Source organism: Acomys minous (assembly GCF_964271855.1).
Source record: "Acomys minous genome assembly, chromosome: 4".
NCBI classification, from domain to species: Eukaryota; Metazoa; Chordata; class Mammalia; order Rodentia; family Muridae; genus Acomys; species Acomys minous.
Genome location: NC_140486.1, coordinates 48,259,669 through 48,391,750, shown reverse-complemented (window position 1 = coordinate 48,391,750; position 132,082 = coordinate 48,259,669). Strand labels below are relative to the sequence as shown.

Genomic DNA, 132,082 nt, shown 5'->3' with positions numbered 1-132,082 from the left:
CCTTCAAAGATGAAGCTCTTGGGCAAAGACTGAGGCATGTAACTGAGTCACATTGGCACTGAGAGAAATACTTTTAGTGGAATTAATTAAGCAGAAGGAAAACAATCCCAAAGGGATTTCAGAATTGTGTCAAGAAAGAAAGAGTAACAGCAAAGGCTACAAGTGAATAGTGACCAGGTGTTGACTGTATACGGTGAGGATAGTAGCATCTCAAAATTCATGAAAGCAACAATGCAAAGAAAGAGAGATCAATGTAAAGAAAAGGAGAGAGAGAGAGAGAGAGAGAGAGAGAGAGAGAGAGAGAGAGAGAGAGATGGGCATGGTGGCACACCCCTTTAATCCCAGCACTCGGGAGGCAGAGGCTGGTAGATCGCTGTGAGTTTGAGGCCAGCCTGGTCTACAAAGTGAGTCCAGGACAGTCAAGGCTACACAGAGAAACCCTGTCTTGGGGGGAAAAAAGAAAAAGAAAAAAAGAGACAAAGCATGAAACCTTTTAAAAATGAAAAGGAGCTGGGCTTGGAGGCACACTCCTTCAATCTCAGCACTAAGGAGGTAGAGGCAGGTGGATTGCTGAATTAGAGGTTAGCCTGGCCTATGTAATGAGAAAAAGGCCAGCTAGGGATACATAGTGAGACCCTGTCTCAAAAAATCGTCTCAATTATCTCATATTCTTATTCATTTTTCTTCTGATCTTTATATTTCATTAGCCTTTTTTGTATGATGCTTCAGTTTTCCATCTGGGAGCCTCCTAAAATTTTCTGTTTCTTTGAAATATCTTTCTGCTCACAAACTTATGTTTCATGTTTCATTATTTCTTACTGTTTCTGTAATCATTTCTTAAGAATATTTGTATGGAAATTAAGTCTAACTTTAGAAAAAAACCCAGCAGTTTTTATTTTAATGAACCTACATTTTAAATTTATTTTTATTTACTTTATTTTGGGCTATTCTCAGGTTATTCTTCATATCCCTTGACTTCACATTTTTATTCTGTACACAATGCAAGCAGGTTATTGCTCTATCACCCCAATTTACCCTATCTTTCACCCAACAAAATTATGCAAGTACCTAAGAGTTGTGTTTATAAATTTTGTTTCAATGACAATTTATTTCTAAGCAATTAAAGATCTTGTGCGACCTTTATATATTTGCCTTGGGATTGAGTTCCCATCTCTCAGTTCTCTCTTGGTTCCCTTGGCTATAAAGCACTGAAATTACCAGGCTTTCATGATGGAGATGTCACATACACATGCACACCTACGTAATGAATATGTAAATTATGTCATTATATACTGCGTCTACTTTCTGGCCGTCAAGCATTTAATTGTGGAGTTACTATTTCTAAACTTGGGTGTTCTCTCCTCCACTTTGCTCATGAGTTTCAGTGCAAGGGGAGCAAATTCATGATGAAATAACTTCTTTTCAATAAAATTTTTATATACAATGGCTGCCTTGACTACCTTTCTTTTCCTTTCTTCCTTCTTTGGTCTAATGCTTGTTCTTTCTTATTAATACATTTCTCTATTTCTCTCCTACTTATACCAACAATTTAAAGTCAAGAAGTACATAACATAATATTTGTGGGTATGTTGAGCGCAGGTGGAATATTTGGTAAAAATAAAATTTGAATACATTCAGGTGATGAAATCATATGAAAGACTGGGCCGTGGCTCTCTTTGATAAGGTTATCATGTTTGTTACACACATGCATTTGTTTTTGTTTTTGCTAATCTTTAATAAACTGAATTGTCAAAATTTATAAGGGACAACATTGTTCCATTTGACAATTTATATAAAATGACCTTATAATATCAAAACTAGAGAAAATATAAAATATGATCAATCATATATACTATATAAAGGTATTATAAAGTCCATTTCACATATTGGATTATTAAAGGTATTTACATGGCAACTAAAACAAATGTATAATCTTGTAAATGTAGTGAACATATCAAAAATCATCTGGAAGCCAGGAACTCTGGGTAGATTATGACATCCAAACTTCAAAAGGACACTGTAAGAAAGAAATGACAAAACAAACTCTTCTGTATACATATATGTACACATATATGGCCTTTCCTTTTAAAAAAGCAATTAAATTCAGAGATGTGTAAGAAGAAAATATATGATGATATAATAAGTTAATGTGTCTAATGCAAAGCAGTTCAGTATTTAAAATTTGATCACTGCAATTTACCATAGTAAGAGGTAAAAGAGAAAATAAGTGCAACTCCTCTCAATGGGTACAAAAAATTTCCTCAAAAAAATACAGCACATAAAAATGTAAGAAAAGTTACCAAAGGAATATAGAAGGAAAAATGTGAATATTCAAAAGTATATAGTAGCCAGACATGGTGGCATATCTTTAATCCCAACACTCAGGAGGCAGAGGCATGTGGATCCCTGTGAGTTCAAGACCGTCCTCCATAGGGGGTTCTAGAAGAGCTCAGGCTACACACAGTCACACCGTATCTCATAATTTACCCAAACACAAATATAGTAAATATTACTAAAGAAATATTATTGACAACTTTCTGCTGGAAACCAGCAATGTTTATTCTACTAATTGCTTCCAGTTTCTGGCTATTAGGAATGAAGCTGAGTGAGCAAATGCCCTTATGGTGTGGTGAAACATCTTTCGGGTATATACCCAGGAGTGATATAGCTGGGTCTTGAGGTAGAGTTATGCCTAGTTTCCTGAGAAAGCAACTGATTGATTTCCAAAGTTGTTGTACAAATTTGCACTCCCATAAGCAATGGAGAAGTGTTCCCCCTTCTCTACATCCTCACCATCATGTGCTGTCACTTGAGTTTTTTTTTATCTTATCCATTCATTTTGATTCTCATTTCCCTGATGACTAAAAATGTTGAACATTTCTTTAAGTGCTTATTGGCCGTTTGGGATTCCTTTATTGAGGATTCTCTGTTTAGCACTATACCTAATTTTTAAAATTGTGTTATTTTGTTTGTCTGTGTTTAACTTTTTGAGTTCTTCATAAATGTTATATACTACCTCTTTGTCAGATGTAGAATTGATAAATATTTTTTCTAACCTGTACAATGCCATTTTGTTTGGTTTGTTCTATTGGCAGTCTTTTGCCTTATAGATGCTTTTCAGTTTCAAGAGGACTCATTTATTAATTGTTGATTTTAGAGCCTGAGCTGTTGGTGTTCTGTTCAGGAAGCTGTCTTCTGTGCCAATGAGTTCTCTTCTAATAGATTTAGTGTATTTGGTTTTATGTTGAGGTCTTTGATCCACTTGGAGTTGAGTTTTGTGCAGGGCGATAAATGTGACTCTATTTGCATTTTCTAGATATAGACATCCTGTTAAACCGGCACCACTTGTTGAAGATGCTTTATTTTTTTTCATTGTATAGTTTTGGCTCTTTGGCCAAAAAAAATCAAGTGTCTGTAAGTATATGGGCTAATTTCTGTTTCATCAATTCCATTCCACTGATAAACTAGTCTATTTCTTTGCAGTACCATGCAGTTTTTATTGCTATTTCTCATAGTAGAGCTTGAAGTCAGGGATGGAGATACCTCCAGAAGTTCTTTTATTTATAGAATTGTTTTTGCTATTCTCAGTTTTTTGTTTTCCATTAGAAGTTTAGAATTGTTCCCTCAAGGTTTGTAAAGAATAGTGTTGGTATTTTGATGAGGACTGCATTGAATCTATAGATTGCTTTTGGTAAACTGGCCATTTTTACTATGTCAATCTTATTGATCCATGAGGATGGGGATTTTACCATCTTCTGATATCTTCTTAAATTTCTTTCTTCAGAGACTTGAAGGTCTTGTCATACTCGCTTTGACTGGCTTAGTTAGAGTCACACCAAGATATTTTATGTTATTTGTGGCTATTGCAAAGGGTGTAGTTTCCTTAATTTCTTTCTCAGTCTGTTTGTCGTTTGTATATAGGAAGGCTACTGATTTTTTAAAAAATTAAACTTGTATCCAGCCACTTTGCTGAAGGTGTTTATCAGCTATAGGAGTTCTCTAGTAGAATTTTTAGGTCAGTTATGTATACTATTACAGCATCTGTGAATAGTGAAACTTTGACTTCTTCTTTTCCAATTTGTATCCCACTGATCTCCTTTAGTTGTCTTATTGCTCTATCTAGGACTTCAAGCCCTATTAAAGAGATATGAAGAGAGTGAGCAGCCATGTCTTGTTCCTGATTTCAGTGGAATTGCTTTTAAGTTTCTCTCTATTTAATTTGGTGTTGGCTATAAGCTTGCTGTATATTGCCTTCCTTGTGTTTTAGTATGTTCCTTCTATCCTTAATCTTTCAAATATTTTTTAACATGAAGGGGTGTTGTATTTGTCAAGTGCTTTTTTGGCATCAAGTGAGATGCTCATGTGGGTTTTTTTTTCAGCTTGTTTATACGGTGGATTATGTTGGTGGATTTTACTGTATTGAACCACTCTTGCATCCTTGAAATGAATCCTATTTGATCATAGTGGATGATGTAGTTGAAATGTTCTTTGATTAATTTTGTGAGTATTTTGTTGAGTATTTTTGCATCAATGTTCATAAGAGAAATTGGTCTGAAATTCTCTTTCTTGTTGGATCTTTGCGTGGTTAAGGTATCAGGGAAGCTGTGGCTTCATAGAATGAGTTTGGCAGAGGATCCAAGAAGCCGGCACTGTCCCCATCTTGTTTGGTCAACAGGAAAACAGTGACAGAGAGTGACCTGAGGACCAAACAGGGAACTACAAAGCACTGGTGCTGATGGTTCCCAGGTGAGAGGGGTCCAAACAGTATGACTCATGGGTGGGTCCAGCCTTGGGCCACCCGTCTAATCCACAGGAAAGTCCCTGGGTCCCTGCAGGCTGTATCCTGGCTCTAAGGACTAGCCATATGCTTGGCGGGGTGTGCAGCTTCTGACCTCTGAGGCTCAGAGGGAGCTGTGGGCTAAAAAGTCACCAGCGTCTGGGGCTTCTAGACCACAGAAACCACACAGCCTGGAACACAAGTAGATCTGACCTCAGGTTACCCGGCCAATCCACAGAAATTTCCTGGTTCCATGCCAGCACTGATGTAGGCTCCAGGAACTAGACACACGGCAGGTGGGGTGCACAGCTTCTGACTTCTGGGACACAGAGGGAGCTGTGGGCTACAGAAACACCAGTGTCACCCATTGTCCTCTGCCCCCAAGGAGGCCTGCAGGCCCAGTGGAACAGCTTTCTGCTTGGATGTCTTTCCACCTGCTCTCCAGCTGCCTGGCCTACCTGGGTCACAAACAGAGAGCCAAAAAGACAGTGAACTCAGCAGAAGTGAGTAGGGCACTGGACTGAAGGCCCACTGTTTATACCTACCCCCAAACTCTCTGACCATCAGAGACCACCAAACTTGCTACTAACAGAGATATCACAGTGGAAGAAAAGTCAGTGAAACAACACAAGAAATAATTATCTGGGCCATTTGACACCACCAGAAACCAGCAGTGCCAACACTAAAACAAGCCCTGGAGATACTATCACACCCAATGCACAAGAGAAAGATTTCAAATCTGAGGTTACGAAAATGATAGAGGCCCTAAAGGAGGAAATTAAATCCATCAAACTAGAACAGGCATACATAAAGAAAGAAATGAAAGAATTGAACAAATCAATGAAAGAAATTAGTGAAAGATGGGAAAGTACAATCAAACAGGAGAAGGAAATGAATAAAAAGATTCAAGACCTAAAATTATATAGAAGCAACAAAGAAAACACAATCTGAGACAATCCTGGAAATGGAAAACCTAGGAAAGAGGACAGTAACTATAGACAGAAGTATCACCAACAGAATAAAAGAGATGGAAGAGAGAATCTCTGGGGTAGAAGATATTATTGAAAAAACTGATACAATAGTCAAAGAAAATGTTAAAACCAAAAAGCTCCTGACACAGAACATCCAAGAAATCTGGGACACAATAAAAAGACCAAATCTAAGAATAACAGGACTAGAAGAAAAAGAAGACTCTCAGCTCCATGGTCCAGAAAATATTTTCAACAAAATTATAGAAGAAAACTTCCTTAACTTAAAGAAAGAAATGCCCATAAATATATAAGAAGCCTACAGAAATCCAAATAGATTGTACCAGAAAAAGAAAATCCTCCCACCACATGATAACCAAAACACTAAATGTACAGAACAAAGAAAGAATATTAAAAGCTGTAGGAGAAAAGGGCCAAAAATCACATATAAAGGCAAACCTATCAGAATTATGCCTGACTTCTCAACAGAGACTATGAAAGCCAGAAGAGTGTGGACAGATATCATACATACAACCAAGAGGCCATGGATGACAATCCAGACTATTACATCAGCAAAACTTTAAATCCACATAGATGGAGAAAACAAGATACTCCATGACAAAACCAGGTCTAAACAGCACTTGGCCATGAATCCAGCCCTACAGAAGATACTAGAAGAAAAATTCCAAACCAAAGAGGATAACTTTAATCAGAAAAGCAAAGTAAATTGCTAATCCCACATCCTCAAAACCAAAAGAGACAACACACACACACACACACACACACACACACACACACACACACACACACAGTATCGCCACCACTATAAAAGTAAATAAACAGGAACCCATAATCATTGGTCATTAATATATCTCAACATCAATGGCCTCAATTCCCCAGTAAAAAGACACTGGCTAACAGAATGGATGTGAAAATAGGACCCATCATTCTACTGCATACAAGAGATGCACCACAGCAATAAAGATAGACATTACCTGAGAGTAAAGGTCTGGAAAAAGTATTCCAAGTAAATATTCCTAATAAAATATACTTTCAACAACCCCTAATCAAAAGAGATGGGAAAGGACACTTCATCCTCATCAAAGGAAAATTACACCAAGATGATGTCTCAATTGTGAACATTATATGCCCCAAATGCAGGAGCAGCCACATTCATAAAAGAAACATTACTAAAGCTTAAATCGCACATCAAAACCTACACATTAATAGTGGGAGACTTCAAAACCCAACTCTCCCCAGTAGACAGATCATCAAGACAGACTCTAAATGAAAAAATAATTAAACTAATTGATATCATGAATCAAATGGACCTAAATGATAGCTACAGAACATTTTACCCAAACACAAAAGAATACACTTTCATCTCAGCACCTCATAGAGCCATCTCTAAAATTGACCATATTCTTGGTTATAAAGCAAACTGCAACATATACAAGAAGATTGAAATAATCCCTTCCTTCTTATCAGACCACCAAGGACTGAAACTGCATCTCAACAACAACAGAAACTATAGAAAGCCTACAAACTTATGAAAACTGAAAAACTCTCTATTCAATGGCCTCTGGGTAAGGGACAAAATAAAAAAGAAATTTAAAACTTCCTAGAATTCAATGGAAATGAAGGCACAACATACCAAAACTTATGGGACACAATGAAAGTTGTTATAAGAGGAAAGTTTATAGTACAAGTGACTTTATAAGGAAACTGGACAGATTTCATACTAGCAATTTAACCACACATCTGAACATTCTAGAACACAAAGAAGACATTCAAGAGGAGTAGATGGCTGAAATCATCAAATTCAGGGTTACTGAAATAAACAAATTAGAAACAAAGAGAGCAAATCAAAGAATCAAAGAAACCAAGAACAGATTCTTTGAGAAAATCAACAAGATAGATAAACCTCTAGCCAAATTAACTAAAAGGTAGAGAGAAAGTATTCAAATCAACAAAATCAAAAATGGAAAGGGAGATATAACAACGGACACTGAGGAAATCTCAAGAATCATTAGGTCTTACTTCAAAAGCCTATATGCCATAACATTTGAAAATCTAAATGAAATGGACAATTTTCATGATAGTTACTAATTACCAAAATTGAATCAAGATCAGGTAAACAAATTAAACAGTATTATATCTCCTAAGGAAATAGACTCTGCCAACCACAAAAATCCCAGGGTCAGATGGATGCAGGTCAAAATTCTACCAGAAGAAGAACTAAAACCAATTCTCTTCAAACTTATTCTACAAAATAGAAACAGAAGGAACATTACCAAACTCATTCTATGAGCCCACAGTCATTTAGATCCCTAAACCACAAAAAGACTCAACAAAGAAAGAGAATTTTGGATCAATTTCTCTTATGAACACTGATGCAGAAATAATAAAATACACACAACTTGAATCTGAGAATACATCAGAAATATCATCCACCATGACCAAGTAGGCTTCGTCCCAGGCATTTGGGGTGGTTCAATATACTGAAATCCATCAATATAATCCATCATATTAATAAACTGAAAGAAAAAAACCCAAAGGATTATCTCCTTAGATGCTGAAAAAACATTTGACAGCATCAACACTCATTCATGTTAAAAGTCTTGGAGAGAGTAGGGATACAAGGCACATACCTAAATATAGTAAAGGAAATATACAGCAAGCCTATAGCCAACATCAAACTAAATGAAGAGAAACTTAAATCAATTCCTGTGAAATCAAGGACAAGACAAGGCTGTCCACTTTTTTCGTATCTCTTCAATATAGTACTTGAATTCCTACTTAGAGCAATGAGACAACTAAAGGAGATCAAGGGGATATATAATGGAAAGGAAGAAGTCAAATTATCAGTATTCATTTAGGATATGATAGTATACATAAGTGACCCCAGAGTTCTACCAAGGAACTCCTACAACTGATAAAAAAAACTTCAACAAAGTGGCTGGATACAAAATCAACTTAAAAATATCAGTAGATCTCCTGTATACAAATGACAAACGGGCTGAGGAAGAAATTAGGGAAACTACACCCTTCGCAATAGCCACAAACAACATAAAGTATTTTGGTGTGACTCTAAGCAAGCAAGTGACAGACGTATGAAAAAAACGTCAAGCCTCTGAAGAAAGAAATTTAAGAAGATATCAGAAGATGGAAAGATCTTTTATGTTTGTGGATTGGGAGAATTAACATAGTAAAAATGGCCATCTTACCAAAAGTAATCTACAGATTCAATGCAATTCTTATCAAAATACCTACACATTTCTTTACAGACCTTGTAAGACCAATTCTCAACTACATATGGAAAAACAAAAAACCCAGAATAGTTAAAACAATTCTGTACAATAAAAGATCTGGATAAATCTCTTTCCCAGATCTCAAAATGTACTACAGAGCAACAGTGGTAAAAACTTCATGGTACCAGCATAGAAACATTCTGGTGGATGAATGGAATTAAATAAAAGACCCAGAGATAAGCCCCCACACCTACAAACAATTGATTTGTGACAAAGACTCCAAAAACCATACACTGGAAAACAGATAGCATCTTCAAAATATGGTGGTGGTCTACATGTAGAAAAATGCAAATAGATCCATATTTATCACTATGCACAAAACTAAAGCCCATGTGAATTAAAGACCTCAACCTAAAACCAGGCACACTAAATCTGCTAGAAGCCTTGATCTCACTGGCAGAGAAGACAACTTCCCGAACAGAACACCAACAGTTCCGCTTCTAAGGTCAACTATTAATAAATGAGTCCTCATAAAATAGAAAAACTTCTGTAAGGCAAAGGACACTGTCAACAGAACAAAACGAAAAATATCTTCACCCCTCATCTGACAAAGTGCTAATATCCAAAATATTGACCCCAACAAAATAATAATACAATTGAAAATTGAGTACAGAGCTAAACAGACAATTCTCAACAGAGGAATACAAAATGCCTGAGAAACACATAAAGAAATACTCAAGGTCCTTAGTCAATGAGGGAAAGCAAATCAAAATGACTCTGAGATTCCATCTTACCCTTACCTGAATGGCTAGGATCAAAATCTCAAGTGAAAGCACATGCTGGCAAGGATGCTGAGAAAGGGGAACATGCCTCCATTACAGGTGGGAATGCAAACTTGTACAACCACTTTGGAAGTCAATCTGTTGTTTTCTCAGAAAATTGGGAATACTGCTACTTCAAGACCCAGCTATCAAGGACATTTGTTCATTTTCATGTGTTTCAGTTGTGTTAGGATGCCCAGAATTTGTTGCCACATTGCCCTGGTTTTTTGTTGATTGTATTCTTATGCTGGCCTTTAGCCATCTGGCTGTCCCTGGTGTTGGCTGGTTGTTCCTGGAACCTGCTGGATTTCTTGGGCATGCTGGAGGAGCCCTGGATCATGGGATGGGGGCTGAATCTCCTCCAGTAGCCTACAGCTGTGCTTTGCTGGTTGTATTTCAGTTGGACTTATAGTCAGGGAATTAGGGAATGGGTTTCTCTTCTGTGTGATCCAGGTGCTGCAGCTAGCAGAGCCATGAACTGTAGGCTGAACCTACACTTCTCTGGAATCCAGAGTCATCCTCAAGATGTTGGGAGTAGCTGGCAGGTCTGATGGTGGTAGTGTATGGGATCCTCTCCTGTCTCAGGGGAAACATGAATGGGCATTGGCTTTTCTGCCGGCCCAGCAGACACTGCATTCCTGGATCGCCAACTCCACGAGATGCCGCCATCTTGGGACATGAACCCTTTATGCTTCTATTGCCCAGCTGATCTCACAAAGGGACCTGTAGAACCATGGACCAGAGGCAGGGACCCTGTCCGTGGTGTCCAGGAGTCATGTTCGGGGAGGTAGGAGAAGTCTGGGATCTGGATGCTGGAGCCTTATGTTTCTAGAACTCAGCATTTATGTTCAAGTAAGTGGAAAGCTGCAGGTGATGTGAGCTTAGGACCTTGTTTGACTCTTTGACCTGGAAGTCATCCCAGGGGTCCTGGAACTGTGTGCCCCTAGCTCCTGGGATGTCTCCTCTTGTGCAGGAAACACAAACATTGGCATTTTGGAGCCAGCAGCCAGGTCACTCACTTGGTCCACAATCTCTGATTTTCTGCTACTTCTGTTGTTTATCTTTCAAACAATCAATGGAAATTGTAAATTATTAGGCAAAATTTCATCATTTTTCTTTGTGAATTTTGTGTGCTGAATATAACTTTGTATGTATATACAAGGAGAAAATAATGAAGCAATCTAAACGCAAAATAAAACTGAGTATTCTGTAATGATAGTGTGATCTAAGGAAGAAAAAATTGATGATGCAGATTATATTTAAATTTCCTGCTCTGCAGAAGAGTCTACAAAGAAAACTGAAAAGAAGTCATAGACAAGAAGAAAGTGCTGGCAACGGATATATTTGATAAAAGACACATGTGCAAAAATATATAGAAACTTTCAAGTCTCAATATTAAGAAAACAATACGTTAAAATGTGTTGAGGATCCTAACACATCAAACAAGACTCAGAGATGGTGAGATAGCTATTTTGTCAGCATGATTATATCTGTAATTAACTAAAACTTCCAGATGGGCCACACTTGTGAGGGATTTTTGTTTCATTTGAACTGGAAAAATCCACTTCTAATGCAGGTCGTTCGAGCTGGGAAAACGCACCTCTAATATGCACTGCATTTTCTGCTGGAAGTCATGATAACACAGACTCTCAACCTGTGGGTCATGGACACTTCAGGGTCAAACAACCCTTTTTCAGGGGACACATATCACAGTATCCTGCACAACAGATTATAATTCATAACACTAGAAAAATTACAGTTGTGAAGTAGCAATGAAAATAATTTTATAGCTGGGGACACCATAAGTGGAACTGTGTAAAAGACTCACAGCGTTAGGAAGGTTGAAAATCAGTGCTTTATAAGGACATGGAAGAAGGAAGCTCTTCGCCCTTTGTCTATTTTCTCTTGTCTTGCTAGTAAGTCCATTCCTTCACAGGCATTAGAGCATATTGCTTGGGGATTTCAGTGTACCCTGAAGACCAGCCAAAAATCCAGCCTCATGGACTAAAATACCATTGAATTCTTGAACCTTCCATTCATTGGCAGGCATTTTTGCATGATCTGAACTATAGCCTGCAAGTTGTTCTACTATATCCCCTTTCTCTCTATATATAGATATTTATCCTGTATGTCCTGTTACTCTAGAGAACCCTCAATAATATAGAACGCAAATACACACATGGGAAGAGTTTTCACATCATCAAATTCAAATAATGAAGCACCAGTACCCAACCAAAAGGCAGAACAGCGAAACTTCAGGACATTGGCACCACCAGCTGCTGAGGATTACATGGAACATCAAGAGCCTCCACATGGATCATGGGAATGAAAACAATATGGCCGTTTTTTAAAGACAGTTTGGCAGCCAAACCACGCACTCTATTATATGTCACCCAGCAATCAGTTTTCATAGCATTTATTTAGATTAGCTGAAAACCTAAGTCCACTCAAAAACTGGGACATGGGTGTTTATTGAACCTTTTACATCACTTGTCAGAACCTGACAGTGACCCTGATGCTTCAGTTATTGAAACTGAGAAAGTCTGATGCAATCATAAAGTGGAATGTTTGTCAATACCAAAACGAAGTGAGCTATCTATCCATGAAAAGGCATTGAGAAAACTTAAACACAGATTCCGCACAGAATACAACCTGAAAACTCTTGCTATGTCACATTTTGAAATGGCCAAAGCATTCGGACAGTAGAAAGAACAGTGATTTCCAGAGATGCAGGAAAGGGAGTGGGAGAGATAATAGATTTTGAAAAATTGAGGTCAAGGGAACTACTTTCTTGTGCTCTAAAATAGATGCATGTCACGACAAATTAATCTAAATATAGTGTAGAATATATAAAGGGAATGCAAATTAAGGTGATGGACCCAGAGAAAATGTGATTGAAGTTCAATAAGAAATGTACCACTCTGGAAGGCATGACACTGAGGAAGGTTGCGCACAGCTGTGGAAGTTCTCTGTGCCTTTAATAACCTTTCCCCATGGATTTGAAATTATTAAAAACTCACCTTTTCAGAGAAAACCTTACCCTGAAGACAATAATACCTATTATAGAGTGATGCAAAGCAATAGGACGCAGTGTTACTCGATAGTCAAAGACTAAAGGAATCTTAGAGAGGAATTATGATCACCTGACTTGTGACCATGTGACAACTAAGAAAAAATGTGGAATGGATCATATTTTCAGTTCAGAACGCAAAAGCATTTGGGAAGATATGGGCCCTAATTTTGTGCATGTGGAAGATTGTACATTGACTGTTCTTTTAAATGTGAAAAATAAAACAATCATTCGAAATACATAAGACTTCCTATGACCCTGGGAATGAAAAGGTTTAAACAGAAGAAAAGTGCTACCCAGAAATGGAAAATATTGACAGATCATGGTAAATTAAAATTAGTAACTTTTCATTTACAAAGCCACCATAAATAAGGCATAGCATGGGAAAAATTTTTGCAATATGCATATGCAAACAGGGGGTTATAATAAAAAATATAGAATCTTTTGCAGATCAACAAGCCACCAGGCAAATGCCTCAGATAGACAGCTCTATAAAATAACTCAAGATCTGAATGGACAATAAACATGAATGCTTGCATAATTTCATTAACCACCAGAGCAGTGCTACTAAGTGTACACTATGATACCCATGCTAACTAGACTGGAAAGACAGCATCAAATGTTGACAAGATTACGGAGCAACTGGAGTTCTCATGTATTTCTGCGATAACATTTTCACATTGCTGGGAATGAAACTCAATCCACTGAGTGCACTAGGCAAGTATTCTACAATTGATCTGTACCTCTATCCTCGGCATTTAAACATTTTGAGACAGTGACTCATTACCTATTCCACACTGGTCTTGAGCTCACAGTACCCTTTGTGTGTCTTCCCAGAGATAGGACTACAAAGGTGAACAGCCAGGGCATCTCAATACATCATCTGCTTTTGAAAAATATTTCTCAGTATTTTCCAAGGCTAGACATGTTTCTCACTTTGACATAGAGCAAACAACTCTGATACATACAATATGTGCATATTTTATACATAGGAGGTTTGAAAGGTTGTCATAATAAGGCTACTTAAAATTCAAACCTGGACCTAAGATGTGGTAGTGAAAGCTTTTAATCCAAGTACTCAGGAGCCAGAGCCAGGCAGATATTTGTGAGTTTAAGGTCAGCCTGGTCTACAGAGTGAATTCCAGAACAGTCAAAGGTATTTAGAGATATCATGTCTCAAAAACAAAAACAAAACAAACAAACAAAAACAAATCAAATAAAACTCAAACCTGGAAACCCACAATTTTCTTATCTGGAGTCTATGAATGCAAATAATAACACAACCATATGGAGGAATGATACAAAATAATGGAAACAGCATACCTTGGATGATATTACCAAAGTAAATGTTAGTAAATGAAAACATTGTAGCAGAGAAATACTCCACTGGTTCCACTTTATAAAAGTCCTAAGAAAAGAAAAATATCCTGTAGCAAGAAAAGTCAGCAGAGTGCCTAAGAAGAGACCAGTAACCAGAGAAGGCGTGTGGAACTTTTTTTTTTTTAAATTTAGGTGCACACTATTTCTTTATCTAGACTTTACTTATTGGGCTGTACTGATGATCCTTTATTGTGCTGTGAACTTTAGACTGAAGCTCTATTTCAAATGTATGTTAGACGTCAATAAAAAGTAATTTGGGAATATTAAAATATTTTGTAGATGCTCATTACGTTGAATTTATATATTCAAAACGTCTTTCTTTTAAAAAAAATAAAAAACGTATTTCTTTAAGATCAACATGCTATTTTGTTCATTTAAAAAGTTATCTTTCACTTAAAAATTAACTTCCAGTTGCTAAGACCAGAACGTAGAACTGGGGAGGATACTTTTCTATCTTAAAGGGTGTTTAAACACTGCAGGGCTGGAACTGAGAGCAAACTGGACAAAACTATGTGCAACACTAGAGTAGTACGCACGGTGGCGCTGCAGTCTAAGGAGTTGTATAACAAGAGGCTCCCAGGATGCCCAGGACGCCATTCCTGGGATTCAGAATCCTGAGTACCCTCTGCAAGAAGGGGGCATTTACATAAAATGTAGGGGAAAGGACGCCTGGAAACAACTCAGTAAGATTTAATTCGAGGATATTTCACCAAACCGTCTGTGTGGATTGAAACCGACAAGATTTAGAAGCCGCGCCCTCCGTACTGAATCTGAACAATGGAGACAGCACCAGCAAAAACGTCAGAGACAAGGCAAGTCATTTTTCTTGCTATATATTTGCTTTTGTGGGATGCTGGCTCTGAGGCAATTAGATATTCCATACCAGAAGAAACGCAGAGTGGCTACTTGCTGGCTAACCTCGCAAAAGATCTGGGGCTCAGGGTTGGGGAACTGGCCACTAGAGGTGCAAGAATCCACCACAGAGGGAACAAAGAGCTCTTGCAGCTGGATGCTGAGACAGGGAATTTGCTCCTGAAGGAAAAACCAGATCGCGAGGTGCTGTGCGGGGTGACAGAACCCTGTGTGCTGCACTTCCAGATCATACTGGAAAACCCTGTGCAGTTCTTCCAAACTGACCTGGAGCTCACAGATATAAATGACCATTCTCCGGAGTTCCCTCACAAAGAAATGCTCCTAAAAATTCAAGAGAGTGCCCAGCCAGGGACTGTGTTTCCTCTGAAGGCAGCTCAGGACCCTGACATAGGGAGCAATGCTGTTCAGAACTACACAGTCAGCCCCAACCTCCATTTCCATGTTGTTACTCACAGTCGAGCAGATGGCAGGAAATACCCTGAGCTGGTGCTGGACAGAGCCCTGGACAGGGAGGAGCAGCCTGAGCTCACTTTAACCCTCACTGCTCTGGATGGGGGGACCCCTCCCAGGTCTGGGACCACCGCAGTTCACATTGAAGTCGTGGACATCAATGATAACGCCCCTCAATTTGTACAGTCGCTCTATGAGGTTCAGATTCCCGAGAACAGTCCCCTCAATGCATTAGTTGTTACGGTCTCTGCCAGGGATTTAGATGCTGGAATGCATGGCCATGTAGCCTACTCTCTGTTTCAAGGTGGTGAAGTATCTCAACCATTTGTAATAGATGAAACCACAGGAGAAATTCGTCTAAACAAAGAACTGGATTTTGAGACAATTCCATATTATAACATGGAGATTGTCGCCACAGACACTGGAGGCCTTTCAGGAAAATGCAGCGTCCTTGTTAAAGTGGTGGACGTGAATGACAATGCTCCTAAACTCACTATATCTTCACTCACTAGTGCCATCCCAGAAAATGCCCCCGAAGCTGTAGTTGCTGTTTTCAGTGTTTCTGACCCAGATTCTGGGGACAATGGGAGGATCGTATGTTCTATTCAGAACGAACTTCCGTTTCTTTTGAAGCCCACATTCGAGAATTATTATACTTTAGTGACAGAGGGACCCCTGGACAGAGAGAGCAGAGCCGAGTACAACATCACCATCACTGTCTCAGACCTGGGCACACCCAGGCTCACAACCCAGTACACCATAACTGTGCAGGTATCTGACATCAATGACAACGTCCCTGCCTTCACCCAACCCTCCTACACCCTGTTTGTCCGGGAGAACAACAGCCCCGCCCTGCACATAGGCACCATCAGAGCCACAGACTCAGACTCTGGCTCCAATGCCCACATCACCTACTCGCTGCTGCCGCCCCATGATCTGCGGCTGCCCCTCGATTCACTTGTCTCCATCAATGCAGACAATGGGCAGCTGTTCGCACTCAGGGCGCTGGACTATGAGGCCCTGCAAGCCTTCGAGTTCCACGTGGGCGCCTCAGATCGAGGCTCTCCTGAACTCAGCAGCCAGGTTCTAGTGCGTGTGCTGGTCCTGGATGACAATGACAATGCGCCCTTTGTGCTCTACCCGCTGCAGAACGCCTCTGCGCCCTGCACAGAGCTGCTACCCAGGGCAGCAGAGCCTGGCTATCTGGTCACCAAGGTAGTGGCAGTAGACCGCGACTCAGGCCAGAATGCCTGGCTGTCGTTCCAGTTGCTCAAGGCCACGGAGCCCGGGCTGTTCAGCGTGTGGGCGCACAATGGCGAAGTGCGCACCACCAGGCTGCTGAGCGAGAGGGATGCAACCAAGCACAGGCTGCTGCTGCTGGTCAAGGACAATGGGGAGCCTCCTAGGTCAGCCAGTGTCACTCTGCATGTGCTTGTGGTGGATGGCTTCTCTCAGCCCTACCTGCCTCTGCCAGAGGTGGCGCGCAACCCGGCTCAGGATGATGATGATGCACTCACGTTGTACTTGGTTATTGCGTTGGCATCGGTGTCTACACTTTTTCTATTGTCTGTGCTACTGTTCGTGGGGGTGCGGCTGTGCAGGAGGGCCAGGGAGGCCTCTCTGGGTGGCTGTTCTGTGCCCGAAGGACACTTTTCTAGCCATCTGGTGAACTTTAGTGGTATGGGGACCCTGTCCCAGAGCTATCAATATGACCTATGTCTGAATGGAGACTCTGGTACCACCGATTTCAAATTTCTGAACCCAATCATTCCTTCCACTCTGCTTCAGGACCCTTAGCTAAATTTAAGTGTTAGGAACACCTAGGCTTTGGTAAGTGAACCAGAATTCGTTTCTTGGCTATTCACATTTTTCTTCTGTATTCATCAGTCTTTGAGACAATACATTTCTATGATGATTTTATTCATAATTTCTAATGGAATGTCTTTGAGAGGAGACTGTGATTCCTATTTTATCAAATCAACCTTTATGCATCATTTTCTTTCTCAAATTTGAGAGGGGAAAAAGTAACCTTGTTGTGTTTCTATTATAACCCTAAATACTTTTCTTGGGAATCATTTATTCCTCTGCATTTATAACCACTTTTGGAATTCTACCCACTTCGAATTGTATGGTTCTGAGGCTAAACATATGTCTTGCTAAGTAGTATTCCCTTTGTTTTTCACTTTCACTTCTGCCTATTAACTGTGCACAGTACAGCATTCATTGTAACATTTTCGGAGATGTACATACATCCCTTGATAGCATTCACCTAATCACCTTCTACACTCCTGTTGTTCTCTCCCTCTCAAACTCTTAAATGCCATATTTTGCCTTTATCTTTTTTTTTTTTTGTCCTTAAGAATGTGACTATTTAGCTTAACTGACCTGAAATGACCTGAAAATGACAACTTCATTTTTCGTGATGCCCGAGTAGAGCAATTCCATCACGTGTGTGTACGTGCTTTCCTCACCCACACTTCTATTATAACGGTAAAGCAGCTTGTCTACAGCTAATGAAGTGTGAGCATATGACAGAGTCGTCTGTCATATTTTACATGTTTTGTATACAAACAGAAGTAGCATGTTTAATTTACTATATTTACTGACCGCCACAATTAGTACTTGATGACTTCATTTGCTTATATAACCAAAATTGCTACTAAAATGTACCAGACACGATCTTTCTTGACCTACGCTGTTGTAAGTCACTGAGTTTGCTTTCATTTTGTATGAAGAGATGTTTAATAAGGCATGTGTTCAGATGACAACTTAATCAGTAAATCCTGGATGCAAATAAGGGCACATTAAACTTTCAATAGAATGTAAGGGTGAATGACTTTTAAATGTTTGAGTCTTTTATTATTAATACTTACTTGACATAAATAAGGTGGATTAGGGGAAATATTTTCATTGCTTCCTATCAATGGGCTCCTTCCTTCCTATTTCAGTTATCATGATGTAGAATTATTTGGAGATGAAAACAGTCCATTCGTAGTAGTATTCTATCTACAAGACTGTGATTAAATGGTGTATAAATATAGGATATGTAGAGAGAGAGAGAGGAAAAAAAACATGATCTTTGGGAATGTTTAAACATTTTAATTCTAAAAATAACATTTGGAAGCAACCAAAACCACTAAATATGGCTATTTTGAGTGGAAGTTTTAAAAATTCATATGGCAAGCCATTATTCCTTGGTTAAAATACTTTAAAACTCGTTTTCACATTTTATAGTCCAGATATTGAATGCTATGTCTAAAAGAAAATCATAAAACTTATTAAAAATGAATACTTTGGGAAACTCTGGGAAGACAAGAATTGAAGATTGGCGTGCTCTCCAGCATCAGTGAGTGTAGTTGTATAGTTATAACCACATTTAAGTTCTTGTGGGAGCAGGAGAATCACTTTAGATGCTGGAAGCACCCCAGTACCAAACATTTTATGTAAACGAACATTGAAAGAATGAATTTTGAATAATCAGAAAAATCTTTCTCTTCAGCCCACATAACTCTGTATGAAAATTTTAATCATAATTTTCAACTTTTTATACCTATTTTCATTTTCATGGAAAAATATGTAATTCATATAGAACAATTATTTTTGAGAGGCACTATACCATGTGATGTCAGGTGAAGGTTGGAAAGGCTATAAGATGATGATCCACTTACAATTTGAAAACAAAAGATGAGATGTTATCTATAAGGGTGCACGTGTGTGTGTGTGTGTGTGTGTGTGTGTGTGTGTGTGTGTGTGTCTCCAAGACCTGATTCCTAAGGTAAATACAAATCACTAAGCTGAATCCCTAGCTCCAGGTCCTATTACTAATTTAATCTGTGGATGGCCTATATTAATACATCATCAAGAAAAAGGACAGAAAATCCCCAAGCCAGAGAGATAACCTGGACTTAATTTGAAGACAAAGAACAATCAGTCTTGGTTCAAAGTTATTTTTATTTCCTGGCAGTTAGAAATAATTTATCCATTTATTTGAATTGCTTTCCAAAACTACTGCCATTGCTTACTTTTTGAGATAAGTTCTTATTCAGTTCCCTCTGTGTAGCCTAGGCTGGCCTCCACGTGTGCTCCCAAGGTCTGGGATTACAGCTGTACCACCACACCTGTTTCCCAAGACCTCTTTATATGTGTATGTCACTAAGTGCAGGCATCAGGGGAGATACTATGTGTATAGCACTAACTATTGTTACACTTTGGGACATTTACAAGCTGCAAGCCTGATGTCAGTAAAAGGAATGACTTTGTCTATCACTTCTCTGGTTGATAAGGTCACTAATGTACAAGCCGATATTACTGATATTTCAGTTTTTGAAGAGGAAATAAAATTAAGCAAAGATTTGAATACCCTTAACTGTTAAATAACTTCACTAAACTCCAAATATCTGAAAATGCTATTTTTGTTTTATTCATAGTTAAGCTTGTAGCACATAATGTAATGCCTTACTCAAACCAGGTGTTCAGTTTGTGATAGTTGAATAATTGAAACATTTAGAAATCAATTAACTGTCTGAGGATTTAAAGATTTATTTCAAACTTATCTACTCATCGAATTTCAAACGAACTATTCATACCCAGAAAAGGAAGCAAGGGTCTAATTTTGTCAGGATAACACCAATCCCTATGGAGCCACTGAAAACTCGAAGAACTGTAAAATGATACATTGATCACTAATTTGTTTACATAGGGAGCTTATTCTTGTGTTTGATTCTAGTGATGGGGAGAGAGTAAATGCAAGATTTTTTTTTCTGTTCATCTAATTAACTCTTAGAAATATCTGTTTAAATTCATTGGTCTTCTTCTTTTTCTTCTTCTTCTTTTTCTTCTTCTTCTTCTTCTTCTTCTTCTTCTTCTTCTTCTTCTTCTTCTTCTCCTCCTCCTCCTCCTCCTCCTCCTTCTTCTTCTTCTTCTTCTTCTTCTTCTTCTTCTTCTTCTTCTTCCTCTTTTTCTTCTTCTTCTTCTCCAAAATTTCCACTTTGTGTATTTTTATAGCAACCTATACTTACCTTACAATTGCCACTTCCTGCTTTTGGTTTCTCTTTTACTTGCAGTCAATCCATGTAGATATGAATCTCTATGTCCTAGGAGAGAGAATAAGCATGACCTCAGTGATGATGTTTTATTAGTTATTTATCTTTTTTGGTCCCTTATACTGTTATGGCTTTAATTGTCCTTTAAAAGGGAGGTTGGAGGTCTCATGGTAATTTGTACTCAGGTTTCAGCAGATTAACAATGTTGGCTCACTTGTTCAACTTAACACTAAGGGAGGTGCCTAGTGTCTTTGCAACTGTGATATGACTTTTGTTGGTATCTGTGGGAGGCCTGTCCTTTTCTGAAGGGAAATAGAGGAGTGGATGGGGGACAGAGGGGCAGTGGTGGACTCAGAGGAGAGGTGGGAGGGGAAACTTAATCTGTGTGTTAAGAAAGGAAGGAAGGAAAGAAGGAAGGAATGAAAAAGGGAAGGAAGAGAGAAAGGAAAGATATATATAAGAAGGTTGTGTCAACCTTGTCACAAAAGGGAAGAAGTTCTATTCAAACCATAAACATGTGTTTGATCTAGGCCCAACCTACCTTAGGGTTTACAATTCTGCATTTGCGTTATGAAGCCAAATTTTCAGAAAACGTCACCTTCTTCATAGCTGTTAACGGTGTCTTTTAAGGTGCTGAACAGGAGAACCTGTGTGAGACTGTTTTTATAAGGTGATTGATTGATGGGTGAAAACTACATGGAGACCCAGATGTGGTGGCACATGCTTTTAATCCCAACATTCAGGAGGAGATACAAGTGGATCTTCATGTGTTAGACGCTTTTCTAGTCTACATGATGATCTCAGGATATCTAGGGCTACATGAAGAGACCCTGTCTCAAAATAAAACAACAACAACAACAACAACAACACACACACACATACATACATACATACATACACACACACATGGGAAAACTCACAGCCTCATCTTAGGCAAAAAATGTTCAAATTCGATAATGTTCAGCAACAGTAAGATATAACCCAAAATTCCCGTTCTGATAGAGCAGTTGCTATATGTAGGCTCTAGTTAAAACATAAAATTAACTTAATACTTCAAAGGCAGTTCTCTCCTCATTACATTTTAGTTTGTTCTCAGAAATGTGAAATATTTGATATGCAGCTATTTCACTCAGGTGGTCAGCTGATGACTCTGATCTATAAGAGTCTCTGTGCGTTGATGTACTTCAAAAGATAATTCCCTCTGTAATAATTCATATGAAAGAATGTAACTTTGCTTTTTAGCACTGTGAGAAATCACTTTTAGAAATATGATTTCCTGTTTTGCTAACTTGATTATTAAAAACTTAAAAGTGTATGTGGGAATGCTAGTTCTCTTCTACTTTGTGTTAATGACTCTTCTTAGGAACAGTAGTGGATGACCCTACCAATTATGCTATATAAGACAAATAACAATGTTGGCAAAGAAAAAATTATATGCACTTTTCATGTGGCATTAATTTGGACAATAAAACGGTGTCTTGACATTCAAAGGTATTCTGACATAAAACTAGAACTGTATCCATTTTCCAAAGAAGACACAGGGTGGCGCTGCAGGCTAAGGTTATGATTAAAGAGCACTAAAATACCAGGAACCGCTGGCTGCAATACAGAACAAAAGACCCAGGCAAGCGCTTTGCTAGCGCTAAGGAGCTATGGAGGGGTTTGGGCAAGGATATAACGGATAAATGTAAGACTAAGAACAACGTTGTGAAGATTCCTCTGAAGGAGAAAGCGGAATTCAGCGTTTGAAACTATTTGGAGACTGCTAACGGATTGGATGCAAGCACTCACTGCCCCATCATGGAGAACCCAGAGAGAATTCACCCAAACAGGCAAGTAATGGCTTTTGTTTTAATCCTAGTTTTGGTTCAGGTTCGCAGTGAGTCAACAACTCAGTACTTTGTCTTGGAGGAAACAGAAAGGGGCTCCTTTGTAGCCCATCTGGGCAAGGATCTGGGCCTGGATTCTGGGGAGCTGGCTGCCAGGTCTGCAAGGGTAGTGTCTGATGATTTCAAGCAGCGACTGCTGCTGGATCCTGAGACTGGAGATTTGCTTCTGAGGGAGAAACTAGACCGGGAAGAGCTGTGTGGCTCTGTGGACCCCTGTGTGCTGCATTTTCAGGTGTCTCTTGAAAAGCCAGTGCAATATTTTCAAGGAGAACTGTTGATCCAGGATGTAAATGACCACTCGCCAGAATTCCCAGACAGAGAATTGCTCTTGAAAATACCTGAAAACAGCCATTCAGGCACACGGTTTTCATTAAAATTAGCCCAGGATTTGGATGTGGGCAGCAACGGGCTCCAACTATACACTGTCAGCCCCAACTCTCATTTTCATGTCCTCACTCAAAATAATAGTGAAGGCAAGAAATACCCTGAGTTGGTTCAGGACAGAGCCCTGGACAGAGAGGAGCAGGCAGAGCTGAGCTTAACCCTCACGGCTCTGGATGGTGGGTCTCCACCTAGGTCAGGGACAGCCATGGTTAGAATCCTGATCATGGACATCAATGACAATGCTCCTGAATTTGTGAACAGCCCCTATAAGGTGCAGGTCCTGGAGAACAGTCCCCTAGACACCCCAATCCTGACTGTCTCAGCACGGGATGCAGATGCTGGCAACTATGGAAGGGTTTCCTATGGCTTGTTCCAAGCCTCAGATGAAATCCAGCAAACTTTCTCACTAAATGAAACTACAGGAGAAATGCGATTGAAAAAGAAATTGGATTTCGAAAAAATTAAATCTTACAATGTCGAAATCGAGGCCATAGATGGAGGCGGCCTTTCTAGTAAGGGCTCTGTGGTGATAGAGGTGGTGGATGTGAACGACAATGCCCCGGAGCTGACCATATCTTCACTGACCAGCTCAGTCCCAGAAAATGCCCCTGAGACCATAATCAGCATCTTCAGAATTGGAGACAGGGATTCCGGAGAGAATGGAAAGGTGGTTTGCTCTATTCCAGAAAACTTACCGTTCATTCTAAAATCGACTTTCAAAAATTTCTACACCCTGGTGACAGAGAGCCCACTGGACAGAGAGAGCAAAGCTGAGTACAACATCACCATTACTGTATCAGACCTGGGCACACCCAGGCTCACAACCCAGCACATCATAGCAGTGCAGGTGTCTGACATGAATGACAATGCCCCCGCCTTCACCCAAACCACCTACACCCTGTTTGTCCGCGAGAACAACAGCCCCGCCCTGCACATAGGCACCATCAGAGCCACAGACTCAGACTCTGGCTCAAATGCCCACATCACCTACTCGCTGCTGCCGCCCCAAAACCCACAGCTGGCCTTCGACTCAATGATCTCCATCAATCCAGACAATGGGCAGCTGTTTGCCATCAGGGCGCTGGACTATGAATCCCTGCAGGCCTTCGAGTTCCGTGTGGGTGCCACAGACCAAGGCTCTCCTGCGCTCAGCAGCCAGGCGCTGGTGCACGTGCTGGTGCTGGACGACAATGACAATGAGCCCTTCGTGCTCTATCCGCTGCAGAACGCCTCTGCGCCATTCTCTGAGCTGCTACCGAGGGCTGCTGAGCCTGGCTATCTGGTCACCAAGATAGTGGCAGTGGACCGCGACTCGGGCCAGAATGCCTGGCTTTCATTCCAGCTGCTCAAGGCCACGGAGCCCGGAATATTCAGCGTGTGGGCGCACAATGGCGAGGTGCGCACCACCAGGCTGCTGAGTGAGCGAGATGCAACCAAGCACAGGCTGCTTCTTTTGGTCAAGGATAATGGGGAGCCTCCTAGGTCAGCCAGTGTCACTCTGCATGTGCTGGTGGTGGATGGCTTCTCCCAACCCTACCTGCCTCTGCCAGAGGTGGCGCACAACCCCCCTCAGAATGATGAGGATGCACTCACCTTGTACCTGGTCATCGCCTTGGCATCTGTGTCTTCACTCTTCCTCTTCTCTGTCCTGCTCTTCGTGGGCATGAGGCTGTGCAGGAGGGCCAGAGAGGCCTCATTGGCTGTCTGCTCTGTGCCTGAGGGACATTTTCCTGGCCACCTGGTGGATGTCAGCGGCACTGGGACTCTGTCTCAGAGCTACCAATATGAGGTGTGTCTGACAGGAGACTCTGGGACTGGTGAGTTCAAATTCCTCAAACCCATGATCCCCAACCTGTTGGTTCAGGATGCTGGGAGAGAACTTAAGGAAAATCTCCACTGTAGGGATAGCTTTGTATTCAGCTAAATATTCTAATGATCCAATGAATCTAAGAATGGATATAACTCTTATGTATCTACATAAGTGCAATGTTAACTAGCTTTTTAAAAAAACAACTGCCATGTGTGCATGTCTCCAACAGCCCTCACTTTTCCTATTGATATTAAGCATACTTAGGATGTCATCATATTTTGATGTCATTATATTATATTTGAGTGACTAATATTCTCATAGCTACAAATAACTGAAGTAGCATAAAATTTGTTTTAATGACTTTCTATTTTAACGATCACGAGAAAATTTGATTTTCTGTATAATTGTGACACCTGTTTTAACCGAATTCCTTTATCTTTTTAAGGTTAGAATGCATAGTTTGTTGTTCTTTTTTTTTTTTTTAATTTGGCCTTAGCTTACTTGTTTCTCCCAAATTCATGTCAAGGTGTACTTCACTAGAACACTCTATTGTTATGCCCACTCTAAACTAAGTTAATGTTAGTGCTTGATTTATTTTCATGCTGGAAGTGTTCCAAAAGTTTAATGAACATTAAAAAGAACAGATCTTATCGTTGGTCATTTCTGTCGTGGAGTACAAATGGTGATGCCTCTCTAAGCATGATCTTTTCAAAAGGCAAAATCCACATCTGACTTATGGCCTGACTTCCTCCCCCTCATTCAGACATGACCAGGTATCAGAGTTGTCCTCTCCTCCTTCACACTGCGGGAGGAGTGAAAGCATAATGTAAAGCCAGATTTCCTACAGCTCGTTCTACCTTCCAATAGTTACGAATTCTTTTTATAAATCAACACTAGAGTCTCTTTTGCTATTCTCTTTCTTCTCTGATGTTTAGTGCAATAGTTATTTTTAACAAGTTTTCTTCTTTCCTTCTTTCTTTCTTTCTTTCTTTCTTTCATTTTGAGACAGGGTTCTAGCCCTGACTGTCCTGGAACTCACTCTGTAGCCCAGACTGACCTCTAACTCACAGAGATCTGCCTGTCTCTGCCTCCTGAGTTTTGGGATTAAAGGCGTGTGCCACCACCACCACCCAGCTTTAACTTAAAATTTCAATAAACTGAAGTTGCCTTTCTAGAAAGTAAGCATTGTTTTGTTCACGACTGAACAGTAGTGTACTTATTGAACTGTAGTTACTCTATTGCCCCAGCCCACCGGGGTTCAACTAATGCTCGGGAGGAGAATTTTCCTATATAGGGACAGAACACAAGACACAAAGAAGGGGGCAAGTCTGGATTCTGATCAAACCCTGTTTATTGAAAATTTTCACAGAGTTTATATAGGCACAGAGGCATGGGTATTTGCATAAGCAAGGATTGCTATGGATACCTAACTCTGGAATGCTCCAGCAGGTGTCTACCTTTACAGCTGCTATAATTGCAGAGAGAGAAATTCCAGGGAAGTCGTGAAGGATCTGGTTAGTCAGGAAAAAGCTCCTGGAACGGCTGCTCGCAGGCAGCTGGCCTTTAATCTGATCTTATCAGTAGTCTTACCGGAAAAGGAGTAGCTCGGGGGTCTAGAATTGACCAGCCCTCACAATAAACCACAACAGGTGTCTAACTGTTGACCTACGACAAGGTCAGCTGATGTCTGGTAAATGGCAGACTGCTGGAGAAATAGGAACCTAGGTTCTGACAAGATGGCTGAACATTGGCCATATAGCCCGTCCCCTACACTTTATGTTATATTTAATGGGCCTAGTAAGCACATGGTGTAATTCTACCTAGCTTTGTTTATGTAGACACGGCTGTAAAAGAGTCAGTGAACTCTAGGCAGAAAAGAAAGAATTAAAAAGCTTTCTTGGATGGACATGGTGGCATATACCCTTAGTCCCCCAGAACCTGCCAGATCTCTTTAAGTTCAAGACCAGTCTGGTCTTCAGTAGTGAGCTCCAGGCCATCCAGTGCTGTGTAGTGAGATCGTGTCTCAAAATATAGCCACAATACTGGAACCTATGTTGCCTTACTCCGCAGAAGCCAGTGTGCAGAGTCAGAAATTGAATATTTAAGTCTCCATATTTGGAGAGCGCTCTACAAACCACCTTCTAGGCGGCAGATTACAAAGGAGTAAGGTGAGGGTGAAGCGGGCAGGCATTCTAAATTTAGTCTTATCCCTCTGGGCAGGTGGTCAGTCACAGTTTTTTTAGAGCTGTGATGGCTTTGTTTCTCTAGTTGTCATCACCTGAACTCTTTCCTCACTCTGTGGATAACAGGCTCAGGTGCTTCTTGTGAGTGAATCTATTTAGACTTGCTGGAGTAAGCCTTATACTACTAGTCCTCCAGTGGCATCTAGACAGGGAGGTTATGGTAACAAAACAGTTAACCATGTAAACACACCAAGCTACTCATAATAGGTCAGTACAGAATCCTTTTCACAACATGGAGTACAAATAGTACCTTTCTGAAGACTGCAGATGAAAGTGTCCTATTAATTGTCTCTTCTTCTCTGTCACTTGAAGGTTGCATGAATGAGCTGATAAGAGAAAACAATCATAAAAGCAGGTTAAAGGTCATAAATAATTACTGTTCAGCCACAGAAAAGGCCCTGTATGATAATAACTGGATGTGCTTAGGTTTCAAAGAATAAAATCCCTTCGGTATGAGAAATGAGTCCTATTGTCTGTTTTGCTCCCAAAGAAATTTGCTGAGCTCAAGCAAACAAGAGGTTGGTTGTTCACAGAGACAAAGTAGATCAGTAAACTTTGGCAGATTAAAGCTTCCAGCTGAAGGCCAGTTCTACCTCTCAGGACACTTACTCAGGGAAGACATACATAGTTAAAAGCTAAGAACCCGAATGCAGAGGCAGGATCATCTCTGAGAGTTCCAGGCTCCAGAATGGTGTTTTTCTTGTTATGCAAAAATTAGAGTTTGGAGCCGGCAGCAGGAATGAGATGTCAAGAATACAAGTTCTCAACTGGAAATTAAGGAGGTTTCTTATTGCTTATCAGACCTGAAAATAAGCTCGATTAACCCCAATGGCTGCTTAGATTAGAGTAACTTGATTAGACAGACCTCTACCAGACAAAGCTCAAAAGAATTTCTCTAGAGGGGAAATAATGGGTGCTTGATCCTAGGTTCAGACTTCATATAAACATCCAGTCTTCAGTAGAAAGACTCAGTGCAAGACCCCACTACTGAATGATAAGAATAAACCAAAAGAAAAAACACAGCACATATGACTTAGAAGGCTCAGATCTTAGGCAGGAAGTATAGTCTTAAATCAGCCTCAGTTAATTAAATTAACGAGTAGGGTCATTATATTGGTTCAGTGGAGAAAGTTGCTTGCTACCACCAAGCCTCCTGACAACCTAAGTTTGTTCTCTGGAACTCACAAGGTAGAAGGAGAGAACTGGCTTGTGAAATTGTCTGACTTGTACACACACACACACACACACACACACACACACACACACACACATGCACACATGCACACACGCGCGCACACATACACACACACACACACACTGTGACATGGACATGTGTGGATTCTCAATTCTAAAATTGGTAAATAACTGTTAAAGATGTTTTGTGAAATTCATCCCGACTAATAACAGTTGAAGCAGACATTAAGAGATAATAGAAATGTGCAATATCAAAATCAAATAGAAAAGCAAAAGAGTTTTCTGGCAACCATATAAAAAGATACGGTACTTTTAAAGAAACATCAGTAAAACGGAACAACTTCTCAACGTGAACCATGATACCAACAACAAATGAATCTTGTTTTCAACATCTCAAAAGAAAACTTTTAGCACACTGGAATTCTATTACGAAGAAACAGAACCTTAAGAAACTGAAGTTTGCAGACAAAGAATATTAACAAAGGTCACATAAACACTGAAAGAAATATGTTAGAAGAACTTGATAAATGAAATCTTTCCAGAAGAGAGTGTATGATTGAAAGAAGAAAAAATATTGGCTAGAAATGAATATTGATTGACTGCTGATTATGCATCCACCAACAATAGTTTTGTAAAAACTACATTATTTTATGAAATCAAAAATGAAAAAGAAAAGCCTATTTAAAGAGTTCTAAAATTCCATGTACTATTATGAAAACAGGAAAATTAATTATTTTACTTCAACATTGTAGATGAAGATGTATTGCCAAATTTCTTAGGTTACTTATAAATAATGACTCAAAGACCAATTGAAAGAAAATTCAAATAAAAGTATTTGAGTAATATAGGAAGAACAAAACATAGGGGACAAATAAAATAGACTCCTAATACAGGTAGGAACACATTAGATATTATATTGGATATTAAGTAAATTATAATTGAATTAAAATCCTATTATGCAACTTTAATTATCAGACTACATTTAAGAGAAATGTAAATTACATACAGACAAATAAGTATGTATATGTGAGGAAAGAAAACAGAAAAATATTGAAAGTTTAAAAATGAGGCATACTATTTAGTACAAATTTCATCGAAAATAAAACAATGTAGTTGTAGTCATTGATCCAAGACTAAAATATTTTAGGGAAAATATATTGCTATCAGTAGATATAAATGTATAATCACACACAGGTGAATATAGCAGAAATATCTTATATTAAGATTCAGTGGTTTCCCAGAACTACAGATATGAAAACATAACAAAATTTCAAAAGTGATTTAAACTTAAATAATAGAACTCATGAGTTAAAGATAACCTCAGAACAAAAATTTCTAAAACTCTCAGCATCCATACACAAAAATTTCAGCATGGGTGTATCTGGAAACATCATTCATAAAAGTCAAAACTTAAAGTAACAGAGATTTCATATATATATATATATATATGAAAGGGGTTACACTCAAAATACAAGGATTCGCTTTCTTTCTTCCTTATTTTATTCTTTCCTTCCTTTCTTTATATTTTCTTCCTTTCCTTTGAGACAGGGACCCACTTTGTAGTTCTAGCTGTCCTGGAACTCACTATGTAGACCAGGCTGGCCTCAAACTCACAGAGATTTATCTTCCTCTGACTCCCAAGTACTGGAATTAAAGGCTTGTACTACAATGCCTGGCTTCACAAGATTATTTCTGTGGGAAAATGCTCCAAACCAAAAACAAAACACAAAACAAAACAAAAGACATGGAAAATACCTGAACACTAATTTCAAAACAATTCATTACAATGAAAAAAAAAACCCATGTGAAAATGAAGATAATTTCATTAATCGCCAGGGAAAGGTTAAGCCTACAATATAACATCATCACATGCTCAAGAAAATGGTTAAAACTGAAATAATAACAGCAAATGCTAACAAGACTATAGGTCAACTAGAATCGCCATACTATTGCTTTTTCTTTAAATTTTACCAGTCTTGAGTATACAAGACAGGGGTTTACAAATGAGATGTATCTCTATCTTTTGGGATTTTTTTTTCCTTTCTCTTTTATTCTTCTTTTTTGAGATGTGGCATGTATAGTCTTTGAACTTGCAAACTTCCCTTCTGTGCATGACCACAGATGGAATTACACACACATGCCACAGTAAAGTTACTTGCTTTAAAAAAAATCTTATAATCTAGGCTAAATCTCAATATATTATCACATTTAATTTTTTTAAATTTATTTATTCCATCCAGACAAAAGTTCCCCTTCCCTCCTCTCCTTCCAGTCTCTTCGCCCCTCCAACCTGCTGTCTCCCCACAATCCATCCCTCCTCCGTTTCCCTTCAGGAAAGGGCAGGCCTCCAAGAGATATCAACCGATCATGGCATATCATGTTGTAATGAGACTAGGCACGCCCTCTCATATTGAGGCTGGAAGAGTCAGCCCAATAGGAGGAAAGGGGTCCCAAAAGCAGGCAAAAGAGTCAGAGACAGGTCATGCCCACACTGTTAGGAGTCCCACAGGAAAATCAAGCTACACATCTGTAACATTTGGGCAGAGAGCCTAAATCAGACTTATGTAGGCTTCCTGAGTGTTGGTTCTGTCTCTGTGAACCAGCTCAGGTTAGTTGATTATCTGGGCCATTTTCTTAACTGGGGCCATTTTCTTGTGGTGTCCTTGACTGCTCGGGCTCCTACAATCCTTCCTCCCTCTCTTCAGCAGGATTCTCTTAACCCTGCCTAAGGTTGACTGTGGGTCTCTGCATCCATTTTCATCAGCTACTGGAGAAACCTTCGGCATCTATGAGTATGGCAGAATATTACTGGGAATCATTTCGTTGACTCCTCTCTCTCTCTCTCTCTCTCTCTCTCTCTCTCTCTCTCTCTCTCTCTCTCTCTCTCTCTCTCTTGCAGTTGTATTTGGTTCTATTCTAGGTTTGGGGGCTATCCAGCCTCTGGGTCCTGGACCTCCCATCAGCGTCAGGGGTGGGTTCCCTCTCATGGCATGGATCTCAAGTCATTGGTTGGCCAGTCCCACAATTTCTGTGCCACCTTTACACCACCACATCTTGCAGGCAGGACAAATTGTAGGTCAAAGGTTTTGTGACTGGGCTGGTGTCCCAGTCTCATCACTGAATATCTTGCCTGGTTACAGGACATAGCCAGTTCAGGCTCTGTATCCCCCATTACTTACAGACTTAGCTAGGGTCACCTCCTAGATTCCTAGGAGTTTCCATTGCATTAGGTTTCTACTCAGCCCTGACGTGCCCACCCATTCCACTTGTCTCTCCCAGAACTCTCTCCCTCCATCCTCCTCGCACCCGATCCCTCCTGTTCCCGCACATCCCACAGTACCCCTCAATGTCTATTCTATTTCCTCTTCCCAGAGAGATTCGTGAGTTTTTCCCCACTGCACCCTTCTTGTTACTTAGCTGCTCTGGGTCTGTGGATTATGGCACTATTATCCTTTACTTTACCGCTAATATCCATTTATAAGGGGGTACATACCATGTTTGTCTTTCTGGATCTGGGTAACCTCTCTGGATACATTTTGCTAGTTCCTATCCATTTGTCTACAAATTTCATGGTGTTATTTTTTTTTAACAGTTGGTACTATTCCATTGTATAGATGTACCATATTTTCTTTATCCATTCTTCGGTTGAGGGACATCTAGGTTGTTTTCATGGCTATTACAAATAAAGCTGCTACATAGTTGAGCAATTGTACTTGTGATGTATTATCACGTTTTAATGCACACTAATTCAATTCCTAGAAATAAGTTCAAAATACATACATATCACAGAAAAATAACAAATGCAATAATTTTCATAGGATTACTCTTTAACAAGTTAAAAACTGAAAACTCACATAGTTCACCAACTAGAGTAGACAAAATTAATCAAGGCATGCCTCTACAGAGGAGCAGTATAAAACAAGAAGAAAACTTATCACACATACCTTCACAAAGTCATGGTTGTATGACAGCCAACTAGCACAAGAGGAATACTCTATAAACACATTTCATACAAATTATAACAAAGAAAGAGTGACATGTAATGATAACAGTTAATATGCTGCTTTTGTAGAAAGAGTTGGCCACCAAATAACAGCCAGAGAGAGCGTGGTGGAGTTTAGCTTTTACTTTTTCTTTAGGTTCTGCTTATAGGAATATATTGACCATGAAAAATATTCCCATTGTTTCCCTCTTGAATGTATTTTCTACCTCAAAACAAAAATAAATCGTATAAAATTATATTGTTTCTGAGTAAAGTTAATAACATTCAATTTAATAAATTATAAGCCCATAAAAAGGTTTTTCATATTTTCACAATAATTTTATTAAGATTACTATACAATGTAAATATACTATATTGTAAATACACTTTCATTTAGTTTTAGCTCAGCAGAGGTATGCTTAGCACTTCTGATAAACAGGAGCTGACATAAATAAACTGACATAAATACAGCTACCACTCATAAATAAGTAGGGTTAGAATTTGTGATGACTAAACTATATGCAATTATGAAAATGGACGCTTGGTGGCGCTGTCGGCTAAGAATGAGAATAATAGGTTCTGCAGTTAATCAGGAAGCACAAGACCAGCATATCAGAACGCTGTCTGTTCCCTAGAAGGCAGTATTTAAGTGCGATCTAAGGAAGAAATCTCCAGGAGCAATGGCTCCCTAGAAAATGATGTTTAAGTGTGATCTAAGGAAGAAATCTCCGGGAACAGTGAGGCATTAAGGACGATTGAATTTGAGGCTATTCCACCAAACTATCTGTGGATTGAAACCCACCCGAAGAAGCAGCACCCTCTGGACTGCATCTGAACAATGGAGACAGCACCAGCAAAAACGCTAGACAAAAGGCAAGTCTTTTTTCTCGCTATACTGTTGCTTTTGTGGGAGTCTGGCTCTGAGGCAGTTAGATATTCCATGCCGGAAGAAAGGGAGAGTGGCTACTTGCTGGCTAACCTTGCAAAAGATCTGGGGCTCAGGGTTGGAGAGTTGGCCGCTAGAGGGGCAAGAATCCATCACAGTGAAAACAAAGAGCTCTTGCAGCTGGATGCTGAGACAGGGAATTTGCTCCTGAAGGAAAAACCAGATCGCGAGGTGCTGTGTGGGGAGACAGAACCCTGCGTGCTGCACTTCCAGATCATACTGGAAAACCCTGTGCAGTTCTTCCAAACTGACCTGGAGCTCACAGATATAAATGACCATTCTCCGGAGTTCCCTCACAGGGAAATGCTCCTAAAAATTCAAGAAATTGCCCAGCCAGGGACTGTGTTTCCTCTGAAGGCAGCTCAGGACCCTGACATAGGGAGCAATGCTGTGCAGAACTACACAGTCAGCCCCAACCTCCATTTCCACGTTGTTACTCACAGTCGAGCAGATGGCAGGAAATACCCTGAGCTGGTGCTGGACAGAGCCCTGGACAGGGAGGAGCAGCCTGAGCTCACTTTAACCCTCACTGCTCTGGATGGGGGGACCCCTCCCAGGTCTGGGACCACGACAGTTCGCATTGAAGTTGTGGACATCAATGATAATGCCCCCCAGTTTATACAGTCCCTATACGAAGTGCAGATTCCTGAGGACAGCCCCCTTAATGCATTAGTTGTCATGGTCTCTGCCAGGGATTTAGATGCTGGGATGCATGGCCATGTAGCCTACTCTCTGTTTCAAGGCAATGGAGCTTCTCAACCATTTGTTATTGACGAAGTCACAGGAGAAATTCGTCTGATCAAAGAGTTGGATTTTGAGACAACTCCATATTATAACATGGAGATTGTCGCCACAGACAGTGGAGGCCTTTCAGGAAAATGCAGCGTCCTTGTTAAAGTGGTGGACGTGAATGACAATGCTCCTAAACTTACCATATCTTCGCTCACTAGTGCCATCCCAGAAAATGCCCCCGAAGCTGTAGTTGCTGTTTTCAGTGTTTCTGACCCAGATTCTCGGGACAATGGGAGGATCGTGTGTTCTATTCAGAACGAACTTCCATTTCTTTTGAAGCCCACATACAAGAACTATTACACGTTAGTGACAGAAGGGCCACTGGACAGAGAGAGCAGAGCCGAGTACAACATCACCATCACTGTCTCAGACCTGGGCACACCCAGGCTCACAACCCAGCACACCATAACTGTGCAGGTGTCAGACATCAACGACAATGCCCCGGCCTTCACTCAACCTTCCTACACCCTGTCTGTCCGAGAGAACAACAGCCCCGCCCTGCACATAGGCACCATCAGCGCCACGGACCCAGACTCTGGCTCCAATGCCCACATCACCTACTCACTGTTGCTGCCTCATGACCTGCAGCTGGGCCTGGCCTCAATCATCTCCATCAACACTGACAATGGACAGCTGTTCGCACTCAAGGCACTGGACTATGAGGCCCTGCAGGCCTTTGAGTTCCGAGTGGGAGCCACAGACCAAGGCTCTCCTGCTCTCAGCAGTCAGGTGCTGGTGCACGTGCTGGTCTTGGATGACAATGACAATGCGCCCTTTGTGCTGTACCCGCTGCAGAACGCCTCTGCGCCCTGCACAGAGCTACTGCCCAGGGCAGCTGAGCCTGGCTACCTGGTCACCAAAGTAGTGGCAGTGGACCTCGACTCTGGCCAGAATGCCTGGCTGTCTTTCCAGTTGCTCAAGGCCACGGAGCCCGGGCTGTTCAGCGTGTGGGCTCACAATGGCGAGGTGCGCACCACCAGGCTGCTGAGTGAGCGAGATGCAACCAAGCACAGGCTGCTGCTGCTGGTCAAGGACAATGGCGAGCCTCCACGCTCTGCTAGCGTCACTCTGCATGTGCTGGTGGTGGATGGCTTCTCTCAGCCCTACCTGCCTCTGCCAGAGGTGGCGCACAACCCCCCTCAAGATGATGAAGATGCACTCACCTTGTACCTGGTCATTGCCTTGGCATCCGTGTCTTCACTCTTCCTCTTCTCTGTCCTGTTCTTCGTGGGCATGAGGCTGTGCAGGAGGGCCAGAGAGGCCTCATTGGCTGTCTGCTCTGTGCCTGAGGGACATTTTCCTAGCCACCTGGTGGATGTCAGTGGCACTGGGACTCTGTCCCAGAGCTACCAGTATGAGGTGTGTCTGACAGGAGACTCTGGGACTGGTGAGTTCAAATTCCTCAAACCCATGATCCCCAACCTGTTGGTTCAGGATGCTGGGAGAGAACTTAAGGAAAATCTCCATGGCAGGGATAGCTTTGTATTCAGTTGACTGTTTCATTTGTTTCAGTGAATTTGTTTTTGGCAAAGTTACTTCAATATGGTTCTCTTTTTTAAAAAAATGAATGATTTTGTCTACGTATTGACACTGTAATCAAAGAATATGCATTCCCTTTATTACTAAAATGTTTTCTTCTTTCTTTCTTTCTTTCTTTCTTTCTTTCTTTTTTTTTTTCTATCCACTGTACTTAGTAGTTTCAGGTACAATGAATATTAAGAACACAATATCTGTATATTACAACTTATGTTTTACTATAACTCAAGTTTTATTCCACAAAATGTATTTTAGTTTACCTGACTTTGGGTTTTTGTTTTGTTGTTGTTTTTTTTTTTCTGTTTGAGACAGGGTCTCACTATGAAGCTCTGGCTATCCTAGAACTAACTATATACCTGGCTGGCTTCAAGCTGGATAGACATCCATCTGTCTCTGTCTTTGCCTGTTTTACCATATAATTACAACTTTTATGTCCAAAGTATTTTGATCTTTTCACTTTATTTTATTGCTATTGCATACTGAATATAGGACCTCTTTTATTCCAACTGTAGCTTTATTGCTTTTGCATATTAAATATAGGCCCCTTACATCCTAACTGTAACTTTTGCCCTTTCCTGGGTTCTTATGTCTCCTAAAACCATCTCTGGCTCAGCTCAGCTTCTCTTGACTCAACTGCCTTCTCTTATTTTCCCTGTGTTCTGTCTCTTCTTCTCTCTAGCCATACTCAATCTTCTTTCTTCCTTCATCAACTGTCTTCTCTACCCTCTGATCCTACGCTTCCCTTCTCTTTCTACAATCCTACCCCTCTGTCTTCTGGACCCTACTCTCCTGCCACCTGGATGCTGCCCCTCTTCTGTGAGCCTCAGCTGGCTTCTTATATCCTCTCTTGTCCCCAGAAGTCCAAGAGGCAACTGACTCCTGAAGATCATAGGGTCAAATAATTCTAATGGCTAAGCATTACCAAACAGTGAGTTGATTAGCCATTAAGGATCCTTTAAAAAGCCAGGCACAAAAATAAATCATAATACATTCCCCCATTTGTTTTAGCTACTAATTATGCAATTTTGAAGCAGTTACTTGATTATTTTCTTTACAATGTTTTTTCCAGGGTCCTCAGGTGTCTGATGTGATCTTTCTGTTGATCTCTCAGGAACATGTCCAGAATTGTAATTTGGGTACTGCTTCTTGAATCTTTTATATTTCTGGACTATCTTTAGAATTTTGTGTTCCGGAGTTCCTCATTGAAATCCCCTAAGATCTGTCAACCTTTGGCTTGTAGTCCCTACTTGGGCATTCAGGATGCGGTATTCAGTATAGTCTTAAAGTCCTGTTCATAGGTCTGTTGTTGCTCTGCATTGTGGATGGCTCTGTATCATTCCACTTCTGACACCATTCCCTGGATTTCTTTTTTATAACAAATACAGGGAATTGTGTGGGCATGTAGACTCTTCTATATGTTGAGCCTCCAGTTGCTCTTGTACCAGTTGTTCAAGTGGCTGTAATTTTTTCTTTACTTAAGGGTTACTTCTCTACCCACACAGGCTTGTTAGTCACCCATTTTAAGGGCAGGGCTAATAATATAATTTCATCAGTGGCCCCCCTCATAACTTTAGAAACTCAATCCTTTCTGTGTCCTGTTTTGGGACAACCTGCACAGTCTATAGTTGTTCAATACTTTCTCCAGAATCATCTTCCTGTACACCCCTTACTTTAGGGGTTGTGTCTAGTATTGAGATAATAATAATTTGAGTTCCTGACTGCTGTAATAAATCTCATCTCCATAAATGTATGGGGTATGTCATCCACATAAAGCCTTATCTTTCCTATCTGATCTTCTGGTACCATGCATTTAAGCCAATCATATACTTTGTTTTATCTAAAATAGCGTTCCAATTTTTAGAAAGAATATAAACTATTTGAAGTGGGCATTATGAATTTCAAGATTTTTATGAAATTATAGTTACATTGGCTTCTGTGTCCACAAAACCTTCTATTTCAATGTAATTCATTTGTAACAACAATTTTGGCCTCTGATCATTAACAACTGTTTGCCAGAACACACATTTTCCAGGACTTCCAAACCCTCCTGATCTTTCTACTAGAGCAACTTTGCCTAGTAACAACAGAGTCATCTTATCACCAATGTTAAACTGCATATCTTTTTACATAAGCCATTATTTTAATTTCTCATTTGAAATCTTTATCTATAATTCCTGGATAAACAAGGAATCCTTGAAAAGTTAAACTGCTCCTTCCCAAGACCAGTCCTACTGACCCTGAGGGCAAAAGTCTGTAAAATCCAGTAGATATTTTATAACATTGAATTTTAGTGGATAGTGTAAGATATTTATCTTTGGCAAAGTCTAGAGCAGTACTGCCTGTGGAAGCATGCATTAGATCTGCAGTAGTTAGTTAATGTTTTTATGCCTTCCAATTATTTCCTGGCTGACAGGGGTCAATTGGCTCATACTTTTTTCTGTGGGGTCTTCAGCTAGGTCCCCATTTCATTTCCTGATGGCAGAAACATTTGCTTTGGATATCTCTCTTGGACCTACACTCATTCATCCAGGGGTAATACTTTCCACATCACCTTCACACTCCTAGAAGTCTAGGCCTTCTTTCTGGTTCATATTTAGAAAAACCATTTCCCTTGGAGATGCCTTGTTCACAATTTTGATTCAGAAGTTCATATTTCCCACAATTAAAGTACCAGACGTTTTGACATCAGAGATCTCTAGCTATAGCTTGACCTATAATATTAGCATGGTGTACATAATAACCAATATCATTTATATTCTTTAGCCATTCATCCATGGGTGCTACCCATGCCTTTAGTGGTCTAATGAATTTTTACATTCCATATTCACATTTTCAAATGCTAGGTTCTCTATAAACACTTGTCTTGTCAGAGTCCAATGTGGTCTTATTTATGTCTGAGATTAATCTTCGTAAAAAAAAAATCAGTGAAGGCTTCCCCTGAGCCTTGTATAATTTTTGTTAATTATGTGGACTTCTTTCTTGGCTCCTCAAACTTGCTCCATGCTCTTAAAGCTGCTAAATGACCTTGTTCTATGATTGCATATTCATATTGAACCTGTTTCTTTGTATATCAGCATACTGGCCTTCACCTATTAACTGGTCCCTCACTACATTAATTCCTTTTGTTTTATTGCACCAGTACAAATTCCTGGCTTCTTGGCTTCTTCTCTTCCACATGGCAACCACTGCAATCGAGGCCCAGGCTCTGATACCAATCCTCTCCAGTCTTGTGGAATAATTCTACTTTGAGTAGTCCAATTATCTAGAGTTTGTTTCACATAGGGTGAGTGCATCTCATATGATATCATTGACTCTTTAAAATATCTTAGGCCCATCATTTCTACAGGATGTCATCCTATTTCATCATAACTTTGTGGATTATCTCCAGAAGAAGCACTGAAATCCTCCAAAGAATCAAGACTTTTAATGGTCTCACGCTCTCATTTTGCTCATCCTTTTGTTCTACAAATAAAAGTATAAGTGTAGCTTTTGCGGGTCCTGTGTTTAGCTCAATTGTCAACTTGAGACCTACAACCTCTGAGCGCTGCTATGAAGGGTTATCTTCCTTAGGTTAATTGAGGTGAGAAGACCAGGTGTGGAAGACCACTGTGAGTGGCACCATTCCATGGGCTTGGATCCTGGACTGTAGGAAGAGGAAAATGTAAGCTGAGCACAAGTGTTCATCACTTTCTTCTTCCTGCCTGAAGATACAGTATAACCAGTTGCTTCGTGATTCTGTTTTTCACCTTCTTTATTATTGTGTAATCTTGAGCTTGGAGCCAAAACAAACCCTTCCTTAATTTGATTTTGTTGTGATATTTTATCCTGTAAACAGGAAGTGTAACTAGGACAGATTGCATACTTTTATGATATTTAGTATCATACCTGAGACTCATACATTCTAAGCATGCTGTTCACTGTGACCTTGTTTCTAGTTTATATTAATACATATGTTTCCTTTGGTTTTCCTGCAGCTTCTCCTCACCTTTCCAAAGACCCAGGAAATTTCTGGAAATTTCAATATTCTATTTGATTCTGGTTATTAGTTCTCAAAATATTCATTTTATATTATTTTGTAGATATAAAGAGCAAAATAATTCTTTTGTGAAATTTAATTATCTCCTGTCTGTTATTTGATATAACCTTGAAGTAGTCTCTGTTAATTTAAATTTTCAATTATGCTATTTCATAATACACAAAATTTTTGGCTCTTAATTTATTTGAGCTCTAAGAAATTTAAATGAGTTATAATTTACTTATATTCAATGACCTAAATAAGCTTATTATGTGATTTATAACTAGGTAAGTTTATATGGATACAACTGCAAGAAAGCTTTGTTGAACTTTTGGCAGCATATGAAAAATGAAGGGCTTGGCTTATAATCTAATATCTTTATTATATGTTTTACTTTTAGTTAGTATATATCCACTGTATAAAGAAATGGGCTTTTATGAATTTTTCATGCATGTGCATAATATATAGACATTGGTCATGTTTACCCTTTATTTGTTTTAAATCTCAAGTGTCATTCCTCTGGAGTTTACATATTTGCATCTTTCCATGAATTAATGTTTTCCCTCCTAAGATTGTAATGAAATATAAGAAAATAGCTGATCATTTCTTATCCTTGAAATGTAATTCTGGCTATTCAATTTTAAAATTGAAGTGAGAGATGTAAAAGTGAAGAAAAGTAAGTACAAACACATATATCAATAAGACTTAAATCTTACAATATATTGGCTTGCCCATTATGTGCCAAGATGTCTATTCTGGTGTGTTGTCCAATATTAAGGATGACTGCCAGGGGGTAGGACAAAATCCAAACAAACAAACAAACAAAACAAGCTGTTATGACTGAACAGTAAGGCATTTGCCTCATAGATGTAAGTCCCTAGGTTCAGTTGCCACAGAATTAGGAAGAAAAAAACCCCTTCTCTTCTTTCATGACCAAAAGTCACAAAATATATTTTAAAATATGAAGTTAAAGATTATTCAAGTGTTTGGTGGAATTCCCTTTGAATTTAAATGGACTATCTGACATCAGAAAACAGCCTTAAAAACTGACTAGGGACTTCTAAGATGGTGTTGACTAAGGTGTTCTGTATCTGAGTAGCAGAGGATCAGAGACTCTGGTTATGTTGAGTAACCTAGCGGCTGACTCCAAAACACAGACATCGGTGGTTCCTGGATGGAAGGGGACAACCCAGGAGCTGGGGATGCACAGTTCTAGGCCCCCTTCAGGTGTTTCCTGGTTCTAGGAGTTACCAAGGTCCTGAACTCCCCTTTTCTGGAGTTTTCTGGCTACAAGGGTGTGTCCTCAGTTCTAGGGGTGTTCATCTCCAACAACCAGACCTCAGATTCCTCCCGCTTTTCCAGAGCCAGCACCTGGATTCCAGGGTCAGCATCCTATCCTCAATCCATGGTTCTACTGGTCCCCCTGTGAAGACCAGATGAACAATATGACCATACAACATCTTGGGTCTAAGATGGCAAAGCCCAGCCAAGTCTGAGTGCTGGGAGCACAGTGCCACTTGGCTAGCAAATGGCTGCACAGTTGAATTTACAATGCCAGCACCCATTCACTGTGATAACTCCAATGCCCACTTGTGATCTGCCTGATCTGCCAGACCCATCTGGGACACAGCCAGCAGAGAGATGAGCTATATGTGGGCCCAAACTCCCTTTGTCCACCATCCCAAAGAGGCCTATGGGGGAAGATGAGTGAGCAAGATTCATCTTAGAGCCCTCTCCCTGATGAGTACTGATCTGCCTGACCCACCTGGGACAAGGCCAGCAAAGGTGAGCTACACTCTGGCTCTGACCCATATTATCCATCTACCATCCCTAGGAGGCCTATGGGGGGCCTGAGCAACATGCAGATAAGTGCCCTCTCTGCATGAACATCAGGGACTACCAGGCTGGCTATCACCAAAGCTAACCAGATGAGAGGTCAGTATAAAAACACAAGCAACAAAACTCAGGGCCATATGACACCACTGGAAATCATTGATCCTAGCACAGTGGTATACTATAACACTTGAAGCACATGAAAATGATCTTACACCTGAGGTTATGAAAATGATAGAGGCCTTAAAGAAGGAAAATAAATCCCCAAAAGAAATGCAGGAAAATACAATCAAATGGTTGAAGGAATTGAATACAATCCCTTAAAGGAATACAGGAAAATACAGTCAAATGGGAGAAGGAAATGAAAAAAATTGCTAAAGACCTAAAAATATAAATAGAAGCAATAAAGGAAACACAATCTAGGGTAATCCTGGAGATGAAAAACCTAGGGAAAAGAGCAGGAACTACAGACACAAGCTTGAACAACAGAATACAAGAGATGGAAAAGAGAATCTCAGTTGTAGAAGCTACAATTGAGGAAATCCATTCACCAGTCAAAAAAAACATTAAACCAAAAAGTTCCTGACACAAAACATCCAAGAAATCTGGGATATGATGAAAAGACTAAACCTAAGTATAAAAGGAATAGAAAAAGGAGATTTGCAGCTCCAAGGTCCAGAAAATATTTTCAACAAAATTATAAAGGAAAACTTCCACAACCTGAAGACTGAGATGCCAGCTTACATGACACCAAATATATTGGACCAGAAGAGAAAACCCTCCCACCACATAATAATCAAAATACTAAATGTACAAAACAAATAAAGAATATTAAAAGATATTAAAAGTTGCAAAGGAAAGAAGCCAAGTCACATATAAAGGCAAACCTATTAGAATGACACCTGACTTCTCACCATTTTAAAAGTCAGAAGGGCCTGGTCAGATATCATACAGACACTAAGAGACCACAGATGTTAGCCACCACTACTATACCAGGCAAAACTTTTAATCACCGTAGATGGAGAAAAGAAGATTCCATGACAAAAACATATTTAAACAGTACCTATCCACAAATCCAGCCCTACAGAAAATACTAGAAGAAATACTCCAACCCAAAGAGGTTAACTACATCCAGGAAAACATAGGAAATAAATAACCTCACATCAGCAAAACTAACAGAAGGGAATCACACACACACCACCACCACCACCACCACCACTAACAACAACAACATCAAAATAACAGGAATTAACAATCACTGGCCATTAATATGGATGGGAAAAATTGATCACTCATTCTACTGCATACATGAAATACACTTCAGCAATAATGATAAACCTCAGAGTAAAGGGCTGGAAAAATGCTTCCCAAGCAAACAGATCCAAGAAGCAAAACTGGAGCAGTCATTCTACTTTCGTAGACTTTCAATGAAAATTAATCAAAAAATGTGAGGAAGGATACTTCATATTCATCAAAGGAAAAATAGAACAAGATGACGTCTATGCCCCAAATGCAAGGGCACCCACATTCATAAAAGAAGTATCACTAAAGCTTAAATCACACATCGAACCCCACACATTAATAGTGGAAGACTTCAACATGTCACTCTCATCAATGGACAAATCATTGAGACAGAAACTAAACAAAGAAATAATGAAACTAGTATACATCATGAATCAAATGGACCTAACAGATATCTACAGAACATTTTACCCAAGCACAAGAGAATATACCTTCTTCTCAGAACTTTATGGAACCTTTTCCAAAATTGACCATATACTCTATCACAAAGTAAGCCTCAACAGATACAAGATTGAAATAACCCCTTGTATCTTTTAAGACCACCATACATTAAAACTGGAACAAAACAACAACAGAAAAAACAGAAAGCCTACAAACTCATGGAAACAGAACAATTCACTTATATTCACTGATTTCTATTCACTGATAACTGGGTCAGAGATGAAATAAAGAAAGAAATTAAAGACTTTCTAGAACTCATGAAAATGAAGACCCAACATACCCATACTTATGGGATACAATGAAAAGAGTACTAAGGGCAAAATTAATAGCCTAAGCGCCTTCATAAAGAAATTAGAGAGATCCCATACTAGAAATTTAACAGCACACCTGAAATCTCTAAAACATAAAGAAGAAAATATACTCAAGGGTAGTACACAACAGGAAATAATCAAATTCAAAGCTTAAAAAAAAAAATCAATAAATTAGAAACAAAGAGAACAATACAAAGAACTAATGAAACTATGAGAAGGTTCTTTGAGAAAATCAAAAAGATAGACAAACCCTAAGCCAAACTAATTAAAAGGTAGAAGGATAGTATCCAAATTAACAAAATTGGAAATAAAAAGGGAAGAATAATAACAGACACTGAGGAAATCCAAAGACTCATTGGGTCCTACTTCAAAAGCCTCTATTTCACAAAATGGGAAAATCTAAAGGAAATGGATGATTTTCTTTACAGATTTCACTTACCAATGTTAAATCAAGATCAGGTTTACACAGTCCTATAACCCCTAAAGGAACAGAAGCAGTCATCAAAAGTCTTCTAACCCACCCCCCAAAAAATAAAGGCCAAGGACAGTTAGTTTTAGTGCAGAATTCTACCAGGCATTCAAAGAAGAACCAATATTAATACTTCTCAAACTATTTCACAGAATAGAAACAGAATAAACATTGCAAAACTCATTTTATAAAGCCACATTCACCCTGATACCTAAACCATACAAAGACTCATCAAAGAAAGAGAACTTTAGACTAATTTCACTCACAAACACTGAGGCAAAAAACCCTCAATGAAATGCTAGCAAACTGAATCCAAGAATACATCAAAAATATTATTCACCATGATCAAGTAGGCTTCATCCCAGGGATTCAAGGATGGTTCTACATATGAAAATCCATCAATATGTTCCTCCATATAAACAAACTAAAAGAAAAATCACATGATCATCTCATTAGATGCAGAAAAGACCTTTGACAAAATCCAACATCCCTTCATAATGAAAGACTTTGAGAGATCATGGATACAAGGCACATACTGAAACATAATAAAGGCTATATACTGCAAGCTGATAGCCAATATCAAATTAAATGGAGAGAAACTCAAAGCACTTCCACTAAAATCATTGACAAGATGAGACTGCCCACTCTCTCCATATCTCTTCAATATAGTACTTTAAATTCTATCTAGAGCAATAAGACAACTAAAGAAGATCAAGGGGACATAAATCAGAAAGGAAGAAGTCAAAGTACTGCTCTTCACAGATAATATGATAGTATAAATAAGTGAGCACAAGAATTCTACTAGTGGACTCCTAGAGCTGATAAACTCATTCACAAAAGTGGCTGGATACAAGATTTATTTTTTTAAAAATCAGTAGCTCTCCTGCATACAAATGACAAATGAGCTGAGAGAGAACTTACAGAAAGATACCCTTCACAAATAGAATTGGTGTAACTCTAACCCAGCAAGTCAAAGATCTGTATGACAAGAACTTCAAGTCTCTGAAGAAATAAATTGAAAAAGATATCAGTAGATGAAAAGATGTCCTATGCTCATGGATTGGTAGGATTAACATAGTAAAAATGGCCATCTTACCAAAACCAATCTATAGATTCAATGCACTCTCCATCAAAATACCAACACAATTCTTTAGAGCCCTTGAAAGAATAATTCTAAACATCCTATGGAAAAACTAAAACAAAAATGAGCCAGAATAGCTAAAACAATCCTATACAATAAAAGAACTTCCAGAGGTATCTCCATCCTTGACTTCATGCTATGCTAGAGAGAGTTAGTAATAAAAACTGAATGGTACTGTCATAAAAATAGACTGCTTGATCAATGGAATTGAATCAAAGACCCAGAAACAAATCCACATACTTATGGACAATTGATTTTTGACAAATGAGCCAAAACAATACAATAAAAAAGATAAAACATCTTCAACAAGTGGTGCTGGATATAACTAAATGTCTACATGTAAAAAATGAAAATGGATCCGTATTTATCATACTGCACAAAACTCAAGTCCAAGTGGATCAAAGATCTCAACATAAAACCAGATACACTAAATCTGTTAGAAAAGAAAGTAGGGAAGAGCCATGAACTCATTGGCACAGGAGACAGCTTCCTGAACAGAACACCAACAGCTCAGGCTTTAAGATCAACAACTAATAAATGGGACCTCATGAAACTGAAAAGCTTCTGTAAAGCAAAAGACTTTGTCAATAGAACAAAATGAGACAATCTATAGATTGGGAAAAGATCTTCACCAATATTAAATCCAAAAAAAAGAGCTAATATCAAAAATACATAAAGAACTCAAAACATTAAACACCAGCAAACAAAATAACCCAATTAAAAATTGGGCACAGAGCTAAACAGAGAACTCTCCACAGAGGAATCTCTTATGGCTGAGAAGCACTTAAAGAAATATTCAATATCCTTAGTTGTCAGGGAAATGCAAATCAAAATTACTCTGAGATTCCATCTTACACCTATTAGAATGGCTAAGATCAAAATGTCAAGTGACAACACATGCTGGTGAGGATATGAAGAAAGAGGAGCACTCTGCCATTGCTTGTGGAAGTGCAAATTTGTACAACCACTTTGGAAATCAATCTGGTGCTTTCTTTGAAAATGGAGAATAGCTCTATCTCAAGACCCAGCTATATCACTCCTGGGTACATACCAAAAAATGCCCCATCATACAACAAGGACACTTGCTCAACTATGTTCATAACAGCTTTATTCATAATAGCCAAAATCTAGAAACAACCTAGATGTCCCTCAACTGAATTATGGATAAAAAAAACCTGTGGTACATTTACACAATGGAATACTACTTAGCTATTTGAAAAATCATGAAATTTGCAGGCAAATAGATGGAATTAGAAAAGATCATCCTGAGTGAGGTAATCCAGAAAGACAGATCCAGAAAGACACACATGGTATGTGATCACTTATAAGTGTATTTTAGCCATGACACAGGATAGATACACCACAATGAATAGACCCAAAATAGATAAGTAACTAGGAGGATCCAAGTGAGGATGCTTTTTTTATTTAATTCATTTATTCAGATTACAACTCAATTATTATCCCATCACTTGTACCCTCTCGTTCCTCCCTCCCTCTCGCTTTCACCTTTTTTCCTCTCCCCTAGGTCTATGACGGAGGGGGCCTCCTCCCTCACTACATGGTCATAGGCTATCAAGTAAAGTGAGGATGCTTAAACCTCACACAAAAATGGAAATAGAATAGACAGAGGTGATCACTGAGGAGAGGAAACAAGATAGGAGAGGGAGTACAGAGAGTTATGAGGGTGGAGATCAGACCTTGAGAGGGCAAGGGCAGGAGGTCAGAAGGCCTGTAGAGAAAAGAGAAACTGTGGGGAGGACATCTCTGTGACAAGCTGGAGACCTAAGTCAAAGTAGTCATCTGGGAGGATACGAGGGGTGCTCTATCAGAGACTCCTAGTAAAAAGGATCATAGAGACTGAAGAGGACACCCTTTAACTAGACAAGTCTCTTGGTAGATGGAGGGGAACCCCAATCCCCCACAAGAACTACAGCCCAAAATTTACCCTGCCTACAAGATGTGCAGGGATAAAGGTAGAGCCAACTGGATTGTAATTCCAGTTCCACGGAATTCTATGGTCCTCTGGCTCTGTGGGGAAGCACAAAGGTGATTGTTACTCAACAACAGAAAGAAGGGAGCTATCTACCTATGGAAAGCCATTGAGAAACTGAAATGCACATTTGTAAGACATAGAAAAAAACCCAATAGTAAAACATTCTGACTAAGGAGACAAAAAAGAAACTATTAATAATTTCCAAAGATTCCAATGGGAGGAGAGAAAAAAGAGTAGATACAGAGGATATGGAGATACAGTGAAGCTATGGTATTCTAAAAATACATGCATGTGGGATTAAGTTTTCCCATGCCTACGGTCAGCAAGAGGGAGTCTTATTTTAAAGTATGGATTCTGTGGTAAACATATAGGCTCATCAATTGTAAGAAATGTACCAGTTCAGCAGGGGATATAATGAGGAAGGTTGCATTGGTCTGGAGAGAGAGTGTGTGTCAGAAACATCTACAATTCCCAGTCATTTCCTGATGTTTTAAAACTACTCATTAAAAATAGACATTTTTTGAAAGAGAAGACTTTTCTCTCAACAAAATCTGTGATGATTCTTGGGGTAATGAAGACAACAAGAGTATTACATGACCCTGAGAGAGAAAACTGGAACAGTGGGGCAGGCCTGTAACCAGCCTGATTCCGCACAGGGGAAACCCATCAAGAGGGGGTGCATCACTTTTGTAACATGGTGTAAAGGTATTTGGAAATCAAGAGCTCAAACTTAATTCATTCAAAACATATTTCAGGTATGTAATATGTTTGTGTCTGGAGAGGAAATTTTCAAAATATACCCATATTTTTATGACCTTGTATTATGGAACTTTAAAAGTACTAGTTAAAACTGAAAGGTATTACCAAGTCAAACCAAAGACAAGATATTTTATTGATCAAAAAGCAAAATCAACAAAACCCAAGGCATAAAGTGGGTGATATTTGAGCATATCTATCTGAAAAAGAGACCATACCCAGAATATATAAAATACTTCTTCAAACCATCAAGCAAACAAACATATATTTTTTCCCATATAAATGGGAACATATATTAATAATCACCTCACGAGACTGTAACCTGGTGGCCAGTAAACATGAAAGTGTGCAGAACTTTGTGAGTTACAGACAAATGCTGATTATGTTTAACTGACTTAAGTGCTAAAAATTGAGGTGACAACACCAAATGCTAACAGGGAAATGAAGCAACTGGAACTCTCATGTTTCGATGGTCTTAGTACAACTGCACATGAAAAACTGTTTCTCTTTTGGATGAGTAAAGTAACCAAACAACAGAAGGCCATCTTCTCTCAGAATTTGGCCTATTTTATTATGTAAGTTGAGCTTTTAAAAAAATTATAAAAATTCAATGTTTTACAGAATTATGACCTTTTTCTCCTTTCTGGGTATAGAGTATATTTCAAAGCAAATATTAAAAGTGTAAAAATAAATTTTCTACATAGCCATTATGTTTACCTTCTTGATCAAAGTAAAATTATAAACCAGCACCAGAAAGTGGATTCATCTACTCAGTACTCTTATGGAAAAAAAAATAATGCCATCTTAGTTTGTTTCAAAATGAATTCCTAAAGCAAAAAATAATTCATCAAAATAATATTTAGAACTCTCAGTTGCTAAGAATTGAGTTTACAATTCAGGCTGCGTGTGTATATTAAAAGGATACCGAAACACATCCACGTTAAAATGTGGAATGAAATGGCAAAGTGAAGTGCAAGAGCAAGTAAGGACGCTTGGTGGCGCTGCAGGCTAAGAATATCACGAACGGACCCTGAAAATGCTCAGGAAGCCATCTCATTAACCCGAGAATCAGAACTTGGGAAGCTTTTGAAAGAGGAGGTAACTGAGTAGGGCTTGTGGGAGCATTTGGGAAGAAAGCATCTCCCTAATCGGATTTAGTCCAGTATCTTCACCGACGCTCATGAGATTGGATTGCAATCGACTTGAAGAAGCAGCGCCCTCCATACTGAATCTGAACAATGGAGACAGCACCAGCAAAACCGCCACAGCAAAGGCAAGTCCTTTTTCTTGCTCTATTTTTGCTTCTGTGGGAGGCTGGCTCTGAGGCAGTTAGATATGCCATACCAGAAGGAACGGAGAGTGGCTACTTGGTGGCTAACCTCGCAAAAGATCTGGGGCTCAGGGTTGGAGAACTGGCCACTAGAGGAGGGCAAATCCATTACAAAGGAAACAAAGAGCTCTTGCAGCTGGATGCTGAGACTGGGAATTTGTTCTTGAAGGAAAAACTAGACCGCGAGGTGCTGTGTGGGGAGACAGAACCCTGTCTGCTGCACTTCCAGATCATACTGGAAAACCCTGTGCAGTTCTTCCAAATTGACCTAGAGCTCACGGATATAAACGACCATTCTCCGGAGTTCCCTCACAGGGAAATGCTCCTAAAAATCCCTGAGAGTGCCCAGCCAGGGACTGTGTTTCCTCTGAAGGCAGCTCAGGACCCTGACATAGGGAGCAATGCTGTTCAGAACTACACAGTAAGCCCCAACCTCCATTTCCACGCTGTTACTCACAGTCGAGCAGATGGCAGGAAATACCCTGAGCTGGTGCTGGACAGAGCCCTGGACAGGGAGGAGCAGCCTGAGCTCACTTTAACCCTCACTGCTCTGGATGGGGGGACCCCTCCCAGGTCTGGGACCACCACAGTTCGCATCGAAGTCGTGGACATCAATGATAACGCCCCGCAGTTTATACAGTCCCTATACGAAGTGCAGATTCCTGAGGACAGCCCCCTCAATGCCTTAGTTGTCAGGGTCTCTGCCAGGGATTTAGATGCTGGGATATACGGGAATGTAGCCTACTCTCTGTTTCAAGGTGGTGGAGCTTCTCAACCATTTGTTATTGACGAAGTCACAGGAGAAATCCATCTGAGCAAAGAGTTGGATTTCGAGGTAACTAGCCATTATAGCATAGAAATCACAGCTACAGATGGAGGGGGCTTTTCGGGCAAATGCACTGTGGCTGTTCAGGTGCTGGATGTGAATGACAACGCCCCCGAGTTGATCATCAGGAAGCTCACAATCCCCATCCTAGAAAATTCTCCAGAGACTGTAGTTGCTGTTTTCAGTGTTTCTGACCCAGATTCTGGGGATAATGGAAGGATGGTGTGTTCTATTCAGAATGATCTCCCATTTCTCCTGAAACCCACTTTCAAGAACTATTACACTTTAGTGACTGAGGGACCACTGGACAGAGAGACCAGAGCCGAATACAACATCACCATCACAGTCAATGACCTGGGCACTCCCAGGCTCACAACCCAGCACACCATAACTGTACAGGTCTCAGACATCAATGACAATGCTCCCGACTTCACCCAAACCTCGTACACTCTGTTTGTCCGTGAAAACAACAGCCCCGCCCTGCACATAGGCACCATCAGCGCCACAGACTCAGACTCTGGCTCCAATGCCCACATCACCTACTCGCTGCTGCCACTCCAGGACCCACAGCTGGCTTTGACTTCACTCATCTCCATCAATGCCAACAACGGGCAGGTGTTCGCGCTCAGGGCGCTGGACTACGAGTCCCTGCAGGCCTTTGAGTTCCGTGTGGGAGCCACAGACCAGGGCTCACCAGCGCTCAGCAGCCAGGCGCTGGTGCGCGTGGTGGTGTTGGACGACAATGACAATGCGCCCTTCGTGCTGTATCCGTTGCAGAACGCCTCTGCACCCTGCACAGAACTGCTACCCAGGGCGGCAGAACCTGGCTACTTGGTCACCAAGGTGGTGGCAGTGGACCGCGATTCTGGCCAGAATGCTTGGCTGTCTTTCCAGCTGCTCAAGGTCTCGGAGCCTGGGCTGTTCAGCGTGTGGGCTCACAATGGCGAGGTGCGCACAGCCAGGCTGCTGAGTGAGCGGGATGCGCCCAAGCACAGACTACTGGTGCTGGTCAAGGACAATGGCGAGCCTCCACGCTCTGCCAGCGTCACGTTGAACGTGCTGCTGGTGGATGGCTTCTCGCAGCCTTACCTGCCGCGGGCAGAGGTGGCGCGGGATTTCGCTCCAGAAGATGACAATATGCTCACACTGTACCTAGTCATCGCCTTGGCTTCTGTGTCTTCGCTTTTCCTCTTGTCTGTGCTGTTCTTTGTAGGAGTGAAGCTGTTCAGGAGGGCCAGAGCGCCCTCTCTGGGTGGCTGCTCTGTGCCTGAGGGACACTTTCCTGGCCACCTGGTGGATGTCAGTGGCGCAGGGACCCTTTCCCAGAGCTACCAGTATGAGGTGTGTCTTAAGGGGGGTACTGGTACAAATGAATTTAAATTTCTTAAACCATTATTTCCTAACCTTCAGACCCAGGCAGCTGCTGAAGAAAGGGAAGACGCTGTTGTGCACAATAGCTTTGGGTTCTATTAGCTTATTTTGAGGTGGCGTTTACCTCACTTATTCTTAACTATCCCTGATGTAGAATTATATAGTGCCATGAATCAGTCCTGAAATATATGTTTAACTGCTCCTTTGTTTTGGGTCAAACTATTCTGATATGATCCTATTCTAGAATATTTGATTCTACTTCATCGTGCTTGTTTATATTTCTATGCTCTACTAATGCATGCTGGGATTTTTTATATTTTTGCTCTTTTTTGAAAACTGGTATTTGCTGTAATGGATTAGAACTGCTTTCATTGTTAGTGGCACCTTGTTTTGTTTTTCTTATTTGAAATTTGGTCTTACTTTGTAGCTCTGGCTGATCTGGAGTGGCTATGTACAGATTGACATCAAATTTATGGTGACCCATCTGTTTCCATTGCCCTACATGTTGGGATATGAGCATACACAAGCAGGCTCAGCTGTAGTAAACTGCCTCAATAAAAATCAAATGCTAGTTTTATTTTCTGTGTATTCTAGCCATCTTGTTTCTTGACAGTCTACTTGATGCTAAATTGAAAATGCATCATTTCTAATATTCTCCTTAACTCATTGTTGTTGGAATTAATAGAAACAATGTTGCAAGCCACATTCTAGGAAACAATGGAACAGTTTTCTATGGACTGTTCTGCCTTTTGTTTTTTGTTTTTCCAGTCTTGACCTCTGTGGTAAAAAAAATAAATGTTAAGCCTTTAACTCAAATTATAGCATGACAAAGAGAACAGTGTAATGGGCACTGTCCCGGGGCTACCAATGCTCAACAAAGTGAGCACACATCACACCATCAGTGAATGGGGAAAATGAAGCATTACTAACATTCCAGGTCCTGCACGAATGACCCTTTACAACCCTATTGGCCCAAGTATAGCAAACATGCTTATTTCAGTTTTATAGTCTTGCCTCTTTTGAATTTATGTAATTCAAAAGGGTACCAGGTGCTTTGTGTAAAGCTCCTTTAACTCTATATTGCATTTTTGAAATGTATGCATAGTAATGCTTTAATCTTAGTTATTTATTATTATTGACATAAATTATTATTCTGGTTGAGCATGCCACATTTTATTACTAAATTGCTCATTTGTCTTTGTGTAAGGCTTAGTTGTTATAAATAATATTATGAACATTCTTACACACAAACACACACACACACACATACACACACACATGCATATATTGCTTACATCTATATCTGCATTTGTGAAAAACATTCACTTCTTGGGGGTTGAATTGTATAAGTAAACTTTCAGTGGTTATTTCCAACCAGACCTCCAAAGTGGTTGCACCAACTTACACTACAAGTAGCAATATCTGCCTGTACGACTCTGTCCACATTCTTCCCAAAACATGCTCTCATTGGCAAGTGCTGTGTGTGCTGAGTGTATACAGTGTAGGCATGTGTAGACAAAGACGTTTGTGTGAAGCTCAGAAGACAACCTGGGGGTAGCCTTCCACCTTATTTCAGACATAGTCCTGTTGCTGGTTTTCTGTTATATGCACTAGCTGGCCCAGAGCTTCCAGAGATTCTCTTGTTTCTGCCCCACCCCCATTCCCCTAAAGGAGAACTGGGCAATATAGAAGTTCCTGCCACAGGTGCCTTGTTATTATGTGAGTTCTGGGGGTTTGAATCAGGATCTTCATGCTTGTACAGGCAAGTGTTTTTACCCATCAAAACATCAGAAGCTCTTTCAACCCTTTTTTAAATGATCTTTTTAGTCAACTTGTTTGTCATAAGAAATATGTTTTAACTATTATCAGCTGAATTGTTAGAACCCTCAGATTTATATATGTAAGCCCTGGTACCTACTATCATAAAATCTGCTGCTATTTAAATAAGGCTTTCCTCTTCCTCTTCCTCTTCCTCTTCCACCACCTCCTCCTCCTCTTCCTCCTCCTGCCTGATATTACCACTTAGGCTGGAAGACCTAAAGCCCATTATTCAGACCAGGCTGGTCTTGAACTTACAGAAATCCTCCAGCTTCTGCCTCCCAAGTGTTGGGATTAACGTTGTGTGTCACCATACCCTGCAGAGACAGGCTTCTCATGAGATTATTATATTACCACGTGTGGTTAGGCTAGATCCTTAGTGAAAAGGAATCTAGTATCTTTAAGAAAAGTTTAGGGAGGGAGAAAGCAAGAAGGGAGAAGATGGAAGATGGGAGAGAGAACACAGATGACAATCATGTGAAGATGCCAGAGGAAGAAAGTAATCTGTGAGCAAAAAACAGAAGCCTCACAATAAAATTACCCTTGTCAGTCCTTTCCTCTCAAAGTTTTACATTTTAGAACAGTGAGTAAATTCACTCAATTTAATTTCTCAATTTTGTGTTGTCAGCCTTAGTTCACTAAGATTTTTCATAATCTTTAAATAATCTTTCATGATTGCTAATTAACTAGTACACTTAAAATTATCTCAAGTTTCCATTCTTATAGCTCTGTCACCACATTGAATACATATCTGATTAAACAAAAGCTTCTTTTACTGTGTCATTAATAACAGTTTAATGTTTAATGAATTTAATGAATGGCATTATTTTTTGTTGTTGTTACTTTCCAGACAGGGTTTCTCTGTGTAACAGCCCTGGCTGTCCTGGAACTTGCTGTTTTGACCAAGCTGGACTCAAACTCACAGAGATCCAATTGCCTCTGCTTCTTGAGTGCTGGAATCAAGGCATATGCTACCACATCCAATTTATGAATGGCATTCTTATTCTTTCTTTTTTTTTTAACATCTGTTTCACCCTAAAACATTCCAATATCCCACAATTGTTAAGATTGTCCAATTTAAATTTTTAAGAATGTTATCTTAAGAAAGGGGCCATAACTACTTCCACTCAGCTCAGATGACCCAAAAGAAGAGGGAGCTGGAAGATTTAGGAGTTAGGAGAGATGGAGGGCACCAGGAGAAGATGATCCACTGAATCAACTAAGCAGGGCTCACGTGGACTCATAGTGTCTGAAGCTGCAAACTGCAGAGCCTGCAGGGGTCCTGCTCTCATGTGTCTCTGACCCTTTCATCTGTTCTTGGGACCCTTTTTCTCTTACTGAGTTTCCTTGTCCAGCCTTGACGTGAGGGCTTTTGCCTTGCCTTGTTGTTGCCTGCTTTGCTGTGTGTGGTTGTTGTCTCTTTGAGGCCTGCTCTTTCCTGAAGGGAAATGGGGGTGGCTTTAGGGAAGAAAGGGGATAAGGGGGAGGTGGAGGAGTGGAGGAAGAAGAAACTGTGGTCAGGATGTATTATATGGGAAAAGAATGTATCTTCAATAAAAAAGAAAGAAAGAAAGAAAGAAAAGGGGAAAGAGGGCCATAGAAAAGCAGGTATTTGTTGGCAATAGAGTGGAAGGGAAATCATAAAGGGAACAAAATATTGTTGTAAAGCTGAGTAATGTGAATGTGAAAGTTTATTTCATTTCCTTTTTATGTTAGACATTTCTCATAACAAAAATGTTTAGTGTCCTCTTGTGAACGCCTGTTTGGAAGTAAAATCAACACAACTCTATTCAAAACGAGAGAGACAGAAAGCAGAGATGCATTCTTGTAGGCTTCAAACTTTTAGAAACCTAATTTATTTGGGGTTCTTTAATGCCTATACCTCCCTTCCAACCCACCTACCCTAGATAGGAGAGGAAAGAGGTTCATGGGAACAGGAGAAGGAGACCTTTTCAGACTCAGTTCCTTGGGCGGATTCCACTCTTCGTCGTCAGGATTCCAGCAGATCAGTTAAACAGCAAATCAGAAATTCAGCAAAAGTCACTGCAAACATAGCAGCTGGAATCCGGAGCAGCAGCCAGAACTTGGAACCTTGAATAGTTCTCGGGAGAGTTTCTCTCTGGGAGTGTCTTGAAGTGATGAACAGCCAAGTGATTTGAAGTGATGCAAAAGCCAAAAGCCAAGTCTCTGTTTGGGGACATATGTGCATATATATATTCTCAGTGTCCATACCAGGATGTTTATCAGCTGGCAAAGACCATGTGCCCACATGAGATAGTTCCTCTTCTATCAGACAAACATTATGGCCCTCTCACAAGTCTGTTTCCAGTGGAAAAACGCCACATGCCCTCACACAAATCCGTTTCACATCCCACACTTGGGACCAAAACAAAAACATGTTTGCAACCACTACAACTTAGAGTTAAAATAGTTTTAATATATTCTGATTTCTCATTGTCTTGACTTTTTTGTGAAGTGAGGTTTTCTTGACTTCAAAATAATGTGTCTTTAAACAAATACAAAATACATCAGAAATCAATTATATTTATTGCATTTTATGCTTTTGTATGTGTACTTATCCATATTTTATATGATACTTAAGGATACCTTTAAATTAACCAAAAAAAAATACAAGAGAGCAACAGAATATAGCCATGATATTCAGTCATTGATTTCCACAGCATATTTAAATGTAATCCCTTTTACATTGTCTGCATTTCTACTTCCTGTTTTTTTGAGACACAGTATTTTTATGTAGCCTAGGCTTGCCTCAAACTTGCCATCCTCCTGTCTCAGACTCCCAAGTTCTGGGATTACAGTTGTGCACCACTGTGCATGAATAGAGATAGTCCTTGAATGCCGCGTTCTGCCTTATGCCACTTATTACAACAGAATAATGTATTTGGGCTTTGATCAAATAACATGAGGATGTTTTATCCAATGAAAGGTTCCAATAAATCACTTGCATCTCTCAAAGCCACAACCAATTCTACTCATTTAGAAATGAAGTTAACTGTTAAAGGTTCTAGTGACAAATATCAATTGCTCCTAATTCTTATTTTTAATTATGTGCTTTGTTTAGATATTGCTATCATGTGTGCCTTTTGGTAGCAAAATTATTACCATAATTGTCTTCATGTTGCCCGGTAACAAAGAAAGTCTGTTGCTCATGCCATTTATGGGTCATGCATTTTAGAGAACTTAATGTTTAGTTCAACATTTATGTTTCTTAAGAACTTTCACATTTAATAGTTTGTTGATTTGTATATTGGGGTGATTAAACTGCATGTTTTAAACTCATGAATTTATGGAACTCATCAGAGATCAGTTACACTGTTAAAGAACCATAGTTGATTATGTGAGGTTTACATGTCCAGAGAGAATGATTCTTAAATGTTTCTACAAATCAAAGGCTGTAGTGTGAACTCCCCTTACATCAGCAGGCTGGTCGATTCAAGATCTAGAGTGAGCTTAAAAAACCAATCTAACATCAAAACACCAGTATGCACACACAAGCAACTAAGAAACTCAAGCCCCTAAGAAACCCTTCACACACTCAGTTTGGAAACACTGACTCATTTTAAGTCAGTGTTGATCTGAAGATATCTCATGAAGTTATTGATTTGGCCGCATGGTGGCGGTGTAGGCTAAGAGAATGACTAAGAACCCTTTAGAGTCTTCAGATTCGGCTTTGCCTAGAAACTGAAGCAAAATACGGAACCATTTGCTGCTGCAGCTAAGCCTTCCGGAGAAAGGGAGTCACCTGGAACTTGTAAGATAAAATCCACAATTCCAAAACAAAGGCTTTCTGTTGCCTGTGGAAGGCCAAGGTTACCTCAGTGATTAAGAGCTGAAAGGAATTTTCCTTCCGGAATCAGGTGTAACAACAGAGATGCCGCAAACAAAAGACTGGTGGAAGACAAGGCAAGTGATGATTTTGATTACACTGATGCTTTTGCGGGAGGTGGCCTCAGAATCGATTCAGTATGCTATGCTGGAAGAGACAGAAAGGGGCACGTTTGTGGCCAACCTGACTAAGGACTTGCGACTAAGGGTGGGGGAACTGGCAGCTCGGGGCGCTAGAGTGGTCTTCAAGGGGAACAAACAATATTTGCAGCTTGACTCACAGACTCAGGATTTGGTGCTAAATGAAAAACTGGACCGGGAGGAGCTGTGTGGCCCCACAGAGCCCTGTGTTCTGCCTTTCCGGGTGTTACTAAAAGATCCTTTGCAGTTTTATCAAGCTGAACTGAGAGTTATGGATATAAACGACCACAGCCCAGAATTCCCTGCCAGAGAAGTGCTCCTTAAAATACCAGAAGCGACTGCACCAGGAAAGATATTCCCTTTGAAAATGGCTCAGGACTTAGACTCTGGCAGCCACAGCATTCAAAGCTACACTGTCAGTGACAACCATCACTTCCACGTAGTCACTCGCAACCGCAGCGACGGCAAGAAGTTTCCAGAGCTAGTGCTGGACAGGGCATTGGACCACGAGGAGCAGGCACAGCTCAGACTAACGCTCACTGCAACGGATGGCGGATCTCCGCCCAGGTCAGGGACCATAGAGATTCAAATACTAGTATTGGATATGAATGACAACGCTCCCGAATTTGCTCAGGCCGTCTATGAGGTGCAAGTCCCTGAGAACAACCCCATTGGCTCACTGCTTATTACTGTCTCAGCAAGAGATTTAGACACTGGATCCTTTGGGGAGGTGTCTTATGCACTGTTTCAAGATGAGGATGTTAACGAGCCTTTTGAAATCAACGCAAAGACGGGAGAAATTCGACTGAGACGCCCTTTGGATTTTGAAGCATTTCGGTTTCACCACATGGATGTTGAGGCCACAGATGGTGGTGGGCTAACAGGAAAATGCTCTATAGTCATCCAGGTGTTGGATGTGAATGATAATGCTCCAGAGGTGATCCTATCCTCACTCAACAGTCCCGTCCTTGAAAATTTACCAGGCATCATAGTGGCAGTATTCAGCGTTTCCGACGCAGACTCGGAAAATAACCAGCGGGTTATGTGTTCCATAGGAGATAGTCTTCCATTTCTTCTAAGGCATTCTGTGGAGAATTTCTATACACTGGAAACGGAGGGGGCACTAGACAGAGAGAGCAGAGCCGAGTATAACATCACCATCACAGCCACCGACCTGGGCACACCTAGGCTCACAACCCAGCACATCATAACTGTACAAGTCTCAGACACCAACGACAATGCCCCTGCCTTCACTCAACCTTCCTACACTCTGTTCATCTCCGAGAACAACAGCCCTGCCCTGCACATAGGCACCATCAGCGCCACAGACTCAGACTCTGGCTCCAATGCCCACATCACCTACTCGCTGCTGCTGCCACCTGAGAACCCACATCTGGCCTTGGCCTCGATCATCTCCATCAACGCCAACAATGGGCAGCTGTTCGCACTCAGGGCGCTGGACTATGAGACCCTGCAGGCCTTCGAGTTCCACGTGGTTGCCTCAGACCAAGGCTCCCCTTCGCTCAGCAGCCAGGTTCTCGTGCACGTGCTGGTGCTGGATGACAATGACAATGCGCCCTTTGTGCTCTACCCGCTGCAGAACGCCTCTGCGCCCTGCACAGAGCTGCTACCCAGGGCAGCAGAGCCTGGTTACCTGGTCACCAAGGTGGTAGCTGTGGACCGCGACTCTGGCCAGAATGCCTGGCTGTCGTTCCAGCTGCTCAAAGCCACGGAGCCTGGGCTGTTCAGCGTGTGGGCTCACAATGGCGAGGTGCGCACCACCAGGCTGTTAAGCGAGCGAGATGCAACCAAGCACAGGCTGCTGCTGCTGGTCAAGGACAATGGCGAGCCTCCGCAGTCAGCTAGCGTCACGTTGCACGTGGTCCTAGTGGATGGCTTTTCACAGCCTTACCTTCCTCTGCCCGAGGTAGCACGCGACCCCGTGCAGGAGGAGGGCATGCTCACACTCTACCTGGTCATTGCCTTGGCATCTGTGTCTTCACTGTTCCTCTTGTCTGTGCTGCTGTTCGTCGGGGTGAGGCTGTGCAGGAGGGCCAGGGAGGCCTCTCTGGGTGGCTGCTCTGTGCCTGAGGGACACTTTCCTGGCCACCTGGTGGATGTCAGCGGCACAGGGACCCTGTCTCAGAGCTACCAGTATGAGGTGTGTCTGAGGGGAGACTCTGGGACTGGTGAGTTCAACTTTCTAAAGGCAATTAACCCCAACTTCCCTCCGTTAGAATCTGAGATGAAAATAGAGAATAGTCCCACCCTTCGGAATAGTTTCCTATTCATCTAAATACTGCAGTGTCACAGTAAATTCTGTTTAAGCTTAGAAATACCTTTTAACCTGCATCTCATGCTATTGATGTATATCGGCAGAGGCTTAAGGCATTACCTTTTATAATAGTGCCTGGAACTGTAATCCAGTGTCTAATGCAAACTTGACCACTGAGTTAAATCGCCAAATTTTTTTTGTTTCTATTTATTTTATTTAGTTTTTGAGGTTTTGCTTTCCTGAGATAGGATTTCTTCGTGTATCCCTGGCTGTCCTGGAACTTGTTCTGTAGACCAGGTTGGCTTCAAATTCATAAAGAGCCACAGGCCTCTGCCTCCAGAGTGCTGCAATTGAAGGCAAGTTCCACCAGGGGTCTCACTGTGTAGCCTGGGTTGGTCTGAATCTCTCTCTATGGACCCAGCTGTCCTGCAACTCAGAGAGACCTACCCGTATCTATCACCTTAGTGTTATGACTAAAGGCTTTTGCCATCGTGCCTAGCCTAGCCTTGCCCTGTTGCTAGTATTCTTGAGACTGTACTTCTTAAAAGGCAGTTTCTTTAGATTCCACTAGTTTCTCTATTTTACTTCATGGCTAATTTTTTTTAAAATTAGTGGCACTAACCTGTATTTGACAATTTAAATAAAAGTATTTTAGTAAAACATGAAATTAAATTATCTTTTAAATATATTATCGTGCAAAGCCTTTGAGATGCCATGTTAAACACACGATTAGATTAATTTTACTATTAGTTTGTAGGAAATTTTAAGTGTGAATATTTGATAGTACTGACTTTTCCAAATTTAGTCTCATTTGTGGGTAACATTATCACGTGCACCTCTAAATATAGAAGTAAGGAAGTCTGAATGCTAAGTCACATGCCTTCTGTATACATTGTTGGGAATGTCCTGGCATATCTTAATAATCAACACACGTTTCTTGGATATAGAGTTTACTAAACTATCAAGTCATAAATTTATAATTTGTGAGCCTTGTGTAAGAATAGTATGATCTAATTTTACCATCAAGGTATTTATAAATGTTGAATAAATATTTGCTGAACGTTCTTGACTATCCAGCAGTCCTTTAAAAATTTTTACAAAGAAATTCTATCATTCTCCCCAGAAAAATTTGCCTTTGCTTATGAATGAATATTTTGTTTTCATTTTATTTTAATTTCTATTACATGAAACTTTAAACATTAATGCGTAATAAGGTTGTCTTCTTTCCTCCAAAGCAGAAAACATCTTTCTGCTCATTCTAAATTCTATTGTTGAGAATAAAATTCAGGGTAGCACATTTTATCCTGTTTTTGTGTAACAGTCTGAGAGTTCAAAGTCATTTTGTTCATAAACATAAACCTAAATTATATTTTGCAAACTTTGCATTTTTCTTTCTGAAGCATCTGTATTTTCTCCTCTAATGTCCTGTGAACATCATTTATTAACTACAAAGCCATTTATATGATAGTCTTGTTTTGTAGGTTATAGTTGCTGTATTGTATCAAAAAAATTCTTTTCAAATATCTATCAAAGGAAGGCAAATTATATTAAGGCGATGTGTGAATATTTTACTTTTTACCATTAATTAATTCAGACTATAATGGACAAAGAAAGTGTTTACTCTCTGGGATTCCAGCATACTTGCCCTGCCCTTCGTATGGCATCTTCCTTCATGGGGCATTTGCTTCGTTTACTGCAACAATACAGCTCTAGTTGGAACGTCAATGTTTTTCAACAACACAATTTCTACAGCCCAAAGGTTGTGCACTGTCTGGTCTGTGCCCACAGCACATAGGCCAAAGCCCTTCCAGAGAAAGGATCTTTTTTTACATCCTTGACTTCATTATCTTCTTCATGTCTGTAGAAAAGCCAGTTGAACTCTGAGCCAGAGCTGACTACTTATAAAGTAAGTGACCATCTCCAGTCAATTGTATTGGCCATCACATATAGTGCACTTGTTAATGAAAGTTCCCAAATAATGCATACCCCTAGAGACTGAAATAAACAAACACAAAATCACCTTTTAGTTTCCTCTCAGGCATTATAGGCACATTGTCATTCGGAAGTTAGAAACTGTTCTTTAAAATAATATTTAGTACAAAGTAGTAATTTTTATAATAAAATAAAAACTCTTCCAAGAACAAAAAAATGTGTTTCCTCTGTGGGGCTATTGTGAAAAACTAAATGAATATCTGTACAGATAAACAGGTTTTAAATGAATGGCTGTCTCTGCAGAGTTTTGTGTACTGAGTTTGCTCTTTTACAAGGAAGATATATATTTCTCCCACACAGCCAAATGACACTGGGGCGGGGAAGGTGAGGTGAGGAAAGAAAAGAATTAATTTTACCTAAAAGATGGGCCACTCATTTTAGTCCTTGCAGTGCACTCTGAAACAAAAATTACCTGAAGTTGTAAAGCAGAACGCTTGGTGGCGCTGCAGGCTAAGAAAACGAAACCCTGCAAAAATGCGTGACTGTAAAAGCATAGCCATTTCTTGGAACCGAGAAGGGAAGCTTTTTACATTTTCTGCCGATAGAGCTTTTCAGAGAGGCAGATAACCCCGTTTCCAGCAACGTTAGAAAGAACAGAGGCTCAAATTTATTAAGTCAAGAATCCTGAGTTGCTCACAAACCAATTCTTGGGTGACTAACTGCTGCATCTTTTGGAGCTGAGGAACAATGGAGACATCACTAGACAAGGCACTACAGAGAAGGCAAGTGACCGCCATTATCTTTCTGTTGCTATTGTGGGACGCAGGAAGTGTGAGCATTAAGTATTCGGTTCTAGAGGAGACAGACAGGGGCTCTTTGGTGGGCAACCTAGCTAAAGACTTAGGACTGAGCTTAAGGGACTTGGTCGTCAGGGGTGCCCAGATTCTTTCCAAAGGGAACAAACAGCTATTGCAGCTGGAACAGAAGAATGGAGATTTGCTCCTGAAAGAAAAATTGGATCGAGAGGAGTTGTGCGGGAGCACCGACCCGTGCATCCTACATTTCCAGGTGTTACTAAATAGCCCAGTGCAATTTATTCAAGGGGAAATTCAGCTTCAAGATGTAAATGACCACGCCCCAGAATTCATGGAAGATGAAATCCTCCTTAAAATTGTAGAAAGCAGCCACCCAGGGGCTATGTTCCCATTGAAAATAGCTCAAGATTTGGACGTAGGTAGCAACACAGTTCAGTACTATACAATCAGCATCAACTCCCACTTCCACCTTCTCACCCGCAATCACAGCGATGGCAGGAAATATCCTGAGCTGGTGCTGGACAAAGTGCTGGACCGGGAGGACCAGGCACAGCTTAGATTAACACTCAAGGCTGTAGATGGTGGGTCACCTCCCAAGACTGGGACTACCCAGGTTCTCATTGTGATCCTAGACATTAATGACAATGCCCCTGAATTTGCCCAGGGGCTCTATGAAGTGCAGGTTCAAGAGAACAGCCCCGTGGGCTCCCTTGTCATCACCGTATCCGCAAGAGATTTAGATGTTGGGACAAACGGGGAGCTCTCCTACGCCCTTTTTCAATCCTCAAATCAAGTCCTCCGGGCTTTTGAAATAAATACAGACACCGGAGAAATTAGAGTAAAAAAGCGGTTGGACTTCGAGGAAATTCAGTCTTATCGCATGGAAATCGAGGCCTCTGATGGGGGAGGACTTTCAGGAAAATGCACAGTGGTCATAGATGTGATAGATGTAAATGACAACGCCCCTGAACTCACCATATCATTACTCATGAGCGATATTCCGGAAAACTCCCCTGAAACTGTAGTGGCGATCTTTGGAATTTCAGACCCAGACTCTGGAGACAATGGGAGAATGGTATGCTCCATCCAAGACCATCTGCCCTTCCTTTTGAAACCTTCTGAAGAAAATTTCTACACTTTAGTAACTGAAGGAGCACTGGACAGGGAGAGCAGAGCTGAGTACAACATCACCATTACAGCCACCGACCTGGGCACACCCAGGCTCACAACCCAGCACACCATAACAGTGCAGGTATCTGACATCAACGACAACGCCCCCGCCTTCACCCAAACCTCCTACACCCTGTTTGTCCGCGAGAACAACAGCCCCACCCTGCGCATAGGCACCATCAGCGCCACAGACTCAGATTCGGGTTCCAATGCCCACATCACCTACTCGCTGCTCCCGTCCCAGGACCCGCAGCTGGCCCTCACCTCTCTGGTCTCCATCAACGCAAACAACGGGCAACTGTTTGCGCTCAGGGCGCTGGACTATGAGGCCCTGCAGGCCTTCGAGTTCTGCGTGGGAGCCACAGACCAAGGTTCTCCGGCTCTCAGCAGCCAGGCGCTGGTCCGAGTGCTGGTGCTGGACGACAACGACAATGAGCCCTTCGTGCTCTACCCATTGCAGAACGCCTCTGCACCCTGCACAGAACTGCTACCCAGGGCGGCTGAGCCTGGCTACCTGGTCACCAAAGTGGTGGCAGTGGACCGTGACTCTGGCCAGAATGCCTGGCTGTCTTTCCAGTTGCTCAAGGCCACGGAGCCTGGGCTGTTCAGCGTGTGGGCTCACAATGGTGAGGTGCGCACCACCAGGCTGCTGAGCGAGCGCGATGCAACTAAGCACAGGCTGCTGCTGCTGGTCAAGGACAATGGCGAGCCCCAGCGCTCTGCCAGTGTCACTCTGCATGTGCTGGTGGTGGATGGCTTCTCTCAGCCCTACCTGCCTCTGCCAGAGGTGGCGCATGACGTGGAGCATGATGAGGATGCGCTAACACTCTACCTGGTCATTGCCTTGGCGTCTGTGTCTTCCCTCTTTCTGCTGTCTGTGCTGCTGTTCGTGGGAGTGAGGCTGTGCAAGAGGGCCAGAGAGACCTCCCTGGGCTCCTTCTCGGTGCCTGAAGGCCACTTTCCTGGACACTTAGTGGATGTCAGCGGCGCGGGAACCCTATCCCAGAGCTACCGGTACGAGGTGTGTCTAAAGGGAGGTAATGGAACGAGTGAGTTTAAATTTATTAAACCAATACTTCCCAACTTCTCGAATGAAGAGGCTTATAGGAACACCGAGGAAAATTCCAATTTTAAGGATTTTTGGGGGGTTAGCTAGGAATTGCACTTTGGCATCCCATGATTAATAAGTCTCTACTGGTGCATATATAATTTCCTACGCTTTTGCTCATGTAAAGGGGTCTGTATTAGCATGTTACTAATAGTCGTATTTATAGATGCTACAAATTGTCCAGTATTCCTTGCAATTTTTTGCTGCCATCTTAGACTCAAGTGCACAAAGTAGTTGTGAAATGTTCTTTCTTGATTGTATTTGTTTTCACCACCATTTTAAAGTCACGGATGTTTTCAGATCCCTAGTATTTGAGCTTGTGCATTGATTTTGAAACTCGTGTTTCAAAAGTTCTGGTTATTGGTAGGGTGAATTTAACGTTACTGTAAATGATGCCTTTCAATTTTTAAAGTAATTTTCAACTTTGCGAACATTTTGGTGAGCTTCTAAATCCTATGATTCTGTTGACTGCTTTTAAGAGCCCTATGTTTTTCCTTCAAATAAACCATTGTTTAATCGGGATTATGTTTCTAAATTGAATATTTTCTTTCAAAATAGATACAACTAATTAAACTATTTTTTAACATTCTGAAAAACTCTGTTATATAAAAATGATAGACTTTTGACAAATTTTTCATAAATGGCTTCAGTGATCAGGCTGTAAAGTGAATATCTAAATAAAAAAATAAAATTTAAAAATACAAAAAATAATTTGTCTAGGTTATAAATTAGCGGCCATGTGCCTGTTCATTATATTCTTTCACTATCCTTTGTGGTTTTGTACTGTTAATTGTGATGTCTCCCTTTTCACAGATGATGAAAAGGTAAACACCATGTACAACTTTTTTTTTTTTTTGTCTATCAAAGTCTTTCAGTTTTATTGTTTTGTTTTGTTTTTTACAAACTGGCTCTTGGTTGCACTCACCTTTTGTTGGCTGCTCATCCTCTCACTTGTTTCTGCCCTTGTAGTTATTATTGTCATGTATTAATTTTGAACATGGCCCTGTTCACACAGGGGCAGATTGTTTTTTTCAGAGGTTTCATTTTCAATGGCAACACTGACTGCTAGATTTCCATCCCTACTGATGCTGATTCTTCTATGTCTGCCACGTCTCAGGTTGCTATGTGTTAATTTTCATTTTTTGGTAGTTTTTCCCCCTTGATTTTAATTGTTGATTAATTTATTGCTCAAAAGTGGGTTGCTTGATGTTTATTTTTTCCAATTCTTTCTTTTTAAGATGAAACGGTCACATTGTGTACCCTAAGGTGTCTTGAAACTCACTTCATTGACCAGAGTGGCATTGCTGAGATTATACACTAGTGTCACCACACACAGCTTACTTTTTCCTATCTTGGTACTAATTGCTATCTTTTGTTTTGGGTTTTACCAGAATGTATCAGATCTTCTCCAGCTACTTTTTTTTAGTCTTCTGATTAAATTTTCAGTCTCAGATCTCATAGTTTTGTTTTCAAGCAGTTCATTCTTACTCTGTGAGTGTTTCTTTTTATAGTAACCTTTAAGTTAAAAATGTTAAGTGATTTATTTAATTTGTGATTGTATTCTAGTGGTATATGTGTGTGTGTATACAATTATTACCACTATCAAAACTGAGAATATTTTCACCATCTTTAAAATGAAGTTGGTGTACATTAGCACATAGCATGCACACACACAGAGACACCTCTAGTCCATGGTAAACTACTAATCGGTTTTTGATCTCTTTGGATTTTTTTATCCTGCACATTTCATATGCATGAGATCATATAATATGTAGTATTGTATGTCTGGCTTCTCTCATTTAACATAATGTTTTCAAGGCCCAGCCTGCTATAACATATAACAGTGCTTTATTTATTTTGTAACACATACTCTATTGTGTGAATGGGTGTGAATGTACCATACTTTACTCATTAGATATAAGAAACATTGGATATTATAAATAATGATGCTATGAACACTCATTAAGTTTTTGCATAAAAATTTCAATTCTCTTGGCATATGCCTATGATTAGAACTGCCGAGTTACAAAGTGACTATATGTTTTGAATTGTGGTCAAACTATTTTTCAAAGAGACTGCCATTTTACAATCCTACACACAATGTATGGAGAAATCAATTTCTCCATATCCTGCTTTCTTTCTTATTGTTATCATCCTATGTATGTGAAGCAGCCTCTTACTGTGGTTTGATTTGCAGTTCCCAAATAACTACTAGTATTGAGAGTATTTACACATTTGAATATTTTACATGAAGACATTTGTAATATTGGTATACAGTTTAAACTAGAGACTTAATAGATAATTTATGAACACTTTATGGACAATTCTCTCATTTTGTGTGTCATCATTTTACTTTGTTGATAATGTCCTTTGAAGGAAATAATTACATTTTGTCAAACCCAATATTTATTTTTCATTGGAAGTTTGTACTTTAGGTGTTATATCTTAGAAATCAATGCCTAATGGGGACTCAGAGGTTAAGAGCACTGGCTGTTCATCCAAAGGTCCTGAGTTCAATTCCAAGCAACCACATGATGGCTCATAACCATCTATTATGATATCTGGTGCTCTCTTCTGGTGTGCAGGTGTACATTCAGACAGAACACTATTCAGTATAAATAATTAAAATTAAAAAAGAAATCACTGCTTAATGAGATTCATGAAGATTATACTGTTTCCTCCTAAGGGCTTCTTAAATTTTGCCCTGTATTTGAGGTCAATAATTTATAACACCATTTTATAGTTTTGGCCCTTAAAGTTATATTGCCAGCTTATCTATAGTGTTCTCTTATTTTACTACAGAAAGCAAGAAGTATTAACTTAAAGTTTTAAAAGTACTTCTAAAATTATCATCTTTATTTTTATATTTCCATCTTCATGCTAGAGACTTTCCTTATCACACCTTTTGGCTGACTGTTTTTATTGGTTTCATGGAAGTAAAATGCTTATTAGATATCCTGTGTTTGGTTAGGACTAGTTTGAATGGTGAACCTTAATTTATGGGGAGATCATTTATTTTAGGACCAAAAATCAGTATCTGTAAGTTTTCTTGTGGCCCTTGTTATTCTGCAGAGAGAATTTCAATAAAGAGGCCAGTGGGTGGGATGGAAGGAATTAAAAACTTGGCACCTGGCTTTTTGAACTCCTTGGTTCTTCTGTGTACCTTGGTCCAGAGCTCTGCCATTCTCTAATATTCAGAGGGACGGGGAAGAGAAGTCTCAGCTATAAGTACTCCTCATAGAGATTTTCAGTCATTGTAATTTTTAGTCTCTTTGAAACTTCCATTTGAGTCAATACTTTAGCTATATTTGATTTCCCTATTACTAATACCCTTCTTAATAGAGCAGAAAATAATGCAGTTTTTCAGTTACCACTTATTTGTTTTCTCTGCATCTTCCAAAAATTTTTGTGGGACTCTCTGAAGTGTACTCTTATCTCATTCTGTTTATCATTACAAGTTAATTTATTTTAACACACACTTTCTGTTATTTATTTATTTATTTGGACTGAGGGTGGAGAGGTACAGAGTCTTTCTGCATACTCTGGTTCTAGATTCATTTTGTAGACCAGGCTGGATTCAAACTCACAGAGATCCACCTGCCTCTGCCTCCCAGAGTGCTGGGATTGCAGGTGTGTGCCACCCATCCCTCACTGTTATTTAAATATGGTTTAAGAAGAAAATCAAGGGGCTGGAGAGATGGCTCAGAGGATAAGAGCACTGACTGCTCTTCCAGAGGTCCTGAGTTCAATTCCCAGCAACCACATGGTGGCTCACAACCATCTATAAGGTGATCTGATGCTTTCTTCTGGCCTGCAGGTGTACATGCAGCCAGAATACTGTATACATAATAAATAAATAAATATTTTTTTAAAAAAGAAGAAAATCAAGATGAACTGATCAACTCAAAATTAATTCCCAGCTTCTCTATACCTGAATCATCCACATTATCTCATATCTTGTTTCATTTTGACAGAAGTAGACATTGAAAGTAGTTTATAAGTGAACTATTTCTTGAGTTTTCACATGACTGAGGAGTGTAGTTTAGCTGGGTATAACATTCTTCAGTCAATTTTCTTAAAGTGTGTGCTGAGAACCAAACTCCAGTCTTCTGAAAGAGAAGCAAGTGTTCTTAAGCACTGAGTCATCTTCCCACCCTCTCCTCAAAGTTTTTTAATGCAAACATTTTTATTGAGTACACTGGAAGAGCACAAAAGGGCTGTAACTGTAATACCACTTGTATGTTATGTAAATAGGGCAAGGCACATCTTTCTACATTCAGATGCTAAAATTTCTTCTTGTGTAGTTCTCAAGTATGTAATTTGTGCTATGGGAAGGGGAGCAGTCCATATTGGTCAATTCTAGGATATTAGTATGAGCTATGGTGAATGAAAATTCCAGTTCTAGTCGGAGGCTCAACATAGGGCTCTGGGATGCATGCCACTCTGTGGTGCCATTAAAGTCTGGCCTAACCTTGCCTGGCTAGCTTCATAATTTCATGAGAGTCAGTAGATTTTTATGGAGACAGAGCAGTACAAAATGTATGTTAATTGGCCTTCAAGAGATGGTTAAAGGTGGCTGCCACCACGCCTAAGAACCTGAGTTTGCTCTCCAGGTCTCACATACAATAAGGAGTCAGACTCTGCAAATTGTCCTGTGACAACCACTCAAGTACTGTGGCATTGTGGGTGATCACATGCAAACCATAGCCCAAACTGGGAAGAAGGATAACTGAACAACCAACCTCACTGCTTTTCCCGAGTGAGGAGAGATGAAATTTGGCCTAGATTACTGGTCAACCTTATTTCTTGGGAGGAGAGGAGAGAGGAGGGGATAAATGTGGAGGAAAGAGGGGAGAAGAGGAGATGTTAAAAGGTGTAATGGTGAACAGAGTTTTAAAGAAGGACAGCTGGTAGATCTCGTTCCATGCAGGAAGCGGGTGAAGATTAAATCTGACCTGAACAACCAGTCAATCTTACTCTTGAGGAGGAGAGGGAGAGGGAGGAGAGAAAATCTCCTCAGGTATTTTTGACATCAAATATCACATTAGTCCTTCCATCACAGTTTCTCCATCTATCTATAGTTGAATGAACTTTAGCTTCAAGGAGTTTATTTCTATAAATACTTATCAATACTGATATAATGCTTATAATTTTTTCTGTTTGTTGACTTATCTCTGTATTTGTCCAATATAGATTAGGTAAATTATTAAGCCTAATTAGCTTTTTGTCACATTTCCCAGTTACATTATATGTAAAATATGTCTTGGAGGTCTGGAGCATCTGTTCTTGACTTTTTTTTTCCATGATGAGTATCAAAACCAGATAGTACTTAGCTACTCAGTACCTCTTCACCCTTGAATACCTTCCTGTTATAGTTAGTATTAATTGTCATTTTGACAAGACTCACTTAGGATACAAGCCTTCAGATACACCTGTAAGGTGTTATATAGGTTCAGTAAGACTTTGAACATTCCTATTGGGAGATTAACTTTTGTTGTTTTTTTTTTTTTTTAGACAAAATTTCTCTGTGTAGCCTTGATGACTCTGTAACTCACTGTGTAGATTAGGCTGAACCACAAAGGTCCACTTGCCTCTCCCTCTCGAGTGCTGGGATTAGAGGTGTGAACCACCACCACCTGATTTGAAGACTGTCTTGACTGCATTAACTGAGCTAGGAAGACTTTCCCACTGTAGATATCACAGTTCTGTGCCTGAGATACTGGATTGGATAAGTGGAAAAAAACAGAAGTGATCTTCAGCGTAGTTTTGTTCCTCTCTACTTCCTAACTGTGGATGCCATGTGACCAGCTGCATCAAACTCCTGACACCTTGACTGTCCCACCATGACAGATAATACCTTGGAATGGTGAGCCAGAATAAAGTCTTTCCCTGTTAAGTTGCTTTTGACAAAGTATTTTATTACAGCACAACAACAACAGAAAAGGCTTGTTGGGTTCACCTTGTCCACGGGCAGCAGAAGTGATCAGCATGCTTTCCACTGAGCTCCATCACATGCCTTCCTGAGGCCTGTGAGGACCCAGGAACATCTAGGATAGAGCCTTCCCTGACAATTTTCAGCCTTTCTGGTCAACCTGGGCCACAGCAGAGGTTAGCTGTGCTCTGTCCCCTGAGTTCCACTGCCAGGGACATGGCTCTGTTTCACAACCACAGGAGACCTGCAGGACACCAGAAGTGCCCAGGTCCATGTGGGGCACAGCCAGCAGAGGTGAGCAGTAGGGTGTTCCCTGAGTTCCATTGTTCTGGCCCAAAGCTCTGTCTGCCTCCCTGAGGAGACCTACTGGCATAAAAAATACCAGATGGCTAAAGGCCAGCATAAGAACATAATCAAGAAGAGCCAGGGCAATATGACACTACCAGAGACCAGCTATCCCACGACAGCAAGGCCTGAATATCCTCACACAGTCAAATCACAAGAAGATGACCTCAAATCCAACCTTATAAAGATGACAGAAGCCTTTAAAGAGGAAAGTAATAAATCCCTTAAAGAAACACAGGGAAAGAAACCAATCAAACAGGGGAAGGAAATGAATAAAACTGTTCAAGACCTGAAAATGGAAATGGAAGCAATAAAGAAAATATAAACCGAGGGAATCCTGGAGATAAAACCTAGGGAAGAGAACAGGAACTACAAATGCAAACATATCACTAACAGAGTACAAGACATGGAAGAGAGAATGTCAGGTGTAGAAGATACAAATGAAGAAATTGACACGTCATTCTAAGAAAATGTTAAATCTTAAAATTCCTGACACAAAACATGCAATAAATCTGGAAATAGAAGAAAGAGAAGACTTCAAGCTCCAAGGCCCAGAAAACATTTTCAAAAAATCTTAGAAAAAAAATCTTCCCCAACCTAAATAATGGGATGCCTATAAACATACAAGAGGCTTACAGAACACTGAATACATTGGACCAGAGAAGAAAATCCTCCCACCACATAAAATAATCAAAACACTAAATGTACAGAACAAAGAAATAATATTAAAAGCAGCAAGGGAAAAAGACCAACTACCATATAAAGGCAGATCTATCAGAATTACACCCAACTTTTCAACAGAGATGGTAAAAGCCAGAAGAGCCTAGGTAGACATATTACAAACTCTAAGAGACCACATGTCAGCCCAGACTTCTATATGCAGCAAAACTTTCCATCACCGTAGATGGAGAAAACAAGATATTTCATGACAAAGTCACATTTAAACAATATCTATCCACAAATCCAGCCCTACAGAAAATACTAGAAGGAAAACTCTAACTAAAGAAAGTTAACTACAGACAAGAAAACATAGGAAATAAATAATTCCATACCAACAAAACTAAAAAAATGGAAAGTGCACACATATACACTACTACTATTACTACTACTACTACTACTACTACTATCAAAATAACAGGCATTAACAATCATTGGTCATTAATATCTCTCAAGATCAATGGACTCAATTCCCAATAAAAGACACAAGCTAACAGAATGAACGTGAAAATGGATCCTTCATTCTGCTGCATACAAAAAATAACACACCTCAGCAACAAAGATAGATAATACCTCAGAGTAAATGGGTATAAAAGGGTTTTCTAAGCAAACAGATGCAAGAAGTAAGGTGGAGTAGCCATTATTATATCTGATAAAATAGATTTTCAGCCTAAACTAATCAAAAGAGATGGGGAAGGAAACTTCATATTCATTAAAGGGAAAACCACCCAAAATATCATCTCAATTTTGAATATCTATGGCACAAATGCAAGTGCATCCACATTTGTAAAAAGAAACATTAGTAAAGTTTAAATCACACATCGAGCCCCGCACATTAACAGGAGGATACTTCACCATCCCACTCTCATCACTGGACAGGTCATCAAGACAGTAAATAAGCAGAGAAATAATGAAACTAAATGATGTTATGACTCAAATGAACATAGCAGGTACCTACAGAATTTTTTAACACAAACACAAAAGAATATACCTTCTTCTTAGCACCTCATCGAACATTCTCCAAAATTGATGACATAGTTGGTCAAAAAACAAGCTTCAACAGATACAAGGAAATTGAAATAACTCCTTGTTTCTTATCAGACCACCATGGATTAAATTTTGACTTCAACAACAACAGAAAACCTACAAACTCATAGAAACTGAACACTTCTCCACCCAATGACTACTGGGTCAGGGAGAAAACAAGAAATTAAAGATTTTCAAGAATTCAATGAAAATGAAGCATACCCAAACTTATGGGACACAATAAAAGCAATGCTAAGAGCAAAGTTCATAGTACTAAGTGCCTTTATAAAAAAATTGAAGGGATCTTATACTAGATATTTAACAGCACACCTAAAAGCTCTAGAAGAAAAAGAATCAAACATACCTAAGAGGAGTAGACAGCAAAAAATGAATAAATCAGAAACAAAGCAAACAATACAAGGAATTAAATAAACCAACATCTGTTTTTTTTTTTTGAGAAAATCAACAAGACAGAGAAACCCTTAACCAAATTAACTAAAAGGTAGAGATACAGTATCCCAATGAACATAATCAGAAATGAAAAGATGGGCATAACAACAGACACTTTAGAAATACAAAGAATCCTTAAGTCTTATTTCAACAGCCTATTCTCACAAAATTGGAGAATCTTAAGTAAATTGATGATTTTCTTGATAGATACAAAGTTAAATTATGATGAGGTAAACAATTTAAATAGGCACATGACCACTGAGGAAATACAGTCATTAAAAGTCTCTCAACCAAAAGGAGCCTTAGTCCAAATATTTTTAACACAGAATTCTACTAGACTTTCAAAGAAGAGCTAATACAAACATTCCTCAAGCTATTCTACAAAATGGGAACAGAATGAACATTGTCAAATTCATTCTGTGAGGCCAAGTCGCCCTGATAGCTAAATCACACAAAGACTGAACAAAGAACAAGATATGTGGACCAAATTCCCTATGTGCATTGAGACAAAAACACTCAATAAAATACTAGCAAACTGAATACGATGTCAAAAATATCATCCACCATGATCAAGTAAGCTTCATCCCAGTGATGCAAGGATGGTTCAATATATGAAAATCCACCAATGTAATCCACCATATAAACAAACTGAAGGAAAAAAAGCACATGGTCATCTCATTAGATGCAGAAAAGCCTTTGACAAATTCCAACACCCCTTTGTGTTCAAAGTCTTGGAGAGATCAGGGTTACAGGGTGCATGCCCAAACACAATAAGGGAAATGGAAATATACAGCAAGCCAATAACCAACATAAAATTAAATGGAGATGAACTTAAAGCAATTCCACTAAATCCAAGACAAGACTGCCCACTTTCTCCATATATATTCAATATAGTACTTGAAGTTCTAGCTAGAGCAATAAGAACTAAAGGAGACCAAGGGGATGCAAATTAGAAAGGAAAAGTCAAATTATAGCTATTTGTAGATGATATGATAGTATACATAAGTGGTCCCCAAAATTCTACCAGAGAAGTCATACAGTGGATAAACACCTTCAGCAAAGTAGTTGGATACAAAATTAAATTTAAAAATACCTAGCAGCCCCCCTTAAAACCAGTGATAAACAGGCTAAGAAAGAAATTATGGAAATATCCTTCACAGTAACCAATAATAATATGAAATATCTTGTTGTTACTCTGACCAAGCCAGAGAACTGTCTGTATGATAAGAACTCAAGTCCCTGAAGAAATAAATTGAAGAAGATATCAGAAGATAGAAAGATCTCCCATGTTAACAGATCATTAGGATTAATGTAGTAAAATGGCCATCTCACCAAATGCAATCTACAGATTCAATGCAATTCCCATCAAAATCCCAACATAATTCTTTATAGACCTTGAAAGAGAAACTTCCAATTTTATATAGAAATGTTAAAAATCCAGGATAGCTAAACAATCTTGTACAATAAAAGAACTTCTGGAGTCATCACCATCCTTAACTTCAAGCTGTACCACAGAATAATAGTAATAAAAACTGCATAGCATTGGCATAGAAACAGACTGGTTGATCAATAGAATAGAATCGAAAACCTAGAAATGAACACACACACACACACACACACACACACACACACACACACACACACACGGACATTTGATTGTTAACAAAGAAGCCAAAAACCATAAAATGGGAAAAAAGAAGGTGTCTTCAACACTAGTCTAACTGGATGTCTTTATGTAGAAGAATGCAAATAGATCCATATCTATCACCTTGCACAAAAGTCAACTCCAAGTGGATCAAAGGCCTCAACATAAAACTGGACACTAAGTCTAATAGAAGAAAAACTGGGGAATAGCCTTAAATACACTGGTACAGAATACAAGTTCCTGAAAAGAGCTCAGACTCTAAGATCAACAACTAATAAATGGGACCTAGTGAAACTGAAAAGCTTCTGTATGGCAAAGGACACTGTCAATAAGGTAGAACTGCAGCCTACAGAATGAAAAAAATCTTCACCAAACCTACATCCAACTGAGGGCTAATATTCAAAATATATAAAGAGCTCAAAACATTAAACACCAACAAAACAAATAACCCAATTAAAAAAATGGGACACAAAGCTCAACAGAGAATTCTCAACAGAGGAATCTCAAAGGGCTGAGAAGCACTTAAGGAAATTCTCAACACCCCTTTTCATTAGAGAAATGCAAATAAAAAACGACTCTGAGATTCTATCTTACATCTGTCAGAATGGCTAAGATTAAAAAAAAAACCCAAGTGACAGACAGTACATGCTGGAGAGGATGTGGATCAAGGGGAACACTCCCCCATTGCTGGTGAGAGTGCAAACTTGTACAACCACTTTGGAAATCAGTCTGGTGGTTTCTCAGAAAATTGGAACTAGTTATGTCTCATGACCCAGTTATACCACTCCTGGGCACATACACAAAAGATGTCCCACCATATCACAGGGACACTTTCTCAACTATGTTCACAGCATCTTTATTCATAATAGCCAGAAACTGGAAACAACCTAGATGTCCCTCAACTAAAGAATGGGTTAAGAAAATGTGGTACATTTAAACAATGGAATACTACTCCGCTATTTTAAAAAAGCATCATGAAATTTGCAGTAAAAATGATGGAACTAGAAAATAGCATCCTGAATGAGGTAACCCAGAAAGACCCCCATGGTATGTACTCATTGATAAGTTGATATCAGCCATAAAGTACAGGATAACCATGCTACAATCCACAGACAGAAAGAAGCTAAGTAACAAGGAAAGCCCAAGGGAGGATACTTGAATCTCACTCAGAAGGGGAAATAATATAGATACCTGAAGTAGATGGAAGAAGGGAACTGGGTGGGAGATAGGTTGGAGAGGGAAATGGTGTGGGGAAGTTGGGTGGGGGGAGCCATAAGAATGAAAACACAATTGGCAGGGGGCATTGGTGGGTCTGGGCAGGTTCCTGGGAGTCTATGGAGTGACTCTAGCTGAGACTTCTAGCTGTGGGGTATGTGAAGCCTGAAGTGTCACTTCTTGTAACCAGGTGGGACTTCCAGTGGAGGATGAGGCCAACCAACACACATACAAAACCTTTGGCCCAAAAGTTGTCCTGACTACAAGAAGCATAGGGATAAAGATGAAGCAGAGATCAAGGGAATGGCCAAGCAATGACTGGCACAACTTGATACCCACCCCATGGGAGAGAGCCAAACCCTGACACTATTAACAATACTCTGCTATGCTTGCAGACAGGAGCCTATCATAACTGTCTTCTGAGAAGTTTCATTCTGCAGCTCATGGAAACAGATGCAGAGACCCATATCCAAATAGTAGGTGGCGTTCGGGGAGTCTTGTAGAATAGTGGGGAAAAGGATTGAGGTAGCAGGAGTCAAGGACACCACAAGAAAACCTACAGAGCAAATTAACCTGGGCCCTTTGGGACTCACAGAGACTGAACCACCAACTGAAGAGCACTCATGGGCTGCACCTAGGCCCCCTACACATATGTAGCAGCTTGTTCTTCTTGGGAGTCTCCTAACAGTTGGTGTGGAGGCTATCTCTAGTTCTGTTGCATGTCTTTGGATCCCTTTCCCATGGCTGGGGCTGCCTTGTCTGGTCTCAATGGGAGAGGACGTGCTTTGTCCTGATATAACTTGAGGTGTCAGGGTGGGTTGGCATCCATGGGGGCCTCCCCTTCTCTGAGAAGAAGTGGAGGGAAAAAGTAGAGAAAGGGGTGTGAGGGTGGGACTGGGGGAAGAAGAAGAAGGAGGCTGCAATCAGGTAGTAAAATAAATAAATAAATAAATAAATAAATAAATAAATAAATAAATAAATGGAAAAGCGACTAAGACACTTCATTCTCTGTTTGAAGTTTATTACTTTTCCTTTTACTATTTTTACTAATTTGTTCCTGTGGTTGGCTCTTTACTAGCTGATGATCTCCCTGACCTCCTTGATTTTTTTTGAGTATTGCTATATATATGTGCACAGCACGTGTGCAGAGCTCGTGAAGACCAGAAGGGGCCTTGAACCCTCTCGGATTAAAGTTAAGGTGTTTATGAGTCACTTAATGGGGGTACTGGTACTTGGGACTGAATCTAAGTCTTCTTGAAGAGATCAAAAACTCTTAACCACTGAGCCATCATTCCAGCCACCTAGGTTTGTTAAAATTATAGCTTTTTGTAAATCAGCATATAATCCATATAGATATTTTCAATTATGCCATTTATATTGTAAGTGCAACCGTTCCACAATTTGCCTGATATTTCCAATATCTGAAGTTAGTGGGGGGCCTATTTATGCTTCTTATAGTTCATTCTACCTTTATATTTTTTAAATGACTCATATGGTTGCTTACCCTTTATAAGATGTACTTGTTGGATATCTGCAAACAGGTTGAACGTTCTGTCCTTCTAACTGAGTTTCAATTTGTTTCATCTAGGATACTGAAAATGATGTCAATAGTGATTCACCACAAATAAAGTTTATGACTGGAAGATTCTTGCAATTCACCTACATATATTCAAACATATGTATAATCAAGGACCAATCTGTGACTACAGATTTGTTTCCCCCTCTTTTCTTGTCTTTCTCTGATACACTTCACAAATCAATGGCCTCCATTCTGTACTCTTCTGTAGAGCTCTTCCTTTGACGTGCTTGGAAAATATACATTGTACAAATAGGTTAGCTAATAAGTGTGAAACTGTTATTTTAATTACATTTTAAACCTTATTTTCTGCATATGAAGCACGTGAATGACGTGTGTGTGTGTGTGTGTGTGTGGATGGCACTGAACAACCTGCAGGAGTCATCATCTCTCTCCCTCCACTGTCTGGCTACTAAGGTTTGAAAACAGTTGTCACCCCTGGTGAAAGGTACCTTTGCTGGATAAACCATTTTGCCAGACCTATGTTTAGTTTATGTGTCATAGTAAACTTAAAGATTACATTACAATTGTTGGTATTGTATAATTACAGTACCAGTACTTGGGAGTCAGATGAAAGCGAAGCAAGAGTTTAGGGCCATCCTGGGCTACACGGCAAATTTGAGGTCAGTCTGGGCTACATACGATCTTGTTTCGTTAAAATTGTGTACAAATACATTGCTTTTTGTAAAATGTTCACTTACTACTTATAGTATTTGATACTTGCCTTGTTCACACTGCAGTAAAGTATATAACCAGCCTTTATAGAAAATATTGATAATCCCTACATATGAGAAGCTGAGACAAAGTTCACTGGAAGAACTGAATAAGCACACCTGAAAAATTACCTTGAACTGGTACTTAATGCTCCTGATTCTGTGCACGCCACCATAGGCATAGGACAAAGACTGAGGCAGTGATCCTGCAGCTCCCAACAGAACTTCCACACACAATATCCTCTTCTGCCTCCTAAACTCATACCCATGTACTGGAACAAAATAAGTAGATGTTGAAACAGCCTCTGGTCCCCATTAAAACTGACATCTACACAGAGAAGCAATGACTTAATTGAATGTTCTACCACTATGCTACCCTACTGGTCACAGTATTGATGTTTGGGCAGACATCTGAGAAACCCTAAGAGATCACAAATGACAATCCAGATTACTATACCCATCAAAACTTTCAATCACCTTAGATGGAAAAAACAATATAGTCAACAATAGAACCAAATTTAAACAATATCTATGCATTAACCCAACCCTACAGAAGATATTTGAAGGAAAACTCCCATCTTAGGAGGTTAACTACACCCCAAAAAAACCCCACAGGATGTAATTAAAGTCACTATAACAAAACCAAAAGAAGACAAAACCACAAAATCACCACCACAACCAGCATCAAAATAACAGGAACAGATAGTCACTGGTCGTTAATATATCTAAACATCAATAGACTCAACGATGTAATAAAAAGACACCAACTAACAGAAGGAATGCATAAACAGGACCTGTCATTCTGTTGCCTACAAGAAATACACCTCAGCAACAAAGATAGGCATTACCTGATTGTAAAAGGCTGGAAAAATATTTTCCAAACAGATGGACCCAAGAATTAAGCTGGAGTAGCCATTCTAATATGTAATAAAATAAACTTTTAACTAAATTTAATAAAAAGAGAGGAAGAACACTTCATACTCATCAAAAGAAAAATCCACCAAGATCGCATCTCAATTCTGAACTTTTATGTCCCAAATGCAAGGGCATCCACATAAAGGTTAAACCACACATTGATCTCTACATGTTAAAGTGTGATACTTCAACACCCCACTCTCACCAACGGACAGACCATCAAAGCAGAAACTAAACAGAAATAATGACACTAACAGATGTCATGAATCAAATGGACCTGCCAGACATCTACAGAACTTTTCAACCAAACACAAAAGAATATACCTTCTCAGCACCTCACAGAACCTTCCCAAAATTGGCCACTTATTTGGTCACAAAGGAAACCTCAACAGATACAGGAAGTTCAAAATAATACCTTGTATCTTATCAGACCACCATGGACTAAAGCGAGAACTCAACAACAACAGAAACAACAAAAGGTCTACACATGCATGGAAACTGAACAACTCTCTACTCAACAACTGAGTCAGGGAAGAAATAAAGAAATTAAAGACTTCCTAAAATTCAGTTAAAATGAAGGCACAACATACCCAAACTTATGGGACACAATGAAATCAGTGCTAAGAGGAAAGTTCATAGCACTAAGTGCCTTCATAAAGAAAATTGAAACATCACATGCAATATCTATGCACATACAATATCTTAATAGCACACCTGAAAGCTCTAGAAAAAAGAAGCAGACACACCCAAGAGTAGTAGAGGGCTGGAAATAATCAAAATCAGGGCTGAAAGCAACAAATTAAAAACAAAGAGAACAATTCAAAGAATCAATGAAGCAAAGAGCTGGTTCTTTGAGAAAATCAACAAGATAGACCAAACCCTTAGCCAAACTAAACAAAAACAAAAACAAAAACAAAAAGGCCAAGAGACACTATCCAAATCAGCAAAATCAGAAATGATAAGGGAGACATAACAACAGACTTGGAGGAATTCCAAAGAATCATTAGGTCTTATTTCAAAAACCTAATGCAGCTATATTTGAAAATCCAAATGAAATGGACAATTTTCTTGATAGATTCCACTTACCAAAGTTGATTCAAGATTAAATAAATTAAATAGTCCTATATCTCCCCAAAATAGAGGCAGTCATCAAAAGTTTCCCAACAAAAAAAGCCCAGGGCCAAATGAATTCAGTGCAGAATTCTTCCAGACCTTCAAAGAAGAGTTAATACCAATTCTCTTCAAACTATTCTACAAAATAGAAAAAGAAAGAACATTAGCAAACTCAATCTATGGGGTCACAGTCACCTTTATAACTAAACCACACAAAGACCCAACAAAGGAGAATTTGAGAACAATTTCCCCTTATGAACATTGATGCAAAAATACTCAATAAAATATTCACAAACAAAATCCAAAAACACATCAAAAGTATCATCCACCATGACCAAGTAGGATTCATCCCAGGCATGCAGGGATGGTTCAATATACAGAAATCCATCATATAATGTAATCCACCATATAAACAAACTGAGTGAAAAAAAACACACGATCACCTCCTTAGATATGGAAAAAGCATTTGACAAAATCCAATACCCATTCATATTAAAACCTTAGAGAAAGTAGGGATTCAAGGTACATACCTAAACATAGTAAAGCCTATAGCCAAAATCTAACTAAATGGAGAGAAACTTAAGTAAATTACACTGAAATCAGGCATGAAACAAGGCTGCCCACTCTCTCCATATCTGTTCAATATAGTTCTGGTTGTCCTAGCTAGAGTAATAAGACAAGTAAAGGAGATCAAAGGGATGCAAATTGTAAAGGAAGAATTCAAAGTATCATTATTCATGGATGATATGATGGTACACATAAATGACCCCAAAAATTCTCCTAGGGAATGCCTATAGCTAAGAAACACCTTCAGCAAAGTGTGTGGATACAGAAATAACTTTATTTGTAATTTCCAGAATCTAGAAACAACCTAGATGTCCCTTAACCAAAGAATGGATAAAGAAACTGTGGTACATTTACACAGTGGAAGACTACTCAGCTATTAAAAACAAAAAAATGTTGAAATTTGCACGCAAATGGATGGAACTAGAGATGATCATACTGAGTAAAGAATTCAGACCCAGAAAGACACACTTGATATATACTGACTTATAAGTAGATATTAGCCAAATAATACGTGATAACCACACTACAATACACAGAGCCAAAGTAACTAAATAATAAGGAGGACCCCAGGGAGAATAATTCATTCTCATTTAGAAGGTCAAATAGAATAGACACTGGAAGCAGTTAGAGAAGAAACATGGAGGTTCTCTTAACAACTCCACCCAGTGGGGGATCCAAGCAGATGCTGAGACACACAACCAAAGTTTGGGGTGGAGTGCCAAGAGTCTTATGGTAGAGTTGTCAAGTAGAAGGACCTGGAGGGGTCAGGAGCTCCACAAGGAGACCAATGGAGCCAACAAATCCAAGCAGAGGGAGAAGGGCTGCAGAGACTGATGCGCCAACCAAGGACCAGGCATGGTGAAGACACCTAGAGCCTCTGCTCAGAGGCAGAAGATAGGAAGCAGAGTCTCATTGTGGGTCCCATAATATGGGGAGTAGGGACTACTTCTGACATGGATTCTGGTCCCCCCACACACACTTTAATCAGTTCCCCCTGGTAAGGCGGGCTTGCCAGGCCACAGAGGAAGAGAATACAGGCAGCCCACGTGAGACTTGACAGGCTGAGGTCAGATGTTAGGGGAGGAGGGCTCCCCTTTTTGGTGACTAGGGGAGGGAAGGAGGGCTATGAGCAAGGGAGGGTGGGAACAGGAGGCAACAAGGGAGGGGACCACAACTGAGATGTAAAGTGAACAATTTTTTTTAAGGGTAGGGTAGAAATCTAAACAGAGAATTTTCAACAGAAGAATAACAAATGGCTGAAAAACACTTAAAGAAATGCTCAACATTCTTGCCCATGAGGGAAATGCAAATCAAATTGACTCTGAGATTCCATCTTACACTTATCAGAATGGCTAGGATTAAAAAAAAAAACTGACGAGGATGTGGAGAAGGGGGAACACTCCTCCATTGCTGGTGGGAGTGCAAACTTGTACAACCACTTTGGAGGCAGTTCCACTTTTCATCGTCTGGATTCCAGCAATCAAGCTAAACAGCAAACCAGTAATCCAGCAAACACAAAAGCAACTTTAGCAGCAGCCTCAAAGCATTCTCTAGAACATGTCTTTCTAGGAGCTTCTGTAGGTGAAGCGATGTGAAGCAAGGAAACCAAGGGATGTGAAGAAGTGCAAAAGCTCCTCCCCCCTCTCCTCTCTGCTTCTTGGACTATTTTACACTCTTCCAGAGTCTGAACAGGATGTTCTCCAACTGGCAAAGACCAGGCCCCTGCACAAAAGAGTTCCCAGCTGACAAAGATCATGTGTCCTCTCTCTAGTCTGTTTCCAGTGCGCAAACATCACATGCTCTCACACGATGCAGTTTCACATCCCACACGTGGGACCAAAACAAAAGCATGTTTATATCCACTACAATGTTCCTAACATGTTGCATGTGAAGAGAGGCATGAAAGAGCTCAAACTCAACCCAACTTACTAAGGTGTCAGTTGGCAATGTCTGAGACTTAGATGTATTTTAAAAATTACTGGCAGAGGCGGTGACTAAAAAAGCTTAAAAATGGCTGCATCGTGGGAGAGAAACAGAGGTAAGAAAAGAGGCAGGATTGTTGTATTTTAAGTATTTTAGTGTTTGGTTTTTTTAAATAAAATTTACATTTTATTTTGTGGGAACACGAATTAATGTCAGTAAACTGGACAAGCCTCACCACAAGTAGAAGGTGGATAGGCTTTGAAGCACTAGTGATAATAATAGGAAAACACAAATAATGCTAACAAGTGTAAAAAAAAAGCTAAAAAAATTACTTTGAATAAAATGAAAAGTACTTAAAGAATTCTGGACAGACATAACTCAGGACGGAATGGACAAGGTAAAGATCTACCTCCAATGAAAGTAGTGAACTCAGGTGGTTTAAAAGGCAAATTATAACTGAACATGTAGAAGTAAACACTATACCTGTGCCTGTTCTGCTCTGTAAGAGAAGACAGAAAGCTTCCTCACCCTCCCATGAGGTCAGAATGTCAATCTACTACCCAAACCACTTAAGTTAAACAATACAAGCATGAAGGGAAAGGTGGGCCAGAAATATCCTACAAGCAGGTTGACATATCAAATCTACCTGCGCATCAAGACTAACTCATCATGGTTAAGTTTAATTTATGTTAAGGACTCAAGAACTTAAAAGCTAAATAAGACAAGGACAATTTAAACAAATACATTTTTTTTAAAAAATTGTGAAAGAAAAAGAAAACACCCTTGATTTAAAAATCTTACTGTTTCTGCCTGAAAGAAGCCGTCATAAAGATGTGATGTAGATGAACTTCTAGAAATGCAAGTCTGGCCTAATTGCTACAGGCAATACTAGAGCATTTGCTGGGTGTTTGAGATCTTGGCAATTAATGACAATATATAGTGCTTAGGGCAGATTAAGTGTGAAAATTGTGGAGCAGTATTATAGGATGTATAGAAGAAGAGTGAAGACCTTGAAAGTGGAAGAATTGTCCAATTAACAAGAAAGTTTTTTTTTAACCTAGTTGTTCCATGTCATGAATATCATTATTGCAAAGTGGTTTACAAATATTTGTTGACTTTTTGGTGGATGCTTGATTCTCTTTTATAGTCTTTACCACCTACTTTTGAAACAGGAGGTTGTTGGATTTTCTTAAATTCCGATGGAGAGTCAGAGTTTAATGTAAACCCTGACGCAGAATGCCTTTCATCGACCATCATTTTGCTCTGATCTCAAGAAAGAGAATAACACTCGTAAAACGCAAGGTGGCGCTGCAGGCTAAAAAGAGGAAAGAAAAGGACCGGGAAGGGTTGGGGCAGTGCACAAAGGATATTCCGGATTTCCGACAAAGTCGTGGGAAATTATACAGCTTGCTGTAGCAAGCGCTAGGAGAAGGTGCCTTTCTTTTCAGAGAAATTGCTAGTGTCCGGGTCATTCCTAAGGATTACAGCTGCTGGCATTCCAAGGAGCTGCTTGAAGATTTTTTTTTTTTTGAAAGTCTTAAAAAAGAATGGAGGCCAGATTGGAGAGAGCTATGCAGAAAAGGCAAGTACTGTTTTTCTGTGTATTTATGGGGGTGTCTTTGGTTAGAGCCGAACAGCTTCAGTATTTTGTGGCAGAGGAAACTGAGAAAGGCGCTTTCCTGGGCAATCTGCAGAAGGATTTGGGGTTGGGGCTGCGGGAACTGTCAGCCCGGGGAGCTAGAATTGTTTCAGACGAGAACACACAGCTTTTACTGCTCAGCCCGTTTACTGGGGAATTAATTCTAAATGGGAAGCTGGACCGAGAGGAACTGTGCGGCCCCGCGGAGCCCTGCGTGCTGAGTTTCCAGGTGCTGTTGGAAAACCCATTTCAGATTTATCCTGCTGCGCTACACGTCAAAGATATAAATGACCATTCTCCAGTATTTCTAGACAAAGAAATTCTCTTGAAAATATCAGAAAGTACCACTCCAGGGGCGACGTTTCTCCTGGAGAGGGCACAGGATTCCGATGTGGGAACAAACAGCCTGAGTAACTACACCATCAGCCCCAATGGTCACTTCCACATTCAAGTGCATGATGGTGGGGAGGGGACCATCTTTCCTGAACTGGTACTGGATCAAATGCTGGACCGGGAAGAAGTGCCAGAGTTCACTTTAACTCTCACAGCCTTAGATGGTGGGTCTCCGCCTAGATCTGGGACAGTCCTGGTGCAAATCCTGGTGTTGGACATAAATGACAATTCCCCTGAGTTCTTGCAGTCGATCTACAAAGTGCAGTCACCTGAAAACACCCCTGTTGGCTCCTTGGTGGTTGCTGTGTCTGCTAGGGATTTAGACACAGGAAGTTACGGGCAAATAGCGTACACGTTTTTTTATGCCACTGAAAGAATTCTCCAAACGTTTCAAATCAACTCTACATCTGGCAATCTCTACCTTAAAGGCAAACTCAACTATGAAGCAATTCAAACTTATTCAATAACTATTCAGGCCAAAGATGGCGGGGGACTTTCTGGGAAATGTACTGTGGTTGTAGAGGTGACGGATGTAAATGATAACCCACCTGAGCTTCTCATGTCATCACTTACTAGCCCCATTGCGGAAAATTCGCCAGAGACAGTCGTTGCTGTTTTTAAGATTAGAGACCGAGATTCAGGGAACAATGGGAAAACCACGTGCTCCGTTCCACATGATCTCCCTTTCCTCCTGAAGCCATCTGTGGAAAATTTCTATACTCTGGTAACGGAGAAGCCTTTAGATAGAGAATCAAACCCTGAGTACAACATCACCATCTCTGTCACCGACCTGGGCACACCCAGGCTCACAACCCAGCACACCATAACAGTGCAGGTATCCGACATCAATGACAACGCCCCTGCCTTCACTCAAACTTCCTACACTCTGTTCATCCAAGAGAACAACAGCCCCGCCCTGCACATAGGCACCATCAGCGCCACAGACTCAGACTCTGGCTCCAATGCCCACATCACCTACTCACTGCTGCCATCCCAGGACCCACAGATGGCCCTCACCTCGCTCATCTCCATCAATGCTAACAACGGACAGCTGTTCGCGCTCAGGGCACTGGACTATGAGGCCCTGCAAGCCTTCGAGTTCCGAGTGGGTGCTGTAGACCAAGGCTCGCCAGCTCTCAGCAGCCAGGCGCTAGTGCGCGTACTCGTGTTGGATGACAACGACAATGCGCCTTTCATGCTCTACCCGCTGCAGAACGCCTCTGCGCCCTGCACAGAGCTGCTACCCAGGGCTGCAGAGCCCGGCTACCTGGTCACCAAGGTGGTGGCTGTGGACCACGACTCTGGCCAGAATGCCTGGCTGTCTTTCCAGTTGCTTAAGGCCACGGAGCCCGGGCTGTTCAGCGTGTGGGCACACAACGGAGAGGTGCGCACCACCAGGCTGCTGAGTGAGCGCGATGCAACCAAGCACAGGCTGCTTCTGATGGTCAAGGACAATGGAGAGCCTCCGCGTTCGTCCAGTGTCACACTGCATGTGCTGGTAGTGGATGGTTTCTCTCAGCCATACCTGCCTCTGCCAGAGGTGGCACGTGAGCCCGAACACGACGAGGACGCGATAACTCTCTACCTAGTCATCGCCTTGGCATCTGTGTCTTCACTCTTCCTCTTCTCTGTGCTGCTGTTCGTGGGGGTGAGGCTGTGCAGGAGGGCCAGGGAGGTCTCTCTAGGTGGCTGCCCTGTGCCTGAAGGACACTTTCCTGGCCACCTGGTGGATGTCAGTGGCACAGGGACCCTGTCCCAGAGCTACCAGTATGAGGTGTGTTTGACTGGAGGATCAGGGATAGCCAGTGACTTTAAGTTCCTAAAACCAATTACCCCCAACTTCCTAACAGAAAGGGCAGGGAGAGAAGTGGAGTGAAAACTAAACCCCTTTGCATGTGGATGCAGCCCTAGTTTAAAGCTCGCCCTTGTTGAGTGAAGAAGAATGATTTTCTATTAACATCTTGAAGTTAATTAATTCAGTACCAAAAACAAAAACAAAAACAAAAAACCTTTAAGTCACTCCCAAGAACCTCGGCATGAAATTCGCGTGTCGCACAATATCTCAAATTTAATTGGATTCCTGTTTGTTTTTAAGCATTGGTTGGATTGTAGTCTATTACATGCCAAATCTTGCTAATGATGGCTTAAGCTGTTTCTCCGTTGTCTAATTTCTTCATTGATACTCATGTTCTGAGTTGATTGGAATTACATATAAATATACCCACCCTACATTTTGGGAGGTTATACTATGCAGATTTTTAAAGTTTCCTTAGTTACTACTGTGCGTCATACATCATTTCACCACTTTTTTTGGGACATGGTCCAGGATAACCTTGAACTGTTGATTTTCTTGCCCCAGACTCCCAAAGTTCCGACACTACAGGCCTATTTTCCCACTTTATTTCAAAGAAACCGGTGAGTAAAGGTATTTTTATAATGAGAAAGTAAGTAGAAGTTCATAAAGACTTGGCAAGTTTTACAATTATTAACTGGCCAGGCATCTCCTAATTGCTTCTGTTGTGTTTTCCATTTTTGGAGTGTGAGAGACACCTTGTTCTGTCCAGGTGTCCAGGCAGGTGACTTTGCAACAATACTCTGCTGGGTTTTTTTTTTTAAATCACTAGATATCATCTGCCATATTCACCTTTGCTCATTAGCTTCTCTGTATTCAGAAACAGCAGTGCTCCTCTTGCCCTGAAGTCTTATCTCCTTTTAAACTGACAGTCCCTCTTCTGGGGTTCACTACCCAACCATTATTAAAGCTCTGATTTAACTAAATCCCAATGTGTAAAAAAAAGTTGGATGCTTGGCATGGTGGAATATACCTTTAATCCCAGCACTTCGGAGGCAGAAACAGGGAGATCTCTATGAGTTTGAAGGCAGCCTGGTCTACAGGAAAAAGTTCCAAGACAGCCAAGGCCACAAAGGGAGGACCCTGTCTCATAAGCTGAAGGAGGAGTAAAGGGAGGGGAAAAGAGGAATGGGAGAAGGAGTTTGTCTACATCAAGTTCCCATATAGTGTTGGGTTACTGATCCCCTCCCCATGTTTCTCATTTGTAAGATGGAGGGGGTCACAACAGTCCTAGGACCAAGATGCTGTTATCTCATCTATGGATGAGGAAACAAAGGAAAAGAGGTTAAATAATTTACCTAAGAATCACAGCTATTATTTCTGTGGTTTATCACACTAAAAGTATATAATTCCTCAAATCTCCTATCATTAGAAACATACACGTACACATATGTACATATTTCTTGCACATATTTTTCCTTCCAGGTTGTAATTTAAATGTGTATCTTTTGCCCTAAACTCAGCATTATTGAAAAACCAATGACATTTCTCTAGTGTGGCCTTTGGGCAATTGTCTGGCCAAGAAGGCACAGCAATAAGAGAGACAGTGTAAAGTTATCTTGCCCACTGCCAGATATAGGTAGTTTGGGTTTTTTTTTCCTTTTACATCCATTTTTATCTCACAAAATGTTAAGATGCTGTGAGAACACATGGCGGCGCTGCAGGATAAGAAACTAAAAACTAGAAGGCAGCGGCAACTCCATTAACACAGGAAGAAAAAAAGACTGCAGAAATCCGGAAGCCTAAGGAAGCCTGGGCACCTCAAAAAGGAGATCTGCCCCCCAAAAGGACTGGGATACTTCTCAGGTATCTAGTGAGACAACCACAGTACCAGATACCAGGAGGATTTACAGTTCTGCTGAAGCATCCTCCAGGAAGCTGTACCATCACGAAGAATGGAGGCCAGGAAGCTCATTTGCAGACAAAGGCAAGTCCTTTTTTCCTTTTTCCTATTAGGATTAACGCTGGTGTGTGCAGGGGACCTGAGACGCTATTCTGTGGTGGAGGAAAAGGAGGGTAGGTCCTTTGTTACAAATTTAGTAAATGACCTGGGTCTTGGGCAGCTGGAACTCTCTAGGCGAGGGGCTAAAGTAGTTTCTAAAGGTAACAAGCTACATTTGCAGCTGGATCAGGAGACAGGGGATTTGCTGTTAAATGAGAAAGTGGACCGTGAGGAACTGTGTGGGCACACAGAGCTGTGCCTGCTACGCTTCCAAGTGCTGCTAGACAACCCATTAGATATTTTTCAAGCTGAGCTAGAAGTAACAGACGTAAATGACCACTCTCCAGCATTCCTGGACACAGAAATCATGCTCAGGATATCAGAGAGCAGTCTTCCTGGGACCACATTTCCTCTGAAGAACGCTCAGGACATGGATATAGGACAAAATGGAATTGACAACTATCTCATTAGTTCCAATTCCTACTTTCACGTGCTCACTCGAAAACGCAGCGATGGCAAGAAATACCCCGAGCTGGTACTAGACAGAGCACTGGATAGAGAGGAGGAAGCTGAGCTCAGGCTGACCCTCACAGCACAGGATGGCGGCTCTCCACCTAGGTCTGGCACCACTGAGGTCCACATTGAAGTACTGGACATCAATGATAATGCTCCTCAATTTGAGCAGCTTTTCTACAGGGTGCAAATCCCAGAGGACAGTCCAACAGGCTTGCTGATCATCACTGTCACTGCTACAGATAAGGACATCGGCGTCAATGCAGAGATCTCCTATTCACTCTTCCAGGCTTCAGATGATATTAGCAAAACCTTTTCAATCCATCCCTTGACAGGGGAAGTGAGATTGAAAGAACTCCTTGATTTTGAAAAGACTCAGTCCTATGAGGTAAATGTTGAGGCAAGAGACGCTGGAACCTTTTCTGGAAAATGCACCATTCTGGCCCAAGTCATGGATGTGAATGACCATGCTCCAGAGATCGTCCTGTCCGCATTCACAAATCCCATCCTTGAGAATTTACCAGAAACTATGGTGGCAGTTTTTAGCATGTCTGATCTAGATTCAGGAGAAAATGGGGAAATAAGTTGTTCCATACAGGACCATCTACCCTTCTTCCTAAAGCCTTCTGGGGAAAACTTTTACACGCTACTAACACAAAAGCCATTGGACAGAGAGACTACAGCAGAGTACAACATCACCATCACAGTCTCTGACATGGGCACACCCAGGCTCACAACGCAGCACACCATAACAGTGCAGGTCTCAGACATCAACGACAATGCCCCTGCCTTCACTCAAACTTCCTACACCTTGTTTGTCCGCGAGAACAACAGCCCCGCCCTGCACATAGGCACCATCAGCGCCACAGACTTAGACTCAGGCTCCAATGCCCACATCACCTATTCGCTACTGCCACCCCAGGACTCACAGCTGGCTCTAACCTCGCTCATCTCCATCAATGCCGACAATGGGCAGCTGTTCGCGCTCAGGGCGCTGGACTATGAATCCCTGCAGGCCTTCGAGTTCCGCGTGGTCGCCTCAGACCAAGGCTCACCTGCGCTCAGCAGCCAGGCGCTGGTGCGCGTGCTGGTCCTGGATGACAACGACAATGCGCCCTTTGTGCTCTACCCCCTGCAGAACGCCTCTGCACCCTGCACTGAGCTGCTACCCAGGGCAGCAGAGCCTGGCTATCTGGTCACCAAGGTAGTGGCAGTGGACCGCGACTCAGGCCAGAATGCCTGGCTGTCATTCCAGCTGCTCAAGACCACGGAACCTGGGCTGTTCAGCGTGTGGGCTCACAATGGCGAGGTGCGCACCACCAGGCTGCTGAGTGAGCGCGATGCAACCAAGCACAGGCTGCTGCTGCTGGTCAAGGACAATGGCGAGCCTCCAAGGTCAGCTAGTGTCACATTGCATGTGCTGGTGGTGGATGGCTTCTCCCAGCCTTACCTGCCTCTGCCAGAGGTGGCGCGCGATCCCGCTCAAGGTGATGAAGATGCGCTCACGCTGTACCTGGTCATTGCCTTGGCTTCTGTATCTTCACTGTTTCTCTTGTCTGTGCTGCTGTTCGTGGGGGTGAGGCTGTGCAGGAGGGCCAGGGCGGCTTCTCTGGGTGGCTGCTCTATGCCTGAGGCACACTTTCCTGGCCAACTGGTGGATTTTGGTGGTACGGGGACCCTGTCCCAGAGCTACCAGTATGAGGTGTGTCTGAAGGGAGACTCTGGGACTGGTGAGTTCAAATTCCTGAAACCAATTTTACCTACTTTCCATAACCATTCTCTTGGACCAGAAATGGAAGAAAATCCCAACTCCAGGAATGACTGGGGTTTGGGTATTCAGTTAAAATAACTGGTTTTCATCACCTGTTGTCATTTTTGTTATAAACTCAAACTACTTTTCTTGCAGTGCCCATTATGAAAATTTAAAGCATGCTTAAAACTTGTTTTCAGGATAGTCTGTCTGTGGTTTTAGTGATAGTATCTCAGCTTTTCTCTCCAGACTGGAATATGAAATGTTATAATCTTGTCTTTCTAATTTGTCATTAGTTGCACAAATCTTTGTTCTGGATGGCTTAGGAATGTTCAAAAAGATAAATGGAAAATCAGTTCAACCGAATCAGATGCGACTCAGTGTGTGTTCTGTTACTCGCTGCTAAGCCCTGAGTATACACTACACAGCGATGCTAAAAACAAAGTGAGGTCTAAGCAGAAAGGGCAAAAAAGGGTCCTCCTAGGGGGGTCTGGCTTTTGGTTTATTCCGCTTCCACTAGACTAGCCTTCTTTTATTGGTGGTTTCTCTTAAAGAACATTACATAGCCACGTGGGTCTTCATTAGCCTGCTTTTAGTTTTAACATCACTATTTTAAATGTCTTTCCACTTTGTTGTTGTTGTTGTTGTTGAGGAGGAGGAGGAGGACAAGGAGGAGGAGGAGGAGGAAGAGGAGGAAGAGGAGGAGGAGGAGGAGGTTCCAAGAGCTGCCCCTTGTTAACCTGCTAAACTGAAATAGCACATCAGTAAAATTGACTTTTCTCTTCTGGGAAATGTTTGTCAGTAAAGGAAGCTGCACCAGCTTGTATTCACTCTTTTCCCCCCTTCTTTATACTGTTTTGTTTCAAATTTCATTCTAGCCATTGGTATGCATAGTTTTCATACATTTTCACTGTCTTCCTTGGCAAATACAGCTGGGCATATGGCTAGGTTGTGGTGAGATGTAAAAATGAGGCAGTTTCCAAAACTTTTTAGTTGAGGATAAACCTAGTGGCCCATACATGCCAGGTAATGACAGTATCACTGATATACCCACCTCAAACTTCCAAGAACTTTTGAAGGATATGTCTCACCTGTAAAGGGGTTTCCTTGCCCATTTACCCTTTAACACTATGTTCTCTCTGGGGTATGCATTACATCACGGGTGCACAAATACTCTTGTTGTCTCTGTGACAAGAGTGGTGGACTAAAATAGCATGGAATAACTTAACAGAGAAAGGTTCCCTGGTGACTCAGGAGTTGTTATATTATTCCCTGTGTGGCCAATACTAAACTTTTTTAAATTCAGAGATAAAGGACATTCTATGTTTTTATTTTAGCTTTTATACTATGGAATCTAATTTTATGTGTTTGTATGGGTTACGTATGTGTGCCTGTTTGTGCATGTGTGCTTTCAGGTGCCCTTGAACATGTGTACCTCTGTATGCTGGAGGTCAGAGGTTGATATCACATGTCCACCTTCTTTGTTCAATTATCTGGACTAGTCAGAGAGCTCTGTGGAAACATTAACCAACTCACTCACTTATGATTCTGGCCAATAAATGGGAAAGTCTGAGATACAACCCAAGTTACCTGATTTGATGACCCAGTTCTTAATAGCATGCTATACTGGCAGGCATACACTGATAGCATTATTTTCCTATGCAGGGAAATACATTGGTCCCATTCCACAAATAAAATGAGCATGTGTAAATGTAACCATTATCTCTCATTTTGTATGTCTTTCTAGAGCAGCGACCACACGGCTTAGAAGATAAGCCCAAAGTGCTCACAGAATCAAAAACCTAAGTAAAGCTAGATTACACTACAACTTCTCTTCATGATGAAGAAATAAGCCTGATTACATTCCTGTTTGTGCCATGTCACATGCATTATTGAGGAAGTGACTTGTCCTACATAGGCAGCAGAGTTACTCTGTGGTTGTGTTAATTGAGCATTGTATACTGTCCCTTCAGTCACCTTTCCATAAACTCTCACATATTATATACTTTGTATATAGTGGTGCCTTTATCAAAGCTGAATATCTTATGCTCATTTCAGCATTGGAAATGCTGTTGGAAAGCGATTGCCTTCTAGCAGTATTGCTGAAAATTAATTTTAAAAAGCAACTAGCAACATTCTGGATGAATTTTTGTATTTAAGTAACTGAGAGATTGTTTGAATTCTGTAGAAAAATTGATATGTTTTCAATTACTTTCTGTTACAGTTAACCTTATGCCTTTGGCAAAGTAGCGTCCATCAATGCCTTCATTAATGCTTAAATGATTCTGGAAGACATCAGTGGTCCATACATGACTTTTTAAAGAATGGCTCATCAGAACTGAACAAGAAATTCTTTAGCATTTGCAATGATAATGCTACTCTTGTAGAAGCTATCAGTTTTTGGTGGTTCAGCTGGTGGGCACACAATAATCCATATACATGTCCTGTTTGGGTTTTCTATTGCTGTCAAAAACTTCACAACCAGTTGCTTAAAGCAATACAATGTTTTATCTCGTAGTTTGTAAATCAAAAGTCTAATAAGTGTCTAGGGGAACTAATGACACCAGTGCATGGGGACACGTTGTGTTCTGGAGACTACAGAACCTATTTTGTCTTTTCCATCTAGATACTGCCAACAATGCATGAGTGCTTGGCCCCTTCCTCTGACTTCACAGCCTGAATCATGGCTTCCATTTCCCTCTGAACCACCCAGGAGATATTATTTGAATAAAAATCCTTTGTCCAGATTTAATAAGAGTCTTATTTAGATAATGAAGGGCAATCTCCTGTTCATGGGGGATCTTTAACTTAATTGGGTTTCCAATGGATTTTCTTGCTGGGCAAGGTAACATAATTATAGATTCTGTGGCACCTTTGAGTGGCTATTTTTCTGTCAAATGAAGGCCCCCAAAAGATTATTATAACAATATTTTAGGCCTCATTGACTTGAGAAATTCAATTAATGGCTCTAGAGGATCTTTAGCAAAGACAATAAATTGATAAGGGTGTCAGTGTCTGTGTGGTACTGGATTTCAGACTCTAACTTCATGTATGCTAGAGATGTTTTTTCACTGAACTTCCTCCCCTGCCCTTTGTGACTGTTTACTGCAACACGGTTCAAATTATAAAAACAGAAAACCTAAACAAAAGAACACAAAAATGATCCAGGCTTTCGATATACAATTTAAACTCTGTTTTAAAATAGATTTTAAAGTCTAAATGTATTTTTTAAATGCTAACAGCACAATTAGTAAAAGATGAACAATTCAATTAAAAATAATCAAAGACCAGAATAGTTTCCAAAGAAGATATGCCAATGGCTAATAAGCACATGAAAGGCTGTGTAACATCCCTCATCAGGGAAACACAAATCAACATCATCAACATCAGAGCAAGGCATTCATATCTGCTGGGATGGCTAGGACCAGAGGGTTAAAGGGTAAGCATTGGGAGGATGTCATAATATTGGAACCCTGACACAGTGGTAAATATAGAGCTATTATGTGGTAAACAATTCAACTCCTAGAGAAATACAAATATGTCCACATAAAATAGGTACATAAATCTTCATAGCTATACTGTTCTGAAGAATACAAGGGTAGAAATATCCTAAGTGTCCAAATAAACATAAGCCTGCTTCAGCCAAAAAAATATAATAAAATACTGACACATACTAGAATTTGGATTAGGCTTGAAAGCCTCAGGCTAAGGGAAGAAAGCTAACCATAGAGGTCCAAATATCCTGTCATCTCAGTCATGTGGAAGTTTACAACACAGAACTCTGTAGAGACCAGAAAAGAGACTAATGATTCCTTTGGGCTCTGCAGAGAGGAAAGGGAGAAATACTAAGGTGATAGTTAAAGGATGCAAGGTTCTTACATGCTCCAAAGCTGACCTTGATGTTGGTAGCATCACTTGTATATTAAAAGCATATGAGCTTTATACTTTCAAATGGACGCATTTAAGTATATGTTATATCTCGAAGCTGTATATTTTTTTAAACATGCACATTATTCATGGTAAATACAAAAATCAATCCAGGCCCATATATGTTTATTTGTGAAATAATTTTCTAGTAATTTAACATCGGGAAAACTTAAAATCCTCTTCCTTGGATGTTAGAGAAAAGAAGGAATCCATTAGTTCTTTAATAAGACAAGTCTATATCCTGTAGAATCCACTAGCTGAAATTTTGCATTGTCTATTCATTTGTAACATATTACACGTTTGTAGTATGTATGGTGGAAAATGTGTGCTTGTGAAACTGTCCCCATGTTTTTTTGAGACACTTTTATCCCTCAATGCACGTTTTCAGGTTAAATGTTGATTACACGATCATATTTAGTTATTGACACATCGACAGCATTCCATACTCAACACCATGAATGATAGCTTACTTTTGTACTTACTTCAATACAATAACTCAATGTTTTATCCATACACATGAAAGCAGCTTGTAAAAAGAAGCCAGTGATTCATGTTTCATAGTTTAGTCCACATGCCTTGGAGAATTCTGCCTCTAGTTAAATCTGAAAATGTAAGACTCCGTGAGACCGCGCGGTGGCGCTGCAGGTTAAGAAGACAGAGGATAGAAATTGGCTTCTGCAATTTCTTCCCTTGCCGGGACCACTTTCTCACCACCTAGAAGCAAAAGACGTGCCTTTTCCAGCCAAAGTAGAGGCGAGTGTGAAACCTTTTATATTCTATTTGGAGGTTTGATTTTGTCGTTCTGGACTGTAAGATAGCGCTGTCATGATTCTGGGCATACGCAACGCTGTGAAGAAAACACAGGGAGGAGCCCTGGAGGCTGCAAGGATGCACAGTCTGAGACAAAGGCAAGTCCTGGTTTTCTTTGTTTTGCTCAGTGTGTCTGGGGCAAGCACGGAACTGGGTCCCTACTCCATAGAGGAAGAAAGGGAGAGGGGCACCTTTGTGGCAAATCTTGGAAAAGATCTGGGGGTGGAGCTGACAGAGATAGCCACCCGCCGGGCTCGGATCATTTCCCAGGAAGGCAAAGAGTATTTGCAGCTCAACATTCAATCTGGAGATTTGCTCATAAATGAGAAACTAGACCGAGAGGAGCTATGTGGCCCCACTGAGCCTTGCGTTCTGCACTTCCAAGTGTTGATGGAAAACCCTTTAGAGGTGTTTCAAGCTGAGCTGAGGGTTAAGGACATAAATGACCATTCTCCCGTATTCAGCGAAAGAGAAATGATACTGAAAATACCAGAAAACAGTCCCCTGGAAAATACATTCCCTTTAAATAATGCCCTAGACTCAGACGTAGACGCCAACAATATCCAGAGCTATAAACTGAGCTCCAACTCTCATTTCCTGGTTGTAACCCGCAACCGCAGTGACGGCAGGAAGTACCCAGAGCTGGTGCTGGAGAAAGAACTGGATTGGGAGGAGGAGCCTGAGCTGAGGTTAACCCTGACAGCTTTGGATGGTGGCTCTCCTCCGCGGTCGGGGATGGCGCAAGTTCTCGTTGAAGTAGTGGACACCAATGATAATGCACCAGAGTTTCAGCAAGCAATGTACCAAGTGCAAATTCCGGAGAATAGCCCCCCAGGCTCCCTGGTTGTCACAGTCTCAGCCAATGACTTAGACAGTGGAGATAATGGGAAAGTATTGTACGCCCTCTCTCAACCTTCAGAAGATATAAGCAAGACGTTAGAAGTAAATCCTATAACGGGGGAAATTCGGCTGCGAAAAGAGGTCGATTTTGAAACGATTCCCTCTTATGAGGTGGATGTCAAGGCCACGGATGGAGGAGGTCTCTCGGGAAAATGTACTCTGCTCCTGCACGTAGTGGACATAAATGACAACCCCCCAGAAGTGATGCTATCTGCGCTTACCAGCCCAGTCCCAGAAAACTCCCCAGATGAAGTGGTTGCTGTTTTCACTGTTAGAGATCCTGACTCGGGGAACAATGGAAAAGTGATTTCTTCGATCGAGGAAGACCTTCCCTTTCTTCTAAAACCTTCTGGAAAGAACTTTTACACTTTAATAACAAAAAGAGCACTAGACAGGGAAGAAAGAGCACAATACAATATCACGATCTCTGTCACCGACCTGGGCACACCCAGGCTCACAACCCAACACACTATAACAGTGCAGGTCTCAGACATCAACGACAATGCCCCCGCTTTCACTCAAACCTCCTACACCCTGTTTGTCCGCGAGAACAACAGCCCCGCCCTGCACATAGGCACCATCAGCGCCACAGACTCAGACTCTGGCTCCAATGCCCACATCACCTACTCGCTGCTGCCATCCCACGACCAGCAGCTGGTCCTGGCTTCACTTATCTCCATAAACACCGATAACGGGCAGCTGTTCGCGCTCAGGGCGCTGGACTATGAGGCCCTGCAGGCCTTTGAGTTCCGCGTGGGCGCTACAGACCAAGGCTCACCTGCGCTCAGCAGTCAGGCCCTGGTGCGCGTGCTGGTGCTGGACGATAACGACAATGCACCCTTTGTGCTCTACCCCCTGCAGAACGCCTCTGCGCCCTGCACTGAGCTGCTACCCAGGGCTGCTGAGCCTGGCTACCTAGTAACCAAGATGGTGGCTGTGGACCGCGACTCTGGCCAGAATGCCTGGCTGTCGTTCCAGCTCCTCAAGGCCACGGAGCCCGGGCTTTTCAGCGTGTGGGCTCACAATGGCGAGGTGCGCACCACCAGGCTGCTGAGTGAGCGCGATGCAACCAAGCACAGGCTGCTGCTGCTGGTCAAGGACAATGGTGAGCCCTCACGTTCAGCCAGTGTCACCCTGCACGTGCTGGTGGTGGATGGCTTCTCTCAACCCTACCTGCCTCTGCCTGAGGTGGCGCGCGACCCTGAGCACGAGGAGGATTCATTAACACTCTACCTAGTCATTGCTTTGGCTTCTGTGTCTTCGTTCTTCCTCCTGTCTGTGCTGCTGTTCGTTGGGGTGAGGCTGTGCAGGAGGGCCAGGGCAGCCTCTCTAGGTGGCTGCTCTGTACCCGAGGGCCACTTTCCTGGCCACCTGGTGGACGTAAGAGGCATGGGGACCCTGTCCCAGAGCTACCAGTATGAGGTATGTCTAATGGGTGACTCTTCTGGGACCAGCGATTTTAACTTCTTAAAGCCAGTTCTCCCTAGTTCCCTGCCCCAGTGCTCTGGGAAAGAAATGGAGGAAAATTCTACACTCCAAAATAGTTTTGGATTTGATCATTAATAGAAAACTGCTTAACAGATATTTACTTTCCAATGCTGTCTTGTGGCTTAGCTAAACTCTGTACACCAGTGACTAGCAACAGGTTTAATTTTCAGGTTCATGCAAATGCCACACATTTGGTTTTACTCATATTTGTCCCATAGAATTTCTTAATATGATTCCAGTACATGAAAAGGCTTTATCTGTACAGTTAAATGTGAGCGTTAAAACTTTTCTACCACTTTTTGTTTACCTCATTAGCTCTACACATTTCATTTCAGTGCTCTGTTCCTAGACATCTTGAACTACTAAGATACTGTGCTGCATGTTATGTACATGTATAATATTAGTATTTCTGTATTTCCTTTCTCTATTGGCAGTCTTATTGATTAGTTCTATATATAGTTCTATTTTGCTTTGTTTACATATCTTGATTTAAAATCCATTTGTCATAAGTAAGCCAATTATCTAGTCAATCTAAAAATAAGAATAGTATCATAAGATATTGAGTTTGTGTAGATGTGGCTAAATTTGTGGGAATGAAGACAAATTTTGGCATTCTAAGTCATCAAACAGAAATCTTTAATAATTTGTTTTAGTTCTGCATGGAAACCTTAGAAACAGATGTTGAGTTTTCGATGGTTTACAATCCAGTCCCACCCTGTTGAATAAACAGCATATGTTTATCATCAACTAGATTGTGTGATTTTTCTATTCAACAGAGCTGGAGTTTGGGGCTCTATCTAAACTTTTTCATGTACACATCCCACAGTTTAATCTATGTCACTTGCTTATTGTGGGAAATTTAGAACATTCTGGGCCTTTGAACATAAAAAATTAAGCAAGATGTTTTAGTGATATATTTGTGCTTTCAACCAAATTAGGATGTGTTGGTTTGTCATAGTTTTGGTCTCCTTTTTATTCAATGCACAGTGACAAAATCATGTTAGATTTCATTAAGAGGAACATTTAAGCAAAGGTAAGACTTTTCTCTATCTCTATAGATGAAGGCTAGTATAAGAAAATAAAGACAAAAGAAGGAAAAGCAACAGAAATTTCAAAGTATAAGTAAGTGAAATAATATGATTTTTCAAATGATAGGGTCTGGAAATCATAGGACATTGTCCTCCTTATGTTCATTCATGAATCCTTTGATTCAATAAACATTAGTGACTGAATAATTTCCCAACCAAAGATAAGACACCTATCCTGCCCCAAATAGGTTACATACTGAAGGAGAGGAAGAGTCTTATAGAGCTGGAAGAAACACTATTCAGATAATAAACATAGGTATGTGCATAAGCCACAGTTATACATACTTGAGTGCAGAGAAGGGGCAGTGTGATTGTAGAGGGGAGCGGGTCTGGCTGTAGAGTGGTGCTTCTGTTTAGGGATGTGATCGAATTTGAATAAGCTTCCTGAGGAACATGTGACAGAGATTTCCTTTACCTGTTTCTTGTGTTCCTGTGCCCACATTTTCAGAACTGTGAAATACGTTGTTAGAAGACTTGCTCACAATTTTCCCTTTGTTTGCATGAGCTGATGACAGAGGTGAAAGAAGTAGCATGGAGTTAAATATAGCAGTGAAACGTTACAGCCCCTTTATCCAACTGTTAGAATGGTAACTTTTCCATGAAGCCACGGAGAACCAGTATGAATGGGCGCCTGTCCCAACATTATTTTCACAAAACAAACAAAATTAAAAATTAAGAAACCAATATAAGCTGCTACAGGAAAGATTTAATACGGATGTATGCGTGGACACAAAAATTGGATACAGCCAGTTAAAATCTGTTGATAGCCACATGGTGGCGCTGCAGGCTAAAGAGATGCAAGGAAAATTAAACTGAGGCTGCACCCTATAGAAGTCACACACACACATGCGCGAAAGGAAAATCCTAACCGCTGGAGGAAAAGCTGGGGCTCCTCGAGACTGAGAAAGGAAAAAAAATACCCTGGATCCTTCCAGATAGGTGGAACATCTGAAGTTTATGAGTGCTGGGAGATGTGGCTGAGACCTATAGTAAGGAAAGAAGAAACAATGGCAGCCAGGGTATCACGCTTCCCCAGGCAAAGGCAAGTGCTATTTCTCTTTCTGTTTGGGCGACTGTGTTTGGCTGGTGCTGAGTTTGGACGTTATTCAGTGACTGAGGAAACAGAACGGGGCTCATTTGTGGCGAATCTGGCAATGGATCTGGGGCTAGGGGTGGAAGCGCTGGCTGCAAAGAGAGCTAGAGTGGTTTTTGATGACAACCAACAGCACTTGTTCCTGGATTCCCACACTGGAGATTTGCTCACCAATGAGAAACTGGACCGGGAGAAGCTGTGCGGCTCCACAGAGCCCTGCATGCTGTGTTTCCAAATTTTAATGGACAATCCCTTTCAGATTTACCGGGCTGAGCTGAGCATCGTGGATATAAACGATCACTCACCCACGTTCCAGGACAAAGTGATGATTTTAAAAATACCAGAAAATGCAGAGGTGGGGGCAGCATTTCTATTAGAAAGAGCACAGGACTCAGATGGAGGATGGAACGGCATCCAAAACTACACCATCGGCCCCAATGATTTTTTTCATATTACAATTCGTGACGGTGATGAGGGGAAGATATACCCAGAGCTGGTGCTAGACAAAGCTCTGGATTGGGAGGAGTACCAGGAGTTCAGTTTAACAGTCACAGCGCTTGATGGTGGGTCTCCACCCAGGTCTGGGACGGCCGCCATACGTATTGTGGTCTTGGACATCAATGATAATGCTCCACAGTTTCCCCAGGACGTTTATCAAACCCAGACTCCAGAAAACAGCCCAGTGGGACTTGCTGTTCTTAAGGTCTCCGCAGAAGATGTAGACTCTGGAGTCAATGCGGAAGTATCCTATTCATTTTTTGATGCTTCCGAAGATATTAGAGCAACCTTTCAAATCAATCCTGTCTCTGGCGAAATCATGCTTCGAGCCTTGCTTGACTATGAGTTGGTAAAGTCCTATAAGTTAAATATACAGGCAGTTGATGGTGGGGGCCTTGCAGCGAGATGTGTGGTTATAGTTCAGGTTTTAGACATCAATGACAACCGCCCTGAACTGATCATGTCATCACTAGTCGATGAAGTTGTTGAGAACTCTCCTGAAACCGTGCTGGCAGTTTTTAGGATTAACGACAGAGACTCTGGAGAAAATGGAAAGACGGTTTGCTACATTCAAGAAAATTTGCCTTTCCTTCTAAGACACTCCGTAGACAATTTTTACATCCTGATGACAGACGGTGCACTGGACAGAGAGAGCAGAGATGAGTACAACATCACCATCACGGTCACCGATCTGGGAACCCCAAAGCTCAAAACTGAACACAACTTAACAGTACAGGTATCCGACCTTAACGACAACGCCCCCGCCTTCACTCAAGCCTCCTACACCCTGTTCATCCGGGAGAACAACAGCCCCGCCCTGCACATAGGCACCATCAGCGCCACAGACTCAGACTCTGGCTCCAATGCCCACATCACCTACTCACTGATGCCTGAGGACCCGCAGCTGGCCCTGACCTCGCTCATCTCCATTAATGCGGACAACGGGCAGCTGTTCGCGCTCAGGGCACTGGACTATGAGGCCCTGCAAGCCTTCGAGTTCCGCGTGGGCGCCACAGACCAAGGCTCACCAGCGCTCAGCAGCCAGGCCCTGGTGCGCGTGCTGGTGCTGGATGACAACGACAATGCGCCCTTTGTGCTCTACCCGCTGCAGAACGCCTCTGCGCCCTGCACTGAGCTGCTGCCCAGGGCTGCTGAGCCTGGCTATCTGGTCACCAAGATAGTGGCAGTGGACCGCGACTCGGGCCAGAATGCCTGGCTGTCGTTCCAGCTACTTAAGGCCACAGAGCCTGGGCTGTTCAGCGTGTGGGCGCACAATGGCGAGGTGCGCACCACAAGGATGCTGAGCGAGCGCGATATAACCAAGCACAGGCTGCTTCTGATAGTCAAGGACAATGGCGAGCCTCCGCGCTCTGCTAGTGTCACTCTGCATGTGTTGGTGGTGGATGGCTTCTCTCAGCCCTACCTGCCTCTGCCAGAGGTGGCGCACGAATCCGCGCAAGATGAAGACACGCTCACGCTGTACCTGGTCATTGCCTTGGCATCTGTGTCTTCACTGTTCCTCTTGTCTGTGCTGCTGTTCGTGGGGGTGAGGCTGTGCAAGAGGGCCAGGGCAGCTTCTCTTGGTGTCTGCTCTGTGCCTGAGGGCCACTTTCCGGGCCACCTGGTGGACGTCAGCGGCACAGGAACCCTGTCCCAGAGCTACCAGTATGAGGTGTGTTTAATGGGAGAAAGCAGTGATTTCAAGTTCTTGAAACCAACTTACCCTGATTTTCATGCTCATGGTTCCCAGAGAGGTAGTGATGACACGCCCACATTTTGAAGTTTCTTATTTAATTTTGAGTAACATCTCATTCCATTTAATGTATGATGATGCCATATAAATATTATCATATGTAGTAATTGCTACACAACAAAACTAACTTTGTTTTCAACTATCAAGTAAGTCACGTTTACATTTTTACAATGTTTTTACTTTAGTGGTTGTTTAGGTGCTTAGTTTTTTTTTTTTTAATAGAGTGCGTACTGCTTTCATTTTGAGGCTTTTTATTCTTTTATAGTGTACAATAATTTGCTATTATTTCTCATTACAGATAACCGAGGTTTGGGTTTTTGTTGCTACTGTTTTGTCTTCTTTTGTCCCTATGACTTAACCTCAAGCCTTTTTGCATGCTAAGCAACTGTTCCACCACTGAGCTCTATCTCTAGCAAGGCATACTTTATACTCACTCTTAAAAGCTGTGTTTTTTTAAAACTTTCACTGAGTTTGTTCTTTGACAGTTTCATGCATCTATGTCATGCATTATGTTTATTTTAAACCTCTTGCCAAATCTCCCTGCAACTGCTGTTACTTCTCTTCCTCCCTAGGAGTCCCCTCCCATGTTTCTGATAATTTTGTGCTAGCATACTAATGAGCAGGTTTCAGCATGAGCCATGTTTTAGTCTCATTCACTCCCAACCCTTGCTGCCTCACTGCTTCCCTTCTTTTTCCCAGCAAGTGCCCCATTCTGCTTTCTAATCACAGCTATTTCATCGCCCATTCCCCTTAAGAGCTCATTTGTTTCTTTGCTTGTTTTTTGTTTCTTCCTGTGGTCTTGGCTGTCCTAGAATTAGCTCTGTAGACCAGGCTGGCCTCAAACTCACAGAGATCCGCCTGCCTCTGCCTCCCAAGTGCTGGGATCAAATGCATGAGCCACCACCTGACAAGAGCTCTTTCTAATGTTCATTTTTGCTGACGTACAAAACAGATTGTGTCATCTAAGGAAAATACAATGCAATACTCTGCATGAAAATCAACATAATTTGAACACATTTAAAGTTTTGTGTGACCCTCGTGATGAACTGTTGAAAAGATAATTTTCATTTTATGTTGAAACAATGAATTGTCAGATTTAGAAACTAAGATAAATTAAAGGTTACAGAGAAAATGCTTTTTAAGTCTAATCTCTTTCTGCATGTTGTTCTTCAATTATGATATATTTCCAGGTGGTTTGTTTAGACTTTATCTTGATATACAGCTTTTATGTGTTATCCACTATTTACTGCTCCTATTTTCCATTAATAGACACACACACACACACACACACACACACACACACACACACACACACAAAATTATGCACATTTCCCTTCTTGTTTCTTGTAGAATTGTCAGAAAAATGTTGTCAGTTTTGTTTCTGTGGCTTTCTAGGGTAAAACCCAAGTCTTTCTAAATGAGTACCATCCCTGCAATGAAACTAATATTAAGCTCCACCTCAATAAGATGTTTTATGTATACATACTTAGTAGTGCAGTACGATTATCTTTCCTTTCTTGAAAACATCTTTCCCAGAGATGATAGCTACTATTTTAGATTTGACTAAATTTCTATTTGCTAATGATTTTTCCACCCCTCTCTTTCCATGCTAAGTGAGCAAACAAAGCAGTGGGTTAGCACTTTATATTTGCTACTGATTTTTTTCATATCATAGTTCTCTTGAATATTGACTATTTGCCTTCAGATATTAAAATAGATCACATACAAATTGATAGTGTTTATTTCCTAGAGATCTTTTACTCATAGTTCTGCTTTTAATACTTTCCCTACCTAACCCACCTTTTATAGGACCCAGTATCATTTCTGAGTTTACTTTCTTACTTGGTTGGCAGCCAGTTTATTTAAAATAGATGCAAAAGTAGCTGAAAAAAACACAGCTTTTGATAGTTTACATAGTGAAGCAATCTTTTCATTTGGTTGATAGTTTGACTGGGTATAAAAGAATAATTTGAAACTTTTTCTCCTTCAGATTTAAAAAGCACTTTTCCTTTTCTTAATTGTGTAGACTCATATTTCGCGAGGACAATTCCATTCTAAACCCTATTCCATTTTCTGCAATATTTTTCCTACTCATTCTGGAATCACTGGAAAACCCACCCTCAGCAGTCTGAAAATACCATAGCATGGGCTAATTCTTTGTTAACTTGCTCATAAGGATATACACTATCAAGTTTAGACTATTAATTCAGAGAGAACTTCATTTTAGTTTGCTATAAGTTTTCTCCTTTCTCTTTGTAAAGATCTAGATGAAATATTTGACTGACTGGATGAGTTCTATAGGACTCTAAACTCATTTCATTTTATATTTCCATTCTATTGGCCTCTCATTCTACTTTCTTGCACTGCTATTTAATCACTCAGTCTTTATTTGTAAGCTTTCCTTTTGTCAGATAAATATCTAGTTTTGGAAGGCTTATTTCATTTTCCTATTTTTAAACAGTACTCACTGGAAATGTGATATTTTTTTCTATCTGTAATTTGCCCTCTTTGACTATATTATGAAGATGTACTATACAGTATTATTAGTATTCTATAATCATTTTTAAAACTAAGAAAGTTCAAGAAATTAACCAAAATTATACAGTTTGTAAAGGGCACTAAAGTCTTCTAATCTATTCTGTTTCCTTTTTCACCTTTGAATCAGGGTTCAACTATATGGTATAAGATAGGTTCAATTTTTCAGTCTTTCTGACTGTATCTCTTGTATATTGAGACTAAAGGCACACACAACTCAATATGCCCCAGTTTTAACCCATTATTTTTCTGATAATAAGAACACACACTGCATACAAGTGTTATTAACATGAGATGGGTACATGCACTTGAAACACACAGAGTCATGGGAGATGTAAGTATAATAATTAGTAAACTTTTGTTCTTAGATTTTATATTTCTGAGGATATTAATCAGACATTTACCAGAGACATTTTCTTCCATCTGACTATATGCATTTCCTCTTTTCTTTTTATTTTGTAGGTGTGTGTGTGTGTGTGTGTGTGTGTGTGTTGATTCTCTTGTCTACATCTACTGTCTGTGCTTTGATTAAAGATGTGCAGTACTGCATCTGGATTTTTACATAGATACTAGGGGTCAAAATCAGGTCCCCAGGTTTGCATAGAAAGTGGCTTTACTCACTGAACAATATGGCCATGTATGTTGGTTTCGGCCTTCCTACTTCCTGTTGTCATTCCTTCAGATATCATGTAGGCATTGGATGTGTTATCATAATGAAGAAAGCTGCACTAAAACACTGGATACCAACCCTTAGTAACTAAACAGGAGTCGATGGCAAGACTTCACTATAATGTTACCATAGAGGTATTATGTAAGAAGTTCCACAACATCAGTAAGTGTAAGCATGTATTTGAGCTTTCACGGTTCCAGGTTAGAATTCTGGGATGTCCCTTGTTTTCTGCAGTCTGGGAGTGCTGCTTGAGAATAGACTTGAAATCTCACTATTCAAAGTCTTAAGTTCTACTTTCCTTAGTTTTCAGCACTACTTAAATGCCAAAGACTAGAGAAATTTGCTAATATTTTCAAATCAGTTATCCATTCTCTACCACAAGTGATGCTTCTGTCTCTGTAGACACTGAGAACAGAGAAGTCAACACTACTGTAAATACACTTTCAAATGATAACTTGTTCACCACATGATAAACTTTAATCTTCCCATTTCTCTGAATCTGGTATGTAAATGGCATTGTTAGACAAGTGTATTGGTTGCCCTATCTCTAGTGGTGGGTTTTAGCCATTTTCTGGAGCTTCATTATGAGTTTCTTCCATCTGCTTTCTACCATTAAACACGTGTGTGCTACCTTGTGCACTTTAATTTAATGAGGTCTCAATATAAGCTTAAGGGGGGTTTAAAGGTAGGAGGATAACTGTGCATCCATCCAGACCACCTATCTTTCAGTTTCTATCTTTGCGCTGTTTTTTTCAACTATATATAGAACTTATATTTTAAAAATTCAATTTAAATTTAGCATTTTTCAACCCCAACTGTTCATCCATTCCTGGGACACTTCTGAAGCTTTCAATAGTGGATGTCACTGATGTGTTCCTAGCATCCAGTCCCAACAGCATCCTCCTTCAGTAGCAACTGTGAACTTTAGTTAGGGCTAAAACCCCTCCACGTTTCTCGGATGATACTCACCGGAGTTAAGGAACCAACGGGCAGGTCTTTGGGCTCTGTGACTAAAAACTATCCCTATAATGCTCTATTAAAGTAACTGTATATTGCTTCACTAGCAGAAAAATGGCATTGCTTGGTTTCATCGGAGATTCAATTTTTGCTCTCTTTAGGAAAGCAAATCTCTCTCATTTTTCCCCTGAACCTCTGTATGTTGTGTTATTGGCAGGCTATTTTGAGAAACTGGGGGAGGTCAGCTTTAGGAGTAAGAGTATGCTTTACACAAGGCAGCACATGTTTGTATTTGTGCACCACTTAATGAATTTTTGTTACTTGTAAGAAACTGTCCCTTAATGTCCCTTAGTGTGTACCATCTCCTGGATAATCCAGTTTCATAACTGGAGCTTTCCATGGACACTTTCTCTTTCCCTTTCCATCTAACCAAGGCCAAGTGGTGAAGGAATGTGTTAAACCTAACACATGTTCTTGAAATACTTAACAAGTGCTTTAAAACAAACACTAACATCACCATGAGTTATAAAGAATGGTGATGAAAAATATACTAGTAATCACATAAAAACAAATATTTGTTTCTGGGGGACACTTGATGTGAATGGAATTTAAGTAGCATTCATCACAAACTGTGAAAATCCGTGAAGACACATGGTGGCGCTGCAGGATAATGTTACAGGAAAAAATTATCTTAAGTGCTGCAGCCACACAGCCCAAATGAGCACAGAAAACTAGGAAGAAATAACAAGCCATGAAGGTGCTATCAAGAAACCATTAATCCTTCGGATTCTGAGGATCCTGTGGACAAATCAAGGGGCACCTTTTACGGAATTACATGGTGGACCAGAAGTGATTCTGCCAGAAGCCTGCTGGGAAGGAGCCATGGAGAACCCATGGGGACGCTATCTGCAGACAAGGCAAGTCCTGCTTCTCTTTGTTTTGCTGGGAATGTCTGAGGCACACGCTGAGCCTGGGAGACTTTCCGTGGTGGAGGAAACGCTGAGTGGGGCCTTGGTAGGGAATTTGATAAAGGACCTGGGGCTCGAGGTGGCTGAGCTGTCTTCACGAGGGGCTCAGGTGGCCTCTAATTATAACAAACTGCCCTTGCAACTGAATGTGAGTACAGGAGATTTGCTCCTGAGCGAACCGCTAGACCGGGAGGAGCTGTGTGGCTCCACGGAGCCCTGTGTGCTGCCCTTTCAAGTGGTAATGAAAAGCCCCTTACAGATCTTGCAAGTTGAGCTTCAGGTCATGGATATAAATGACAACTCCCCCATATTCTTGGAGAAGGAAATGGTTCTAGAAATCCCAGAGAACAGCCCCGTTGGTGCTGTGTTCTTACTAGAAAGCGCGGCAGATTTAGATGTAGGGACCAATGCTGTAAAAAGCTACACGATAAGCCAGAGCTCTCATTTCCACATTACAATGAGGGTTAATCCGGATGGCAGGAAATACCCAGAGTTAGTTTTGGACAAGGCACTGGATTATGAGGAGCAGCCAGAGCTCATCCTCATCCTCACTGCTTTGGATGGTGGCACTCCTCCCAGGTCTGGGACAGCCTTGGTTCGGGTGAGAATCATAGATATTAATGACAACTCCCCTGAGTTTGAGCACGTGTTCTATGAAGTGAAGATTCCAGAGAATAGCTTGCTTGGCTCACTGATTATCACTACATCCGCCTGGGATTTAGACTCAGGAATTAATGGTGAAGTATCCTACTCCTTTTCCCATGCATCAGAGGATATCCGGAAAACATTCGCAATTAACAAACACTCTGGAGAAATAAGTTTAATAGGCTATTTGGACTTTGAAACAACTGAATCCTACTCAGTCATCATTAAAGCTACTGATCGGGGAGGACTTTTTGGGAAGTCTACAGTAAGAATTCAGGTGATGGATGTGAATGACAATTTTCCCGAAATTACTGTGTCATCATTCATCAGCCCAATCCCAGAAAACACGGCAGAGACTTTAGTTATGATTTTTAGTGTCCGAGACAAGGACTCCGGAGAGAATAGCAGGATGGTTTGTTCTATTCCGGAGGACCTCCCTTTTGTGCTAAAATCTTCTATTGAAAATTACTACCACCTAGAAACGGAGGGAGCGCTGGACAGAGAGAGCAGAGCTGAGTACAACATCACCATCACAGTCAGCGACCTGGGCACACCCAGGCTCACAACCCAGCACACCATTACAGTGCAGGTCTCAGACATCAACGACAATGCCCCTGCCTTCACCCAAACCTCCTACACCCTGTTTGTCCGGGAGAACAACAGCCCCGCCCTGCACATAGGCACCATCAGCGCCACAGACATAGATTCAGGCTCCAATGCCCACATCACTTACTCTCTGCTGCTACCACCTCATGACCAGCAGCTGCCCCTCGCCTCTCTTATCTCCATCAACGCAGACAATGGGCAGCTCTTCGCACTCAGGGCGCTAGACTATGAGGCCCTGCAGAGCTTCGAGTTCGGCGTGGGCGCCACAGACCTAGGCTCACCCGCGCTCAGCAGCCAGGTGCTGGTGCGCGTGCTGGTGCTGGACGACAACGACAATGCGCCCTTTGTGCTCTACCCGCTGCAGAACGCCTCTGCGCCCTGCACAGAGCTGCTGCCCAGGGCAGCTGAACCTGGCTACCTGGTCACCAAGGTGGTGGCAGTGGACCGCGACTCGGGCCAGAATGCCTGGCTATCATTCCAGCTGCTCAAGGCCACGGAGCCCGGGCTGTTCAGCGTGTGGGCTCACAATGGCGAGGTGCGCACCACCAGGCTGCTGAGTGAGCGAGAGGCAACCAAGCACAGGCTGCTGCTGCTGGTCAAGGACAATGGCGAGCCTCCAAGCTCAACCAGCGTCACTCTGCATGTGCTGGTCGTGGATGGCTTCTCTCAGCCCTACTTGCCTCTACCTGAGGTGGCTCGTGATCCGGCACAGGGTGTTGAGGATGCGCTCACATTGTATCTGGTCATTGCCTTGGCTTCTGTGTCTTCACTGTTCCTCCTGTCTGTGCTGCTGTTTGTGGGGGTGAGGCTGTGCAGGAGGGCCAGGGAGGCCTCTCTGGGTGGCTGCTCTGTGCCTGAGGGACACTTTCCTGGCCACCTCGTGGACATCAGCGGTACAGGGACACTGTCTCAGAGCTACCAGTATGAAGTGTGTCTGATGGGAGGTACTGAGACCAATGAGTTCAGGTTCTTGAAGCCAGTTTCCCCCAACCTACCACCTCAGTTCTCTGGGAAAGAAATGGAGGGAAGTCCTTCTTTACGCAATAGTTTTGGGTTGTTTAGCGACCAGATCTGATTTTGTGTATTTCTCTCAGTTCACATATCTTCAAATCTCCTAGTGTTTGCATTTTATTATGCTCCTCCTACTTTTCAGTTTATAGTAGCACTTGTAGTAAGATGGTAAATTATTCTGTAGCTCGTTCTCTAGGATATCCTAAGTTGTAAATACCACAGAATCACTCTTCCCCCATCTGCCTTTTCCAGTTGCACTTTCACCTGCAGACCATTTTAGGAGTAGTTGAAAGTTTCAAGCATGTATTTTTGTAGTTTTTCTTGTGGCTTATTATTATGGATATTACTTTTAAGTAAGTGTATTTTTAAAAACCACCCTAGTCTGGACATTTTTTAAATGTTTTAAACTATCGAATATGTTGATATATTGGGAAATCTATCCTGTGATGTAACCATTGCACCTGTTGAAAAGAAGCCCTGAGAGGTCTACAAATGGCTCAATGCTAGATACCCAGGTAGATCACAACACAGAATAAACAAGTGGAGACCGGTTATGAGCTTCTTAATATCCCAATCTTATGTGTCCTAGAAGGTATCTTTAGAGGCATATGAATACTGTGGCTACTTATAGAATCTTGGAAAATGAGGCCTTAATTTTACAAATGTCTTATTAATGTCACAAAGACGGACTGTAAGACAGGTGTGCATAGGCATCTAAACAACACTTTGGATGGGAGAAAGCAAGCTTGTGAGGTAATATATAACTGTATGCTCTCCCTGAAATAAATAAGCATGCACTGAGTACTGACCCACAAGTAATTATGCTGTGTGTATTATGCAACATTCAAACCTAATAGGAAGAAACGTTTTATGCTCAGTACTTAGTCTTCTGTGAGCTTGAAATTTCCTGTCTTACTCTGTTGCTTAACCTTCCTGGTCATAAACCAATAAGTCTGTCTCAAACTCTACTGAAAAGTAGCGTCCACAATTTTGATGACCACATTTGTTTAATGTATGAAAGTGTCATATATGTTTAGCACTGAGAAGTTTTTGAGAAATCATCACTTAGGCTCTAATTAAAAATAAATAAATTCAAACCACCACAGAGAGAAAAGCTTTATTTTGTGTTGAGGAGAACCAGCCTATAATGGTTCTTGGTCTTAATGTTCTGACAACATTACAAGGGAAAGTGCAATGGTTGGTATCCTGTGACCTTCCTAAAATGTCTAAAGTCTGTATGTATAGAAGGAGGAAAATGTAGTTGAGATAATTAATATCATAGAGAGAAAAAGAAAGTAAAGAACCTGGAGTCAGGAGCTGGTGCAGAGACCATGGAGGAATGCTGCTTACTGCCTTGCCACCCAAGCCTTGTTCAGCCTGCTTCTTCATAGGGCCCAGAACCACCAGCCCAGAAGTGGCATGACTCACAATAGCCTGGGCCTTTCCCCATCAATCACTAACTAAGGAAATGTCTACAGCCTCATCTTATGGAGTCATTTTCTCAGTTGAGGCTCCCTCCTCTCCAATGGTTCTAGCCTGTGTCAAGTTGACATAAACTAGCCAGCACATTCAGCATAGGCAACCTCAAGTATATTGTGCTAATTTTTATGTACCTTGGGATTCCTGGTTAGGATTTGGTACTCTCTCAAAAGTACTACGCTGGATGAAAGAAACTTGTTTATTTTTAAATTACATATTCTATAATCCTGTCTATACAAAATAATCAAAACAAACAAATCTGTGGAGATAAAGGTGTTTTTGGTGGTTGTCTATGGTTGGGAAGGCGTGGAGGAATGGAGACTGGTTGAGTCCAATTTATACGAGAGATAATGAAAACATTTTAAACTAGAAGTAATGCCAATAGCTGTGCAGGTCAGCAAATATAAGAATAAACACTAAACTGTATACCTCAAATGTGTGAGATGCTATGATGTCTCTATTTCAACAAAGATGCTCAAAGCAATGGAGGGTAGCTCTGTCCTCTACAGAGGATAGACCCAAGTAAGCTGGGTGTTTGCTACACTTCCCAGGCAGGGAATTCCACAGACAGAACAGCAGACAAAGCAGAAGGTGCAGAGGATTCTCTTTTTGCTTCAGGCTTTTCCAGATACATGAGCATCAAGACTTCTCTATTTCTGAAAGAAATTGTGTGTCTCCTTTCTTTAGTGGAGAGTAAACAAGACTTTGGGGGCTCTCATGCTTACATAGAAGTAACCAAACAACCTTCTAAAATATTCTAATTGTTTTCCTTTAATAGACATTTAGTTAGTCCTTTCTGGTTGTTTTGAAAATGCCAACTCATTAATTTCTGTAACAAAGAATACTCTACCAGGAAACAAAGGTACATACTTTGTCCATATCTGTAGAGTGTGAGTGGCAGAACCAGGATTCTATGTTCGTAAACATTTTCCATCTCCTAGGTGACAGTTATATGTCTCCTCTAGATGTTTCTGTTACTCTTTACCTATGCATCGTTATGTCTTTATTGCTAGATGATCAATTTTTATTGTCGGCAAGCTCCATAAAAAGATCGTCTTATTGTGTTGTATCTTCCCATATGTATGTGGATATGTGTGTGTGCATATGTGGGTATGTGTTTTCAGACAAAGTCTCCCTCCACAGCTCTCACTGGCATGGAGCTCACCATGTAGACCAGGATGACCTTAAAGTCTTACAGATCCCCTTGCTTCTGCCTCTCAACTGCTCGGATTAAAGGTGTGAGCCACCACACCTTACTAATTTTTTTAATGTTAAAAACAATGAGTCTGATGTTCCCATATATTAAGTTAACTACTACCAAAAAAAGTAGTATTTTTTTCCTGGGGTGTGTGTGTGTGTGTGTGTGTGTGTGTGTGTGTGTGTGTGTGTGTGTGTGTGTGTAGTGAAATGGTGTTACAATTATATAATGAACTCACCCCAACAAATATTTACCAGACTGGAGGTAAATATTTGTAACTACTAAAAACTTGTCTTGAAATAATATTATTTACTTATTTTGAGGCACTTTAGTGGATCATCTTTTTTAGTTGGGCATTCAAATCACAAATAATTTCATAGCAAGTATGGACTTTGGATTTTACTTTAAACAAACCAACACCATGAGACATTTTGTAGAAAACTGAGAACACCTTAAACAGACTGAGTTGTAAGTTATATCCAAGAATCATTTCTATATGTCTATTGTGGTGATGATATCGTAACTGTATTTTAAATGTATTGCTAATTAGAAATAATTAATGAATATTTGGAGATAAATTTAATCTATGTGAAATTTGCTTTCGAATATTCTAGATAGATGTAGTCACACATTTTTAGGAGGAAAATATAAAATGAAAAAATCCACAGAAACACATGGTGGCGCTATAGGATAAGATGAAACAGTGCATAGCTCTCCCTGTGGGCTTCACTATCCAGAAGACCAGAGAACAGCCAATCCAATGAGAAGGGAGGTATTACAGGAGCTTCACGGACAGAGCTGCCAAGCATTTTCACTAGAAATATCGGACCTTCATCTCTCAAAACTGGGGCTGAATTTGAATTTTGGAATAAAAGAAGTAGCCTGAAGTAACCATGGGAACCGGAAGGGCACTCGTCCTGCAGAAAAGGCAAGTCTTGGTTTTCTCTGTTTTGCTGGTATTGTCTCAGGCAAGTACTGAATCTCTGCGCTACTCTGTAGCGGAGGAAACAGAAATAGGCTCTTTTGTGACTAATCTGGCAAGGGATTTAGGGCTGGGGGTTGCAGAGCTGTCCTCCAGGGATGCTAGGGTAGTGTCAGATGATAATAAAAATCATCTACTCCTTAATTTACTGACTGGTGATATGCTTCTGAGTGAGCGACTGGACCGAGAAGAGCTATGTGGCTCCGCCCAGCCCTGCGTGCTGCCTTTTCAAGTGGTACTGGAAAACCCTTTACAGTTCTATCGAGCTGAGCTGCATGTCAGAGATATAAATGATCACTCCCCTACATTCCTAGACAGGGAAATAACTATTAAAATATCAGAAAGCACAACTGTTGGAGCTACGTTCCTAATTGAGAATGCGCAAGATCTGGACATAGGAAGCAACAGTCTCCAGGACTATAGCATTAGCCCCAGCTCTCATTTCAGTGTTAAAATTCATGACAGTGGTGATGGAAAGACATATCCGGAGCTGGTTCTAGACAGAGCTTTAGATCATGAGGAGGAATCTGAGCTTAGATTGACACTTACAGCTTTGGATGGTGGGTCTCCACCCAGGTCTGGGACAACATTGGTTCTCATAAAGGTCTTGGACATCAATGATAATGCTCCTGAATTTGCTCAGAGTTTCTATGAGGTGCAGGTCCCAGAGGACACACCAGTTGGCTCCAGTATTATGGCCATCTCTGCTAAAGATTTAGATATGGGAAATTATGGAAAAGTATCATATTCATTTTTGCATGCATCAGAAGATATTAGAAAAACCTTTGAAATCAACCCAACATCTGGGGAAGTCAACTTGAGATCACTACTGGATTTTGAAGTAATACAGTCTTATTCTGTAAATATCCAAGCAACAGATGGTGGAGGTCTTTCAGCAAAGTGCACTATTTTAGTTAAAGTATTAGATATAAATGACAATGCACCAGAAGTGACCATATCGTCACTTACGAAGACAATTCCAGAGAATGCTTCAGAAACCCTCGTTGCTCTATTCAGTGTCCGAGATCAAGACTCTGGGGACAACGGAAGGGTCCTCTGCTCCATTCAGGATGACCTTCCATTTACCCTGAAACCCACTTTCAAGAACTTTTTCACTCTGCTTTCTGAAAAATCACTGGACAGAGAGAGCAGAGCTGAGTACAACATTACCCTCATAGTCACCGACCTGGGCACACCCAGGCTCACATCCCAGCACACCATAACTGTAGAAGTCTCAGACGTCAACGACCATGCCCCCGCCTTCACCAAAACCTCCTACACCCTGTTTGTCCGTGAGAACAACAGCCCCGCTCTACACATAGGCACCATCAGCGCCACAGACTCAGACTCTGGCTCCAATGCCCACATCACCTACTCGCTGCTGCCACCCGATGACCCACAACTTGCCTTGACCTCACTTATCTCCATCAATGCAGAAAACGGGCAGCTGTTCGCACTCAGAGCTCTGGACTACGAGTCCTTGCAGGCCTTTGAGTTCCCTGTGGGCGCCACAGACCAAGGCTCACCAGCGCTCAGCAGCCAGGCCCTGGTGCGCGTGCTGGTGCTGGACGACAACGACAATCCGCCCTTTGTGCTCTACCCGCTGCAGAACGCCTCTGCGCCTTGCACTGAGCTGCTGCCCAGGACTGCTGAGCCTGGCTACCTGGTCACCAAGGTGGTGGCAGTGGATCGCGACTCGGGCCAGAATGCCTGGCTGTCATTCCAGCTGCTCAAGGCCACGGAGCCTGGGCTGTTCAGCGTGTGGGCTCACAATGGCGAGGTGCGCACCACCAGACTGCTGAGTGAGCGGGATGCAACCAAGCACAGGCTACTTCTTCTGGTCAAGGACAATGGCGAGCCTCCAAGGTCAGCTAGTGTCACTCTGCACGTGCTGGTGGTGGATGGCTTCTCCCAGCCCTACCTGCCTCTGCCAGAGGTGGCGCGAGACCCAGAGCTCGAAGAGGACTCACTAACACTCTACCTGGTCGTTGCCTTGGCTTCTGTGTCTTCGCTCTTCCTCCTGTCTGTGCTGCTGTTCGTGGGGGTGAGGCTGTGCAGGAGGGCCAGGGCAGCTTCTTTGGGCGGCTGCTCTGTGCCTGAGGGCCACTTTCCCGGACATCTGATGGACATTACACACACTGGAACCCTGTCCCAGAGCTACCAGTATGAGGTGTGTCTGACTGGAGGCACTGGAACAAATGAGTTCAAATTCCTGAAGCCAGTCATCCCCAGCCTTCAACTCCAGGATCCTGGTTCTAATACACAGGAAAAGGAGAACTTTCGGAATAGCCTTGGATTTAATATTCAATAGAAAAAATCCTCTTAGTATTTTCTTTCTCTTGACAAGATTGCAAATGCTTTTTTCCTTTCTTACCTTGTAATGGAGTTTAGGTTTTACTGATGCATGCATTTTCCTTTCACATGTTTTTCTCAGAGTTGCTTTGAAAATCTTTCTTGGGATTATAGCAATGCAAAAATAACAACCTGCACTATTTTGTCTTGTTTATTTTGTCAAAGTGTTGTGTGAATGGTTCTTCTGCTTGTTATGCAAGACACAGCAATGGAAATGCTGACTAAAGTATTTAGAGTGAATTTTTTGAGCTGGTGATTGCTGTAATACCAAGAGGAGTCCACAAGCAGGCAGCCCTCGGTGGATCTACAGCAAAAGCCAGAGAGGGAGGGAGGGGAGGGGGGAACTAAAAAGGGGCAAACATTAACCATACACGAAGGTTACTCCAATATGCTATTAAAGCCCTGCAGACAGAGATTTTAAATGTTGCTGCATCTGGGTAGAAATTATGTTAGATCATTTATAGTACTCGCTGTTAGATTATTTCACCTGGTAAAGTTTTTTTTATGTTGCCCCTCTGTATCTAGTAGTAGAGGTCTTTAGTGTTTTCAAGAATAAGTTTGTTAATATGATTGCATTAAATACTGATTTCTTAAGTATTGTCCCCCCCCCTTCTTTATTTTCTAATGACACTTTCTAGTTCTCAAAACATTCTAGGTCTTGATGCCACTGTTTTCTGGTCTTTAAATACACCATATTTGCTTGGTTAAATTTTGTGGCATTCTGTATCGTGTTTTGCTAAAGCAGATAGTAGTTCATGATCTTGTCCTAAGTAAAGCAGTCTTATAAAATAAAAGAATTGGATAAACCCTTCCTAGTGATCAAAATAAAGACTTTATTTAATTATTTTTAATTTTTCTTATTTATTGGGTTTTCAAGATAGGGTTTCTTTGTGTAGCCTTGACTGTCCTTGAACTCACTCTGTAGACCAGGCTGGCCTAAACTCACAGAGATCTGCCTGCCTCTGCCCCCTGAGTGCTGAGATTGAAGGCATTCACCGATACCACCCAATGAAATAGTTTTAAATGGTCTATTGTTTTATTTTATGTGCACTGGTATTTTGCCTGCACATTTCTCTGTGTGAAGGTGTCAGATTCCCCTGGAAATGGAGTTACAGACAGGTGTGAGCTGCCATGTGGGTGCTGGGTATTGAATGCAGAAGAGCAGCCAGTGCTCCTAACTCCTGAGCCATCTCCCCAGCCCCTGAAATAAAGATTTTTAAAGTGTTAAAATGACTTAGAGTTACTTTTCCTGATCACTAATTAAATATAAGCAAATATGGGAAGATTAATGTATAATCCCAACAGTTAGGCAATTGGGGAAGGAGAATAATCAGTTCAAGATTGGCCTGGGCTACTCAGAAAGAGTTTTCCTTAATAAAGAAAAAGTAGAATCTGGTATGCTGGTATTTCTGTAATTTAAGAGACGGGAGAGCCAGGAGTGTGATGCCAGCCTGAGCTCTGTGAGACATGTGTCCAAAAATTTAAAAGAAGCAGGGTGGGGACTTAGGATTGCAATCCCTGAGCTTGATACAATGTGGCATGAGGGCCATCATAAGTCGCAGGACAATCATGCTGTGTAATGAATTCAAGACCGTGCCACACTGCAGACTGAGACCCTGTCTCAAAAAGAACCCAATAGAGCTTAAAAACAAGAATGAAACGCATAAATATCATGTCTAGTTGTGCAGGCCCAGCAGGTAGGTACGAGGCCTTGGCTTCATTCTCAACTCCCAGAAAAAAAGAGTAAACACGGGAATCTGTGCACACTGAGAACTTTGGATGCCCAGAGTTCAATTTGCAGCATGCACAAGAAGTGCAAGTGATATTATAAAATATTAATAATATTTGTGGTCTCTCTCAGATAGGCACAAAGTATTTATGTATTGATAAATGATTGATAAATGATTAATTTTTTCACAAATTATAGACTCTCCAGTCTGTAGATGGACAGTTTAGAGGAGTATTATAAACAAAGATGTTGATAGCTACAGTGTGGTGTGGATGTAAGGCTAGCATGCAGATACATTTTTGTAATTCCTCTCAAAAGTAAATGTAATTTATGTTGGCCTCTGATTTCACTGGAAACAATTAGGTATTAAACACCATAAGCTTGAATTTCATATTGAACTGTAGAGAAATAGGTAGCTATAAAGTGGATATTTTTTTCTAGGACCATCTGGAATCTTGGGAAATTCAAGCCTTCATGGCAGCAATCTATAGACTGGGGATCAACCCCTAACAAACTGGAACATTTACAGAAGCCCTTCCTATTGTCCAACACAGAGAGTAAACTGGAAATACATCCACCCCTGTGTGAAATGTCAGCCTTAAACTTGCCTTAAATTTAATTAGCTATCACTGACTTAGGTTCTGATAAAAATCAAATGAGGATTTATATAAAATAAATTATACCCTAGGCATAGATAACTTCCTCTGTTGCTTTGCACTTTTAATACTCTTGACAACTGCATACCCAGAGAACATCAAGCCATGAATAAGTGCCAGAAGGAAACAAAATAATTTGAAAGAATGTAAAATTATTGTCATGATCAGGACATCCACAAAACCATGTTAGTTGAAATAGAAGTTAAAGTGGAAAATATACAGATAACAAAGAAACAAACAAACAAACCCGTGTAAAATACGACGGATGGGGGCTAGAGAGATCGGTGTAGACATTAAGAGTGGGAATTCCATTCCTGATACCCATGCCTGGTACCTCAACTCTAGCCTCAGAGAAACTGACGCCCTCTTCTGACCTCTGCCAGCACCTGCACTAACACATGTATATATCCTCCACCCAGACACATCAGTATTAATATGACATATTAGATAAGGACAAAATTAAGTTTCCATGATCAAACACATTAATTAAAAACTTAAACGTTTTATTGGTTCTTTGTGAATTTTACATCATGCGCCCCAACCCCAGTCATCTCCCACACCCCTTCATATCCATCCTCTGACCTTGCAACCCTCCCAAAAGAAAATAAAACGTAATAAGAAAAATCTGTTAATGGAAATTGCGTTATGTCCCACAGTATACCTTTTGGTCCACACTGTTTACTTGTAAATGTTCATTGCAATTGGTCACTGATCTACCTCAAGGCTTCTGGCTACACTAACAATACCAGATCCTCCTGGGGACTCCTCTCTGATATCCTGTTGCTGGCCTGTGTCATGGGGATCCTGCAGCTTTGAAGCTGCAAGACTGGCCCCTTCACAAGCTCCAGAGGTTCATAGATAGAATAGATGTTGGGAGGGCCAACTCAAAGGGCTGCATCTGGGCGTGGGTGGTAGCTGAGTTGGCCAGCCCGCCAGCTCTTCCGCATCCACACATCCAGGAAGAGTTCTCGAGCACTGCAACTCAGATACTTAATGTGACAAAAGTACAAGAGGAGATTATTTAAAAACACAGAGTAAAAAAAGATTCAACATACATTCAAAAGGAAAGATGAGAATTTTTGTTTGTTGTTTGTTTTTCAGGACAGACTGTCCTTGAACTCACTCTGTAGACCAGGCTGGGCTTGAAGTCAGAGATCTGCCTGCCTCTGCCTCCTGAGTTCTGAGATTAAAGACATGTGCTACCACTGCACAGAAATAAAGATGAGCAAATTTTAACTAGAACAATATTTGAAGAAATAAAGACTGGGGAACTTCTACAAATAAATCCAAGAGATTGCTGTAAATATTTTTTAAAAATACATTACAGAGATGCTCATGTCCATAAACATCATAGTGAAATTTTAGAAAACCAAAGACAAAGAGAAATATTAATTTAAAAATCACAGGAACAAGAAATTTAACTTCAACTCACGACAATTACACCATCCAGTCTAATTTGTCTTTCTCAGTAGAAGCAATGGAAAATAAGAGAATTTCAAGGTGCTGAAAGAAGTTAGAAAACCCTTCTATCCAGCTTTTGTATAAAGTCATCAAGAAGAAAATCAAACAAACTTGATATCATTTTAGTTTTAAATTAATAAAGATTACAGGGAAAACATGGTGTGAAGACATCTTTCTCTTTATTGACCCATACCTTGCCACAGATGTGGGTCTAGGGGGTTGGCTTATCTCTGTCTGTAGCCTCTAACAACATTCTTTCTCTCCTCCTCTCCTGATAAAGTCTCACTTTGCAGCCCAGGCTGGGTTCAAACTGGTGACCCCCATGCTTTGGCCTCTGGAATGCTGGGATTATGACTGGGTATCATCAGGCCGGAATCCACATTCATTTCTACTCTAGAACATTTAACCTATGGCCACAAGTACATTCTAGAGACAACAGTCTCTTATGGCTATGTACTGTCTCCTCTCTTCCTCTTGCTCACTTTATTCCCCGTCCCCAAGAGGACCCTCCCAAAATGAGTACAAATACAAAGAAAAAGCCCTTGGACATGCACAGATAAGTGCTCTACCACTGAGCTACAGCCCCAATAAATCGCAAATTCAAACATCTTTAAGTTGTTTTATTATTTTTCTTGAAGGGTCTCAAACACTTCATATCAACAAATCCTAGCGTTTGTCCCTGAAACTCACTTATTGCCCCCGTTTCATTAATGGAAGCTCAGATGTGCAACTACAAGGATGCTCCATTGTCACCTTAAACTCTTAAATACTCTAGATGGGTCTTAAGTTAAAATGTCCTCGTCCCCAAAACTAAAATGCATTCCCCTTCCATCTCCATGCATATGCCTCTTTTTCTTCTTTCTGTGTTTACACCATCAGTTAATAAAAATATCATTTAATTCTTAATCTTGTACCAAGTAGTTTTTCATCAATATAATTCTTCCTGTGTGGCTGATCTGTCATTATTCCATAGTTTTGGTGCAAATCCATTGCTACATTTACATTTGAGGTCAGTATCATCTCCTACGTCTATTATTATAACCAGCTATTACCAGTGTCCAGTTTTTTTAATATTAGTTCTTTCCAATTTATTCTCAACTCTGAAACACATTTATCTTTAAAAAATAAAACCTTAATTATATTACTTTTATGTTCAGAACACTTTAACAGTCTTGCATTTCCATGAACATGCCTTAAAAACTATTTGCTTGTTTTTTCCAATTTCGCGTTTCATTTTCCTCTGGCTTTATGTCTTTAGCATGATCTTATTTCAGTTCTTTTGAAAGGCACCTCTTGTTTTACATTTGTACCGTCATTGTTTTCCTTTCCCTGATACCCAGCATTGCATATGCTGTCTACCACTGAGCTATGTCTCCAGCCCTCCCATAGTTTTTGTTTGTATTACTTCCTCTTGTTTTACATGTATCAGCTTAGACTATACTCCTCCAGGAAGGCTTTTTCTCCACTTCCAAACTTTGGTTAGTCGATTTGAAATGATGATCTTCTATTAGTAGGAGCCTTCCTCGCCAAGGCAGCCATTATGGTTCATGTTTAGTGGTCTTTGTATTTCTCCCCTTTTCATGGAAGAAACAGTTTCTGCCTGCTTATCATCAAATCCTCAATACTTACCACTATTGCTATCTCAAGTATATGCTTAGTAAGCATTTACTGAGCAAATCAGGGGATAAATAAAACACTTAGAACCATGCCATTGGAAGCCCTAGATGTGCAAAAGAGTAAAGTTTGGTTTCACAGTTATATGTTGTCAGAATCCAGGCATATCGTACTTTATTTTCTGGTATTTGTTTTCTACTGTAGCCAGGTAAGTCTCTTATAAGTATTCCTAAGTAAGATGGTAACATTTACCTAGCCCAAAATGTCCAACTTCCCCTAACTATTTGCACATACCAGACTCAACTTCAAGTGCATAAACACACCCTTCCTGCTTTTTTCTGAGAGCATTTGTTAATACCTAGAAAAGATATCTAAGTTTCCGTTTTCAATTTTCCTAAGAATCTCTTGATAATTTTTGTAAAGTCAATGACATGGAAGTCCTTTGAACTATCTTCAGCTTTACAGTTGTCTTCAAGGGGAAACCATAAACTGAAACAAGGGTTCTATTTTGAACCATTCCACCACCACAGCTTTATCAGATAGTAATTTGTTGCATTGATCACAAAAACTGCAACTCAGAAAATGGAAATGGGAATACAGTAGAAAATGTCATTTAGGTTGATTAATAGATACTTGGATAAATTAATATTTTGTCTCAAACTTGTTTGACTTTGGCTGAAACCTGACAACCTGTATAGTCACATGGTGGCGCTGCAGGATAAGACAGGAGAATGCTTCCTAAGAGCAGCTCAGGGTTTCCCTTAGCAAGCGGAAGTGAAAATACTGGTTAAAACAGCACACGGGCTTTCTGAAAAGGTGGGACACCCACAAGACTCTCCAGAACGGATTGTAAGTCCACAAACTCCCGAAGGTCCGGATGAGTGGAGCTACCCTCTGAGCTGCCGGAGACTGAGTGGAAACCGCAGAGCAGGAACCATTTTGTCTAAGGAATGATGGAGCCCCGAGTGGTGGCTGCTCAGCTAATAAGGCAAGTGCTGCTTTTCTTTGTTTTCCTGGAAGGATCCTCGGTTCTTTCCGAGACCTGGAGTTATTCTGTGGCAGAAGAAATGGATGCTGGCTCCTCTATAGCCAATATAATGAAAGATATGGACGTGGGGGATCTGGCTGCCCGGGGGGCCAGAGTTATATTTGATGACTACCAGCCTTATTTGCGGTTAGAACTTGAGACAGGCAACTTGCTCCTAAATGAAAAACTGGACAGGGAGGGACTTTGTCCTAGCAGCGAACCCTGTATATTGCATTTCCAGGTGCTATTGGAAAATCCTTTGCAATTTTTCCAGGCTGAGCTTTTGGTTGAAGACATAAATGACCATACACCCACATTTTTAGAAAAAATCATATTTCTAAATATCTCAGAAGGTGCTACTCCAGGAACTTCATTCCGAATGGATAATGCTCAAGACATGGATATAGGAATGAATGGTGTTCAAAACTATACAATAAGCCCCAACCCATATTTCTACCTTAAGTTAAAAGACAATGGTAAAGGAAGAAAATACCCAGAGTTGGTGCTGGATAGATCTCTGGACAGAGAAAAGGAAGCTTCATTTAGTTTAGTACTGACAGCTGTGGACGGTGGGTCCCTGCCCAGGTCAGGGACTGCACTGATTCAAATTGTGGTTCTGGATGTCAATGACAATGCCCCTGAGTTTGAAAGAACCCTGTATGAGGTTCAAGTGCCAGAGAACAGTCCTGTGGACTCGCTGGTAATCAAGGTGTCTGCTACAGATTTAGATTCAGGAATAAATGGAGAGATATCTTACTCATTTTCTCATAGCTCTAGAGATGTACGGAAAACATTCGAAATCCATCCAATTTCTGGTGAAGTCCGTTTGAAAGCGCTCCTAGATTTTGAGATAGTTCAGTCTTACACCATAAATGTTCAAGCCAATGACGGTGGCGGTCTCTCTGGAAAATCAGCCATTACGGTTCAGGTTACAGATGTGAATGACAACCCACCAGAAATAGTCATTGCGTCTCTTATGAGCCCCATCCCAGAGAACTGTTTGTCAGAGATGGCAGTCGCTGTTTTCAGTTTACGAGACCAAGATTCTGGAGAAAACGGGAGAATGATGTGCTCAATTCAAGACGTACTCCCTTTTCTCTTGAAACCTACTTTCAAAAATTTCTACACTCTGGTAACAGAGCATCCACTGGACAGAGAGAGCAGAGATGAGTACAACATTACCATCACAGTCAGCGACCTGGGCACACCTAGGCTCACAACCCAGCGCACCATAACAGTGCAGGTGTCTGACATCAATGACAATGCTCCTGCCTTCATTCAGCCTTCCTACACCCTGTTTGTGCGCGAGAACAACAGCCCCGCCCTGCACATAGGCACCATCAGCGCCACAGACTTGGATTCAGGCTCCAATGCCCACATCATCTACTCGCTGCTGCCGCCCCATGACCCACAGCTGTTCCTCGACTCGTTGGTCTCCATCAATCCGGACAACGGGCAGCTATTCGCCCTTAGGGCGCTGGACTATGAGGCCCTGAAGGCCTTCGAGTTCCTTGTGGGTGCTGCAGACCAAGGCTCTCCTGCGCTCAGCAGCCAGGCACTGGTGCGCGTGCTGGTGCTGGACGACAACGACAATGAGCCCTTCGTGCTCTACCCGCTGCAGAACGCCTCTGCGCCCTGCACAGAGCTGCTGCCCAGGGCTGCTGAGCCTGGCTACCTGGTCACCAAAGTGGTGGCTGTGGACAGTGACTCTGGCCAGAATGCCTGGCTATCTTTCCAGCTGCTCAAGGCCACAGAGCCTGGGCTGTTCAGCGTGTGGGCTCACAATGGCGAGGTGCGCATCACCAGGATGCTGAGTGAGCGCGATGCAACCAAGCACAGGCTACTTCTTCTGGTCAAGGACAATGGCGAGCCCCAGCGCTCTGCCAGTGTCACTCTGCATGTGCTGGTGGTGGATGGCTTCTCCCAGCCCTACCTGCCTCTGCCAGAGGTGGCGCGCGGTCCTGCTCAAGGTGATGAAGATGCGCTCACGCTGTACCTGGTCATTGCCTTGGCTTCTGTGTCTTCACTGTTCCTCTTGTCTGTGCTGCTGTTCGTGGGGGTGAGGCTGTGTAGGAGGGCCAGGGCGGCTTCTCTGGGTGGCTGCTCTATGCCTGAGGGACACTTTCCCAGTCAACTGGTAGATTTCGGTGGTACGGGGACCCTGTCCCAGAGCTACCAGTACGAGGTGTGTCTGAACGGAATGTTGGATTCCAAAGATTTTCAGTTCCTAACGTCTGTGTCTCCCAATCATGAGAGGGCTGTGAATTGTGTGAAAGAAAATCCCACCTCTATGAATGGTTTTGGATACAATTAACAATTGGTTGACCTTTCTGATGATTCTGCATGAACATTAGCTCTTTCTAAACATTATTGTTTGCTATTGTTTTATCTTTGTAAGGAATTTCTAACGTTTTACCTTTAGTTTCGTAATTCAGGAGCTGATAGGTTTCATGTATATCATTACAGATTGGTCTCTCTTTTTTAAAATCACTTCCTGTTGAAGACAGAAAACTCACAAGTCAGTCTCTTCAACTTGTCAAATTCTCATCATAAATCATTATTGATCTGAAAATCCTCACCTTAAATCTATTTGATTGTTGTCCAGAAACATTTTGAAAGGTTTGATGTTTTGAAGATGAATGCAGTACAAATGTAATAGATTGTTGGTATATCTTCTGTCTAATCTAACATTATGCCTTCCTATCTAGAATATTTAGAGTGTCTGAAAATGCATGGGCTTCTTGTACAGCAGTATTGACAGGGAATGACAATTTCTCTGAAATGCCAGGGCTTTTATTGTCTTAATATGAACATGCAACTCTTCATCCAATGCTTATAGATTATCTCAAAACTTGTAAAAAGCTAGATCCCTCCTGTGACATCTGTCCAGCCCCCCTCACATTTTCTGAAACTATCTTCAGCATATGCGTAGTATCAAAGCTGCATTTGTTTTGTACAATTCAGGTCTCTCTATGATTTCACACAATTGGATGGAGTGATGGGCATTGCTAATCTAAGATGAGCCAGTGTGGTCCTTGTTAGGTTTAAAATACTTTAGAAACAAAATTTATTCTATTCTTTCTGTTAGGAAAGTTACCCAAAAAAAAGTGATTATCATCTTTTGATGATGTATCAACTGTCAAACCCCTGAGAGACTAAAGAAATGACATACCAAATAAGTAATTTTGTTGAGGACTTTCTTGTCAGTCATTGACTATTGGGTTGGGGTTAGGGAACAGAGAACTAATTTATGCTCTTGTAGTAAATGTCTCTAAGTGCAGCTCAGTCAAGATTTGTTCATTTATTTGCTTTAAACACATATTTAGATATCCTTGCCTGAGTTGCTGGATATACCTGTTAATTTCATATTTTTATTGAAACTTTCATGTGAATATAACATAATCAAAGGGTTTGCAAACTATTCCCACAGCATGAAAAGGACATGCAAGGCCTCTATCTAAATGGAGAGTTTCTGAAGACTAGAGTGGTAGTAGCCTTGAGTTCAGAGCTAGCCTCAAGACTCTCTTTAATTAGGACAAGCCACAGTATTTTTCCTCTAGTGAAAAGATGGTTTAAAGCACTCTGTGTTATTTCAAGTCACTATTAAAAATGTATAAAGAAATGGTACCTAGGAAAATGCTGTCTTCTTTATTCCACTTATTATAAAATGAGCTAGGATCCCAACAAAGCAAGAAGCATCTCCCATAGGAAAGAATCCACACAATTTTGTGTTTTATTCTATGATAAATTAACCAAATTTTTACTGAGCATTTTCTTTGTCCTAAGGATTATTTTAGATATTTGTGTGCAACAGTGAAGCAATCAACACTGCAGCACTTGCAGATTACACAAAGGAAGTAATCAAATACATTCATCTATGTGATGAAAAAACATAGAGTGAAAAATGGGGCAAGAGGTGCTTTGATATGAGTTTTCCCAGTACTGAAAAGTTGTATAAAATTTTAAGTTCCTAATTATATGTAGAAAGTATATAATAAACTGTAACAAATGTGTAGAATTTTTTTAATCTGCAAAACTCAACCAATAGGAAGGACAGTTCTAGTACCTAGGAAACATAAAATCACGAAGAAACCACAGAGGTATCTAACCCCACTTTTTGCTGAGAATCTTTTAATAAATTGCATGGCTATATGTTACTAATTTTACAAGGTGACTGGTCAATCAGTACTATGTCTTTTTTTTTTTTTTTTTTTTTTTTTTTTTTTTTTGCATTTCTCAGTTTCTCCTGGAGTACCCCAACACAGACAGCAGGGTTTCTTAAAAGTAGTAACTTGTCTGGGATGTTTATGCGTGTATCTTTCATAATCTGGCACGTTAACAACAAGAATTCTTTGTTGTTGAATGCGGTATTGGATAATTAAAATCATGTTATTTGGTGATTAAATTTATTTGCAAGCCTCTGACAACCAAACAGGCTAGAAAAAGACTGAGAAAAAGACTGAGAAGCAAAATTAACGCATGGTGGCGCTGTAGGCTAAGGCTAGAAAAAGGACGCCCACGGAAAGGGGGGGGGGGAACGCTTTCTTTATCAGATCTCTAGCGAAAAAGATTACAGCAGAGCCCAAACCATTGAGTCTCCGGAGAATGCTCCTGGCTCACACGTTGGAACAGGCTATTAACTGACAGATCGACCACTGTCTAGGTGTCCTTGTACCCTGGGTGTGGAAGCAAGATGAATATTGGAAGGGAGCACCAACAAAGGCAAGTTCTGTTGATCTTTCTCTTACTGGGAGTGGCTGCTGCGGGCTGGGAACCCCGCCGCTACTTTGTGTTGGAGGAAACACCTGGTGGCACTTTTCTGGCGGATCTAGTCAAGGACCTAGGGCTGGAAGTTGCGGGGCTATCTGCTCGAGGAGCCCAGGTCGTGTTTGAGGATAACAAAGCACGCTTGCGGCTTGATCTGCAGACTGGGAAGCTAATGTTAAATGAAAAACTGGACCGCGAGGAGCTGTGCGGCCCCACTGAGCCCTGTGTCACTCCTTTCCAGGTGTTACTAAAAAAACCACTGGAAATATTTAGAGCTGAACTGTGGGTGGGAGACATAAATGATCATTCTCCTGAGTTTCCTGAAAGAGAAATGACTGTGAGAATCATAGAGAACAGCCCTGTGGGCACAGCGTTTCTTCTTAAAAACGCTCAGGATTTGGATGTGGGCAATAACAGCATTCAGAACTATAACATCAGTACCAATTCTCATTTCCACGTATCCATCCGCAAGCGAGGTGATGGGCGGAAATACCCAGAGCTGGTGCTGGACCAAGAGCTTGATCGCGAGGAGCAAGCGGAGTTCAGATTAACTCTGACAGCGCTGGATGGCGGGTCTCCACCCAGGACTGGCACCTCACAAGTCCATATTGTTGTCATGGATACCAATGACAACGCCCCAGAATTTTCACAGGCGCTCTATCAGGTGCAAGTCCTAGAGAACAGCCCAGTGGGTTCCCTGGTTGCTAAGGTCTCTGCTAAGGATTTAGACAGTGGGACAAACGGGGAGGTATCATACTCTCTTTTTCAAAGTTCTCAAGAGATGAGCAAAACATTTGCGCTAAACGCCCTGTCAGGAGAAGTTCGGCTAATTAAAATGCTGGACTTTGAGACAACATCTTCATATGAAGTGGTCATAGAGGCATCCGATGGCGGAGGGCTTTCTGGGAAATGCTCTGTTTCTATTCAGGTGGTGGATGTCAATGATAATTACCCGGAACTAACTATATCATCGCTCACCAGCCCCATCCCAGAAAATTCACCGGAGACAGAAGTGGCTCTGTTTCGGGTTCGGGACCGAGACTCTGGGGAAAATGGAAGAACAGTTTGTTCCATCCACCATGGTGTTCCCTTTACACTGGAACCTTCCGTTGAGAACTTCTATAGACTGATGACAGAAGGAGCACTGGACAGAGAAAGCAAAGATGAGTACAACATCACCATCACAGTCAGCGACATGGGCACACCGAGGCTCACAACCCAGCACACCATAACAGTGCAGGTGTCAGACATCAACGACAACGCCCCCGCCTTCACTCAAACCTCTTACACCCTGCTTGTGCGCGAGAACAACAGCCCCGCCCTGCACATAGGCACCATCAGCGCCACAGACTCAGACTCTGGCTCCAATGCCCACATCACCTACTCTCTGCTGCCACCCCACGACCAACAGCTGGCCCTTGCCTCACTCATCTCCATCAATGCAGAAAACGGGCAGCTGTTCGCGCTCAGGGCGCTAGACTATGAGGCCCTGCAGGCCTTTGAGTTCCGCGTGGGTGCCACAGACCACGGCTCACCTGCTCTCAGCAGCCAGGCCCTGGTGCGCGTGCTGGTGCTGGACGACAACGACAATGCGCCCTTCGTGCTCTACCCGCTGCAGAACGCTTCTGTGCCCTACACAGAGCTGCTGCCTAGAGTGGCGGAACCTGGCTACCTGATCACCAAGGTGGTGGCAGTGGACCGAGACTCTGGCCAGAATGCCTGGCTGTCGTTCCAGCTGCTCAAAGCCACGGAGCCTGGGCTGTTCAACGTGTGGGCTCACAATGGCGAGGTGCGCACCACCAGGCTGCTGAGTGAGCGCGATGCAACCAAGCACAGGCTACTTGTGCTAGTCAAGGACAATGGCGAGCCCCAGCGCTCTGCCAGTGTCACTCTGCATGTGCTGGTGGTGGATGGCTTCTCTCAGCCCTACCTGCCTCTGCCAGAGGTGGCGCGCGATACCGCACAAGGTGATGAAGATGCGCTCACACTGTACCTGGTCATTGCCTTGGCTTCTGTGTCTTCACTGTTCCTCTTGTCTGTGCTGCTATTCGTGGGGGTGAGGCTGTGCAGGAGGGCCAGGGCAGCTTCTCTCGGCGTCTGCTCTGTGCCTGAGGGACACTTTCCTGCCCACCTGGTGGACATTAGCAATGCAGGAACCTTGTCCCAGAGCTACCAGTATGAGGTGTGTCTGACAGGAGACTCTCAGAGTAATGAGTTCAAGTTCTTGAAGCCAGTGTTTTCTAGTATTCTAGACCAAAACACTGGTGGGCAACCAGGAGATAATCCGTCCTTCCCAAGTATTTTAGGCATGTGAAACTTCACATTTTACTCGCTGTATAATTCTGTCCCTTTCGCTTTTGCATTTTTTAAAATTTGGTAATAATATTTATTGTGGTCTTTTTCCTTTTTTCCTACTAGTTTAAAAAGTGTTGTTTGTTGGTTTACTTACTGTATAAGCATTTTTGCAATTCTGTTACTGAACATTTTACATCAGTTACTTCATGTTCCTGATTGAACTAGCAGTAGTCTCTCCTAAAGAATGTGCATTTCTTTTAATGAACATGGTTGTAATTTTAAAAGTATATATCCTCACTTAGGGGAATAGATTAGTTTATAAACTGTTTGTGTAGTTTGTTGGAGGCTTTAGGTTGAATCCTTCTGTAATTCCAGTACTTGAAGGTGAAGGCAAGATATAAGGAAGTCAAGGTCACCTTCTACATAGAGAATACAAATTCAGCCTGACCTATATGATGAAAAGGTGAATTAAGTCCCAAAAAATAAAAATAAAAATAAAAAACATTCCTGGTGTGTGACATCGTAGATGAATATATGATTTCTCTTAAATGATACTTAAATCATACTTCATTTTAAGATAGAAGTTCTTAGTTTTATTATTTGTATGGCTATGACTTCAATAGTCTCATTGTGTTTTCTTTTAAAGCAGTTCATATTCATTAATGTTAAGTTTCTTCCAGATTCGCCGATTATTTTTTCTATTCTCCAACACTGTAAATATTATCTCACAAAAATATATCCATACCACCTGTTCTTTCTGATCTAAATTAACATAGAAAAGACTAAAGGTCTCCATTATCTTTAGCTCATGGCAGTGTTTGGCATGCTGCTGATATCCAGACTGCCTATGCTCAAGAGGTTTCTGTAAAGCCTATAGACTCCAGGAAGAGTGGCATATGTCTTTTTTCCTGTTAATTAATTTATTTGTTCACTTTACATCCTGATCACAGCCCCTTCCCTTCTCCCATCCCCACACGCACATCCCCTTCTCTCACTCATCCGTCCCCTTCTCTGAGGAGAGGGCACCCCCATGTGTACCAACTCACCCTGGCACATCAAGTCGCAGCAGGAATAAGCACATCTTCTCCCACTGAGGCCAGACAAGACAGCCCAACCAAGGGAAAGGGATCCAAAGCAGGCAAAAGAGTCAGAGACAGCCCCTATTCCCATTAATAGTGGACCCACATGATGTCCAGCCTACACATCTGCTACACACGTTAGAGGGTTTAGGTCCAACCCATGCATGCTCTTTGGTTGATGGTTCAGTCTCTGTAAGCCCCCATGGACACAGGTTAGTTTATTCTATAGATTTTCTTGTGGTGTCCCTGAGCCCTTTGGCTCCCTCAATCCTTCCCCCCAACTCTTCCATTATGCTCACAAGCTCCACCTAAAGGTTGGCTGCGAGCCTCTGCTTCTGTTTACATCACCTTCTGGATGAAGCTTTTAGAGGACAGTTATGCTAGGCTCCTGTCTGCAAGCATAGCAGGGTATCATTAATAGTGTCCAGGGGTAGCTGTCTCTCATGGGACAGGTCTCAAGTTGGACCAGTCATTGGTTGAACATTCCCTCACTTTCTGCTCCATCTTTATCCCTATACTTCTTGTAGGCAGGCCAAAATTTGGGTCAAAGGTCTTATGAGTGATTTAGTGTCTCTCTCCCTCCATTGGAAGTCCCACCTAGCTACAGGAGGTGGCCACTTCAGGGTCCATATCTCCCACTGCTAGGAGTCAGTTCATTCAAGATTGTTGGCCCTCCAACTCAGATGGGAAAGTGTCCAGGAAACACATAACACAGAAGCCTGGGAAGGTATTCCAACGGAATGGTAGCCTGAGACACAGGAACCCAGGAGCCACACAGCTCAGAGAGGAGGCCTCCTCAGCAAAGACGTTGCAGCTCTTAGACAGGGTATCCCCAGCTGATCTGAGGAGTTTAGGAACCTAACACATGCTCCTTCTTTTCTGGGCTTCTTGGCTTCTTTCAATGAGAGAGTCACACCAAGCAGCAAATCTCTTAAAAGAGGTTTATTGAAGGGATGGCTCTGGGAGAGAAGAGATGAATCAGGAGTGGTTGTCTCTGCTCCCAGGAGGAGACAAAAGGGAGCTGAGCAAACACAGCCTTTATATGTATATATTAAACTAGGTGGAGATTTCTAGGGCAGAGATTTCCAGAGTGAGGATTTCAAGTCCTGAGCTTCGGAGAAATTAGGAATTGGTGGGGTTTTGTTCAGACTTTTCACCTAAAGTTAGCATAAATATAGAAGGGGTCCCACTGGCGTGTTGGGGAAGGGCCTTTGTGACAGTTGCTGGAAATACCATTAAGACAGTTAAAGAGGTGTAGAGGAGGGGTCTACTAACTCAAGCCTCAAGCGGTTTGCACGGATTTGAACTCTAAGCTCCAACCAAAACAGCCTTCCTTAACTAACCTATGAACCTATACTGAGGGGCCAGATTCCTGGTCCTAGTCCCTGGCTGACAGTGCCAGACCATTTAAAGATCCCAGCCTTGGAAAAATGGCTAGTTAATACATTGTTTGCCACAGAGATTGCAAGGGAACTCACAGACTAGTTTCAGCTGGACACTCCTCCCTCCCTCCGAGCTCCCTGTCAGCATCAACCATAACTGAGGCAGGTGCTGCTGCTTTCTCTATGGCTTCGGTTTCTCAGTTACTCTAGGCATCTAATCTCAGGTCCCTGGGCTGTGGAGATTTAGCCTCAGCTGCTCTGGAGTCCTGAGGTGTTGCTGTCTGGAGGTGTAGAGAGGCCAGCAGCACAACGTGAAGATCGGAGCACCACCACCTCAGGGAACTCAGCAGGTAGCACCCAAGGGAGCTGAAAAGATGAAGAGGGGGCACCCAGAGTAAAATGTGGGGGCATCCAAGTGGCAAAACTTGAGGCTGCTCAGCCTCCATGCTGGAACTCCTCAGGAAGACACCTGGACTATTTCCAGCAAAGTATACAAAGTTTAAAATGTATACAAAGTTTACAAAAGGAGTCTTGCAGAGAAGGTTTTCCCTGCCACTCCAGCAGACATGAATATCTAACAAAGAC

At 41.2% G+C, this 132,082-nt stretch overlaps 8 protein-coding genes across 16 annotated transcripts; all 8 read left to right on the top strand.

Moving 5' to 3' along the window:
- The first annotated feature begins 14,830 nt into the window (after positions 1-14,830).
- On the top strand, positions 14,831-25,365 carry LOC311596253 (uncharacterized protein). The gene is given in 3 exon segments (XM_084779522.1): positions 14,831-17,386; positions 22,216-22,378; positions 22,382-25,365. Coding segments are annotated over 3 exon segments (4,953 nt in total). The 5' UTR covers positions 14,831-15,044; the 3' UTR covers positions 24,830-25,365.
- Positions 25,366-32,477: 7,112 nt separating this feature from the next.
- PCDHB5 (protocadherin beta 5) lies at positions 32,478-40,033 on the top strand. Of its 2 annotated transcripts, none has more exons than XM_084780177.1 (2): positions 32,478-35,259; positions 39,383-40,033. In XM_084780177.1, the coding sequence occupies exons 1-2, from the start codon at positions 32,973-32,975 to the stop codon at positions 39,439-39,441; spliced, it is 2,346 nt and encodes a 781-aa protein (XP_084636303.1). In that variant the 5' UTR covers positions 32,478-32,972; the 3' UTR covers positions 39,442-40,033. The 2 variants fall into 2 exon arrangements, with proteins under 2 accessions (XP_084636303.1, XP_084636304.1); XM_084780178.1 differs by having other exon boundaries at positions 38,755-40,033.
- Positions 40,034-40,390: 357 nt separating this feature from the next.
- LOC311596252 (uncharacterized protein) lies at positions 40,391-59,302 on the top strand. Its single transcript, XM_084779521.1, has 3 exons — positions 40,391-51,297; positions 51,965-51,978; positions 56,863-59,302. Exons 1-3 carry the CDS (start codon positions 48,908-48,910, stop codon positions 59,295-59,297), a joined length of 4,839 nt encoding a protein of 1,612 aa, XP_084635647.1. The 5' UTR covers positions 40,391-48,907; the 3' UTR covers positions 59,298-59,302.
- Positions 59,303-61,955: 2,653 nt separating this feature from the next.
- LOC311596250 (uncharacterized protein) lies at positions 61,956-109,851 on the top strand (the record flags this gene model as incomplete). The annotated part of the gene is made up of 2 exons (XM_084779520.1): positions 61,956-64,340; positions 106,982-109,851. 2 exons carry the CDS (start codon positions 61,956-61,958, stop codon positions 109,538-109,540), a joined length of 4,944 nt encoding a protein of 1,647 aa, XP_084635646.1. The 3' UTR covers positions 109,541-109,851.
- On the top strand, positions 83,642-87,761 carry LOC311596581 (protocadherin beta-7-like). Its single transcript, XM_084780189.1, has one exon. It carries the CDS (start codon positions 83,986-83,988, stop codon positions 86,344-86,346), a length of 2,361 nt encoding a protein of 786 aa, XP_084636315.1. The 5' UTR covers positions 83,642-83,985; the 3' UTR covers positions 86,347-87,761.
- On the top strand, positions 87,940-90,893 carry LOC311596575 (protocadherin beta-8-like). The gene has a single exon (XM_084780175.1). The coding sequence runs from the start codon at positions 88,218-88,220 to the stop codon at positions 90,624-90,626; it is 2,409 nt and encodes an 802-aa protein (XP_084636301.1). The 5' UTR covers positions 87,940-88,217; the 3' UTR covers positions 90,627-90,893.
- On the top strand, positions 91,214-103,718 carry LOC311596573 (protocadherin beta-18-like). The gene is made up of 2 exons (XM_084780173.1): positions 91,214-96,138; positions 100,556-103,718. Exons 1-2 carry the CDS (start codon positions 95,280-95,282, stop codon positions 102,109-102,111), a joined length of 2,415 nt encoding a protein of 804 aa, XP_084636299.1. The 5' UTR covers positions 91,214-95,279; the 3' UTR covers positions 102,112-103,718.
- Positions 109,852-109,984: 133 nt separating the features above from the next.
- On the top strand, positions 109,985-129,542 carry LOC311596579 (protocadherin beta-15-like). 8 transcript variants are annotated; one of them, XM_084780185.1, is made up of 2 exons: positions 109,985-113,241; positions 126,857-129,542. In XM_084780185.1, the coding sequence occupies exons 1-2, from the start codon at positions 113,047-113,049 to the stop codon at positions 129,053-129,055; spliced, it is 2,394 nt and encodes a 797-aa protein (XP_084636311.1). In that variant the 5' UTR covers positions 109,985-113,046; the 3' UTR covers positions 129,056-129,542. The 8 variants fall into 8 exon arrangements, with proteins under 8 accessions (XP_084636311.1, XP_084636310.1, XP_084636308.1 ...); XM_084780184.1 differs by having other exon boundaries at positions 109,985-113,367; positions 126,983-129,542; XM_084780182.1 differs by having other exon boundaries at positions 109,985-113,498; positions 127,099-129,542.
- The last annotated feature ends 2,540 nt before the right edge of the window (positions 129,543-132,082 follow it).

Coding starts and splice junctions, on each gene's coding strand:
- PCDHB5 (XM_084780177.1), top strand. CDS start 32,973: ATGGAGACAGCACCAGCAAAAACGCTAGACAAAAGGCAAGTCTTTTTT. Junction 35,260..39,382: donor GACAGGAGACTCTGGGACTG/GTGAGTTCAAAT, acceptor GTTTTCCTGCAG/CTTCTCCTCACCTTTCCAAA.
- LOC311596581 (XM_084780189.1), top strand. CDS start 83,986: ATGGAGGCCAGATTGGAGAGAGCTATGCAGAAAAGGCAAGTACTGTTT.
- LOC311596579 (XM_084780182.1), top strand. CDS start 113,047: ATGGGAACCGGAAGGGCACTCGTCCTGCAGAAAAGGCAAGTCTTGGTT. Junction 113,499..127,098: donor AGCACAACTGTTGGAGCTAC/GTTCCTAATTGA, acceptor CATAGAGAACAG/CCCTGTGGGCACAGCGTTTC.
- LOC311596252 (XM_084779521.1), top strand. CDS start 48,908: ATGGAGACAGCACCAGCAAAACCGCCACAGCAAAGGCAAGTCCTTTTT.
- LOC311596575 (XM_084780175.1), top strand. CDS start 88,218: ATGGAGGCCAGGAAGCTCATTTGCAGACAAAGGCAAGTCCTTTTTTCC.
- LOC311596573 (XM_084780173.1), top strand. CDS start 95,280: ATGATTCTGGGCATACGCAACGCTGTGAAGAAAACACAGGGAGGAGCC. Junction 96,139..100,555: donor CTCAGCCAATGACTTAGACA/GTGGAGATAATG, acceptor CAGAAGATGTAG/ACTCTGGAGTCAATGCGGAA.